This window comes from Haliotis cracherodii, unplaced genomic scaffold, assembly GCF_022045235.1.
Source record: "Haliotis cracherodii isolate W230 unplaced genomic scaffold, xgHalCrac1.p SCAF_3, whole genome shotgun sequence".
In the NCBI taxonomy this organism is placed as follows: domain Eukaryota; kingdom Metazoa; phylum Mollusca; class Gastropoda; order Lepetellida; family Haliotidae; genus Haliotis; species Haliotis cracherodii.
This window is the reverse complement of record NW_027266286.1, coordinates 12,341,072-12,485,250: the sequence shown is the minus strand read 5'-3', so window position 1 is coordinate 12,485,250 and position 144,179 is coordinate 12,341,072. Positions and strand designations below refer to the sequence as shown.

Genomic DNA, 144,179 nt, shown 5'->3' with positions numbered 1-144,179 from the left:
GTGCCGTAAAGCTCGAGAAAGCTGCTTTCTAATTGGCTGATGTCGACTTCTTGTTAGTCATTTCAGTGGTCGGTCAAAGTTCGCGAAAGGTCGCTTTGACGTGACCCGTAATGGGATGACCATGATTTTAATGATATCATGTACATTTGAATAGTCAAACCTTACCTTTACAAATGAATGTCTGAGTCATTAGTTTTAAAATATTATGTGATCGAGTGTACTTCCTAATTTGAGACAACAATCGTTTCACTCGACGCCTGAAGTTCATTTTCCATAGGAAAGATCTGGCAGTATTCAGTGGATGTAGCCCATTATGTTTCTAGGTGTGCCAGCACCGTTCCCGTACTCGTGGGTTTCACCGAAGTGGTAAACGTCTGAGACCTGCATCACTTCGGGCTTTCCTCCCACATTAAGCTGACACGCCGTGATGTAACTGGAATACTGTTAAAAGCGCCGTTAAACCCAACTCAATCACACTATTTTGTCGATTCCTATGTTCAGATCTATGGAACACATAAAAACCAATCTTAAACATGTATAGAAATATTTATTTGAAATATGTTTCACAGAGATACATAAATCCATGCAGACACAGACAGATATCAATATACATTCAACTCGAAAAACCATAATTAACACAAACCCTACTTATGCTTGGGTAAAAACAGAAAAACAAAGTAAACTCAATTATTATATACCCAAATAACCAATCAGCCTTGTATAACGGAGGAGAACACAACTGGCTATTCTATCTCAACTTGGAAAGGTTCAATTCTTGCATATGAGGCATTTAACATTTTACGTATAATTTTATATACTACAAACATTTTCAACGCCTTAGGAGTGGTGAAAAAAGAACCCGTTTTCAAATTGTCAAACTCCATTATTCAACGATATAAAAGGAAACTAAATTATCAATAGTATGAAATTGGGCATCGGTATTCCATGCACAAGTGGAGTTTAATACAAAAAAGATGTAAGATGCAACACACTAACCGTCTAATTATGACAACACTATAACTGCCTTATGATAATACGAGCTGACAAAGTCCTCGTTGTCATGGTAATAAAATAAACATACAAAAATCGAATATATAAACATCTTTCAAACAAAAATAGACACGACGTCGGAACAAACCAACTGCATTTGTAAACTATTGCCACATAAATCTACAACCGTAAACAAACAATTATAAGCCATGGGCGGATGCAGAGGCGGGGGTGCGCACGCACGCACACACACACACACTTTTTTTATTACGAAAAAAAATCTTTATTTCTGTATACATTACCACCAAAGACAATAAATAGATCTTAATTGTGCACACACACACACACACCCTCCCCCCCTTTAAAAAAAGCTGTATCCGCCCATGTAAGCGAATAAGAAATGAACAGAATTTAAGTTTGAATATAAGGCAACAAATAAATCAATAATTAATAAACACTGTGTGTTGGATGCATGCTCTTTTCTCCCAAAATAGATTTGTGTAAGTCGTGCATGTTACAATACTTGTCCAACATTTCATGTTACAACAGCACGCTCAGCCTCTGAAGACGGAGGAATTGGTTCCATCGAAGAACATTCGTTTTGAGTAGATCGTGTGGTCGCGGAGATCGGGGACGTCCTCCACATGAATGAGGTGGTGCCTGCATTTGAAGAAAGAGAATCAAATTCCAGTAACAGCAAGGGTGAATCTGCATGATTCTACTTCACTTTATTCTCCAGAGAACCACGCATGGTGGTATTAGAGTACATTTTACATGTCAATCATTATATACAAGCAGTCAAAATGACGGCGGAATAAAACAAAATTTTGTAGGTAAACAGTCACTGTGGTAGATATAATAAGCATGTCTATTATCTAAGTTTTGATATTACAGAGAAGATAACATTTATAAACTTTGCTAAGTTTCTTAAAACAGTGAAATCTGATGATGTAAACAACCGTCTAAAAGATGCCACATTTGAAAATTTTCCATTTTCATCAAAAGCAGGACAACGAAATATATAATGAAACTCTACTGCAATTATCGGAGAGTCACACAATTTACAAGTTCTAAATTCCCTTGGAGTATTATACCAACGCCCTGTCTCAATAGGTTAACAATTATTGGATGTTTTTTTTAATTTTAAATTTTAATATTGGGTAGTAAATATATTTGGGCAATAAGATAAAGGCATCAAGTGATGGTAGGGTCTTAATGTGTTTATAATATTGCATTCCTCCACACTTGGTAAAAGTGATCTTTTAGTGTAGTTTCTACTTTATTAAGCAGCCATGTTCTGTTAAAATTACCTGGGAACATATAAACATTACTTAGCCCACATGAGTTAAGGATATTTTCAACAAACTTAAGCCAAGAATAAGAATGATTATTTAACACACTATGTAAAGACATGAAATTGTACAGCACCGAGGATAACTTGAAGTGAGACAGGGGCGTGTTGAGTTTATACCAATATCTAATAATTCTTTTAGAAACATGGATGCTGATAGGAAATCTTCCAAATTCACAACATAAGAAATGGAGGCAGTTCTGGCGTGATGTGAGGTGGAATGGTGTTAACGTTGTTCCATATTATTGCACTTATTGCACGTGTTTGCGCACGTGTCTGCTTGTAATAACCCGTGCTAATAAAGTCTTGCGATGTTTGCAAAATGTGATTTTGACGCTATTGTAAGTACAATGTCCATGTTTAAACTAGGGAGCACAGGTGATACCAGTTGATCGTAGGTTCGAATCACACATTCGCCCTTATTATGTTTCTAGCTTTTTCAGCAGCTTGCCTGTCCTCGTGGGTTTCACCAAAGTGGTAAACGCCGGACACCTGCATCACTTCGGGCTTTCCTCCCACATTAAGCTGACACGCCGTGATATAACTGGAATATTGTTAAAAGTGTCGGTAAACCCCACTAGTAAAGTCGCTTTGTGGAATGTGTATGCGCGAAGTACTTTTCTCAAACACATACAATGGCATTTCTTCGTCCATTGGGGGCGGTCGGGTAGCCTAGTGGTTAAAGCGTTCGCTCGTCACGCCGAAGACCTGAGTTCGATTCCCGACATGGGTACAATGTGTGAAGCCCATTTCAGGCGTACGCCGCCGTGATTTTGCTGGAATATTGCTAAACGCGGCGTAAAACCATACTCACTCACTCTCCTTCCATTACTTCCAATACTTTGCCCGTTTGACAAAAATATCAGAACAAAACTTTCCATGTTCATGTACTAATTGTCATTAGAGAGAACTTAGTGGTTTCGGTACCGGTGAAAGCGATGCTAGTGCCAGCATCTGCACCAACACGTCGAGTTCAAAGAATAAACAAGTTTAAATTCACAACTCGACCCTACCCTCAATGATTATACAGCTTCTAACATGACACTGAAAGATATGTAGGGATTATCATACGGGTATAGTCATTCTGATTTTACGAAACGAGTGTCAGAATGCTTGTAGTTCCCGAGCGAGAATGAAGACAATACATGAATTCTGTAATTTTGTAAAATCAGTATGACATACATGCGAGTGTAATAATTTCTATATCATCCTTTATTTCTAGACCTTTATACTTTTGTGTTCCCCTTTAAAAATGCACAGATTACGACCGCAGTCTTAGAAAACCACAATTTACGAATGTCAACAATCTTCATCATTATTCTGTGATATCGATCTAGTGACGATCTTACGTCAAAATATGATTCGAATGACGTCAACAATAACGTATATGTAAACCACACACTGGTACGCGTGAAGTAATACTGTATTGAACTAGTATTTATCATCAAAAGGGGGTACGGGTGACCCAGTCGTCTGAGCCGCCGCGATTCGCTGTGCAGAGTTGCGTCCCATGGGCACGCCAGAAACCTATGATTGTGGGTTCGAATCCCGGTTCGCCCCGATTATGTTTCTAGGTTTGTCAGCACCATACCCGTGCTCGTGGGTTTCATTAAAGTGGTAAACGTCTGAGACCTGCATCACTTCAGGCTTTCCTCCCACTTTAAGCTGGCACGGCGCGATATATATATATAGAATACTAAACGAGCTCCCGTGTAATACCAATTTTATGAAACGCGTGAACAGTTGTGGTATCTGACGAGCGAAAGCAGGATCTACTCACCCGTTTAATAAACATACAGCTGTATTACAGATTGTGTAATACCAAAACGCGTGCTCGGAACACGTTTTACGAAAAATATTGAAAGCTCTCAACATCCCTTGGCTTATTCAAGGACATTGCGTGTGGAGTTGATAGATCACTGAGAGGAGCTTATGCACACTCGATGACCCCAGCAACCTTGTTGCTAGGCTGACGTCACATGGCATTGTTTCGCCGATGGATCTTGCAATAAAATTCCACAAATTACGTCATCGGATATTGTGACGTATTTGAAAACTTTGAGGTGCAAGGCCCGTTCCACAAGGCGATCGTATTGTAGCGCCACGACAGTCGTTAGTCTGTTAAAGTATGTGAGTTGCAATAGTCTTAGCCCTACGATAATTTTGTGAATTCTAAAGGTGGACCGTTGTATGGTATTAAATTCATACGTTTCAACTTTTGACGTGTTTGAAGTATTATTCTGTTAAACTGAATTGGACTATGCCGTGGATCGTGTAGGTGTCAGCCTATTCATACTCAACAGTATAATTATAAAAACGTTATAGATGGCAAGTGATAAATAAAATACTAAACTCGCTCTCGTGTTAAACCAATTTTATGAAACTCTTGAATAGTTGTGGTATCTGACTCGCTTTCACTCGTCAGATACCACAACTGTTCACTCGTTTCATAAAATTGGTATTACACGGAAGCACGTTTAGTATTCTATGTTTATGAACTAGCTTAGTATTTCTAACTCTGTAGATGTACAGAAACTTACTTTAAATGGCAGAACCTCCTGAAGTCTCGAATCTGTAGATGAGGGAGGAGAGATTTCCTCCTCCACCCGGCTTCCAGCATCTCGTCCGTCCCCCACTCAGCGGCATCCCTCTTTTCCTGGTCTTCATCCCTCTCGCCCTCTTCCTCCCCCTCCTGATCTTCCTCCCCCTCCTGCTCTTCCTCCCCCTTCTGCTCTTCCTCCCCCTCCTGCTCTTCCTCGCGACTCTGAGCCTCCCGCACCAAGACCGAGTAAGGCAGGTAATTGGAGTTTCTACCTATCTCGTATACATTCGGTGGATTCTCATCGAATCTGACTTTCCTCAAGGGGCGAGTGTAGTCAGTATGAATGCGAGTTTGAGCCACTTCCGGATCCTTGCGAAGCCCTTGTCTTGCTTTACCGGGATCAATGATCTTCGGTTGATCTGGAAACAGACTGGACGAGTCACAGCTTTTACGTTTCCTGCCTGACTTCTTTCTTCGTGGACGTTTACCCATCTCCTGTTTGGGCTGAAGGTGTTCCTGGGGACTGTGAGCGACCCGAGGCAGCTCGCTATCAGCCATGTAACTCTCAAAATCACCACCATAGGATGGACGAGTCTTGGTGTACACGTTCGGGAGGTTCCAGCCTTCTTGGCTCAGCCTTGCTCTGATGTTTATCAAAGAATCAAAGACGGGGATCCGCTGGGAAGGAGTGTCATCTTCCTGTTCTTCTTCATCATCAACGTCATCATCTCCCTCCGCTTCCTTGACACCAGGATCGTTAGCATGTGAGAACCTTCTCTGAATGTGAGGAAGGAAAACCTTTGCTTGATCGTCGACCGGACTAGTGTTGGAGTATGACTGCCTGTTCTCGTATTCCTTCATGGGTTCCCGGACTCTCGCTGGATCTGGTTTGCCTGGCTTGGTCATCTTCTCCATCCGGATCGTCCGCTTGATGTTCTGGGTGTGGTCCGGGAATGTTCTGGGGGCACGGGGACAGATGTACAGGTCCCGCGTGCACTGTGCCAAGCGTTCTCTGGTTGGTCGACTCAGGACATATGTGCCTGTCATGGTGTTAAATCAAAGAAAACATCTAAGTAGGTTGAGCAAGGACAACTGAGCCATTTTAATGTATATATTCCTTGAAACAGTAAAGTGACAAAACACTGGAGCTAAAATCCGCTGTGGAGTTGCGTCCCCTGGTCACACAAGGATCCGATTGCCGTTAGTTCAAATGTTAAATTCATCCAGATGATGTGGGTCTTTCAGCTTCATACCCTTGATTTGGGCTTCACCAAAGGGGTAAACGTTTTCGACTTACCTAACTTGTTGATCAAGCTGACACGACATGACGCAACTGAAACACTGTTTATTTAAAGCATACACCCTTCATACTTCCCCAGACAGGCTCACAAACGAAGCTACCGTGAATGGAATGCGTTTCAGCAAACCAGGATATGAGTTTAGGTCACAGTCGCGTTCAAGATTATTTCACTTATGGATAGAGACGTGTATGCATGTGTCTGGGCTGCTACTATATCGAACTTCTGCCAGTTTCTTAGTGTTAGTCCACTGAGATACCATGCCGTGGTTTAATATGGATACCGCACGCAGAAACATAATACTGACCCACGCCGGTCAGTCGTTGCATTATCCCCTCGATGCCGACGGCTAGGCAGGGTAACTAGTGACATATTAAAACGTATTTTGGTATAACGCGACCAGGTGGTCGATCCACCGATCTTCCGGGCAAACGCTTTAGCAGCTACACCACGGAGGAAACGTGTAGAAGACTGTCGGACATAGCAGTGGTGGGGGTGGAATAGGGTTAACGTCACATTCAAGATTATTGCACCTATAAAGCGACGTGCATGTGTGTGTGTGTGTGTGTGTGTGTGTGTGTGTGACTGATGCCGATTTTATAATGCCAGCCCACTGAGATACGATGTTGCAGTTTAACATGTATAACCTACTCAGACACAGTATACTGACTCCGAACAGTCCTTCTTTTAGCCCCTCAATACCGAGCGCCAGTCACGGTAACAACAAGTACCATCTTTTAACGTCTTTTGGTATGACGCGGCCAGGGGTCGAACCCGAATCTTCCGCTCTCCGGGCAGACATTCTACCACAAGACCACGGATACGGACGAAATAGCAGTGACGTGTGTATAAGATATTTATTACTCAACTGCATCTTCGATTAGCCAGGGTACTGTATATCCCCATTATATTATGAGACTCCCATAAAGCTCTAGTCTACTTGACGTGCGCGGGTGTTCCACAAAACCATCTTATTATACGTATTGTGAGTGAGTGAGTGGGTGAGTATGTTTTTTGCGCCACTTTCAGCAATATTCCAGCAATATCACGGCTGGGGACACCAGAAATTGGCTTCACACATTGTACCCACGGGAATCGAACCCGGGTCATCGGCATGAGGAGCGCACGCTTTAACCACTAGGCTACCCGACCGCCACCTTAGTAAGTACAGGACGAGCGTGTATTGTCATGTACTGTCAGTGCTGCCAGGAGACCACTTCGTAGAGAGCCGTCTACACTTTCTTCAGGGGGCGGTGGGGTAGCCCAGTGGTTAAAGTGTTCGCTTGTCACGCTGATGCCCGGGTTCGATTTTCCATGATAATCCTGGAATAATACGTTACAGACATGTAGGTGAGGAATAACCTACCGTCATTCTGCTTGCGGTCAGGGTCATTCCTTGGGAAGATGGAGCGGGTCGGTCTGTGGGGGACCCATCGGGACGTCTTGTGAGTCATGTTCATCCGACGCCTGTACAATATGTTGGTGTTAGAAAACGACAAGAATATATCGGACTTGGGTACCGAACACATGCAAAGCTGAAATGCCTGGCATGTATCCGGAGTCATTTTTGCTTGGAAAGGGTTTCAGGAAATTCTTTACTGTGGCAATGAAGTGGAAGTTTTAAATAATGATTTCGCAATGATATTAATAAGATATTAAACAATATCTGACTTAATTAGTGTAAGTAAGATTCAATAAAGAGTTTTATGTGTATCAAATGTATGAAAGAAACGGGACACTCTTACCCGACATAGCCGTGAGTGGGTTTCGGTGACCTGAAATGTATCAATGTCAGAGGGTAAAGTTCATACATCCAATTTCTTTACCTTGGCATTAAGTGAGTGAGTGAGTGAGTTGGGTTTAACGCCGCTTTTCACAATATTCCAGTTATATCGCGGCGTGTCAGCTTAATGTGGGAGGAAAGCCCGAAGTGATGCAGGTCTTAGACGTTTACCACTTCAGTGAAACCCACGAGCACGGGTATGGTGCTGACAAACCTAGAAACATAATCGGGGCGAACCGGGATTCGAACCCACACTCATAGCTTTCTGGCGTGCCCAAGGGACGCAACTCTGCACAGCGAATCGCGGCGCCTTAGACGACTGGGCACCGTGCCCCCCTTGGCATTAAGACAAAGGCGTGTTCAGTTATTGTTCACGGATTTTGAAAGAGAATGATTTGATCGGTAGGTCGCAAAAAATGCTTTGTAAGGATTCTGTAATCATCAAATATATGTGTTGGATCGGTAAGTGATATATTTTTTTAAATCTTGTCCTAGTCTGGTCCTTTTAAATATTATAAATCTTAAATCTGACATCGGCATTTCACTGTCTTTTTTTTTTAATCTTTCGATTTTTTACTGAATCATATGAAACGGTGGTCAGGCTATGTTCGGGTTGATTGTATGGAGGTATATACCCCGATTGTGTGGACCACTGGTTTTTTTCTGGTCCAGACTCGGTGGTGCACGGCGACGTGACATATATGGAATATATGCAATAATCATACTACATTCCTGATGATATTGGGTTTGATTGTTTTCTGTATGATGTGTTTGATTTAATGTGTCTCTTACAAGCAGGTTACATGTATATAACCTATCACGATCCGGGTTACAAGACCCGTGAAGATCCGGGGTAGAATAGGTCTTCAGCAACCCATGCTTGCCATAAAAGGCGACTATGCTCGTCGTAGAGGCGACTAACGGGATCGGGTGGTCAGGCTCGCTGACTTGGTTAATGCATTCATCGTATCCTAATTGCGTGGATCGATGCTCATGATGTCAATCAGTGGATTGTCTGATTCGATTATTTACAAACTGCCGTCATATAGGTGGACTATTGCTGAGTGCGGCATTAAACAACAAACAAACAAACAAACATGCTCATGGGGTGAAATAAAAGTCTCAGAAATAAACATGGATGTTGGAGCATGACTAAGTGAGATAGTTACTTGCACCTCAGGTCAATATCGACGAATTCGGCGAATATTCATTTATAAATGATTGATTTTGTGCACCGTAGACCACGTTAAGTAAGAACTGACTTCATTGAATCAATATGTTTTGTGTAGATGGAGGTATTAACGTAAGATCCACTGTACACACTGTGTAAACTAGCGTAGCGGACAGTACTTAGTCCGTTAGTGGGCGTGGCTTAAAGTTTGTCGATTTGTGTGCTCGGTTAGCCCATAAAATGCCGCAGAATCACTTGCAATAATGTTATCTATTCAAAGCAAATTATTCACAGTAAAGACTTCAGTAACTCACATGAAACTCTCCACATCACCCGTTCTCACCCCCAACGGGACCACGTGCACACTGGCGATGTTGTTCCGACTGCAACAGTAAAACAATAAAACAACTGTTTTGTATTTTCAATGCGTTTTATTCGTTTATGCGTAGAAAACAGTAATTGAAACCAGTCGCTGCGATGTTTCATCAAACTGAAAATAATTATTCAGATTTGATACTCCTGCGAAATAAGGCCCTGACCATTATCAGATTTGTCGTTTGTAGTCTTTTTAAACACGTTTTACAAATATTGTTGATTTATTGAAGATCGATTAGGGCGCTGGTAATGACTTTGTACGGCAGCTTCAGATGGCGTCATTTGGTGCAATTTATCTACTTCGATTTTAAGTGCAGAATATTTGTTTACTTTTAATGTCCGGCAACTTGCAGCAGTCGCCAGTAACTATGGGAAAGGTGTAAATCCTGCTGGGGAATTCTGAATGTAGCAGAGGTACTGCGTAAGTCCCCTTGGATCCTGGTAGGGTGACCTTGGTTTTCATGTTGAGGATCTTTTGCCCGTTTTATATTGCATGTTGTGTAATAGTAAGATATTTTAATATTCTTTAACTAGTTTTTAGTCAGTTTGTGATATAATGGTAGTTATTATACTGTTCTTCGGCGACAAGTTTTAAAATAGTAATAGTTTCCATTCTTACAGAGTAAATGTCTAGTATCTCAGGTCAAATGAATGACTGTCCTGTCATACTCACTATCTGGCCAGGGGGTCCCTTGTTTCACAGAGCGGGACGTCGTGTAGTGGGTTCTCTCCCCATCGTTGCGGCCTTTGCGAACTGGCAAATGAAACATGCTGAATAGATAAAGATATATCGGACATTCTAACAACAGCACACAATCCATTCTTTCGTTACAACAGTTCCAGGTGTATCACGGCAACTGCTGCTCAATTTTGGAGGGCTTCAGTAGTGACAGGTCTGTGCTGTTAACCATTTGTTCAGACCCACGTGCCCATGTTTGTGTCTGTAAGACCTAGGTACGTTGCCGGGGGAACTAGGACACAAACCCTCAATCAGCGGATCCTGTACATGGCGCTGTGGCTGTATCATCCGCCAGACTGGTTCCCTGAGTATTCTGCGCTGGCGCTACACTGAGCGCTAGCGCAGCATACCCAGGGAACCAGGCTGTATCATCCGTGTACTTGTTTACACGCTCTCTATTTTCTCTGGTGGTGATAAATTTGGACTGAGTGATTTATGCATTGCCAATTTGTTTAGTGTGCTTTTATCTTTTGGTTAAACGTGAAATGTTTTGTTTTGGTTTTTTTTGTATGTGGAGCCCATTTGGAACAATATCAAGAATATGTTTTATAGGCCCTTTGAATTCCATCGTTTATATACGACATTTCGCCACAATAAGAAGGTGTCATTTTTCTTACAGCGAATTCGTTCTAGATTATTATTGAGTGAGTGAGTGTGGTTTTACGCCGTTTTTAGCAATATTACAGCAATATCACGGCGCGGGATACCAGAAATGGGCTTCATCCATTGTACCCACGTCAGGAATCGAACCTGGGTCTTCGGCGTAACGAGCGAACGCTTTAACCAGAAGGCTACCCGCCCGCCCATAGTGACTACTGAAGAAATATTTTTTTGTCAACTTTCCTTAACTGTAGTACAACTGCATATACTATTATCATCCTTGATTTTAATGTTGACATTTATCGTTTTAAAGTACACTGTAGCCCTACAGGTTGGACATCACATTTAACAGTGTGAATATAAACTGACAAAAGAAAGACGCTTGAAAATTGGATTTCACCAAAAAATTACAGACGTTATAACAAATAGGATGAAAACAGTTGCCGAAACACTGCAACCTTAAGTCCCACGTGAGACACAACTGTAATATACGCATCAAATACATCACCATCGAATAACTACTTATAGCTTGTTTCAGTTTTAGCTACCATCAAACATGGTTGTATACTTTCTTTTGCCGAGCAGTGTATTATGGATTGCTGTCATTCAAATGAAGTGATGATTCTATGATAATTGTATCACTCTAACTCTAGGCTGACCTAAAGTTGTGCTCACTTTTTGCATTTGGGATTTCCTGGATGTTTATTCTGATATTTACGGTAGATTGAAAAAAAAAAGAGTTCGCCTCGTCACCACGGTTATAACGAGCTCGAAGGGACCACTAATTTTAGTTCGTAATAACCGTAGTTCGTTATAAGCATATATATAATGGTCGGGACTGAAAAATAAGTTCGTTATATCAGTCAGTTCGTTATATGCGTGTTCCTTATAACCGTAGTTTATTGTATGTACTTTTGTATGTGATCAGTTATGTGTGCAGGGGATGGAGTGATGCATTTTCAGGTCTTCGGACCGCCGCGGAGATTCTAATGTTGGAAGAGAAAGGTGAACTGTCGTGCAAAAGAAAGTATACACTGGAAAAATGTATTTCACCAAAGACTTTACAAACATGATCAAGAAGTTTATAGGATGAACACAGTCGACGAAACACTTTAAACTTAAGGACCAACTATGATACCCGTGTCAAATACATCATCATCGAATATAAACCATTTCTTGTTTGTTTCATTTTAGCCATCATTAAATGTGGGCGTAAACTTTCTTTTGTTCCCCGGCGGTTTAGTCGGCAAAATATGACCTGTTACACAGCAACCCACTGACAATACCGCGACATGGGTGCTTCGCAAGGTAACGCCACTGACCTCTGGTCACCGTGTCCCGTGTACAATGACCTTCCCAGAGACTTGCGAGCATTGGGAGGGACAAAGAGAGACGCCATCCCGACAATGTCCGCTTCACCGACAGACCGGACACGTCTGTGACGTTATACGATTGTTACGTCATCGCCTTGCTACGACTGGGTCTAAGCTGGTTCCCTGCTCCCTATGCGCGTCGTCAACTTGCGCCAAGCTAGGAGCCGGTACAGGCCAAAATTAAAAAAACACCCAGCGTGTTTATTTGACGCTTCATCCGGTGATTTTCCAGAATGGCTACGCTAATGCCAATACAGCTGTTTACAGTTGTAATTATTATGTAGATTTTACCTATCTTTTATACATTTTTTTCACATATTTAATTCCATGTTTTTTTTCTATTCTATTCCAATTTCAATGTTTTCAACAGAAGTTTCATCATTTTAACGTAATCATCCAATAAATATATTGCATCCACACACGAGTCGCACAACACATTTCTATTTTGTCAGAAGAGTCAAATCATATTTATTACGAGTTATTCTTTATTCCTTAAATGGAACACCAACCCACGTGAACATAAACATATTTGACGTCATGGAATGGAATGGCAAAGTTAGGAATATTTTCAATGCGACATTTATATTGTATGCGTGGCTCTACATGTGTCGACATATATAAACTTCCAAAATGCGTATCTCGTTCAAATACCTGAGAATGTTTTATTCGCTCAAAGTTTTCTGACAAGTGTATAATAAATATTTTTCTCGCATAGCACAATTTGGGGGTGTATTCGAAAACTAAATGTTCATGCAAAGAATTCGCTAGACAATATTCACTATTATTTCTCTTACATATTGATATCATGTACGTAAAATGCATGAAGAAAATAATTTTGGATATTTAATTTCCTACAATTAAGTACAATTTAAAGTTTGAAGGTCTTTCCTGCACCAGATGGTGGTACATCTAACAAAATGACTTAAAGTAGTTTGTGACGCTTCTCAGTGGAGGCTCTTGTAGAATGGTAGCCTTTCATCTAAAAATAGCGACCAATGAAAAATTACCTAACATAGTGTATGTCTAATAATTCGATGGCGTTCACAGCCATCGTCTCATTGGCCTGTACCGGCTCGTATAGTATGATATTAGAGACGGGGCCCAGCTTACGACTGGGTCCAGCTCAGGGCGCCTTTGCACTGTGCGTTTGTAACGTAACTACTTGTAGCATGCGATTTGTAGCAAAAACATTGTAGCAAAAACTTTGTTTTTTGTTGTATAAACATACAACTCGTTTCTCGCGAGTTTCTTACGCATTCCTCGAAAACATTGATTCATCAAGTGAAGTCGAGACGGTCCACGTTAATATCCGTGTATCCATCACAGTCACTAAAATAAATGGGGCCTTTACACGGGATGGCGACCTTTGTGCCTCCCTTGTGGGACCATAAAATTTGCCAGGTCGTCGTTGGAGGCTCAAAGGAGGCAGAATGGTTGCCTAGGTCGTTCAAATGTAGTACAAAGGAGGTTCAGGCATCGCCATGAACGCCATGGTCGCCGTCGATTTTTGAACATGTTCAAAACAGTCGCACGTACAAAGGTCGCCGAGGTGGCTGGTTGCTCAAAGATTGCTCAAAGGAGGCAGAAGGGAGGCACATGCATTGCCGCTGTTGCAGAATGAAGGCACAGTGGTCGCTCAATGGTCGCCAGGTAACAGATGCGTTCTGCTGAAATATTTTCCCGTCAATCATGGACGACGCTTCTGCCTCCCTTGTGCCTCCTTTGGGCGATCAACAGCGTGCATTGAACGATGACTTTGGCGACCGCCATGCCTCTATTCGGCGACCACGGCAACCCTTGAGACACCATGGCAATGCTTCTGCCTCTTTTCTGCCTCCTTTGAGCTACATGTAGTGCCTCCTCAGCCTGCCTATAAATAGAGGGCGTGTACCTGCAGTGTTTCATTGTGGTTGCAGGCGTTGAACAACTCGAGCAGTTACTGCTGAACAACTGCTGGAGCAGTTACATAGAAACATGATTTTCTGGGATCAGGCGACCATTGAGCGTCCTGACCAGTTTTTGATAGCTCAAAGGTGGCACTAAGGACGCAGCCTTGTTTAAAGGGGGCTTCGAGTGCTCGTAACTTGATTATCAGGCAACGTCTGGTGCGTGCAACTCGCTCCTGCGAGACCTGGAACAGGAACATCCCTAGTCACTGAAGAATTGTTATGCATATGAAGAAGACACATTTTGACATTTTAGTTGAGAAAGTTTGGCCAGTTATCGAGGAGAAATCTACACCCATGACAAATGGTATTCCCACGGGAGAGAAACTGTCACTCACCTTACGATATAGAACGTAAACTGTACAGTCAGGGCCCAATAAGTATCGTGACCGCCTTCGTGACCTAATGGTAGAGCGTCCGCCCGGAGAGCGGAAGGTCCGCGGTTCGATCTCTGGACGCGTCATACCAAAAGACGTTAAAAGATGGTACTTGTTGTTACCCGGTCTGGCGCTCGGCATTAAGGGGCCAAGACAAGGACTGGTCGGCTAGGAGTCAGTATACTGTGTCTGAGTAGGGGTATTCATGTTAAACTGCGGCATGGTATCTCAGTGAGCTAGCACTATAACTGGGCATCAGTCCGGACTAGTACTAGCAGCCACAAAAACACACACACGTACATGCACGTCGCCATGTAAGTGCAAATCTTGGACGCGACGTTAAACCCCATTTCACCTCACATCACTTAATACGTATCATTCTATAATATTATCAAACGATACGGCCACATTGAACTAAGGAAAGAGCACTTCCCATCAACGTAAGGGGGAATAATCATTGTATCTTTGTGATTGAACGAAGCATCATAAAATGAATTTCTTAACTGCACAACTGAATGTTGAGATTATATGATTACAAGATGTGCCGAAGCTATTTTAATAAAAGTAAATATGAATTAATATATGTCATAATCAAATGCTTTTTCACCAACTCTTTTTTCAGTATAAGCGATTATCACTGTGTTCATGCACATGGAAGAAATTAATATTGTGAGTGGTGTTGCTTTCTAATTTTACATTCTGACATTCTCGGGTGACAGTTTTCTGGACTGTCTCTACCGAGGTTGAGGAATTTTATATGCAACTTTGTTCCCGAGGTCAGTACATTTCAAGGTATCTTTGTACTTCAAAAAAAAGACTATGTACATGTAATATAATTTATTCATAAATAAGAAAAACATATCAACCCAAAAAGTAATTAAATACTTAAAATTTGTTGATCGATAAATTTCTTTGTCATATGTTTATAGGATAACCCACGAGGTACGAGTGAAATCATAGTTGGTTGGTTGGTTTGTTGTTTAACGCCGCACACAGCAATATTCCAGCTTTATGACGGCGGTCTGTAAATAATCGAGTCTGGACCATACAATCCTGTGATTAATATCACGAGCATCGATCCACGCAATTGGGATCGATTACATGCATCAACCAAGTCAGTGAGCCTGACCACCCGATCCCGTTAGTCGCCTCTTACGACAAGCATAGTCACCTTTTACGGCAAGCATGGGTTGCTGAAGATATCTTCTACCCCGGAATCTTCAAAGTAGACAGTTCGAATTCTGAACCTTCTGATTTGCATGCCGAAATGATAAATTTGCAAAGAATAATGTTAAGTTCCTCCTTTCCTGTGTCATTTACCCTCATTGTGTCTGCAGGCGCTCAGTGCTGTGCTGACATCGCGGTTACAAAAACGTATACATGTATAAAAAAGTAACAACGTTCTTATTTCTTCATACAACGTTACAAAATTCTACGAAATAATGGATAAAGTTGTTGCAAAATGAGTTTCTTTTTATTCTGATGCCATCATTGAAAGTGTGAGTTATTTTTCGTGTTTAGACTATTCATACAATCAGTTAGTCTCTAATGTTTCAGCTCCATTTGTGACATGTTATTTTGTGATGTTCTCTTGTGTTTTAGCTCAAGTTGAAATGCGCCACCTCCTCGTTGAATATGATGCTCTCTGATGTTACAGATTCAGTTGAGATGCGCCAAATCCTATGATTATAATTTGTTGGTCGTTTAATGTTTGAGTTCCAGTTGAGACGCGCACCTTCCTACTATAATGAGCTGTTATTTTAGTATTCATATTCAGTTTGAGACGCGCCACTTAGACGAAGCCATGCTATGCTGGACTTTCTCTGTAAAGAATGTAGTCAGTAGATATAGGGGTGTATTTTGCTGGTCAGAATGTTCCGAGTAGTGGGGAAAGTATAACCTTTCACATTCATGGTGAAGTGTAAGAATGAGTTGCGGGTGCTGTCCACACCCAATGATACCCCAGTTACCGTTGAAAGGCAGTTGTAGTGTCAGCTGAGGTCGTCTGGAAGTCTGATCCCTTTTGGAGTTATATTGAGAGCTTTTTAAACGCTCTAAGCTTCTGGTTGCGAAGCGCAACTTCTATAAGGAGTTAGTCTTTAATGATTCAGATCCCGTTGAGACACGCCACTTCTATAAGGAGTTAGTCTTTAATGATTCAGATCCCGTTGAGACACGCCACTTCTATAAGGAGTTAGTCTTTAAATGTTTCAGATCCCGTTGAGACGCATCACTTCTATAAGGAGTTAGTCTTTAATTGTTTCAGATCCCGTTGCGACGCGTCACTTATTAAGGAGTTGGTTTTAAGATATTTCAGATCCCGTTGAGACGAATGATCTATTTGGTGTACAATGTTTTAGCTCCAATTGAGTCCAGCCAACTTGCATAATGAGTTTGTCTAAGGCGCCGCGATTCACTGTGCAGAGTTGCGTCCCTTGGGCACGCCAGAAACCTATGATTGTGGATTCGAATCCCGGTTCGCCCCGATTTTGTTTCAAGGTTTGTCAGCACCATACCCGTGCTCACGGGTTTCACCGAAGTGGTAAACGTCTGAGACCTGCATCACTTCGGGCTTTCCTCCCACATTAAGCTGACACGCCGCGATATAACTGGAATACTGTTAAAAGCGGCGTTAAACCCAACTCACTCAAGTAAGGGAAGTTCTTCTAACTGCCAATGATGAAACCTTTGATCGAACAACAGACATTCAGCATTATTCAAGTCTGTTGTATACTGGATCAGTCAGACAATGCTGCCTATGTTTTTGTTCATGACCAAAGTCAATTTCCTGGCGAAAACCCCATTACACCTTGAAACACACAGGAAACAGCGCACACTTGTACTTATCGTAAATTAATTTTGTTGTGTTGTTTATGTCTCCAATGTATTTCATGAATAATCAACGGAGACAATTTTCACATCAAGCTGTTTTTGTGTACATGTAGGTTTGCCGTCATCTCGAAACCTAATTGGTCAGGTCGTGCTGAAGAAATATTGTTCTATAGGGTTACATCTGTAACCTGTTACTTTCAGCAGGAAAGGATCGCCACAGATATAAATAGCTAAAAGCAGTAGTGTACAGGGTAGGAATGGGTTATTGAGGATCGTGTAAACGGAGAATGAATGCACAGGCCCTCAAGTGTTACTCTTGTATTGCGAGTACAGTAAAGTACGGTTATAACGAACTCAAAGGGGCTACTAATTTCTAGTTCGTTATAACCGTAGTTCGTTTATACAGCATAACTACAGCAAATAGTCGGGACCCAAAAAGTAAGTTCGTTATATCCGTTAATTCGTTATAAGCGTGTTCGTTCCACGTCGGTGGACACCATTGATGGGATTCACACGTTGGACCTGCGTGGTACTTCCAGTCTGGCGTAATCAATGTGTACCAAACAATCCAGATTCATTTTTAGTATTTTTACTTTAAGGATATATACTTGCAAAAATGGGCAACGCATGTTTTAAGTTCAGAAAAATGCAATTATTACAAGCTTTTCAAGACAACAATTTCCCCAGAATACTATTTGTTTGACATCAACTTTAAAAGGTTTAGAATAAGTTAAGCACAATTTAGATGCAGCTCTCATAGACTTAGGATCGAAGTAGGCAGGCATAGAAACAGACAGAGAATTGAGAATATGTGAGCAATGTGATTTAAATATGATTGAAGATGAGTTTCATTTTCTGTTAGTTTGTCCAAACTACGACCACCTTAGAAGAAAATATATTGATCTGCCTGGTTATGTACATCCCACTATACAAAGATTTACAACGATCATGTCAACAACTGATAATGATACTCTAAAAAATCTATCAATGTTCATTTATCATGCTATGTTAATTAGAATATGACCTGTTAAACGGATCTGTAACCACTCCCGAAAACAGATTTGTACTATGGGCCTGAGGGCTTTCAGTATGGAATAAAACTTATCCTATCCTACTTCCAGTCAGCCAGGAATGATGACGTCACACTATGTATCATTATGAATCTGAATGATGTATGGTCAGCAGCTACCCAGTTTTCGTGGCGAAATGGCCAAAGGTGCCACAATTTACAACGTAAATGTCAGATCCTTTCTTTTGCTGCTGGGTTTCAGCAAAGAATTAAAACATCAGATATCTACTTCTTAAATGTACCTTTACGAACGTTTTGAACACCAAGTGTATTATATCAACTTCAAAATTATAACCAGGTTTTTTGTGTAATTAAGTAAATTACTATTTTGAATATATATATATATATATATATATGTATATATATATATATCACGGCGGAGGACACCAGAAATGGGCTTCACACACTGTACCCATGTCGGGATTCGAACCTGGGTCTTCGGCCTGACGAGCGAACGCTTCAACCACTAGGCTACCCGACCGCCCCGATATACATATATAGTTTACTCAGTGTGCCCCTTAAGGAGCAAGAAGTAGCCCCGAAACGGGGTTACTGTTTGTACTGAGCACTATTGTGTGTCATCACTGATTTTCAGTGATCCATTGTCATATTTTCATCCCTTTTATGAAAAAGGTTTATGGCAACATTGACTTCAAATAAATGTTGACGTTGTCCTTTTCTATTTAGTGTAATCTAATTCAGCATGGATACTAGGTTTTAGGCAATGGTAATATTCCAACTACATGGCGGCAGTCTGTAAATAATCGAACCAGACAATCCAGCGATTGACATCATGAGCAACGATCACCATGCAATTGGGATACGATGACATGCATCAACCAAGTCAGCGAGCCTGATCACCCGATCCCGTTAGTCGTCTCTTATGACAAGCATTATCACCTTCCGCGGCAAGCATGGGATGCTGAAGACCTATTCTACGGTCCAGACATTAGCTGGAGAGTTCATAACGATGTCTCTGAATATACCAGAGTGATACACTGTGAAATAACTGCGATAATGTTCAGATCGGCGTCAAATCCAACTCACTCACTCCAGGAATGACCAGCGTTGTCAGTTTGTTGACGGTAATCTGTACTTCTGTATCACACCATTAGACAGTCCCACGTACAGTTTTCCATCAGCATCAGTCGCTACACAACACGGGCCAACTACGCCGTCATTTGACGTCAACACCTGTCCAACAAACTGACCATCAGCCTTGACCTTGATAATGGCGTTTTGAGCGTGGTCCGCAATAAATACGTCCCCTTTGTCGGATGCGGCAACACCTCTAGGCGATTGTAATGTCCCATCCCTCAGCGGAGGAAACTGAAACACCTCACAGCCATCTTCGTCCAGACATATGACCTTGACCTTGCCTGCATCACTAACTATAACGAGGCCGTCTTTCGATTTGCACAAATATGACGGATCGTCGAAGAGTCGTTTAGTTTTATTAATCACACAGAGAGCTGTCAAATAGATAGAAGACGTGTCGTCCTCGTAAGACACATAATACAATTTGGGGCCATCTTTATCTTTAAAACACCCTACAAACAGATTGGGCTTCATGAAGCACAAGCTGTTAAAGACGGTGTTACAGTCCAGCACTCGGACTAGTTCTATCCCTGGGGTCACCTTGAAGAATAAGATTGACTTGGTATCAGGGACGCTGACGGCCACAGTCTGGTCTCCCACAGACGTTATTCCCCTTGGTGCATCCCCAATAAACTTGGCATTGGAAGACATCTTCATCCCATGTTGATAAAATGACCTTACTGTCCGATTGACGGGGTCCGTGACGACAATAATAATCTTACCGTTGTCGGTGATGAGGCACATGTCATGTATGCTTTGTTGGCCACCTTCAGCGTGTATTATTTTTTCGAGAACTACCTTATCCTTCATCTCTGGCCTTGCATCATCGGGCGGGTCAGCAGCCGGACTCTCCAGTGTACTTGTTAACGCAATGTTCATTTCAGGCAGATTTATATTCGCTCCCGATAGAGAGTTTATGTCCTCCTCCGAAGTCACTTGTATTGCCTGGGGTCTGACGTTCATGTCAGTTTCACACATTTCTATTTCAGATTTGGATTTCAACGCATTTGATATCAACAGAAGATGCTCCTTGGACTGTCGAACAAGTTCAGTGGTTGAGACAATCCTGTCTTTTAACTCTGCTTCATTACTGTGAAATTTTGACTTGATTTCAGCCATAATGGAAGCTTCTTTCTCTTTTAGAATCTTTCTCTGTCGGTCAAATTCTTCAGCAATGTAGTCCCTTCGTGAATCTACGTGCCTGTTCAAATCAATCAGTGCCTGTGACAATCTGGTTTCTTCTAACGAAACACGTTGGAGATTTTGCTCGACCGTTGCCTGTTTACGAGCAAGGTTCTCCTCGATCATCGCTTTGCCATCAGACACAGTCACAATGTTGTCACATGTCCTGTGATTGACAACCTGACACGTGTGACAGAGACTTACTTGACAGCTCATGCAATACATCTCGATGGCTCGGCCGTGTTCATTGCAAAGAAGGGTACTTCTTTTGAGGCTGTTGCTAAGGTGTTCCCGAACATCCACGACTTGGTGTTCGTCCTGCTTCTTGTGCAGATGACGACATTGGCTACAGATCGTCATGCTACATGTGTTACACCAGTGTGAGGCTCGAACCTGCTCATCAGATAAACATTCCTGGCACTCTGTAACAGAATAGATAGCCATTGGAAAACACTTTGGGTAGATATACGATAAAAATATGTCCTTAATTATGTACACGTTAAGGGTTTTTTTTTAATCCTTAAATTTGCGTCATCGCTACATTCAAGACATTCATAAGCTAATGTGTGTGACTTCTAGCTAAACATGTATGAGTGAGTGAGTGAGTGAGTTGGGTTTAACGCCGCTTTTAACAGTATTCCAGTTAAATCGCGGCGTGTCAGCTTAATGTGGGAGGAAAGCCCGAAGTGATGCAGTAAACATGTATGAGGATAAGCATTTACTGATTATCCAAATGGGAACAAACCTAGTTCGGTCACGTTTAAAATGCCATTAACGACGTAGGAAACAATCTTGTGTGTTCCTTTTCAGATAACAATTTTATAATAGCTTTCCATGAACGTTTTGAAGAGATGATGGCGCCAAGACACTTGTGTTTTAGACAATATATTTCCGAAATGTCTTTAATACCTAGCTCATTATATTTTAAGATATTTCAAATAAATATATCATAGTATCATTTCCGTAGTTTCTGAGATCATATTTAGAATTAATCACGATGTGCTATATTTCGGCAACTGAGGGCACCTGGATTACAAAGTGTTCATTTTACAAAATACTAGTAGCCAGACGCAACATTTATCATCCAAACACTGCAGGTACGCAGAACGGTATTTTGAGGGTCGGAAAAGACATATTGGGCATCCGGGCTCACAACCAAGTACACAGAGACAATATTAATTACAATGTCTCGACGTTCCAGTTACAATGGAGCATAGAACCGTTCTGAACATGCCCAGTCGTCTAAGGCGCCGCGGTTCGCTGTGCAGAGTTGCGTCCCTTGGGCACGCCAGAAACCTATGACTGTGGGTTTGAATCCTGGTTCGCCCCGCTTATGTTTCTGGGTTTGTCAGCACCATACCCGTGCTCGTGAGTTTCACCGAAGTGGTAAACGTCTGAGACCTGCATCACATCAGGCTTTCCTCCGACATTAAGCTGACATGCCTTGATATAACTAATACTGTTAAAAGCGGCGTTAAACCCAACTCACTCACTCACTCATTCACTCATATTTACGGGGAAAGATTTGGTATTTTGATACTTCAACAATCAATGCCTTATATCAATTTGTAAATTTAGCTAATTATCATAAATGATTTTAAGAATACTGACTTGAATATCCGAGAGTTGACACGAGTTTGTGGAACCAGGATTCTGTGAAGGATGCTGACGCCTTGATGGGAATCAGATGATTGAGACTAGAGGGCACTCTACACGGCTCTTTTATCAGGGGGATAATAGTAGAGCGATCAGCTCTCATAGAGTGAGCAAGTATCTGGTCCAAGTCATAGGTGTTCCACTTGCTGTCGACAAAGGACGGAGTGAGAACGACGAGGAATGCATCGGATGCGTCAAGGAAAAACTGGGTATTTTCCCACTCAGTCTTGCCTGGATGGTAGTCCCGGTAGTGGTTGACACACCTCATGTTATAGGGTGCTGCTTCCAGGTGGTCAACCAGCTGCTCAACCCACTCCCTGTCTTCGTCCGCATATGTAAGGAACGCATCATAGCGGGGAGTATCACCCTGTACCACCCCACTCGCCATTTTAGAGACGTCCGGCTGATCGGGACAAATGAAATTTTATAAGCAACTGTTACATAATTTAATCATGAAGAGATGTTCCCCCTACATCAAGTGAGTGACTGAGACTGGTGGAGGCATAGGCTATAAAGTAGAGAGCAGCTGATAGTGAAACACAACAGGAAATCTCAAGTGGAATAGGAGCGTGAGTAGGATATCTATAGTGTACGTGTGTAGTGTTAACAATTAATGAAATAAACGGCCGAGCTTTAGTAATTATTATATTACCTCGCACACTGAAATAGAAGTACGAACCACTCCCACCTCGTTAATGTCCTGAACAAGACGCGTCGTCTCCACAGTGACAGCAGTGACCCAGATCTTCTTCCGAATGACAACGAATGGCACGATACAAGTGACAAGTATGACCCGAAATGATAACACTGTACTTTCTAGACGGACACTTACGTTGTATCAAAGTTAGGATTCTTGGATTCACCATTAAAACAGAAACATACCTTTCGTATCAGTTCATGTGCTGTGGAACGCTCGCTGACATACGTGGCTGGGGCGCATGCCGTTCAGTACATTCTGCGTTTGCGAGGCCCTGACCTCAATAATGTTTTGAACTTTGAACGCCTTGGACGCGTGTAGGCTAGAACGGATTGTACCGCGTGCTTCACCTTTGTTTGTTGAACTACAGTGCGAGTCAGTTGTGTATTCGATCCACATTTATTTTTGTATTTCCTATTAGAACAAATTAAGACATTATACATTCCCGCCCGCTCAAAACGGAGCCAACTTGACCGTTGATTTAAATACGGAGTATAACCATCGTGGCGATAACGTCTTCACAGCAATGACCATACACAAGCTCCATGCATTCGGCACCTCTCGCAAGTTTCCGTAACCTACAACAGGACGAGTTGGTCGCAATCTCCTCCACAAAGCCGTACACTGACTATAACTCATGTCATTACTCAGTGACTAATATAACAAACCATTCACTCTTATCGCATGTCTATATAAAATAGCGACTGAATGAGTATATGGTTTCACGCCGCTTTAAGCAATATTCCAGCAAATTCACGGCGATAAAGCTGGTGAACCATACCAGTGGTCGAAATAAGCCCTGCCCGGTAGCCGTGGCTACTGATTTTTTTCTCCTAATGAAAATCCAATCTAGGTACCCCGACTGACTAGCCTAATTTTCTATCTTGGGAGCTATAATAGATCTACAAATATTCATCTCCCATCTCAACTAGGAAATGTTTCTCAAACACAATAATCTCTTGTTATTCAGCTGACACAACTTATAATAGTTAGTGAGGGAAACCTGTAAACAATGCCTTCTTAAAAATGAAGTTGGCGAGTAAGACGTTATTTAATGTGCAGGCTAGTGCAGACGAAACACACACTGCGGGCCATTCCATATGAATGAATTTACCATTTCTAAGGGGTGGTGGGATAGTCTAGTGGTAAAAAGCGTTCGGTTGTCAGGGCTCGACTCCCCACTAGGGTACAATGTGTGAAGCTCATTTACCCAGCCGTGATATTGCTGGAAAATTGCTACAAGCGGCGTAAAAGCACACTTACTAAATAAATTTGAGTGAGTGAGTTGGGTTTAACGCCGCTTTTAACAGTATTCCAGTCATATCGCGGCGTGTCAGCTTAATGTGGGAGGAAAGCCCGAAGTGATGCAGGTCTCAGACGTTTACACTTCGGTGAAACCCACGAGCACGGGTATGGTGCTGACAAACTTAGAAACATAATCGGGGCGAACCGGGATTCGAACCCACAATCATCGGTTTCTGGCGTGCCCAAGGGACGCAACTCTGCACAGCGAATCGCGGCGCCTTAGACGACAGGGCCACCCGTGCCCCCTTACTAAATAAATACTCATAGATCACTCACGGTAACTGTTATCGTCTTGGCAGGCACAGAACACAGTGAATAACGCTTGCTCAGACTGGCAAATTGACAAAGTCGCGCCCCCTTGACAAACGCGTGGATCTCATACTCCTTCCTCTGAATCATAAATCAAACCGGAAATGAAAGTGACAGCGGACGGATGCCTGTGTTGTGTCTCAAATTCATGGTATACATGTACAATGTATGGATGGATATGTTCGAGCTGTGAGACATGCGTTGCCAGCAGTGTGCTATGTATGGCAATGATGAGACATGCCCAGACGACGAGGTCTTACAGGTCGCCTCAGACCACAAATATTTTCCTTTTTTGCTGTCTACAGTGACATGACAGCCCACCATAATTAATGTAGGTCGTAAGCTGTCCCCGTGTTGCACCTGCCACTTAAACCGTAAAATATTGGCCTGGATCCAAAAGCTGCATTTCTCGGTAACCATTATAAATTGAACAGGACTATATATTTTCCTATATTCTTTCCGGTACATGTTAAAATTATGGTGGGGGAGGGGCGCAACTGTGGTCTGCGGCCAGCTTTCGTGACCAACTCGTGTTATTCCGGGACAAGCCGAATAGCGACTCGTGCCCCTCTCATGGCCATTTTTGCGACCGGGTTCGGTCTTAGTGCAAACGGGCATACCTGAAACAATTGGTTCACATATATTTCTCCATATATTATTTACAATTCAGATGCAAGTTAAGCACATCGGGACATACGGAATTATACAGTATGAATTATGATTGAACACATTTAACTCTGTCGTGGGTATATAAACTGACGTCAAAAAGAAACTATACCAGAGTTTGAAATCACCCTTGCTCCAAAACAACAAAACATACATGTATGAAGTAAAGTGTATTGAGAAGATCAATATATCAGCATAATCAACACTGAAAATGACAATCATACCGCGACCGAGAATGACTTCAGAGCCCCCCAAAGTTGGGTGTGGTACACAACTCACTCCTGCTTTCAGAATCATGCACAATAGGCAGAGTACATAAACAATCGCTCCCGTTCAATAACAAGTGATTAGTAGCGTGTGTGACCACCAAATGCCTCAATACACGCAAAAACTCTTCGACGCACAGAAAAAGTCAGTCGTCTGATGAGGTCACGTGACGCAATTCTTCTTGGAGGGCCAAGATCAGTTCTTGCTGGTTGGCTGGAGAGTGTGGGCGTTGTCGAACACGACGATCCATCAAGTCCCAGAGGTGTTCTATGGGGGACATGTCGGGTGAGCGTGCAGGTCACGGCAGGACGTTGACGTTGTTGGCTGCGAGGAAGTTAGTGACAATTCTGGCAGTATTGGCTCTAGCGTTGTCATGCTGATACGTGGCTGCTGGTGGGAAATGGTAGGACAACTGGACGAAGAATGTTATCCATGTAACGCTGAGCTGTCAAGTTTCCGTCAACGATGACCAGCGGTGTCCTCTCCTGCCCACAGACCCCTTCCCACACCATGACACTCCCTCCACCATATGGTACGACCTCCTGCACGCAACACGCCGCCGTCCGTTCACCCCTTCGGCGGTAAACACGTAGTCTTCCATCAGCCCTAAACTTGCAGAATCGACTTTCGTCAGTGAAGACAACCCTCTGTCAGTCACGTCGTTGCCAACGTCGTACAGTCCGGGCCCATCTCCATCGCAGACGACGATGTTGCGCTGTCAATAGTTGTCCTCTGTATGGTCTAAAAGCCCTGATTCCATGAGCCCCGAGTCTCCTGGCCACTGTCTGTTGACTAACCCTGTGACCTAAGGCATTTGTTGCCGATGACGTCACTGTCAGGAAGCGATTTCGGAGGTGCAAGGTACGCAAGTACCGGTCATCATGGGGCGTGGTCACCCTGGGTCTGCCTGTTCTTGGCCTGTCAGCGGTCCGCCCTGTCTGTCTGTAACGTTGCATCAAGTTGGTAACGGCAACACGGGAGCAACCGAAGGTTCGTGCAATATGGGCGTGGGTGGCTCCCATCTGTACCATACCCAAGTTTCTTTTATCACTGTGGATGTCTGACTTTCCGTTAAGCTGACACGCCGCGATATAACTGTAATACTGCTAAAAGCGGCGTTAAACCCAACTCACTCACTCACTCTAATGAAACAGAAAGTGTAAAACAGTAAACAACGGTTATAACGAACTCAAAGGGACTGCTAATTTTAATTCGTTATAACCGTAAATCGTTTTTACATATATACAGCATAACTACTGCAAATAGTCGGGACTAAACAGTTAGTTCGTTATACCCGTCAGTTCGTTATGAGTGTGTTCGTTATAACCGTAGTTTACTGTACATGTATTTTGAGTATGCCAAAAAGTGAGCTCCATTTGGCGAGACATTTGGATATCGCACAAAACGCAAAATCCTGTAAGATAATGTTCTTTTTTGGTTATTTATAAAAAATAACCATCTACTGAACCTTATCTTTAGTTTGTCAAACGAATCGTTTTCAACTGTAATATTAGAAATAACTTTCCACCAACATTACAAATTATGCAAAAGGAGCTTACTGAATTTTGTAAGTAAACAAAGTATACATCCGTCATTTCTTTAGATAAACTTAATAAGCTTTAGTCAAGCTATCATGCGTATTTATTTGAATATATTGTTATGCAAAACAGTGTAAATGCTCCAGTAAAATAAACAAATTATATAAAAACATGTTTTTCACATAGCAGCTACAGCATTGAAATATTTGATCCACACTTTTAAGAACATTGCCAGTGTCACTCCATTGTCTTTGTAATGAGAGTAATCATTAGTTGCCGAGATGGCAAACACAACTATATGCGCATGAAATTATACCAGGGTTTTCAATAACTTCAATGTAACACTTACTAAGACTGACGACTGAGCCACAGATATAACACACGTTAAGCTAAATGGGCCGGGCATAGCACACGTGGAGTTAACTGGGCCGGGCATAGCACACGTTAAGCTAACAAAGCCGGGCACAGCACACGTGAAGCTAACTGGGTCGGGCATAGCACACGTGAAGCTAACAAAGCCGGGCAAAGCACACGTGAAGCTAACTGAGCCGGGCATAGCACACGTGAAGCTAACTGAGCCGGGCATAGCACACGTGAAGCTAACTGGGCCGGGCATAGCACACGTGAAGTTAACTGGGCCAGACCCATCACACGTTAAGCTAACTGGGCCGGGCATAGCACACGTTAAGCTAACTGGGCCGGGCATAGCACACGTGAAGCTTACTGGGCCGGGCATAGCACACGTTAAGCTAACCGGGCCGGGCATAGCACACGTTAAGCTAACTAAGCCTGGCATAGCATAGGTGAAGCTAACTGGGCCGGACATAGCACACGTACAGTTAACTGGGGCGGGCATAGCACACGTTAAGCTAACTAAGCCTGGCATAGCATAGGTGAAGCTAACTGGGCCGGACATAGCACACGTACAGTTAACTGGGGCGGGCATAGCACACGTTAAGCTAACTGGGCCGGGCATAGCACACGTTAAGCTAACTGGTCTGGGCACAGCACACGTGAAGCTAACTGAGGCGGGCACAGCACACGTGAAGCTAACTGGGGCGGGCATAGTTAACGTCAAGCTAACTGGGCCAGGCACAGCACACGTGAAGCTAACTGGGCCGAGCATAACACACGTGAAGCTAACCGGGCTGGGCATAGCACACGTGAAGCTAACTGGGCCGGGCATAGCACACGTGAAGCTAACTGGTCCGGGCATAGCACACGTGAAGCTAACTGGGCTGGACATAGCTCACGTGAAGTTAACTGGGCCGGGCACAGCCCACGTGAAGCTAACTGGGCCGGACATAGCACACGTGAAGTTAACTGGGCCGGGTATAGCACACGTGAAGTTAACTGGGCCGGACATAGCACACGTGAGCTAACTGGGCCGGACATAGCACACGTGAAGCTAACTGGGCCGGACATAGCACACGTGAAGTTAACTGGGCCGGGCACAGCACACGTGAAGTTAACTGGGGCGGGCATAGCACACGTTAAGCTAATTGGGCCGGGCACAGCACACGTGAAGCTAACTGGGGCGGGCATAGCACACGTGAAGCTAACCGGGCCGGGCATAGTTAACGTCAAGCTATCTGGGCCGGGTAGAGCACACGTTAAGCTAACTGGGGCGGGCATAGCATACGTGAAGCTAACTGGGCCGGGCATAGCACACGCCAAGCTAATTGAGCAGGGCATAGCACACGTGAAACTAACTGGGCCGGGCATAGCACACGTTAAGCTAACTGGGACGGGCATAGCACACGTTAAGCTAACTGAGCCGGGCACAGCAGAGAAACTTAAAATATGTTGATCAATAATTATTTTGTATCATATATATGAAGTAATCTTGATGAGAATTGCGTGGATCGATGCTCATGATGTCAATCACTGAATTGTCTGGTCCGGACTCGATTGTTTGCAGACCGCCGTTATATAGCTGGAATATTGCTGAGTGTTGCGTTAAACAACAAAGAAACAAAAAAATATTTGCTCATGTCAGACACTGATGTGTCTGGTCCTGCGGCAATAAACAACTCCATACATACAAAACAAATATAACACTTACAGTAAACTACGGTTATAACGAACTCAAAGGGACCACTAATTGTAGTTCGTTATAACCGTAATTCGTTATAAGCATGTATACAGCATAACTACAGCAAATAGTCGGGATTAAAAAGTTATATCCGTCAGTTCGTTATGAGCGTGTTCGTTATAACCGTAGATTACTGTATGTCTACACTTAGTAACAATGTGTGTTTGAAAGATGAAAATAAAAGGTTGACATGCAACTACGCCATCGATGCTTATACCCATGGTGGCCATTGATACCCTTGATGGCCATTTGATATTATCAAACGATCAAACAATTCAGGATAATGAATAATTGATTATCTCTTTGATGTCGTTGGTGACCGTTCAGACCAGCTGCTACAACAACCTTTTCACGCCAGCTGAATCTTCAGTCGCTATTTCTCACAGTCACTTAAACTTACTATTAATGAACTATACTTTAATAGTCGACGTCCAGCATCCTCCGCAGTGGTCCCGAGTGAGGGTCACGTTCTGATAGCCACCGAACACTCTTTAACTTGCTTTAACCCAAACGACGCTAACATTATCATGCTGTTCATTGTATCGTGGTTTGTGCCTAAACATATGTCTAAACTGGTAGTCATGTTCAGAACGCGAATTCCATTGTGACGTACTTACGTCACGTGGTACTTCAAGTCTTCCAGCCTTTGGTTATAGTTCGATGGCTTCCTTAATCATCCATTGAATCTAATACAGTAAACTACGGTTATAACGAACTCAAAAAGACTAATAATTTTAGTTCGTTATAACCGTAATTCGTTGTAAGCATATATACAGCATAACTACAGCAAATAGTCGGGACTAAAAAGTGAGTTCGTTATAAGCGTGTTCGTTATAACCGTAGTTTACTGTATGTGAATTCTAACGCCCTCGATCAACAGGGCACCATGGCAATTGTGTTCTTGAAGGTCGATCTAGTTTCGGCTTCAATCTGGGAAGACGATGTTCAAATACATTTACAGTTCACATTAAAATGGAGAAGAATTATACAAACATGATTAAATTTATGGAAGAAATGAACACACCACGGTCATGTCATGACCCTGTGCATGTTCAGACAAAGGATCACCTTGTCTGCAACCCCGAGGTATTTTGAAAAATGGGGATCCAAACTAGTAAACATGATTGGATTTCGTTGTAAATATTTTTATCCATCTTCTTATTGAATGTCCGAAACCAAAAGGATAGTGAATACTCCTAATCAACTGTATCAAATGCCTTTTCAAAATCTACAAGTAATAATAAACCTGGTATCTGATAGGTATCGGTGTAGTCCTGTTGTTCATAGATGTGTCTTGTTAATTCACCAATGTATCTTCCAGCCATAAATCCCCTTTGATCATTGTTAATCAGGAGGTTTAATACAGATTTGCCCTTTGTGGTATTGCTTTTGTTGGATTTTGTAGAACACTGATAGAAAGCTTATTAGTCGCCAGGGGGCACGGGTGTCCCAGTCGTCTAAGGCGCCGCGATTCACTGTGCAGAGTTGCGTCCCTTGGGCACGCCAGAAACCTATGATTGTGGGTTCGAATCCCGCTTCGCCCCAATTATGTTTCTAGGTTTGTCAGCACCATACCCGTGCTCGTGGGTTTCACCGAAGTGGTAAACGACTGAGACCTGCATCACTTCGGGCTTTCCTCACACATTAAGCTGACGCGCCGTGGTATAACTGGAATACTGTTAAAAGCGGCGTTAAACCCAACTCACTCTCTCACTATTGGTCGCCAGGTTTTCAAATGTTGCTTTGGTGTATTTCCTTTTGGGATACATAATTGTTCATTTATGTAAGCGTCATTTAAGGATTTTATTCGATATTTCCCCAGGTCATTCAAGAAAAATTATATTTATCAAAATATGTTGGAAATGTTAAGCACTAAGCAGCTGAGCTTGCTATCCCTCAAGTACCTTCGTGTGGTTCATTTCGCACAGAACGTTTCAGACGCGAATAGTTACCAATAATCAATTAATTAATCATTGACAAACTCATTCATTGAGACAGAAAGGACGCGTGACAGGTGCAATGGATCCGTTTACGTGTTGTCTGATACTAATTATGTATACTTGAACATAATAGGCTTTCAAGATCATTGCACTTTGTGAATGCACGTGTGTGTGTGGCTGATTGTACTTGTCCGGACTGATGCCGATTTATAGTGATAAACCCCAAAGATACCATACCGCAGTTTGATATGAATACCACATTCAGTCACAGTATACTGACTCCGAGCTGACCAAACCTTGTTTTATGCCCTCAATGTCGAGCGACAGACAGATTACATACAACACGTACCATCCTTCGGTATGACGCGGCCGGGAATCGAACCCCGGACCTTTTGCTCTCTTGAAGATGAATATTTGTGTAGTGCAATGTAGTGATTGAGTTGGGTGTAACTCCTCATTGAACTGAATATACACCAAGGCATGAGAAAAGGGAAAGAAAGTCCCTGGAGATTATTTATGTATTTACATCTACAGCCGCCGCGCCGATGTCTTCACATCTACAGCCGCCGCGCCGATGTCTTCACACCTACAGCCGCCGCGCCGATGTCTTCACACCTAGAGCCGCCTCGTCGATGTCTTCACATCTACAGCCGCCGCGCCGATGTCTTCACATCTACAGCCGTCGCGCCGATGTCTTCACACCTAGAGCCGCCTCGTCGATGTCTTCACATCTACAGCCGCCGCGCCGATGTCTTCACACCTACAGCCGCCGCGCCGATGTCTTCACATCTACAGCCGCCGCGCCGATGTCTTCACACCTACAGCCGCCGCGCCGATGTCTTCACACCTAGAGCCGCCGCGTCGATGTCTTCACATCTACAGCCGTCACGCTTATGTCTTTATATCTAAAGACGTCCGCACCGATGACGTTTCCGTCAAACATTACTGATATCAACTAAATTTATATGATTAAATAATTCTCTGCGCATACATCTTCCCGAGGCAATGAAACTGGACTTTTACAGTCAGTTAGAGTCACTCCCTTGTCCCGGACAGAGGCTGTGCATACTGTCCTACCAATTACTGAATAAAAGGTTCAACTTATACATGGTAATTGGGTAAAATTATTTATTCAAACGTTTCTCATTAATTCGATGACATAAACGTGGTGCATGTAACTGACAAGACTGTACCAATATTCTCTATTTGTTTCACATATTTGTCTACATATTATTTATTTATTATATCATTTCCTTCATGAGACCGCCTCCGTGGTCTAGTGGTAGGGAGTCCGCCCTGAGAGCGGAAGGTCCGGGGTCCGAAGCCCGGCCGCGCTTTACCAAAAAACATTATAAGATGGCACATGTTGTTACCCTGTCTGGCGCTCGGCATTAAGGGGTTAAAGGAGGACTGGTCGGCTCGGAGTCAGTATACTGTGTCTGAGTGGGTCATTCATGTTAAACTGCAGCATGGTGTCTTAGTGGGCTAGCGCTATAAAATCGGCATTAGTCCGGCAGCCACACACACACACACACACACACGTGCATGCACGTCGCTATAAAAGTGCAATAAATTTGGACGCGACGTTAAACCCCATTCTACCTCACCTCATGATTAAAATTAAAATCACCAATAGTACATGATTACTCTTGTAATCAATAAAGCTTTCATGTATAATGAATTAAAACAATGTAAGTGCAATGATTTGGAACGCGACGTTAAACTCCATTACACCTCACCTATTTCCTTCACAAGTGTTTACTCACAATTGCTGTCTTCACGTGCATTGATCAATGTCATCGACCGTCAGGACCGTCTTGATAGTGTGGTTCACAGGTATCAAACATTCATACCAGCTGCCGTTGACAAGGGGAGACGACGAGTATCTCTCGCTTACACCCAGTGATGTCGGGATGTCGGCTGAAGCTGGTAAGTTGGGGCGATATCGTTACGTTCGCAATTGATCAAGATTTCGTATGAAGTAGCAAAGCGCAAAGGGGGATTGGGTGGTGGTGGTGGTGGTGGGTCGCGGCAGTTGCACCGACCCCGACCCCGACCCCCACCCACCCACCCCACATTTTAATCAAGTTGGGGACAAGTGATACTTGTACAAATATTTTATTAACGAACGTCCGCTCTGTGCAGAACTAGTATATGATTTTGATATTTTCCCCCGCCACGAGGTAGAAGGGGGATAAAGGAGTGGGTGTTGTCCGTCCGTCCGTCCGTCCGTCCGTCCTTCCGTCTATACCCTCCTTTCGTCTGTCAGGTTTCCGGAGCAGAACTGAAAAAAACCGAGAGACATCTTAACCAAACTTGGCACATAGCTAGGACTAGTGGTGAACTGGTGCCTTTAAGGATTTTTGAAAAAAATATTTTCCGAGTTTCTATGGCAACGAGTTTTGACTTGACAGAAAATGGCGGTAGTGCTCCTTTCCGGAGCAGATGTTGAAAACCATACAGTATTTCTCCACCAAACTTGACACATAGATAGGTATAGTGATAAACTGGTGCTTTTTGAAAGTTTGGAATTTTTAAACATAGTTCACAGGGGCTAATGCCTTGAATTAAACCGGACAACCGGACAGGTCGAATTGGTAGGGGATATGACATTCATGCTTGTTTTCTTTTAGTTAGGAAAAGTAGAATATTTGAGTGGCTTGTTGAAAATGACCACAAGCCCTTCGTTCCTTCGTTCCTGGCAGGTATCCTATTGTAGTGAGGTAATTCCTTCGGTAAACTAAATGGCGCCATGTTCGGGGATGAATGTTGTTCGACACTCAGTAAACACAATTGCAACTGCAAGGAAATATTAGCAACGTTTGTGTCACAGAGTTACCTCCTGTGACATATGAAAAAGGTACGTGTCTCTTCTTTGTTCGTTGACGTGAGCTCCATAGTGGGCTGTAATGGTTTGGTGGTAAGACTCTGTGCCTTGTCTGATAGCGTGTCCTCGAGTCCCCGGGGGTGCAGGATATTACTATCAAGTCACGGGTTTGCCTGTCTGGACTATTTACATGTTGCCGCGACATTGCGCTGTTAAACAATAAACAATCTTTCAATGACTTCTTTAACGTAAGTAAGTATTGTGAATTTAAAGAATGTAATTTGTTTTGTTTTGTAAAATGGACAGTATGTCTTCATCTTTTGACAAGCATCCTGGAGTGAGTGAGTGAGTGAGTGAATGAGCGAGTGAGTGGGGTTTAACACCGCTTTTTACAGTATTCCAGTTATATCACAGCGTGTCCGCGTAATGCCGGAGGAAGCCCGAAGCCCCACAGCATCCCGAGAGAGAGAGAGAGAGAGAGAGAGAGAGAGAGAGAGAGACAGACAGACAGACAGACAGACAGACAGAGAGACAGAGGGGGAGAGAGAGAGAGAGAGAGAGAGACACACACACACACACACACACACACACAGAGATTCCATGCACCGCATCAATTAGTATCTTAAAGTTTGTAAGGTGTTTTGGTCAAATCCAAATTTCAAGTGCATTCTTTGTTTGCCCTTCAGTTTATTTTCATGATACTGTTTACTTGAAATCGACACAGTCAGTGTAGTGTTCTATGCTCTGGGGATGCGTTTCATCAATACAATGCAAAACAAAGAATACTTGTCCGTGGGACACAGCGTGCACTACAAATGATGTGGGTACAACAACTACTCGGCATCTCCTTTCAAAGTAACGTTTGTTGATTGTACATAGCAATTAACTTACATCAGTCCGACCTGAGGAAATCGTTTCTGTTTGGAATCATTGTTCCTGAAATTGAGATCCGCTTTTACCGTCACAAACACTCAAGACCAGTCCAATTAGCTCGAGGTCACTGTCATCCCATGCCTGGGTGTACATGACAGGTTCCGGATGTGTTTTATTTGTTTGTTTGTTTGTTGTTTAACGCCGCACTCAGCAATATTCCAGCTATATGATGGCGGTCTGTAAATAATTAAATCTGGACCAGACAATCCAGTGATTGATATCACGAACATCAATCCACGCAATTGGGCGGGATGACATGCATCAACCAAGTCAGCGAGCCTGACCACCCGATCCCGCTAGTCACCTCTTACGACAAGCATAGACATCTTTTATGGCAAGCATGGACCTATTCTAACCCGGATCTTCACAGGTTTCCGGATATGTAAAAAACAATATCTTGTTACTGCACGTCAGCCGTAAACTACTTGCATGAATGTCAGTCTTTGATATTGTAATTAGGAAAACTATTATTCTTCTTTGATAGGCATTTAGAAGTTTGAGTACTAAGTAAAGATAAGAATGTATGGATGAACAACTTCTTTATTACAATTAGGAGCGACGTGACACTGCTGGAGTTGAGAAGCAAACAAACTCCAACTTGGAACGTACTAAAATATGGATGGCTTTTTTATCTTCGCGGAGTCAAATTTGGCTTATTATGGACTATAATCTCGACTGGTTTAACTTGTGTTAAGCGCTAATTGGCATCAGGTGATTACGCGGACTAATTTAAGCTGCGGCGAGACGACTGAGAGTATTTTTCCCTTTAAATCCCAGAATGCATCACGGCATACGGATGAAAGAATATGACTACATAATTGGACGATGGCAAATAGTAATTGATGCTGCGTCCTGGTGTCTTATCTATTCAGGAACCACGATCTCAAGTAATAAATACATCCAACAATGATCCTGCATTATTTAATGGCCATTTATCTTTCCTTTGATCACTTTGTAGGCACATCTTCGTACGCTGCAAAGGAAAATCGAAATATTGAACAGAAGGATTTCATTTTCTTTGAGTGCCTTTTAGCAGTCGGATATTGGTTATTTGGTATAAGTCATCATTAGTGAGATTTAATTTGATCTTTTAAAGCCGTGTTAGCTTTTCTATCATTTCATATTTCATAAAAAAGCAGCTAATCGAGATAACTTAGATGAGGCTAAGGGGCAGTCTATTTTTTGTTCGTGTTACTGAAATCTCAACCAACCCTAAATCTGTCGATCTAAATTTCTGATAAAAACTGGGCGGCAAAAGAAAGTATAGGTCGATTTCCACAGTTGCCTTCAATAGCGTGTATGGCCTCCAGCTGCCTCAATGCATGCTGTGATATGCCGCCTCATCGATGACGTCAGTCTTCTGATGACGTGGACTGGAATCCACTGCCATTGGTCTCTCAGGGTCTGCTGCAATTCTTGTCTGATGACGGGAGGCTGATGGCGTGCTCTAATCTGTCTGTCCCACAGATGCTCCCACAGATGGGATTCATATCGGGTGAGTGGTTCAGGCCAGGGCAAAACGTCAACGTTCTGCTGGCTACTGTCATTTGTGTACAACCAAACCCTCTTTCAATTTGGACCTGTGATGCCCCCATTTCGGCCACACCAATGTCTCTCTCTCTCTCTCTCTCTCTCTCTCTCTCTCTCTCTCTCTCTCTCTCTCTCTCTCTCTCTCTCTCCTCTCTCTCTCTCTCTCTCTCTCTCTCTAAGGATGCTGTGGGGCAGGGGTGGGGGTCCATGGGGCGTAAATGTCTGAGATCTGCATCCCATCGGGCTTCGGGCATTTTTTTATTACGGCACGAGCGCCGTCAATGGTGGCGCGTTTGGGTGAGGTGTTTTTTTGGTTCCTGTTCCTGGGCAGTCATATTCCCAATACCCACTTTCCACTAGTTATCGCTGTTTTTAGGAAAATTACAAATTGCCAACCTATAATTTCTTTTGCCGCTTAGTTTATGTTGGACCTCGAAATACCTGAAGATTGAGAATATGCTATCATTGTATACCTGTCCATTAAACTCATAACATCTACTAAATCTTTGGACATTTAAGCACTGTTCGATCGCAAAGGTATTTTCATTTGCCGTTCACTTAACCTGTCGATGTAGACTGATCTCGTAAACCTGGGAATATATACAGGAGCTGAAAGATCCAGACTCCCAAGTGAAATACTTTGCACATATGTCTCCGTAAAGATCCTGGTACATTTATTATGTTTGTTTGTTGTTTGACGCCGCACTCAGCAATATTCCAGCTACATCACGGTGGTCTGTAAACATTCGAGTCAGGACCAGACAATCCAGTGACTGACATCATGAGCGTCGATCCACGCAATTGGGATCGATGACATGCATCAACCAAGTCAGTGAGCCTGACCACCCGATCCCGTTAGTTACTTCTTACGACAAGCGTAGTCGCCTTTTACAGCAAGCATGGGTTGCCGAAGACCTATACTACCCAAACTGTATTTTTTTAATTATGTCTTTGATAGGCATTTAGATGGTGGACGAACATGAAAACAGGACACATTTAGGTAGATAGATGTTATCCATAAAAATTTTCATGTATTTTTTATTAATGCCGCTACGTTTGGTTTGTAGCGCTTTTGGCCCTTTTGACTTTTTGTGACCGTTTTGACAAGGGATTTGTCTCCCTTTTGACTTTTTTTTGTGACCGTTTTGACAAGGGATTTGTCTCCCTTTTGACTTATTTTGTGACCGTTTTGACAAGGGATTTGTCTCCCTTTTGACTTTTTTGTGACCGTTTTGACAAGGGATTTGTGTCCCTTTTGACTTTTTTTGTGACCGTTTTGACAAGGGATTTGTGTCCCTTTTGACTTTTTTTGTGACCGTTTTGACAAGGGATTTGTGTCCCTTTCGACTTTTTTGTGACCGTTTTGATCAATGTGTCTGTGGCCGTTTTGACTACAACCCTTGCTAGGCGACCAACGGGATCGGGCGGTCACGCTCTGACTTCATTGATGCATATCATCGTATCCCAGTGCGAAGATCAATCCTCATGACGTCAGTAACTGGATTGTCTGTACCAGACCTGATTATGTATATAAATAGCTGGAATAGTGCTGAGAGTGGCGTTATGCAATAAACAAGCAACTACAAACTACGTTGTTTTCTACTTCTACTTGTATTGCAGGCGTTGGTGGTAATGGCTGTTACGCTGAACCTACAGGCGTCAAAGGGTAAGCATTATTAATATTGTTTTCAAAGGTTGAAACAAATTTGCAACAAACCACAGCAACATTTGCACAATATCGTAATGTAGCGTAGCAAATCTGAGCAAAGTTTGGAGTAAATGTGGAAAAAAACCATGTTGAATATTAAATTTCTGTGGTTTGGAATGAAAGGTACTTTGGAATTATCTGCCCTTGGGTAGAGGTTGGTGACTTAAATATACTCAAGCTCCTTCCCAGCGCGTGACACCGTCGTTACACTCTCTGTAACATAGCTGCCGTCAGCCTGGAAGCGGCCATTACAACTTGTCTTGAGATTTCCCTCAAATCCCAAAAGTAGTCACGTTTTTATTTTTGTTTTTGTCTTTGGTAATACAATCATAGGGAATTTTGAAAAAGTTTTGACCAGATTTCCGAGATGAATTCACCTTTTTGTTGAATCAAATTGGTTCGAGATTGCAGACGAACGGGAAATCAACCAAATCTTCCCTTACCTTCTCATATAACCAATTAATGATAGTTGAAATGAAAATAGAAATTCAAATTGACAAAGAAAATAATTTAGACAGCCATCACTTGTTCGTAAACATAACGGTCAGTCGGTTGCAAGTTGCAAGTTCAACTCCGAGCATGGCTGTGGCCACCTATCACAGCATTCGTCACCACTCGCCCCTTTCCGTAACTATTCGGCTTGTCCCGGAATAACACGAGTTGGTCACGAATGTGGGGAGCTTCGGGCTATCGCTGTGGGGAGCTTGATATTACTTTGGAAGTTTCTGCTCTTAGGCGATGACGAAACAACGGCCTTGTTTGTGGTCTGTGGTTTGGGGCAGTTCGCAAGAGTATAGAAGATAGGTCACACAACGCAACAGCATCCTTCGAGGAAATATGTAATTATTACATATGTAATAACAGTTATTCCATTTTCAATTTAACATTCTAAAACTGAGAGGTCTAGCATGCATAGGTACCAGTTTCCAAATTATTAAAAGTACTGTAAGTTTTCTATTCTTATCAAAGTCAAAGCGTACGCTCGTCACGCCAAAGACCCGGGTTCGATTCCCGACAATGTGTTAAGCCCATTTCTGGTGTCCCCCGCCGTAATATTGCTGGAATATTGCTAAAAGCGGCGTAAAACCATTCTCACTTACTCTGATGTCCTCCGTCGTGATATTCCTGGAATATTGCTAAAAGCGGCATAAAATCATACTCACTCACTCATTCAAAATCAAATGAAACGGATGGCGTTGACATCAAGTGACTCAGACGTTGTTTCTACAAATATTGCTCGAGTTTATTTCAAAACCCTGGATGACCCATATGAACCCATGTTGACCAAGGTGCAATTCAACCAATGATAGCACATGTCAACTGATCTACTTTATATATTTAACAGTATTAAGATTTGGAGAATTACAAACTATGAACAAATATAGGTAGGCGGGAGGGTGTAGCTATAAACCTTAGACTGTGTCCTTTTTGTAAGAATATTATAGAAGAGGAGTTACATTTTGTGTTAGTATGTCTAACTTGTGTTATTTTAAGAAACAAATCATTTTCCCAACACTAATTTATAATTTAAATCTTCTCTTCAAACTTTACAACAAACTTTAACATTGAAACCTTTTCATTATGTGCTAAATACATCAAAGAAGCCTTATCTTTAGGCTCTTTATAATCCTAATTTAGACTAACTGCAATCTGTACCTCTTGATATTGTAGCGATTCGCTGTGCAGAGTTGCGTCCCTTGGGCACGCCAGAAACCTATGATTGTGGGTTCGAATCCTGGTTCGCCCCGATTATGTTTCTAGGTTTGTCAGCACCATACCCGTGCTCGTGGGTTTCACCGAAGTGGTAAACATCTGAGACCTGCATCACTTCGGGCTTTCCTCCGACATTAAGCTGACACGCCGTGATATAACTGGAATACTGTTAAAAGCGGCGTTAAACCCAACTCACCCACTCCTTGATATTGTACTACCACTTTGTATATAATACATGTATCTATATTGTACTTGGCCTGTGGTCCTTATACTGAAACAAAACTTAACTTGGTCATAATTCGGTTGTCCACATTTGCCCTTTTTTACTAATCCCATGGGGTGCGGTACTTCAAGAGACTAATTACTGACTAATTAGTTTCATATATTGAGTCATAAATAAAAGTCATATAAAAATTATTATCAATATAATTAACTAGGTATTGATACTATGTCTTCTTATAAACCTCAGGGAATTTAAATTATCGATTGTTTAAGTAAGACGAGTTCTATGGATGAACAACTTCTTTATTACAGTGAGTGAGTTTGGTTTAACGCCGCTTTTAACAGTATTCCAGTTATATTGCGGCGTGTCAGCTTAATGTGGAAGGAAAGCCCGAAGTGATGCAGGTCTCAGACGTTTACCACCTCGGTGAAACCCACGAGCACAGGTATGGTGCTGACAAATCTAGAAACATAATCGGGGCGAACCAGGATTCGAACCCACAATCATAGGTTTCTGGCGTGCCCAAGGGACGCAACTCTGCACAGCGAATCGCGGCGCCTTAGACGACTGGGCCACCCGTGCCCCCTCTTTATTACACTTAGTTCGACGTTTCGGTGTAGATCCTAAAACCTTTATCAAGCAAGTGATGGATAGTGCTAAACAACATAGGTATATATACACTTATTGACATTTAAGTTTATACAGTGACTAGTTGATGGACACAGAGAGGTGATTAAGATAACTGGAAGCCAGTGGATGACTAATGAACACAGAGTAAACATGCAGAGTAAACAAGCAGACTCATAGAGATGATGGAGGCCACTGGATTAATTGGATGGACAAAGGGATTTAGCAATTATGTGAATCTAAATTGCTAAATCCGCAACTCTGTTTTATGTTCGCCATTTTACTGAACTTTACCAGGCATGAAATTGTCAAGCAATACAAAACTTTTATCACTCATAGTGAAATTGTCAAGCAATACAAAACTTATTATCACTCATAGTTATTTCCTCCTCTCTTAGCAGCCATTATAAGTTATGTCTAAGGTTGCTTTTCATGTATTTTGGGGGGCACGGGTGGCCCAGTCATCTAAGGCGCCGCGATTCGCTGTGCAGAGATGCGTTCCTTGGGCGCGTCAGAAACCTCTGCTTGTGGGTTCGAATCCCTGTTTCTAGGTTTGTCAGCACCACGCCCGTGCTCGTGGGTTTCACCGAAGTGGTAAACGTCTGAGACCTGCATCACATCGGGCTTTCCTCCCACATTTAGCTCACAGTCTCGATATGACTGTAATGCTGTTCAAAGCGGCGTCAAACCCAACTCACTCACTCACCCCATGGTTTTTTTTCGGGTAAGCCCTGGTTACAACAGGCTGAATCTGGCAAGCCTTGGCTGTCAGGAATATGGTAGCCCTAGTTGACTAAGTTAAAGAAATGGTAATAATCGAAGGCACACACTCGCAATGAAAACTAAAAGATCAAGTGGAATGACATCACAGATGCATTGTGATTCTTCCCACATCAGGAGTGGTATATTACTTAATATTGACATCACTCAGTGCCTCAGTAAAGCTTTGTAATACAAGACATGGGGAGGATGTTCCAAAATGTGATGGCATCAGTGACAAAAAACGTCTCTTACAATTCCTATTTTGACTTGTACCATATGATCCCGTTTTTATTCAGGCGAACACTTGCCTTGCCTTTCCAAGTTTGTGACGGTTGCCATCGGTGAGACAGGATACGCTCACGTGATGTCGCGAACACCATGTGTCATCGCTGTCTCATGCTTATGATATAGTAGGAATCGTATTTCCTATGGAATGGGTTTTTTGGCTTTTATATAAAATAAATATTTTTCACGATATGGGCTTTTCCATCGGCCGAGAGTCTCACTGACGTTCATAAGCGCGTGAACGACACAATCTGACGTTCGAACGTTTTTCAAGAGACTGTGCTTGAAATGACATAAACTCAGACGAACTACTTCCACATTCCTGGAGAAACCCCTGAAAATTCAATAGAACGAAAACATATATCAGCCTGGTTTCTGAATAATTTAGACTCTTTAATCTTGACCTCTTCTTGAATAACCTCGCTACGACCCATCCCAGTGAATAATATGAAGAAATGCACGCCTAAACTATCGTACTATCGACTTGGTTTGTGCTTAGTCTGACAGTGACATTCTACAGCAATCTATGAATTTACCTTAGTATCTTTCTTGACACGTTTATACAATCACCTTTCAGTGATCGGCCAGTTGATCAATGATGGCACACACTTTGAATCGCCACAAGTTCATTAATAATTTAGGAAATCTCTCCCGTCCGGTTTATTGTTTTGGCTCTTTCGATGTAAATGTATTACGACGCGCTGTCAATGTGACTGACTTTACTTACGTAGTTCTTAACAGATCTTACTCCTCTAATGACGATATTATTTGAGTGAGTATGGTTTTAGGCCGCTTTTAGCAATATTCTAGCAATATCACGGCGGGGGACACCAGAAATGGGCTTCACACATTGTACCCATGTCAGGAATCGAACCCAGGTCTTCGGCGGATATTATTTGAATATATGTGTTGTAAACAAACTACTAAACATGTCTCTTTAGAGCAAAGTCACCCCTCCCTTTGAGGGGCCGCCTCTGTGGTCTAGTGGTAGAGCGTCCGCCCGGAGAGCGGAAGGTCCGTGGTTCGATCCCCGGCCGTGTCATACCAAAAGACGTTAAAAGATGGTACTTGTTGTTACCCTGTCTGGCGTTTAGCATTGAGGGGATATAACTAGAACTGGTCGGTTCGGAGTCAGTTTCCTGTGTCTGAGTTGGGTAAATCGCATCTTCCCGAGGCAAGAGAGTTAACTTACTTTAAAAGTCCAGTTTCCACCCTTGCAGAACTAGGCTGGAATTACTGGGCTCAATCAAAGCCTCACCAGTGTCTATTACCAGTTTTGTCTCTTCTAAGCCTCTCATATGGACCAATCAGATTCCACCTCTCGTATCACTTGCGTTTGCTTCACACACAATGGTGGCGCCCAGTCAGGACGATCTGATAGATAATCAAGATCTATATTGTGATAAAATGGGTCTTACATCGCGAAACGCATCAAATCACTTGAGCACTTTGATTAAAAACATGAAAAGATTGTGTCCCCCGCCGTGATATTGCTGGAATATTGCTAAAGGCGGCGTAAAACAATACTCACTCACTAAAATGGGCATTTGGTGTAAACACAAATTGTTTTTTCTCAGGCACGTCCTCACCAGCTACATGTTCCTCCTTGAACGGATTTACTGCCCTGGACACGGCGGGCTTGTGTGTGAAGCCGGTGGCAAAGAAGTCTTGGTCAGAGGCTAGCAGATACTGTCAGTCGCTTGGTGCTCGCATCGTGATTGTCGACACACAACTAAAAGCGACAGCAATGAACAGCTACATTGAAACGGAATGTGAGTATCTCTTCCTTAGACCCCAGAGAAAATATTTAATAAAACAATCTTCGCGTTCATCCTCATCCTCTTGTAGCTGTAGTGAAACGTGAAGACAATGAAGACGCTCGATGTTCCTTAATAGTCGGGGTTCCTTCAAGGAATTATGCTTTTTGACGTCATAACTTTATTTCTGGGACTATAAGGAGTGAGTGAGTGAGTATGTGTTTACGCCGCTTTTAGCAATATTCCAGCAATATCACGGCGGGGGACATCAGAAATGGGCTTCACACATTGTACCAATGTCGGGAATCGAACCTGAGTCTTCGGCGTGACGAGCGAACGCTTTAACCACTAGGCTACCCGACCGCCCCTGGGACTATAAGGAGTATTTGGCTGTGGGAAATAGCAGTCCTTAAAGTAGCAGTGGTGGTAGTAGACGCAGTAGAAGTAGTGGCAGTGCCAGTAGTAGTAGTAGTAGTAGTAGTAGTAGTAGTAGAAGTAGTAGTAGCAGTAGCAGTATGCCAGAAATATCGCGGCGGGGAACACCAGAAATGGTTTGTTTGTTTGTTTGTTTATTGTTTAACGCCGCACTCATCAATATTACAGCTATATGACGGCGGTCTGTAAATATTCGAGTCTGGACCAAACAATCCAGTGATTGACCTCATGACCATCGATCCACGCAATTGGGATACGATGACATGCATCAACCAAGTCAGCGAGCCTGACCTCCCGATCCCGTTAGTCGCCTCTTACAACAAGCATAGTCGCCTTTTACGGCAAGCATGGGTTGCTGAAGACCTATCTACCCCGGATCTTCACGGGTCCATACACAGTAGTAGTAGTAGTAGTAGTAGTAGTAGTAGTAGTAGTAGTAGTAGGCGATAACGTGTACCATATGTTGCAGTTCGCGACGCCAACTACGTGTGGATTGGGGGAGTGAGTTACTCCTCACTGTCAAGCTCTACCCACAGATTCCACGCCACGTGGGTGTGGAGCGACTGTCGCGCCATGAGTGGGACCTACAGTCGCTGGGCGCCAGGAGAGCCGTCGGGGAATGTAGACAAATGTGCAGTAATTCAGCTGAACAACTTCAAGTGGAATGACGGACCGTGCTCTTACTTACTGAATTCTGTCTGTGAAGAGATCACCTCTCGACCTTTGTATGACATCATCAGCAACACCGATGACGTTTGTCCTTCCTCAGGTACATTGTTGTTTGTTTGTTTGTTTGTTTGTTTGTTGTTTAACGCCGCACTCATCAATATTCCAGCTATACGACGGCGGTCTGCAAATAATTGAGTCTGGACCAGACAATCCAGTGATTGATATCATGAGCATCGATCCATACAATTGGGATACGATGACATGCATCAACCAAGTCAGCGAGCCAGACCACCCGATCTCGTTAATCGCCTCTTTTTAAGGCAATCATCGTTGCTGAAGACCTTTTCTACCCCGGATCTTCACGGGTTGAAATGTATGACCAATAATCTCCGATTACATGACAGTGTAGGTCCCCACTACCCTATTCACAGTGGTCGGAGGAGCCAACTAACTTAGAGTGGTTACAGTGGGAGATCTGGCTGATATTCTTCGGCGTCGTCGCTCATGCTATCAACCACTGGTTTGTCCAGACCAGACACGATTATTTACATGCCGCTGTTACATAATTAGTAGTGCTGCCTGCGGCGTAAAACATTTCTATATATTGAGTGAGTGAGTGAGTATGGTTTTACGCCACTTTTAGCAATATTCCAGCAATATCACGGCGGGGGACACCAGAAATGGGCTTCACTCATTGTACCCATGTCGGGAATCGAACCCGGGTCTTCGGCGTGACGAGCGAACGCTTTAACCACTAGGCTACCTGACCGCCCCCGATATAATGAGGAACAAAAACTCTATAACTGTATTAGACGCAGCGTTAGATTCAGTGATACGCTGATCTAAGCATGAAACCCAGCATTTTGGTTCGCCAGCATTATGATCCTTTGTCAGTGACGGGGGCGGTCGGGTAGCCTAGTGGTTAAAGCTCGTCACGCCGAAGACCCAGGTTCGATTCCCGATATGGGTACAATGTGTGAAGCCCATTTCTGGTGTCCCCCGCCGTGATATTGCTGGAATATTGCTAAAAGCGGCGTAAAACCATACTCACTTTGTCAGTCACATACACGTGTGTATTGGTTTTGACCAAGATCTGCGCCATCTCCGCTTTCTTCCGACAATTAAACTGACGCCTTGGGAAATGCTGGTGAAAGTCGGGGATGGACCCAATGTATTCACGATGCAATATGTACAAGCACAATCCAAATAGCTCTGAAGATGCTATTGTTCTCTCAGACACAACGCGATACATGTTTTTAAGTGAGCGCGCTGGCATTTAGTGATGTGACATCAAGAATGGCTCCGTGAAGGGCACCCATGGTGTCTGACCTGACAGTGTAGAATTTAACACCTGGGGTACCCTATCACTGTGTAACACCTGGGGTACCCTGTCACTGTGTAACACCTGGGGTACCCTGTCACTGTGTAACACCTGGGGTACCCTGTCACTGTGTAACGCATGGGGTACCCTGTCACTGTGTAACACCTGGGGTTCCCTGCCACTGTGTAACGCCTCGGGTTCCCTGTGACTGTGTAACACCTGGGGTTCCCTGTCACTGTGTAACACCTGGGGTACCCTGTCACTGTGTAACACCTGGGGTACCCTGTCACTGTGAAACACCTGGGGTACCCTGTCACTGTGTGACACCTCGGATACCCTATCACTGTGTAACACATGGGATACCCTGTCACTGTGTAACGCCTGGGATACCCTATCACTGTGTAACACCTGGGGTACCCTGTCACTGTGTAACACCTTGGGTAACCTGTGACTGTGTACCACCTGGTGTTCCCTGTGACTGTGTAACACCTGGGATACCCTATCACTGTGTAACGCCTGGGGTACCCTGTGACTGTGTAACACCTTGGGTTCCCCGTGACTGTGTAACGCCTGGGGTTCCCTGTCACTGTGTAACACCTGTGGTAACCTGTCACTGTGTAAAACCTGGGGTACCCTGTGACTGTGTAACACCTTGGGTAACCTGTGACTGTGTAACGCCTTGGGTTCCTTGTCACTGTGTAAACGCCTGGGGTTCCCTGTCACTGTGTAACACCTGGGGTACCCTGTCACTGTGTAACACCTGGGGTACCCTGTCACTGTGTAACACCTGGGGTACCCTGTCACTGTGTAACACCCGGTGTACCCTGTCACTGTGTAACACCTGGGATACCCTGTCACTGTGTAACACCTGGGGTACCCTGTCACTGTGTAACACCTGGGGTACCCTGTCACTGTGTAACACCTGGGGTACCCTGTCACTGTGTAACACCTGGGGTACCCTATCACTGTGTAACACCTGGGGTACCCTGTCACTGTGTAACACCTGGGGTTCCCTGTCACTGTGTAACACCTGGGGTACCCTGTCACCGTGTAACACCTGGGGTGCCCTATCACTGTGTAACACCTGGGGTTCCCTGTCACTGTGTAACACCTGGGATACCCTGTGACTGTGTAACACCTGGGGTTCCCTGTCACTGTGTAACACCTGGGGTATCCTGTCACTGTGTAACGCCTGGGGTTCCCTGCCACTGTGTAACGCCTGGGGTTCCCTGTCACTGTGTAACACCTGGGGTACCCTATCACTGTGTAACACATGGAGTACCTTATCACTGTGTAACACCTGGGGTACCCTGTCACTGTGTAACACCTCGGGTACCCTGTCACTGTGTAACACATGGAGTACCCTATCCAACCACTGTTGTCCAAGTCTTGTGAGGCACTGAATTCCCTTATTTGCACCGCTGAACTTACAGATCCAACAACGACGACTACAAGCTCAACTACAACTACGACAACAACTACACTGACTACCACTACCTCGATTTCTACAACGACCACTACTCCAATAACTACTACAATAACCACTACACCGACGACCACTACACCAACAACCACTACACGGACGACCACTACTCCAACGACTACTACATCAACGACCACTACATCAACCACAACAACAACGACCACTACACCGACCACTACTCCGACGACTATTACTTCAACGACCACTACACCAACAACCACTGCGATAAGTCTGACAATAACAGCGTCGACTACAACGACACCATCTACCACAGCTGACCAATCAGTAACCACAGTCACAACCTCTACTCCGACACAGACCTCCCTGATTCCAGGCACTTCTACCAAAACGACTCCTACAACATCCAACAGCAGAACAACATCCATTTCAACTACTTCTCCAACTGTAGCTACGACATCTGCTACGACTTCTGATCTGACCACCACGATGGCGCCTACTCCAACAACGACGCACACACCAACTACTGTCACAACCCAGGGACAAACGACGTCAGCCAAACTCAATCCCTCGCGTACCACAGAAACAGTTTGTGCATGTATCTGTAAGTCAAAAGATAGACTTGAAGTTGTAACTAAAGAAGCTGTAAACGAAAAACAAGAAAAACTAAAAAGGCATCTCCTCGTTGATAAAACAAAACTCACCCAGACCATCGCCAGATACACAAGTGCTGCAGACCACAGGCCATCTTCTTCAGGTATGGGCGTCACGTGGTTCGCCCTCATCCTGATCCCGTTCGGTCTCATGATAATCTCGGACATCTCAGCTGTGTGCCAGATACTTATCAACAAATCTCAAACAGGCTGACTGCACTGCCTGACACTGTCTTCCTTTGTAGTACAGCTCTTGTTAGCGATACTTTGGGTTGTAACGATTCATCGAAATATCGGGGCACCGTGCTGTTTCTGTCTATCATGCACGCATCATATCAATATGGTGTTTAGATACAAAATATTATGATACTGTCTGATAATTGTATCCCAGATAATTGTATACCAAAAGATGTAAAAAAGATGGTACTTTGTTACGACATAAATTGTAATAACGCGGTAAATTGTAATAAACTGCGGTAAAATGTAACAACACTGCGGTAAATTGTAATACTACGGTAAATTGTAATACATACTGCGCTAAATTGTAATAACTTCACTGCGGTAAATTGTAAAAACTTCACTGCGGTAAATTGTAATAAAAACTGGGGTAAATTGTAATAACTTCACTGCGGTACATTGTAATAAAAACTGCGGTAAATTGTAATAACTTAAACTGCAGTAAATTGTAATAAAACTGCGGCAAATTGTAATAACCACTGCGGTAAATAGTAATAAAAGATTATTGATTTGCAAATATACAAAGAAACATGCATGAAGTTTAAAATGTGCGACCAAGCTGTTTGGAAATCAAATTTCGGACTTTGAAACGACTGATTGATAAATGCTTATGTACATTTAATTCTTGATGTTTGTATTTACTCAGAACAAAATTCGAATTCCAGTGTTTGTTCGACCCAAACATTATCAATTCCAACCTCCAGCATGTTTAAGGAGGAAACAAAAAAAAGCACACACACACACACACACACACGCATGCATGTCGCTTTATAAGGGCAATAATCATGGACGCGACGTAAAACCCCATTTCATCTCACCCTATAATTGTCAGCGGCAGCAAATGACTGAGGCTCTCGTAAAATACCTAGTGACCTGCACAGGAAGTCTGCTTTAGAGTTACCTATCTTGGTTGTTGTAATCAAACTGCATGCTTGATGGATCGAGTAATTGTGTTCGTAACACTTTCTAAAAGGCTGGCTATTCCTATCTGATAGCAACAAGAGGCAATTCGAGGCCTTTTACAACGTTTAGCTACTTGCCCAGTGCGGACGGGATACCCATCAGAAAACACCAACTTCCTACCAGTTTCAAACCACTTTCATGACATTCAACAATGACAGCTTCTTGACATTCGTGTGTGCACCGACATACATTTCAGGATCTGTGACATATTTCTGCTGCCACTCATCTGAATCATTGTATTACCTTTTGTGATTGTGAACCTGAAACTGTTTATAAATAATTATTCATTATTTTTTCATTCATCCTTTGTGGTTATTTACCACTTAACAATTTATTTCTGTACGAAGCGATTTGTGGGTGAGCCTTTGCATTGCACTTTGGGAATTACTTCGAAACACGAGCGTTACATGTTTACAATGTTAGGATGTAATTTCTGGGGTATCTAAAAGTTTAAAAAAACATCTTTATGGAGTCTCTCGTTCTTCACGTTACAAGTTACAAGTTAATGTTTCAAGAAACGTTTCTCCCATCATTGCGTAAGCTACCTATCCAGATCTTATATCACGCGACAGTGCTCATCGCTGAAGCAGTAATTGTTCACGTTGCTGACCACAGTGTAAACATATACCACTCTCATGCCATGACAGATTAATTTTACCAATATGAAAGAATCGGGTGATCCTTAACTTCTTTTGAGTAGTATACTTTACAAAAGAAGCTTCTTTCTTCGCGATTTCCCAAGATTGCTGGGGAAGCTGCAGAACAGAAGAGAACTTTATTGTGTTGTCAAGCCACGAGTTCAGAACAGTTTGTTTTGAACTTTGGGCTCAATTCTTGTCACGGTTTAGAAACAATTCAACATACCCAATATCCGGCGGTAAATGCACTGAAACATTGAAAATTTAGCGGCTGCATCTATACAAATTTTGACAATTATCATTATTCCTATGAAACACAGATTGTGTGTCAACTTCAACTGTCAAAAATAAATGGTTAATATTTTGCCCGATGTATATTACTTTATGCAATGTAGGATGTAGTGTAAATATAGGATGTTTTGACCTGATCAAAGCATCTTTGAGCGAGGTTAACATGACGTGCAGGTTATCTTTGAACCACAAGGCACCGTGATGTTCTACCTCTGGGTTTTTCGCCAGACGTTTTTTTTGCACTGTCACCATCCTAATGAGATTAATTTGACAACTGATGCTCAGAGGGCCCATTTTAGGGATGTCTACATCCCCTGCACGTCAAAACCGGGTTCAAAAGTAATGTCCGACCATAATGCATTAGCAGCTGGGCACTTGACCCCGTTCGGAAACCATACCATGTGAAAGCTGCCACCATGATGCACACAGGCAAAGATGCTAAAAAAAAAAAAAAAAGTACTCACGGAAATGGAATAAAACTGTTTTTCTCAATTTAAAAATCGACACAAAGTGTTACTTCGCTGTAAATACGAAATAACAAAACAACTCGAAAAGTACTAGTCTGGATTTGCTAGTTTGATCTCAGTGAACAATACAAAATGTACTTTAGAGGAGGTAATTTGTCGTCACTTTCAACATTCAAAAATAAAACTAAGTCCAAATTGACATAGCAGAAACAGACTATAGGTATTATGCACCTGTTCTCACCTGTCGTCAAGGTGTCATAGGTCATGGACATTCACCTTGATCTACTTACACCTGGTTATGCCCTGTTTCACAATAGTCTGTTTTATTCACATTTTTACACACTTTTACTTGTAAAAAGGCATAAGAACCTTTGATTCGCTGTATTTGTGCCAAGGCCAAATTAGTACTAGTTAGTTGAGTTGTTTGAATATTTACATATTTTGTATATTAACTGCATTTATTTAAGATCTGAGGTCGAAAAAACAGTTTTTTTTCATTTCCGTGTGTACTTTTCGTTTTAGTCAGGGTGTGGCGAGGTAACTTAGCGTGTCAACTATACTGTAGTGCCGGACATCAAAGATACTCTTCCTTTTTATTCAAGCGCAACCATCACCTGAGTGTTCAACTGCTTATAAATAAATCATATGTTATATACAGCAATTTGACTTGCGAGAGGACCCGTGAAGATCTGGGATAGAATAGGTCTTCAGCAAAGTTAACCCATGCTTGTCGTAAAAGGTGACTAACGGGATCGGGCGATCAGGCTAGCTGACTTTGTTGATGCATGTCATCGTATCCCATTGTGCTGATTGATGCTCGTGATGTCAATCGCTAGATTGTCTGGTCCAAACTTGGTTATTTACAGATTGCGGTCATATAGCCTGAATATTGCTGGGTGCGGCGATACACAACAAACGGTACAAAATCATTGGGTTTATGCCATCTTAATTTATTGCTTCATTGGTGAGGTCAGGTGAATTGGGTTACAACGTCGCGTTCAAGATTATTGCATTAATATACCGACTGCATGTCTGTGTACGTCGTGTGTGTGTTCTGGGTAAAGTTCAGTTGCACAACTTTTGCCAGTGACTATATATATAACAACGCATTTGTGTGACATTGATGTTATGTAGAAAGCGCTACCATGTGCCAGGTCAGCACATACTGGTAGTGTATTTTTGTGTTTGTGCCCTGGAGCACCTGGCCTTACCCTATCTAGGCTAAGGGCAAGACCATCTTATTTTTCGTCTCTGGGCCAAGGCTTATATCCAAGGGCATTTAACAAGGATTAAGTCATAAAGATAACAGTAATAACAAGAAGTGACATATTTAAACAGCTCGTTCAGGATGGTTGGCAGTCAAATGGTGGGGGGTGGGGGGTTGGGGTAATAATTGGGATTAGCTGCTTATAAGTAATTGCAATTGAGTGATCCTGTCATGGATACACGTGAATTAGCCTTTGGAATCAAATGTTCATTCAGACAAAGGTTGTCCCAAATCGGCCGCTAGGACACATACATACATTGTTTCATCAGTATTGAGATCCGTGAAGAGAGAATAGGTCTTCAGCAACCCATGCATGTTTGCTGTAAGAGGCGACTATGCTTGTCGTAAGAGGCGACTAACGGGATCGGGTGGCCAGACTCGCTGACTTGGTTGATGCATGTCATCGTATCTCAATTGCGTGGATCGATGCTCATGATGTAAATCACTAAATTGTCTGGTCCAGACTCGAATATTTACAGACCGCCGTCATATAGCTGGAATATTGCTGAGTGCGGCGTTAAACAACAAACAATCAAACACTGTCATAAAACTAAAATGTGTAGAAAATACACATCAATAAAATTTATTAATCACCCAACCTAAAACGAACTGGTGAAATACATGAGAGATACGCGCATCGAGGGTCAGTTGTTACAGGGGTTTACTAACTCTATTCTATTCACTCCCTCCCTGTTCACGCATTCCCTATTCACTCATTCCCTATTCACTCACTCACTCCCTATTCGCTCACTCCCTATTCACTCAGTCCCTATTCACTCAGTCCCTATTCACTCACTCACTCCCTTTTGGCTCACTCCCTATTCACTCATTCCCGTCGTATAGCTTGAATATTGCTGAGTGCGACGTTAAACAACAAACAAAACAAAACAAAACAAAACAAAACCAAAGGGGTAAACCTGTGTCACTTGGGCCTTACCTCCCACATTAAGCCGCCAGGCTAACGATACTCAATTACAGTTTTACGTGAGTAAAGGAGTGAGTTTGGTTCAACACCTGCTTTGAACAATATTTTCAGTTATATGACGGCTAAACTACTAAACCAAACCCAAACAAAGAAACAATTTCTTCCTGACTATCAAAAGAAAACTAAACTGTCAAGACAGTACATGATTATTGAAATATTACTTGAAAGGGCGTGTAAATGTAAGTGCGCTTGATGCGGCTTCTGTTCCGTTTGACACTGCGCCTAAATCTTTCTCGGTGTTATCTTCACGTTGTAGCAGCGATGAGTGAGTTGAGTCCAACCGCCACCTCCAGAGCATCCACTGATAATTCAGATCCTTCTGACCTTGGCCTTTGACCTTGAAGCTTCTCTAAGAATAATACCAGATCTTGCATGAATAAACCTGAAATATGGGATTCATGTAGTGTAAAATAATAACAATGACACGTGGGAATTCAAAAACAGAATAGTACCAATTGTATCAATATTTTGATGAAAGCCGACTTCAGAGGATCGTATGTTAATGTGCCGATGCTGTCAACCCATGTCTTCACGTGAAACCCAACACAGTAACATCTTTACCTAAAACTTAATATCGATAAGAAAGTTCAACTTTATTTTTATAATGTACAAGCATCCAAATACTACAAAACCTGGAAGGGCTACTTTCTTAATATCGATTAGAATGTTCAACTTTATTTCGACACGCCTATATAATGTATAAATATCCAAATACTGCAAGACCAGGTACTGATCTTTTCTTAATATCGATCAGAATGTTCAACTTTATTTCGACACGCCTATATAACGTATTAACATCCAAATCATGCGAGACCTGGTACTTCACCTTTCTTTTTCTGATTCCCTTGCCCTGCTGCTGTCTTTGGGGTTTCGCCACGCCCTAGAGTTGACTGGGGTGGTTTGTCCCCCTCCGTATCAAACACACTGCCATCTTCAAACTCAAATCTGAGAGTTTTTACCCTTGGCACCTTTTCCTTGTATCTCTCCGACGTCAGCCGTATTACTGAGCTAGAAACAAGGAGACATGACAAGCGTGACTGTAGGAAATAGACAACACACTGACTCTATCACTCACAACGAAATAAAACATGGTAGAAATCTGTCCTCAACTGATACTGTGGTGTGAAAGACGGGGCCCAGCTTATGGTAGAAGCCCCTATTGTGATAGGACGTCAATCCTGATATGACGTCATGGCGATGTGACCTCATCAAGGACACTGCCGATTTTATTTTTGAGCTGCTTCTCTGATTTCCTTCCTCTGGCTTATCCGTGACACCGTTTACAGGGGGTTATTATATATTTAGGATCAGGGGCAGTTTCAATTTGACACAAGTTTCTAAGTACAGTAAACTACGGTTATAACGAACACGCTTATAACGAACTGACGGATATAACGAACTTACTTTTTGGTCCCGACTATTTGCTGTAGTTATGTTGTATATATGCTTATAACGAACTACGGTTATAACGAACTAAAATTAGAAGTCCCGTTGAGTTCGTTATAACCGTACTTTACTGTAAGTATTTCGGTGTAGCTATAAGCCAGGGTGCCTTTGTATAAAGCGATCTTAACGCTGAGGTGATCGTTCTATCACATACACTAACGACAGTCGTAGTGCTGAGGTTGTTTTGTATAACGACACCCATGTCGCACAAAGATAAGGCAAGCAATGCAAATACGTCCCATTATGTCGCATCTCCCGTGAGTTCTACTAATTCTAGTTCTACCTCCACGTGTTGTTTGTTTGTTTGTTGTTTAACGCCGCACTCAGAAATATTCCAGCTATATGACGGCGGTCTGTAAATAATCGAGTCTGGACCAGACAATCCAGAGATTGACATCATGAGCATCGATCCACATCATTGGTTTTCGAAGACATGCATCAACCAAGTCCACCTCCATGTAACTACGGGGGCACGGGTGACCCAGTCGTCTAAGGCGCCGCGTTTCGCTGTGCAGAGTTGCGTCCCTTGGGCACGCCAGAAACCTATGATTGTGGGTTCGAATCCCGGTTGGCCCCGATTATGTTTCTAGGTTTGTCAGCACCATACCCGTGCTCGTGGGTTTCACCGAAGTGGTAAACGTCTGAGACCTGCATCACTTCGGGCTTTCCTCCCACATTAAGCTGACACGCCGTGACATAACTGGAATAATGTTAAAAGCGGCGTTAAACCCAACTCACTCACTCACTCCATGTAACTACATACCCTGCTTCAGTCTTCACGTCTCCAGTGGCAACAAACCCCTTCTCCGTGGTCTGCATGTCGGCGTGGGTCGCTGTGACCTTCCCAAACACTGCTATAACAGTCTGTATAACGGCTACATAGGTCGTGAAAGGAAGGCCAGACTTGCTGAAGTCTTCTATCCAGCCGTTGTAGTTGCCTACGACAGATTGTAAGTAATTGAGTGAGCACTTAACGCCCCTATCACACAGTGCCGGCTTCCTGTGGTCGGAAAGCCCCTGTTGATGCAGGCGTTACATGTTTACTCTGTCGTAAAACATACAAGAATGTGCATGGTGCAGATAAACAGAAACATGATCAGGGGCGAATGGGGGATTCGAACCTACGTCCGAAAGACGCATCTCTCCACAGCGAATTGTGGCGCCCTAAAGGCTGAGTCACTCGTACCGCTTCAACAGGTCGAAGTATTTCTCCTCTGAAAGCTTGTGACAGCATCTGTGGTCTAGTGGTAGAGCGTCCGCCCGGAGAGCGGTAGGTCGTGGGCTCGATCCCCGGCCGCGTCGTACCAAAAGAGTGGAGTATACATGTTAAACTGCGGCATGGTATCTCAGTGGGCTAGCACCAAAAATCGGCATCAGTCCGGACTAGGACAAGTAGCCACACACACAAGTGCATGTCCGTCGCTATACATGCATTAGTGCAATAATCTTGGACGCAACGTTAAACATCATTTCACCTCACCTCACCTCACCTCACCTCACCTCACCTCACCTCACCTCACCTCACCTCACCTCACCTCACCTCACCTCACCTCACCTCACCTCTGTAAGCTTGTAGAGAAAGGGAACGACCATCTGATTGTCTGGGATCGTGAACAAATGTGCTGAAAAAATCTGTTGATTGTCTTGAAGGAACAGTAATCTCTAAAACACTTACCTCTCAGCATTATCTCCCCTGATTTGAGCCTCGATGTGGACGTGGCCACCTTCTCTTTCAGTCTTGAGTGGGCCTCTGTTAGAAGAGCGATGTTTTCTTCATGGAGCACCAGCCCTGCCAACATCAAAGTACAACATAGTATCGTGGTTTCCAACATGGTATTTGAGGTCAGTATTGCTGGTTGGCAACATGGTATTTGTTGTCAGTGTTGGTGGTTGGCAACATGGTATTCGTTGTCAGTATTGGTGCTTGCCAACATATTTGAAGTAAGTATTGCTGGTTGCCAACATGGTATCTGTTGTCAGTATGCGTGGTTGGCAACATGGTATATGTGGTCAGTATACGTGGTTGGCAACATGGTATCTGTTGTCAGTATACGTGGTTAGCTACATGGTGTATGTGGTCAGTATACGTGGTTGGCAACATGGTATATGTGGTCAGTATACGTGGTTGGCAACATGGTATATGTGCTCAGTATACGTGGTTAGCTACATGGTATGTGGTCAGTATACGTGGTTGGCAACATGGTATATGTGGTCAGTATACGTGCTTGGCAACATGGTATATGTGGTCAGTATACGTGGTTAGCTACATGGTATGTGGTCAGTATACGTGGTTGGCAACATGGTATATGTTGTCAGTATGCGTGGTTGGCAACATGGTATATGTTGTCAGTATACGTGCTTGGCAACATGGTATATGTTGTCAGTATACGTGCTTGGCAACATGGTATATGTGGTCAGTATACGTGGTTAGCTACATGGTATGTGGTCAGTATACGTGGTTGGCAACATGGTATATGTGGTCAGTATGCGTGGTTGGCAACATGGTATATGTGCTCAGTATACGTCGTTAGCTACATGGTATGTGGTCAGTATACGTGGTTGGCAACATGGTATATGTGGTCAGTATACGTGGTTAGCTACATGGTATGTGGTCAGTATACGTGGTTGGCAACATGGTATATGTTGTCAGTATGCGTGGTTGGCAACATGGTATATGTGGTCAGTATACGTGGTTAGCTACATGGTATATGTGCTCAGTATACGTGGTTAGCTACATGGTATGTGGTCAGTATACGTGGTTGGCAACATGGTATATGTGGTCAGTATGCGTGGTTGGCAACATGGTATATGTGGTCAGTACACGTGGTTAGCTACATGGTATGTGGTCAGTATACGTGGTTGGCAACATGGTATATGTGGTCAGTATACGTGGTTCGCAACATGGTATATGTGGTCAGTATACGTCGTTAGCTACATGGTGTATGTGGTCAGTATACGTGGTTGGCAACATGGTATATGTGGTCAGCATACGTGGTTGCCATCTATAAAATACCCACCCTTTTCTGCAGCTAGAGAATACAACTGTCTGGCCGTCTGTGGACTGGCAGCAACTGGGTATTCCACCAGCACGTGTTTATTGTGATTCAGCGCCTTTCTGCAAATCAGTATACACCATAACTATCAGCTAGTCTGTAAGGACTGAGTTTCAGTGAGAAACGGAGTAAATCCAGAAGCTTTGTGACCTTACACAACCATCTTCCCAAAGCAAGAGAGTTAACTGACTATAAAAGTCCAGTTTCCACCCTTGCCGAACTACGCTGGTATCATGGAGTTACATTTTGGCTGGACGAATGGGTATATGCATAGTCCAATCAAAATCTCGCAACGAAATCGAAATCCAGTTCAAAAACTGTCGTGCAGATTTCGGTCGATTGCAGGACTTGCAAAGCATGTGCATCGCCAACTCGTTGTCAACAGATATTTCCCCAATCTTTTCATGTTTTTAATCAAGGTGCTCACGTGATGTGATGCACTTCGCGATGAAAGACGCGTTGTATCACAATATAGATCTTGGTTATTGATCAGATCGTCTTGACTGGCGCCGTTGTTTTGTTTTAAACAAAAAGTCATACGAGAGGTGGAATCTGATTGGTCAATAGGAGAGGCTAAGAAGGGACACAACTCGTAATATCCACTGGTGGCGCTACGATCGAGCCCAGGAATACAAGCCTAGTTCGGCAAGGGTGGAAACTGGACTTTTAAAGTCATTTAACTCTCTTGCCTCGGGAAGATAGGGGAAAACCTGCCATCATGTTAAGCATGCACCACCTGGTGACCTTTCCGTTATTACAAACTGACTATTTATCGACGAGTCATGTGCTTATGTATTCAGAAGTGTAGATGGCCTGGTGATACTCTACTCTATTAGCAGCATAATACTGTAACTTATACTTGTAGTTCACCCATTTACATATAAATAACGGATTATTATGTAATGTATTACATATACACCAAAAAAATATACTCATACTTGCGGATGAAAAAGGGATGCTTTAGGGCCCCGTTGTACAAAATAACCTTAGCTCAAGGGCTGCCGTAAGTCAGTGTTATGGTATGAGAGTTACAATCACCTCAGCGCTGAGATCGCTTTGTGCTGTGGCACCCAGGTCAATGAGTAAATGTTACTGAGTAGACTGTGTGGGTATAACACAGGTGTAGTATTATCGTGGGAGTGTATAAGACATTTCATTCCAAACATAGGTTTTCCATTTTGACTCGTTCTCTGTCAATGCATTTCAGAATATATAGATGTATCTAAATGTTCAAACTGAACCACATTGAAGCATCGAACGAAGACAGCCATCTCACTGCACGGTGTCCTCGTGTGATCCGGGCTCTGTGCACACCGCCACGCCATCTACATCCGGGGACTGCAGCGCTTCGTCTAGGGTCAGTTGTCGTACACCGTCAATATCAAGAGCGCGCCTGATAATAATAATAATAATAATAATGATAATGCTTGCCCTAAAAGCCGACTATCCTTGTCGGAAAAGGCGACTAACGGGATCGGGTGGTCAGGCTCGCTGACTTGGTTGATGCATGTCATCGTATCCCAAGTGCGTGAATCGATGCTCATGATGTCAATCACTGGATTTTCTGGTCCAGACTCGATTATTTACAAACCGCCGTCATATAGCTGGAATATTGCTGAGTGCGGCGTTAAACAACAAACAAACAAACACTGTCATAAAACTAAAACTTGTAGAAAATAAACGTAAATAAAATTTATTAATCACCCAACCTAAAATGAACTGGTGAAATACATGAGAGATACGCGCATCGAGGGTCAGTTGTTACAGGGGTTTTCTAACTCTATTCTATTCACTCCCTCCCTATTCACTCATTCCCTATTCACACATTCCCTATTCACGCATTCCCTATTCGCTCACTTCCTATTCGCTAACTCCCTATTCACTCACTCCCTAGTCACTCACTCCCTATTCACTCATTCCCTATTCACTCACTCCCTAGTCACTCATTCCCTATTCTCTCACTCCCTATTCACTCATTCCCTTTTCGCTCACTCCCTGTTCGCTCACTCCCTATTCTCTCAGTCCCTATTCGCTCTCTCACACTATTCACTCACTCCCTATTCGCTCACTCCCTATTTACTCACTCCCTATACGCTCACTCACTATTCACTCAGTCCCTATTCGCTCACTCACTATTCACTCAGTCCCTATTCACCACTCCAAAGACAAATGTTCTTCCCGGAGAGACCCATATACAAGAGAGACATTCAATGTTTCCCCACATGACGGTTAATGGCTACAAATAAAGAGTTAGTCACTGCGTTCAGATTACAGCTAAATACAACAGATTAGTTCAGTTGACTTTATTAAATAGTTAATTACATACACCAGAGACATTTGCATATATACAAAGAAACTAAGCGTGGTGTGCATAAGTGAGTGAGTTGGGTTTAACGCCGCTGTTAACATTATTCCAGTTATATCACGGCGTGTCAGCTTAATGTGGGAGGAAAGCTCGAAGTGATGCAGGTCTCAGACGTTTACCACTTCCGTGAAACCCACGAGCACGGGTATGTTGCTGACAAACCTAGAAACATAATCGGGACCAACCGGGATTCGAACCAACAATCATAGGTTTCTGGCGTGCCCAAGGGACGCAACTCCGCACAGCGAATCGCAGCGCCTTAGACGACTGGGCCACCCGTGCCCACCTGGTGTGCACAAGGGACATACTGAATAGTGGTAGCTGTACCACATTAGGACAATAAGCAAAAACATGCATCACTGACACTTGATATGCAGCAGCTAGTCTCAAACAAAGCCTACATGTATGCATATTCCCACGGGGAACTACTACAGCCGCGGCGTTTAGTTATTAAACACCGATCGCCGCTGCTTATGCGGCGTTGAATACTCACCCAACTAAAACCCTACATTATTATTCTGTCAGAAGCCTATCTTCCCCAACTGCATGGATCGATGCTCATGATGTCAATCACTGGATTGTCTTTTCAGACTCGATTATTTACAGACCAACGTCATATAGCTGGAATAGTGCTGAGTGCGGCGTTAAACAACAAACAAACGAACAAACATCTGATGTAGTACATTCAAGGAAAATTTCAAGTCCTACAAATTTAATTAAAGATATTCAAAATTCACTTCTTTTTTTTCTGCAAGATCAAATTTTATTACGTACATCAATCCATCACCCTAATTACACAAAGGCAATGTGTACACAGTATGAACCGTCCGGACATTGACTTCAAAATAGCAGCAAACCATGGAACTAATCCATCTGTAAGTGTAACATTTCAAATGTAAGCAATGTATGATGTATATGTGTGACGCGTCTCACGTCCATACGCCATAAACGTTTCTTCAAATTATTCTGGGGGCACGGGTGGCCCAGTCGCCTAAGGCGCCGCGATTCGCTGTGTAGAATTGCGTCCCTTGGGCACTCCAGAAACCTATGATTGTGGGTTCGAATCCCGGTTCACCCCGATTATGTTTCTAGGTTTGTCAGCACCATACCCGTGCTCGTGGGTTTCACCGAAGTGGTAATCATCTGAGACCTGCATCACTTCGGGCTTTCCTCCCACATTAAGCTGACACGCCGTGATATAACTGGAACACTGTTAAAAGCGGCGTTAAACCCAACTCACTCACTCAATCAAACTATTTTAAACGAGTACGCCATACAGTTATATGAACATCTATTTATCATATGCTCCGCTATGCACTCCACTATGTTTCATCGTCACGATATGATAAGGTAGACACAATTTTATGGATAACAACTTCTTTAATACTGTACAAAGCGACGTTTCGGTATAGATCCTTATACCGTTGTCAAGCAAGACTGGCTAAGGGATTTTGTACAGAATATATATAGTGAGTGAGTGGGTATGGTTTTACGCCGTTTTTAGCAATATTCCAGCAATATCACGGCGGGGGTCACCAGAAATGGGCTTCACACATTGTACCCATGTCAGGAATCGAACCCGGGTCTTCGGCGTGACGAGCAAACGCTTTAACCACTAGGCTACCCGACCGCCCGAATATATATAGTAGGTGGGGGATTAACAGTAGAGGATTAACAGTAACAACAATTGCATACATGAGTGGGATAACATTGGTAAGTGTTGACAACAAAGGGATGATGCTGTCACAACACGATGGACAGAGAACACGTAGGTGATATGGCTGAAATATTGCCGATGTGACGTAAAGCATAAACACACTCACTCACATTGTTTCACATCAACCCGGTGTAGCGGACAAGATCAGACCGGGGATATGGTAGTTATTCATTGACAGAGCCGAAGACGGGGCTTACCTTGAAACAAATCCAGTAAGTGCGAGACCTTTTCCTGCAGCCTCAACCTCCTTCAGATCTCGGATTCTCACCCTCCCGGCAATCCCCACGCCGATGACCACAATATTAAACACTCTGGGCGTATTCGCCATGTTTCCGAACGCTCCGTTCCACTTGCTAAACCCCGCACACGTGTTCTTGTTTCTAGTCCCGTCACGTGACTTGTCATGGACCAGCTTGTGTAATGTGGGTCGTTGTGAAGATTTTACGTGCGCTTCATGCAACCTTGGTGCTTCGTTGGTTTTGAGCTCTTGACCTGAGTCATAAACTAAATCTATTTAATGGTCTCTGCCTGTGCATGCGTGCGTGCGTGCGTGTACTAGTTTGGACTAATGCCGATTTTACAGTGCTTGACCACTGACCAGAGTGTGCTGACTCCGAACCGACCATTTTAAGCCCTTTAATGCTGAGAGTCGGGGATCGAACCACGAACCTTCCGCTCTCCGAGCAGACGCTGTCTTGGTATAACAGACTCTTCCAATACTTTATCATTTTTACAAACAGTTGAGGTGAGGTTAAGTGTTTAAAGTCGCCATCAAGAGGTATCAGAGACGATACAGAAGACCTGTACCTGTCGGTTCACACTAGTTCAGCGTCTTGTTTAAAAGGCCCTGGTGTTTTCAGAACGAAGGACGATAGATCCAGATCGGTTTTAGTTTTTGAACTGACAAAATCTATATACCTATAAAAAATGGTGTGTCATTTTTTGGCTATCAGATAATCATTTTATTACAATAATCATGTCAGCAGTTTCAGTGTTATCCTTTTTTGTTTATTTACAAACCTTTGATTCAGTTTGTGACAAGTACCATGTTTCAGTCACACGAGATGATGTGAAATTCCACACGCTGAATAAATAATTATCAAAATGATATACTAATATCATATAATATATTTTCTCTTTCAGAACAATAAACGTGAAGATCAGGGGTAGGTTAGGTCTTCAGCAACCCATACTTGCCATAAAAGGCGACTATGCTTGTCCGTAAGAGGCGACAAACGGGATCGGGTGGTCAGGCTTGCTGACTTGGTAGATGCATGTTATCGATCCCAACTGCGTGGATCGATGCTCATGATGTCAAACACTGGATTGTCTGGTCCAGACTCGAATATTTACAGACCAGCGTCATAAAGCTAGAATATTGCTGAGTGCGGCGTTAAACAAAAAAACAAAAACAAATCAAAACAAAACAGAACAATAAACAATATATGTATTATAATCTTCAAATAATTCGATTACAGACAATATCAAAAGTATCCTTTAAATGATAAACATTTAAGCACGTATATATACATTCTTCTTCAGAATGGGAGGCACGGGTGGCCCAGTCGCCTAAGGCGCCGCGATTCGCTTGGCAGAGTTGCGTCCCTTGGACACGCCAGAAACCTATGATTGTGGGTCCGAATCCCGGTTCACGCCGATTATGTTTCTAGGTTTGTCAGCACCATACCCGTGCTCGTGGGTTTAACCGAAGTGGTAAACGTCTGAGACCTGCATCACTTCGGGCTTTCCTCCCACATTAAGCTGACACGCCGTGATGTAACTGGAACACTGTTAAAAGCGGCGTTAAACCAAACTCACGCACTCTTCTTCAGAATGGAAACTTTATTGTAAGAATAAATTATTCCTGATCATTTAGAAAGCTTGAATCTTGGCAACAGCGTTTGACAAATGCCTCAAGGCAATGATGGCAATGTGTGTTTACGTTGAAGAGAATAAAAGGAAATAAGACAGCAGATTCCACTGAAATAAATATTTGGCTGATAATGTGAATGAGTGAGTGAGTGAGTGAGTGAGTTGGGTTTCACGCCGCTTTTACCAGTATTCCAGTTATAACGTAGCTTGGGGCAATTATAATGCAACCAAACCTGTTAATTACATTTTGTTTCTTAAACATTTATAACGCTTGTCAAATACAAACCAAACCACAGCAGGCCTTTATACAATATATCTCAAACAGATATATCACAAAGATCTGCCTTCCACGCTCGGTGCATAACACACTGTAAATGTAAAACGGTTTCATCATTGTGATCAAACCCAGATATCCTCAAAACCTTCCAGCAAACACAACAATATCGAACCAACTCATCAACTATTCAAGGCAATAATCATCCGTTTAATTCATTTCTAGATTAAGTAAATAATCAACAATTTGTCCCAAAAAGAGATTGGAAACATATCTAAACTTGCCTATTAGGAGGATAGAATTACTACACATCCATGGAATTTTCTTTAAGTACAGCCTTGGAGCAAGGCTATGTCAACTTGTAAATTAGCAAAAGATAATGCAGCTTTGACAAACGGCTGAAAGACGAACACACTTCAGTTAAAAATGTTTAATTTTACTATCTTTTTTTTGTGACGATTTTAAAGTGTAAGCACTAGCTTTGTGCGTTGCGTAGTAGCTTCGCCACTGGAACTTGTTGTTACATTAGATTCAAGTTACGTCAGGTCAGCCACGCTGAGAGCGCCTTCGAGAAAGGGGGACAACTCGGGCCTGTTCATGGGGCAGTGTGTCGCTCACGTTTCACACCGCCATAGTTTTCAACCTTTAGTGATACTATTGTCAAAATGGACTTGTTGAAACAAAATACTCTCATGAAAAATGGTTTTTTTTCTCCATTTCAACAAAGTAAAGGGTTTAATTGGACCAAACTGAACATGCTGTAACCCTAAATCGGTTTAAGAAAATACATATAAATTATGTCACGTGAATGAACTGTTTATGGGTAAGACTGGGACGAAATTAAACTAAACTATCTTGTATATGATTTTTTGGGCCATATTTCAAAGGAGGTAACTAATTATCCGTGTCTTATTTCGTTATTTCGGCCTAAAAAGTCCAATCTTTGAACATGCCTGCATCTTTCTTATTGTATTTGTTCGAACAGTTTGTGTCTCAAAAACCTTTTGAGGCAGTCAATTGCTGTTCGATCGAACGGCAGGAAACGGCATATAAGACGTCCACCTTTAATACATTTTTCGTTTCAATGGATGACACAAGGCAGTATGGCAACCTTTTCACGACTACTATTTTAAAACACGTAACTGTTTAATTAAAGTACAAATGATATTTCAAAGTAAATATATATAGATAACAGTGTCAGGGAAGCAGAACACACGCAGAGCCAACTCTGACGAAAGCAGATGTACATTACTACTGCATCCAACAACGGCTTGACAAACGGCGGCACTTTGATCCACCTTTCTACTGAGTTCAAAGTTCAAGAGGTTACCCGGTACGTTGATACAGAAATCTTCCCTGGCTATACCTATGATCAGTTTGCCTCACGGGCTGGCTATACAGGTGTACGTCCATCTCTACACTCTTGTTCATTAACTGTTACTTCAATTAGTTCCTTTGTTCGGGAGACGACAAACACTTTAAGTTACAATCGTACCTATTTCTTCCTCTTCCGTGTTTGTAGAGAGAGAGGCATGTGTGAAATCAACACGCTATACACACACGCTCCCACCGCTGGAGGCTATGTAACTGGATGGCGTAAGGAGAAATGAACATGTGATTCAATACACATCTTTGGAAAAGGCAAATAATACAACACTGAGGTGTAACGGTCAACAAGTTGTTTATCGTCTAATTGATTCCAAGGGGCAGATTTCTATCCTGACGCAATTCAAGGTGTCCGCCTATTTAACAGGCTATGATTGATGGCAGGGTTTGCCCAAATGTGACATAACTTGGCCCAAAGGTAAAGCACTGAATGTGGGAACCGGTTGGTTTTATATTAATATATTGATAGGCTTAAATTTATAATTTAGTCAGGACATTTACACAGTTTAGTTTCTACAATTTACTTTTAAACTCGTTACAAGGTGCAGTGAAATGGGGTTTAACGTCGCGTTCAAGATAATTGCACTTATATGCTTCGTGCATGCATATGCGTGTGTGTGTGTGGCTGTTTGTACTAGTCCAGACTGATGCCGATTATAAATCTACCCAGCTTTCTTTCTTGTTACATGGTTGATACCATTTTACTAAATCAAGGGTACAGGGTACTTATTACAGCCATAACGAGTGTTGTTTTAACGGGTCTGCGTTTTGGCAGGTCTACGTTTTGGGAAGATACCCTTACTGAGATACCATGTCGCAGTTTAACATGAATACCCCACTCAGACACAGTATACTGAATCCGAGCCGACCAGTCCTTGTTTTAGCCCCTAAGTGCCGAGCGCCAGACAGGGTAAAACAAGAACCATCTTTTAACATAACACGGCCGGGGATCAAACCCCGGACCTTCCGCTCTCCGGGCGGACGCTCTACCACTAGACCACGGAGGCGGTCCACACACTAAAACAGAATGTATACAGTCAATGCGAAACAAAACAAGCCATCGGTTCTTGGTTGAGTTGCATAGAGTAAATTATCATTTCAACAGTTTCCCAATAACGGCTGGCTATTTAAATTTGCCAGTTTGTCAGCTCGTCAACTTTGTTTCATTTTCAAACTTTCGGGTAATAAGAGAGAGTGGTTGATTGATGAAAAGAAAAGAAACTGTGATGGTTAATATTGCGTTCAAAGGGTGTTTCAGCTTCAGAGCTCCATATGTCCCATACACGCGTCAGGGGGCACGGGTGGCCCAGTCGTCTAAGGCGCCGCGATTCGCTGTGCAGAGTTGCGTCCCTTGGGCACGCCAGAAACCTATGATTGTGGGTCCCAATCCCGGGTCACCCCGATTATGTTTCTAGGTTTGTCAGCACCATACCCGTGCTCGTGGGTTTCACCGAAGTGGTAAACGTCTGAGACCTGCATCACTTCGGGCTTTCCTCCCACATTAAGCTGACACGCCGCGAAATAACTGGAATACTGTTAAAAGCGGCGTTAAACCAACTCACTCCTTCACTCACCCATACACGCGTCAAGTGACAATCTCCGAGTCACCTGATTTACCAGATTGACAGTGTGTGAGTGAGTAAGTTGGTTTTAACGCCGGTTTAAACATTATTCCAGTTATATCACGGCATGTCAGCTTAATGTGGGAGGAAATACCGAAGTGATGCAGGGCTCATCCATCTATACAGGATGCTGTTGAGTAAAATATTTATCTTATAATATGTTATTGCGAGATGGGTGTATGCGTTCGTCATGCTCGTACATACAGCAAAACCCCGTTAATCTGAACGGCACTGTTCCCGGTCAAATAGTCCGGATAAGCAAGGTACGTATGTTAGAGACTATATATATATTTGCCGCACCGGAAATGTCAAACGGAAAGCAGAAATATTGAAAATAAAATAGATGTGTTCAAACGACAGACAACAAGTTCTTTATTACACATACAAATTGAGGTTCTCTGGCATGAAAAGGCAATAATTATCGTTAAATGAGTGAAAAGGTATTTTTTTCGACTTAAATAATAATCATAATAATCATAATCATTATTCATAGGCATGATCAATGGGCGTACCATTATTACCCCGTTCAATGGAACAGTGTGCACTCAATTTGTCATTCTCCACTCCCTAGGGAGTATACAACTTAAGCTGCCTGCGAGGCGCTAGACCGTTAACAGTCACATCACCGTCTCATCCTACAGGATACTCATACACTGCTGGGGGAACAAATATCCAAAAGTGTTTGTGGATCATGTTTTGATTTGATTTTGACCCAGTGGATGTTGAAATTATCTTGAAATAGTATTTACAAACATCTTTAATAAACACAAATATTTTCCATATATCTGTATCTCGCGACCCTCTCATCAAAATAGTTGTAGAGGTGTGAGGAATGTTTCTGCAATCAGCTTAGCCCACGCAGACCACGCCCATATGCATTTTCAGACACTCTACACTTGAAAACTGTGTCGGTCACTCTGTCGTATGCTGTCGCGAGTTTGTGATCACCTTCACTCCATTGCATGTGTATATTATAAAGATCTCCCAAACTCACAAAAAAACCAAAAAAAACCCTTGAAAACAAGCGTTGTGATCCTATATTTTTCCACACAGCTGTGACCACTTTTATACAATATTAACGAGTGTCCAACTTAATTGGGAGTTAATAATGTAATGGTTATCATTGTAAATAAAAACAACACAATGGAATGCCTTTGTTTAAAGTGAGAAATGTAATTAACGGTTCAATAAAGATAAGTCCCCCAGCAGACTAAATTGTATATCCATACAATATAAACATCGCTCTCATGTCAAGAGAACATTGTGGCGCAACGTATCGTGAATACAACAATAAGCTGGGTAATAAATATTTTCAAATGTGAAATAATAATAAGTATACTCATTTTGCATCAAACAAAACGTGGTTATGCCGGCTGATTGACTGATACTTCTGAAGATTGCCGCTTAAGATAAACTGCTAATTGCATAGGCGTGTAAAGTGGTGAGACACCGCCTGTTGTCGATTTCTGTGCAGGACCCCGCAGGTGCGTGATCCGTCAAAGTGACAGCTATTGACAAGGTAAGTGATCGCTGGTCGTATAGCCTTCCTGGTGAACATGGAAATGATGGGATGATAAAAACACTTATGTGTGGTCGATTGACTAAAAAGTAGCCGAAGTCATTTCCGCATTATTAAAAAACATACACCCTTTTCTTTAACTAAAAATATTTGAAGGGACAAAAGGTTGCCCTGAAACGTGACAAGAAACAAAAGAAAAGTTATCAATTTTAAACTTCCTTTGTTCATATTAAAAAGAAATTATATTTTTTCTTATCGTAGCATAGATATGTATTGTTAGGTCAATTTGAAGGGAAGACGTTGTATCTGGACAAGGCTGCTCGAGCGATGAAGGGGTACATGCGTCAGTTATAAGATTTAAAAAAAATCTGGAATCGACCCTGCCTCCCAGGCGAGCGAACGAACGCTTTAACCACAGGGATACCCTATATGTCTGTTGGTAGTAGGACACCGGTAAGAATATATGTAAAGATATTCGGCGACCGGGCAATTACACTATACATGTACAGACTTAAAACAGGAAGCAAGCGTTTTTGTGCAGGGTTACGTGGAGAGAATCGCACTGTCTTGACCACGAGGCTGTTTAACATGACACAAATACTTAACAGAGGAAACCGGCGTCTCGGAGCTTTGATCCCGTAAGTGATGACGTCACACACCAAGTCGTGTATATCGCACGTGGATGTTCCACGAAGGGAGCAGACATTTGAAGGTCTAGCGACTGCCTTGTAATAACTAATTTATTTGAAGTGGTGAATTACTTTCATGTTATATTTTTTAAAGATTATTTTTTTTTTAGGAATTAACTCAATGAGTTGAACTCGTTTTAGCTTCCACCAAATTCAAGTAACGATATTTAATTGATGGAATATTGGAACAGATATGTCAAAAGCATGGTACGTAACGGGACACTGTTTTGCAAGGTGGTAAAAAAAACACCCGACTTAACAACCGTCTCAGTGGTCTAGTGGATAGGAGAGCGGAAGGTCGATGGTTCGATCCCTTGTCCATGGCGTACCATGTGTGTGTGTGTGTGTGTGTGTGTGTGTATGGTTTTGTATATCCTTGAAGACAATATGCTCATGGTATCAATCCCTGGATTGCCTGGTCCAGACTCGATTATTTACAGACCGCCGTCATATAGCTGGTATTTTGCTGAGTGTGGCGTAAAACAACAAACAAACAAACAAACCTTGAAGACAAACGTAAAAGGTCGGCTCCAAATAAACACGTGTTTAATTTTATTACATGACATAAAAATACAAGAAAAAGGGGAAGGTATAACATATTCAAACAGTACAACACATGCAGTTATGATGTATGCATCAAGATTACAAGACACTTAAGAAATCTTTACGAATGAAACCTGAACTGTCATCATTAACGCACATATGCTCCGTATATATTCATATCTTATCACAAAATACATAAATCGTATGACGCACAAACAGGGAGTGGCATATCTCTGTATCACTGTAATACCACGCATCTGTAGTGAAAGCATCTGTTGTCTAATTGTATTGATATTCATCACTAAGCAAACTCGTGAAAACATCGGCAGAGTTTTCCCAATCAAAGCATGTCAATTTCAAAACTCGGCTCATGTTGGATTCTCATTAAATGCCCGTATCTCTCAGATGAGCGATCTGGTGTTTATTTCGCGTCACGTGGCTGACATAGACAAGCACCGTACAGTCGCCTCTTCGTCAACGGGCGTATAAATGTAATGTGATAGGCTATTGTACAGAGTCCACTGAGTATCATATTTCACAGGTTCGTCAATAATTGGGGTAACGCATTATTCAAATCATAACTTTCTCAGAAGAACTTCACATTTTTCCCCCAAAAATTACATTGAAGAAAATGTAAAATAACAACAATGTACATGTACAAGCACGAAGAAATATATAGATATATGGTACAAAAATATAAAGAATTGGGGTGAATTAAAATTTAACGTCGCATCGGCATTATTTCAGCCATATAGCGATAAAGATATGGTGTAAGTATGCTATTCAACGTCATCACAGTCATATTTTTTAATTTATCGGTGAAAAGATAAAAACAATATTTAACGTCTAATGCATGCCGAATGTGTCACAGTTCAAAATGATCGTCGCTACATTGTTTTTTTTATTGTCCTAGTATTACGTCAAAAGGAGATTAAACCTTGGTTTTCGGCTATTATGTGTGATAATCGTCTACACATGTTTAAGACGTACGTGCTCCCGAACATTTCCTATTGTATATCCTTGTTGCCGACTGCACTTAAACTGATTGAGGGTAGTAAAAGAAGTGACACTTTAGCCTTTTCCCATAGCGTTGCTATGTCCTCACCAGTAATCACTTTATGGTCTATAATTGGGTTTATCTGAGCGAGGCTGACACGAACATATCATTAGCTTTATGCTCATCAATTAATTAGTTGCCATATCCTATTAAGGTCACTGATACACCTTACCTCACATCGCTCACGAAATAGAATGTTAGGTCAACGGGGAAATAAATAAGTGAGTTGGGATTTAAGCCGTTTTTAGCAATAGTCCAGCAATATCACCGTGGGGAAATGGACTTCACACATTGTAATCGAACCCGGACCTTCAGCGTGACAAGCGAACGCTTTACCCACTAGCCTACTCCGTCGGCACTGGGAAATAAATAAAGCATGTCAGCTATTATTGCAATGTATTATTATTATTATTTTTTTGTAGGCTTACAATCGCGTGTTGTATTTTGTTAGTAATTCCTTGTGTAGTGTTTGTTATGCACCATGTGACACACCAATAAAATAGTTTTCTTCTTTTTGTAATCTTGAAATAGGCCCCCGTAACACCCCACACACAACCCACCACACACACACACAGATACACACACACACACTCTCTCTCTCTCTCTCTCTCTCTCTCTCTCTCTCTCCCTCCCTCTCTCTCTCTCTCTCTCTCTCTCTCTCTCTCTCTCTCTCCCACGTATATCTTGTAGTGTTTTTAACACTACACTGTGAAGTAGTAATTGTTCGTTCAATATCATAGGAAATATTTTTCAGCCATAATAATGTAAACCGTTAAGTTACGATACGTAAAAAAACATTTGTACTCGCCTAAGTCATGACTTAAAATTTAAAAATGAAATATTTTATAGTGTGTTATAAAAATATGCCTGTTGCAGCCACGCAATATTGAATATAAGTGTTACTTGGTGTTCAACGCCGCTGTGGGCATGTAAGGTGTGCGTTAAGACCATTCATACATGTTGTACATTCCTTACCTAGAACAACAGGGAAACTTATAAGCTTCCTATTCCCCCACGTGGTGCATGTACTATTACTAGAACAAAGTCAAGGAAACGAAGGAAAATACGGAAATGAGCGAGGATCCCAACGGCTTGCCTCGTGTGTTTAAAAATAAACTACGACCTACTTCTAACACCAAGTGATCTACCCACAAAACAAACACGCATTTGAATTAGAATTGAAACAGATACGTTATTTATAAATGCGTATGTTTTAGTAAAATTTCGACGTTAAATACATGTGTATTAATTGAACGGATTAAAAAATAACTAAATGTCACGCTTGAGTGAAAACTCCCGAAACGAAAACTAAGGGAATCCGCCAGAGGTGAAAACGAGGCTGTGACGTCACGATGTCGAGATGCAATGCTCGTAAGCCGAGAGGTGAACTGGGCGAGGCTTCGGGGCGAATGTCGGCATTTTCGAGTGAGTAACCCTCATTTAGGGACGGGACATTTTACAGTGTCGAAACACTCAGTACTGATCACGGGGATAAACAGGTCAGCAGCCGGCTTAAATCGTCAAATTCACTCAAAAGAGGATACAAAGCGAAGACATTTGCAAAGGCTCCCAGTGAAAGTTCGAGGCCCGTTCCAAATTCACCTGTCTGAAATTTTTCATTCAAGATCACAGACGTCCGTATCGGCCCAGTGTGTGAGAGGTGGTACGGGAAGACTATACCCACTCAAAGAGCGATGGTAAACTGCTATACTGGGAATATACAGTGACAAGACACTTGAAACACCAACCCTGATTGTGTGTCGCTTCTGACGTGAGACAACATGAAATGTTTACATCTGATATTTGTTTATATACTACTAAAGGTAAGTGTTATCGATGTGTGTGAATGTTAACATTGTCATAAAATTATTTACGTACAAATCGCTGATAAATACTCACTTAAATAGAATATGCGTGTCAACAAGGAATGATCGAGCGTTGGGTGTTTATCTTTTCAAAACTCACAGATCGTGACTGTTTGGTTGACATTCTTTATCAATAAATTTGTACGTTTTCTTATTCATAGATCGCTGTCGATTTTACTTTGATACACCCGAATAATTGTGACCAAAAAATCTAATCTGTTCAGACTTCCAAACTATCAGGAATATATTATTATTTATATCTAAAAGAATGGTCAAAACAATAATGATTTCTTCACCATTTTAGCTATTGTCGTAAGTAACGTCACTGGCACTTTACGTGCCAATCGTGCTATAGGACTTACACAGCAGTGAAAAAGGATGTTTTTTATTGATAAATACATGTGTATGTTAAGTATATGAATCGTGAGTGGTTTTGTTACGGTGACACCAAACCCTGTGTTGAGTTCGTGACTTGCATCCAACATAATACACACCCATTACCAGCGGCTACCTAATGTATATAATCCTTTCCTTGAAATACGTTCTTCTCAAAGGATGAAGAAAACTAGTCATTAGATACTTAGACTGACTATTTGTACAGCGGGAATAGGATTAACAACTTTGTATCCCTTTGTGTGTATTGCTATAGCCCTGATACACTATAGGAATACAATTATACATGTTTCAACATTTATCAACAAATGGTCACTGATGATGTTAAACAGTTTTATTCATTTTTTTTTATTACACTATACTCAATATTGTGCTATCGTGTTGATTTTATTAGCAGTATTAAGCTACATACGTATTAATGATGTTTAACAATTCATCATTTTTTTGGTCATTATCTATTGAACTCAGGAACATTATGTTTTTGTGATCAGTATTACTACTGCGTTGTCACATCTCTTAAAGCTTCTCAGTGGATATAGGACACGGGTGGCCTAGTCTTCAAAGGCGCTGCGATTCACTGTGCAGAGTTGTGTCCCTTGGCCACGTCCGGAACCTATGATTGTGGGTTCGAATGCTGGTTATTCCTGATTATGTTTCTAGGTTTGTCAGCACCATACCCATGCTTGTGTGTTTCAACGAAGTGGTAAACGTCTGAGACCTGCATCACTTCGGGCTTTCCTCCCACATTAAGCTGACATGCCGTGATATAACTGGAATACTGTTAAAACCCAAATCACTCTCTCACTCACAATGGATATATATGTCAGTCAGATCATGTATTTGCAGCTTAATAATTAAGAAGCATCTACCATCTACACCATCTTATACTGTTTTAGAATTATCAGTAGGAATAGTTCAATCGACTTTGCTTTGAGCAGAGAATTCTTATGAATATAGAAAGGGTTTTATTGCTTTTATTTGTTTTATTAACAAACACTGATCAGAATTGACAGCATCACCTTATGGAATGTTTGTGAATGTTGTCACTTTGTATCAGAGCTCCAGATAAGCTGCGTATCTGCGTGAAATACGCATCAGAAATGAAGAAAAACGCAGTAAAATAAAATCCAGGCGTATCAAATACGCAACGAACATTACAAATATGCTACAAAAAAAAGACTTGAGCGTATCATCAAAATATTGTGAAGTAACCCTGCATATTCGACTAGCAAATCAGCAACTTATTTTGAAATTATAAAAGGGCATTCCGTCAACCTTGCCAAACTCCACGATGACAGTTACATCATGATCATTTGCCATCACACTTTCTTGTGGAAGTATTGTGGTATTTTTTAGTCCTAAAAAGCTCTCGAACCCACACAAAACCAGTTTGCAGGGCCTAGATGAATAGTGTTTTTAAATGTTTAACTTAAATACCCACATGTGTAAAAACTAGTGGGTAACAGAAATTTAAATACCCAGATAGAATTACTGATACCCAATGATTTTAAAATACCCATAACACCAAAAGCTTATCTGGAGCTCTGTGTAATCACAATTTGCATATTTGAGTGATATACCCTTAGGTATCTATTATACAAGAGACCCTCGTCATGATAAACATGGAACTGGAATGAAATCTTTGGCTGCTCTTTTATAATTGTTGGCTGTAATGAAAGTGATATAATTTGAATATTTCAGCTCTTGGATCAAATTAGAATGACAACAAATAAATAAAATTAAAATATATGGAATTTATTTGATTTTGCCATTTGATTTTTTAAGGAATAGAAAAATCGAAAGGATGCAACTATTATTACATTTTACAAAAAAATCATGATGATTTTAATAAAGGAATAAAGTTTGTTCTACCCCAGTGTATCATAAGTGTTAAAAAAATATTCAGATTCACCAATAAGTTTACTTTTAACATATTGCCCTGTCCAAATATCTAAGCTGTTTTATTAGTAGAACGAGTGAGTGAGTAGGCTTTAACGCCACTTTAGCAGAATTCTAGTTCTATCATGGCGTGTTCGCTTAATGTGAGAGGAAAGTTCGAAGTGATGCAGGTTTCAGATAAAGATGTTACTTTGGTGAAACTCATGAGCATAGATTTGGTGCTGACAAACTTAAAAGCATAAATGAGACAAAAAAGGATCTTAAACCACAATCGTAGCTTTCTGGCTTGCCCAAGGGACGCAACTCAGCATAGCGAAATGGGACACTTGGGCGATGAGGCTACCTGAGCGCCGTAAGACAGAGATAAGTAAACCTTTTGTAAGAGGTATGTCCGCAACGAGAGTCAAGTGTTTATCCAAACAGTTGATCTTGGCCCTATGACACAGACACCTATAATAGCATTGCTGCCTTCTGATGTCATGGTCATACACTCTGGTGACACTACTCATCTCAGTAGCTTGATCAGAGCACAGGAGGTCAGGTTTTCTGATAAAATATTTCGGGTTTATTTTTAATAAAATCTCATCAAAGTTAGATCTTTTACTGTGTCTATGGGTGTGTCCTCAGAGACGTATTGTGACTGAGTAAAAGATCATATTTGAATGAGATTGGTTTTGAATAAGTGACGTCACATCGTCCATGATCAGATAGCGCCTCTACAATGTGTACCCAAGGAGTTTGTTGTCATGTCTGAAATTAGAACAGATCAAGTAGAGTGAATTTATGTCTCTCCCAGTAGGTTTACTGTTTACAGCTGACTGACCCAAGTGGACAGGGTTAGAGATAGGAACACTGATGCCTACGATATCATCGATACTTAGGTACCCAAGATACTTGAATTGTCAGTTTTTGAGCTCGTAATTGTGTTTCCGAAATTAGCTCCATTGTACACATGCTGAAGAAGCTTCAGTGGGTATTTATGCATGCCGTTTTTGTACATTTGCGTTTTTCATTTAAAGCATGTGTTTCTGTATGCACGTTAATTGTAAGTAGTTGGGTTTTGAATATTTTTGGGGTATATTTTACGCAAATACGCAGCTTATCTGTAGCTCTGTGAGTGGTAATAAGGGGCTTTAGGATAGTCTAGTGGTTAAAGTGCTCGCTCGTCATGCCAAGAATATGTGTTCAGTTCCAGACATGGGACTATTGTGTGTAGGCTGGTAGTTGGAATATTGCAGACATAAAACTATGTTGTCTCAGCCATTGAGATTGGGTGTTCTTCTTGTTGTTCACTAACACTAAATAACATACCAACTACAAAAGTGATGGTACAGCATGGTAGAGTGTTTCAAGAAAACAATATTATTTGCATCTGAGATTTACTTTTGTTTAAAGGTAAGATTTGGTTTGGTTGGTGTGTTGTTTTACGCCACACTCGGCAATATTCCAGCTATATGACGGCAGTCTGTAAATAATTGAGTCTTGACTAGAAAATCCAGTGATTGACATCATGAGCATCGACCCACACAATTGGGATCGATGACATTCTTCAACCAAGTCAGCGATCCGGACCACCCGTTCCCGTTACTCGCTATTACGAGAAGCATAGTCACCTTTTACGGCAAACATGGGTTTCTGAAGACCTAGGTAGGAACAAAATAAAGATGAAATGGGAACCAAAGACATTACCAAAAGTTAATTTATGTTTCACTCTCTGGTGTAGACATAATGCAGACAGTGTTTCTTCAGCTGTGTTTCTTCAGACAGTGTTCCTTCAGACACAGACTTCATAACATTCCTTGTGTTGTCAAACCGGATACCCAGCCCAAAGGTTAAAAGAGATCTGGGGGAAAAGGTCGGTGGAAAAAAAGCAAATTTTTTCTTTCGCTCTAAGAATTTGGAGCAGGGGGCTCCAGAATCCATTTGATAAAAATATGATTCTTAAAGAACATGTGAACCTATTGTACTTAGACATGGTGAAGCTGTAGCTCTGATGTAAGCTGTTCATGCTTCAGGGGAATGTCCGTAAGTAAACACGGACTAGGCACTCGTTCATTGTTTCATTTCTGTTGTAAATGAGAGGATGGAGGACAGGCTTTGTCTTCTGTTTGTAAATGTCAACAAGTTGCAAACTTCTAAGCTGATGTAAACATCTTACACAATCAAAAGGTCATACTTAAGTGGAATGATCGTCCAGGTTCTCGGTGGTGGAGGGTCAGTTACGGCCATGCCATATGGTAGCAAAATAGCAACCATGGTGTAAAACAAAGCCCATATTTATAGCTCCCACCCCGTCCCACCCGACCCCACCCCACTCCACTCCACTCCACTCCACTCCACTCCACTCTGCTCTACTCTGTTCCACTCCACTCCACTCCACTCCACTCCACTCCACTCCACCCCACCACACCACACCACACCACACCACACCACAACAACCCAACCCAACCCAACCCAACCCAACCCAACCCAACCCCACTCCACTCCGCTCCTCCACACTCCACTCCACTCCACTCCACTCCACTCCACTCCACCATTAGAATCTAGAGGTTAAGTTCAATGATAGACCTTCACTAGAAGCTACTCTGTGACTATTAAGTTTCAAATCTGGAATAACTTCTAAATTTTATAGCTCTCAATCATTGTCCAGTTATTGTGGTGGAGACAAGGGCTACCGTATATTAGGACATGTTTCTGAATTTTGTCATCTTTACTTGGACTTTTATGTATATCATTATTGAAATTGCTAAGTCAGTGTTACGATGAAAGGTGATCTGAAACCGCTTGTCTTCCAAAAAGAAACTTGATGCCTCTTAGTGTGTTCCACATTATGACTGGCATTATTGTTGGTGATGTCAAATATCTGAAAACACGATATATACTTTCTTTTATATGTACTCTGGCTTTGATTCATGATTGAGTATCAGTGCCATGATAGAAAAACATGTTAAACAAGAGTGACGGTGGTAGAACGAGCAGGTATTGTCCGATACAGTTAATACATTATCATCAGTTTTGTATCACCAGGGTAGTGTCAATGATGAACCAGTCGAGTTATTCGTGTTGTGCAAATTGACATCAGTGCAAGGATTAGGCTGAGTACATGGTGCCGATGGTTTTACATTCAATCCACAGGTTGCTATTGACGACACACCTACTAGCCAGGTAGGCATGGCGTCAATCACAACATTTGGATAAGCAGCTGTTTGCTTCATTTGGGTGTTAATTACGTCTGTGTATTGAGTACTCTGCCCGTTGCATAAATCTGCCATCTCTGTCATTGTCAGGTACACGAGCAGGTAGCCTATTCTCCAGGCCAGGCCAGGCCCTGTCATTACATCACATCAAACCCGCTCCTGTAACCTTCAACAAATCAGGCGACTATTTTAAAACTTGGTTTACAAATCCACCTACCGTATTCGACGTTATAAGCGCCCCGCTCTAATAAGCGCCCACGGCAATAATTGCTAATATATTGGCTAGTGAACAATCCCAATTAGCACCCCTTCCGATTGATCAATGAACACTTATTTATTCGTGTATAATATGCACTTGTGTGTTATATGCACCCTTAATTATGGGCAATTAAATCCTGGAAAATATATCTGTCGTGTATAATACGCACAGACTTTTCATTTGTTTCTTTTCAGGCTGTCACCATAAATCACAAAATTTACGATCTTTCAATTCTGTATTTATTTCTCACCAAAATTCTATTCAAATAAGAGCCCCCTATTTCTAATTTTGAGAGCGCCCTGGGCGCTTATTACGTTGAATACGGTACTCCCAAAGAGTGAATTCTTTTTTATGAAATTCAGTTCTTTTTATTTTGGTGCCCAGAAATAAGTAAATTGTTATAAAAAAATCATTTACTGTCGCTCTCAATGTAAAATAATTCATTTGTAATACTCTAATTAAATTCTGTTGAAAAGATATCTTAAAAAGTTAAAAACACTCCAAATTATGATAAATCACGAGAGGAAATGAAAAATATGTTTGAAATTGGAAATATCTTTTGTGTGTTTTTTGTACCTACAGACCTGAATTTTTTGGCTAAACATGCAAAATGCATTGATGTTTTATGTCATGGACTTAAACAGTGATTTATGAAGTCTTATAAGAAAATTGGTTTCAAATTGGTTATGTACACTCAACCATTCCCTTTGGTGACTGATTCATATGTGGTGAGGATAATTTAATTGTGTCAAGTTTTACCCAGGCCCGAGATGGGTTCTATGTTGGGAATACGATCCTCAATATTAACTGTTTGTCATGATAATTTAATATGTTGTGACTGTAATGAAAAATAATGGTTAATATGTCATGATTAAAGAATAGGCTTGAAGTTTACTATGTGTGTCAAAACAGTTAAAGGATGGACTATGAAATGAAGACATGTTACCATGGTAACACACATGATAAGGAAACAATAAAATAACAACTAGTATTATTATGGTATTAGCACCATTAAACCATGCTGATAAAGAAATAAATTATTTTAATAATTGATCCTAGTTCTTCAGATTTTGTTACCATGGTTACCTGGTTACAGGATGTAAAAAAATATATGCTATGTTGAGTATGCCCCGACATGATTTGTCGGGAGTTACAAATAAGGCAAATATGCCGATTAGGCGATTCCTCTTCCTGATTGCTAGTGTATGAATCATATGTGACCTGCCAACACCTGACGGCCATAGGTGTGTATGCAGTGTTAATGATGTATGCATACCTACTTCTGTCATCGCAATAGTCCACATGGACTGTTGTCATGGTTACCCGTGGGAGGACACAAAAATACAAATAGCTAATAAAACAAAATAGGTTTTAGTGTAGATGTTCTACATTGTTGTCGTAAGAGGCGACTAATGGGATTGGGTGGTCAGGCTCGCTGACTTGGTTGATGCATGTCGTTGTATCACAATTGAGTAGATCGATGCTGATGATATCAATCACTGGACTGCCTGGTCCAGACGTGATTAATTACAGACCGCCGTCGTATAGATGTATATTTCTGAATGCGGCGTTAAACAACAAACCAACCAACACAAACAACAGTCACTGCGCTCTGGACAAATATTGTAGATTTAAATGAGTATTTACTTGGAATCAAAAGAGAATCTTCTTAGGAATTCATTATTTTGGTGTCTGTAAATAATTGAAAAAGAAATGTTTTCCTTTAAGGTTTCTAGTTGTTGATTAGGGGTTGTTTATATCTCATCATGATCATCAGTTAACCTTGAATGTGACGTCCAGTTGACAGAGTTAAGTTTGATTGATGGACAACAGAATCAAAGACCAGTCACATGGTTCGTTGACTGCAGGAGTGGTCAGTCTTGACCAGTGAAGCAGTGACTAGCTAAGCAGGGATCTCCATCCTTGCAGACATCCTGGCTGCTTATATCGGGCTATATCACCTGCCAATCCTGTGCGAAATATGACCATATCGCCCACCAGTCATGTGTGAGATATACGTCCATATCACCCGCCACTCATGAGTGAAATGTACAATGTTATGTCAATATCTCCACAACACCTAGGTATAGAGGAGAGAGCTTTGATCACATTATGTCATATGGACAGAGTAATAAACACTGAGATCAATGGCCTTTGTAAGTAGCTGTGAACGTAACAGGTCAGCACTGACTGGTCAATAGGCATGAAGGACATGGTCATTCTGTAATGTCAGCTCTGGTGATGCTGGTATTGGTGACCTGGATAATGACATTCACCTCACTGGTAGTCACCACTGACCGAAATGTACATCTCATGTTAATTTCAGTGTTGACTGTCACTGAATACATTCACCTATATCCATCAAAGGCCGAAAATATCCTGATTGGATTACATGCTCAAAGTATGATTGATATAAATGATCATCGTCAGTTTCTCTCCTTCACCATGTTCACCATCACTGACATATCTTCCATATTCTAAATTCACCCACTAACATATATCCTGTCCTTGAAATACCAGGGATTCATGTAACTTCATGCCCCTTTCCTATTCCTGCATCAAGTATTTCCACAGCGAAAGTGTTTCAAGTCCGAGCCTCTCAGAATAGACATCAACATTTCCTGTGATACATTGGGAGTAAGCATGTTAAGAGTAAAACTGTCACATTTCACCATGTTTCGCTACTTGGCCGTCAGTCACAGAGTCGTCACTGTGAAAGTATTGTCAGTTGCGTGTTGAAGGTGACGGGTGTTGACAGATGTGCCTGTCTCTGTCTATTGCACCACCTTGTGGCTGTGACTGTCACAGGCTAAGCTTACTTATGCTTGTGGCCGACCCAACCCGTGGTTCTCTTCAAACAGTCTTAACTTATTAAAAATATTCAAATGTAAATATTTATTTTGGATACTTGTGTGTAGGACAATAAGTAACAGCATATCTACATTTGTTTTTGTTGAAGAAAATAGAAAGATTAAAAATGTTTTTCATTTCAACATGGAAATATCATGTTTCATACGTATTTAACCACTAAAACCTGACACTCTAGCACAGATCAGTGTAAAACCTTATTTATTTACGTCTGTCTTATCAGCAGAGTGCATATGTCAAAAGCGTTGTTTATTTTACCAAAAAGTCAAAACTGTTTGCCTTCAAGGTTTAAGGAATGTCAAGGCTATGGTATAGATTGTAGTTGTAGGGAACCAAGAGCATTGTGAAGTGACCGTCAAGTGACGTAGACATTGTCAAGATGGTCCTGTGGGGAGGGCTGGGCTGAATATGGGGCTGGCCATATACTGAATTGTTTCAGAGCTTAACAAATGACTGTCGAACATGGGAGGTCTCGTCTGAGAATTCTAACTGTTTACCCGAGCTTGTAATGTACACAATGATGGGTTACCTCCCCTTGCTAGACAGGTGGTGGGAAGATCATGTCTTCATTTTGCTTTTCCTTTTTCCTCCCTCACAAGGACAACAAACCAATTTATGTTCTTTATTCGTCTAAAATGTTTGACAGTTATTTAGTGAAACCTATGTACAGCATTGTAAGATGAAAGGTTAAGTTCAGATATAATTTTGAAAGTTTTTGTTGACTAAAATGTGTTTTTTGCTTTATTATATTTTTTTAAGTAAGTGTTTTTCGTCGGTTGTTAAAAAGGATTTTGATAAAACAGACAATAGTTAGCTAGTGAAAATGTCTAAATTATGAGGAAATATGTCAAAACTTTTGAAAGGGGTCTGAGATAGACATGTCATAATGTTATGAAAAGCCAAAGTCAACAACTAATTGAACAGAGTATTTATGTTCAATCAACTTGAAATGGAGCTCAAACTGCTTCTGTTCCGTAGCAATATCGAAAGCTATTTGTATGACAACATATCTGAGCATTAATTTTTCTTTTTCTTTGTTGTTTAAAGACCCACTCAGCAATATTCCAGCTATATGATGGCGGTCTGTAAATAATTGAGTCTTGACCAGAAAATCCAGTGATTGACATCATGAGCATCGATACATAAGTATTCAACTTCACTGTTACAGCAAACCAAAGTTACTACTTTTTTGTTTGTTTGCAGATCTGCTGTTTTTTTATTGTCTTAGAATTCTATCAAAGTATATTTTAAAATTATTTAGACATACATCTGTCAGTGAATTTTCAATGGAAGTAATATCTACATCATGTACATGGAATGTTTAATTTGGATCCCCTTCACATGTTCACAAGTTTCGTGTCAAACCGTCCTTGATACATACTCATTCTTTTAAAAACTTCCACTTGTAGCAAGACATGATAGAGAGTGAATGTAAACTCAGACTATGTACATTCAGCCATTAATAGCTTTCAATTGCATCACAGCAACCAGCACACATGTCTCAAGGTTCTTCTCTGGGATGCAACGGACATTTTGGGCATTCTTACTAGAATGTTGAATTGAGGGCTTCCTGTGATCAATGCCTTGTTGTGTCAGTGCACCGATCTGTCAACATGGTGGTGACATGCTGACCGACATGTCGCACAGTGCATCACTGTGTCCGCGACTCTGGCCATTACAAATACTGAAATACTGGCAGGATTATGCTGACGATATTCTATAATAACACATATATCTGCGATTCTGAGGAAAACTTGGCTTGTTTGTCTGTGGGATGATGTGGTGTGGTATTGGTTGGGATTATATCATTTGTGTTACGAACATGATAAGAAAAACTTGAGCCCATCAAATTGATTAAAATAACTTTTTATAATTGATTTTAAAAAGAAATCAAGACTTTTGTTATGTGCTTTGGGTGTTTTTGTTCCTGTTTCTGGAGATGGATATTGTTCCCAAGGTAGAGCTAGTGTATCTAGAGATGAATATTGTTTCCCAGGTAGAGCTAGTGTATCTAGAGATGGATATTGTTTCCCAGGTAGAGCTAGTGTATCTAGAGATGGATATTGTTTCCCAGGTAGAGCTAGTGTATCTGGAGATGGATATTGTTTCCCAGGTAGAGCTAGTGTATCTAGAGATGGATATTGTTTCCCAGGTAGAGCTAGTGTATCTGGAGATGGATATTGTTTCCCAGGTAGAGCTAGTGTATCTAGAGATGGATATTGTTTCCCAGGTAGAGCTAGTGTATCTGGAGATGGATATTGTTTCCCAGGTAGAGCTAGTGTATCTAGAGATGGATATTGTTTCCCAGGTAGAGCTAGTGTATCTGGAGATGGATATTGTTTCCCAGGTAGAGCTAGTGTATCTAGAGATGGATATTGTTTCCCAGGTAGAGCTAGTGTATCTGGAGATGGATATTGTTTCCCAGGTAGAGCTAGTGTATCTAGAGATGGATATTGTTTCCCAGGTAGAGCTAGTGTATCTAGAGATGGCTATTGTTCCCTAGGTAGAGCTAGTGTGTCTGGAGATATATATTGTTCACAAGGGTTGGCATATTGCTACATAAATCGTATTGCAATATATCACCATACGAAAAGTTGTAATGTGTATTGGGGCCCAAATTATGTATAATTGTGTACTGTTCAAATGGTACTTCTTCATTCATGAAGTCATTGGCTGAATCTCTGAGATTTGGGTTAGAATTAATCTCCGGCAGCTTGTGCTGGTCCTAAGAGGGGACCTTGGAGGATGACTGATCAGGCTGGTGATGTATGTGTCATCATACCCTGACATTAATCACTGGTTTGTCTGGTCCAAACACATGAACACACTCCTTGTTCCAGAATAAGAAGTGTTATATTTGCGTATTAAAATCAAATCAAAGAATTTTGTTGGAGCAGTTTTTCAGACCTTATTTAAGATTACTTGAGAATCAAACCTGTTATTTAAACTTAAACTTATTGCCAGCATAAAGGTGTTATCCTCATGCAGGGATTTAATTGGACCCGTTCAGAGGCCAATATTCAGCCCCATGTCTGCAATAAACGACATTAAAATTCCCAAATTGGGATTAAAAACATTCCCGATTCATTGTAATGTATATGACAAATAATAATGTTCTGGCTTTGTAAAGAAAACCTGTATTTCACTGATAACAATGCAATAAAAATGAGGAGGTTTTAATGCTTAGGTTTATGTTATTGCAAAGAATGCAATCTCAATATACAATGTTTAAACACATAAAATAACAAAAAAAAATGTAATATGCCCGCCAGGGGCACTTCAGTTTAGAATCCTGGATAAATCTCTGTCATATATGCGGACACGTTAACTGTCAATCATCACACTGCAGATGTACTTTGCGCGGTGACTAATGTTCATTGTTCAAGTGCAGATAGTTACAGGGTGTTTAAGAACTTCTTTACAATGCAAGTGTCTGTTGGGGATGGGTCAGTTTTGTGTTGCTAATTAATCCTATGACATGTAGAAAGACTTTACCATTGTGTTTACCTACTTGAAGATTAATTTGTGCCCACAAACTGTTTGTCATACTGTATGAAAAAAAGATTTTAACACTCCCTGTTTGAATATTTAGTAGATGTGGAATGTTTTGGAAGTTTTTCTGTGGTTTGGTGAGAAAATAAGTGCAAGAACACAAGAATGGAACAAATACTGATGGATAAACACTCAATCTTATTCCCTCTCAACTTCCTCTAAAGCTTGTATTTCTAACACTTTTAAAAAAAAATCAGATTGCAATTGCAGGTTGAAAAACGTGTCCAAAATAGATTTGATGCCCCCAGTTGTTGCATTACCTGGCCTGAGTTCAGTGTACACACTTGAAAAGAAAGTTTGGGAAGTAGCGAGGATGGTGGTCTTGAGGATGTATTCCGTTCATTACAAGGATGAGGAAAAAGTTGGCAGTTAATACCCAGTGAATTCGGGTAATTTAGAGTTTAATGTTGAGAATGTTCAATTAGGAGATTTGACATGTCCCCGTGTAGAGCAGTGCGTGGTCTGTGTTTGATGTCATGCTCACGTCCGATGGAGGGTATTTGTCAGCCTGCCAGATTGTGTTTGAAGAAGACTACAATTCTTAAGTGTTTTAGCGATTTAGTAAATCTGTAAATTCTTCATACTTTACCGTCTTGGGATTGTGACAATATTTCTTTTTTGGTGGATAAATTGAGTTTTGGTTTCTTAAATATTTTTTAGCTTAGCTCTTTTCAAGACTGTGGTCAATTTATTGGAGGCACTTGGTGCATCGGATATCTAAATTGTGATGGTGCACTTTGAAGTTAGATAATCCTTTTGTAATCTTGGGAGAGGACATGAGGATTAACAGGCTGACATTTTGACAATTTACTGAAAATAGTGAAAAGTAAAAGTAAATTTATTTATTGTAATACTACTCAAAAGAAGGTAAAGTACGCCAGTGATTCTTTCATATTACTATAGTTTATCTGTCATGCATGACTTCTTTTAAGTCATGGTGTGATAGATTAACTTTAGTAATTTGAAAGAATCACTGGCGTTCTTTCACTTTGTTGGAGTCATGGCATCACAGATTAACTACTGTAGTATGAGGTGAGGTGAGGAGAAATGGGGTTCAACGTCGCGTCCAAGATTATTGCACTTATATAGCGACGTGCATGTACGTGTGTGTGTGTGTGTGTGTGGCTGCTTGTACTAGTCCGAACTGATGCTGATTTATGACGCTAGCTCACTGAGATACCATGCTGCAGTTTAACATGAATACCCCACTCAGACACAGTATACTGACTCCGAGCCGACCAGTCCTTGTTTTAGCCCCTAAATGTCGAGCAAACAACAAGTACCATCTTTTAATATGACAGCCAGGAGATCGAACCCCGGACCTTCCGCTCTACTACTAGACCACAGAGGCGGTCCTGTAGTATGAAAGAATTGATTGTTATTTAACTTCTTTGCCACAATATTTAGTTTTCATGTGTCAAATGTCGGTGGATATTCACACAATTGGAATGTCACTGTTTCTTAATTTCCTAGCAATTTCTTATTTTATTAATGACAGACTTCACAGCTTGTTATTGGGGGTGGTCGGGTAGCCTAGTGGTTAAAGCGTTCGATCATTACACCGAAGACCCAGGTTCGATTCCTGATATGGGTACAATGTGTGAAGCCCATTTCTGGTGTCCCTCGCCGTGATATTGCTGGAATATTGCTAAAAGCAGCGTAAGACCACACTCGCTAACTCCAGAATGTAGTTGTTGGTGCTGCTCAGATTTCAGAGGTAGTCTGTCTCTCATAGAAGAACACTGGTTAGGAAGTTTATTTGAAAGAGATCAAAAGTCCTTCCTTAGCCTGACACAGGTCGTGTCCACACAGTCTATTTATTGATCACCTAAATCGTGACCTGAGTTGATACCTGAGAATCAGGGCTTTTATACAGTCATGTTTCCAATAATCACTCTAGCCATTCATCTCCGACTTCTGCCAGTAAATCTTTCATGTAGTGTTTGCTTTCACTGGAGGTATTTGCTGTGCATGTCCCACTGGTCCGAGTCTACAAGCTGACACTGTAATCTCATGTCAGCTGATCCGAAATCTACACATGTTCATTGCCGGAACACCCAGGAGTTACTGCATGATTGGGCATTATAAATGGGTTCTATGTGCTATCCAATTAATCAATGTTTAGGTAGGCTCTAACCCTTCTTTGTTTACTGAAAACAACATCAGAAAATGAAAGGACATTGTCATTTTCATCCATTTTTGACTTGAGTGAGAAAATTGGGTTTTATGGCCACTTTGAAAAGTATTCCAGTTATATGAATTGTTTGTTTGTTTGTTTGTTGTTAAATGTCGGACTCAGCAATATTCCAGCTATATGATGGCGGTCTGTAAATTATCGAGGCTGGACCAGACAATCCAGTGATTGACATCATGAGCGTCGATCTACGCAATTGGTATATGATGACATGCATCAACCAAGTCAGTGAACCTTACCACCCGACATGCATGGTCGCCTTTTATCGCAAGAATTATGTCGCCTTTTATGGCAAGCATGGGTTGGTAAAGACCTATTCTACCCAGATCTTCACGGATCTCCAGTTATATGATGTCATGTCAGCTTAATGTGGGAGGAAAGACTGATGTAATGCAGGTCTTAGACCTTTACCACAAGCATGGATGTGGTGCTGACATCCCTAGAAACACAATTGGGGTGCACCGGGATTCAAACCCACGATCATTATCTTGCCGGTGTGTCTAAGGGACACAACTCTGCATAGTGAATTTGGGCACCTTAGAATGACTGGGCCACCCGTTCCACCTTCATTTTGAAGTGGAAGCATAATTGCTGTGTTTACTTGGAACTGATCACAGTTTCATGTAGCAGAAGCAATTTGTATGGAAATTGGAATGGATAGGGGCGTGTGTCAGATGGTAGCCATGGTTACTGTGATGCAGTGAGAGCGATGGCTGATGCTAAACGGAATGAAGAATATTGACTGATTGTTTAGTTTTGTCCCAAAGCAATATCACAACTTGTCCTCTTATAATATGACGGAGGTGCTGAATTTGTTTGTGTTATGGCGATGCATGTCTTCTTTCGTCATTGTGAGGCCTCAAAGAATTTGGCATGTCAAGTGTGCACAAGTTTACAGTAACACTGTGTTGTGTTTGTGTGAGTTACAAGCTACTTGTTGTCCTCAGCTTGCACAACGGTATACAACAACAGTGTACCACAACAGTGTACCATGTGACAAATGTTATATTTGGGATAACCCTTTCTTAGTAACGTACAGATTTTCTTACTTTTTTTGTGTTGAGGCCCATCAGGGATTCTAACCCACACTGCCAGAGTGTGGCACCTAATCATCAGCACATTCATCTAACCCACTCAACCACTGAGGCTTCCACAATAATGAAAGGCGGACAACATAGGATAGATCACATACTTTGGGTACCCCTCTGACAAGTTATTCCAAATTTAACATTTGTTAATTTGACCACTTTTTCAATGGCACTGTGTGTTAACAGTGTACCAGGTAAGACAATGGTATGCCATCCACGAAGAATGTACACACGTGTGTTATGTCACTCACAATGTGGCTGTGACATTTACTCTGTCTGCTACATGACAAACACACAATATCTGCAACAGAACAAGGGGTCAGAGGTCACAGGTCACAGGTCACAGTGGGAGGACACAACACCAGCTTGTCTTCCAGACACGCAATCAGCTCAGGTCCCTGACACTGGTAGATGAGTGGTTAGGAGAGCGGTACATTTCCTGGTGTGGAGCAGCCATCTTGGACAGGTCTTTCAGGACCAGAAACGGCTTTAGGGGAAATGGGAAGCCTTTGTAGTTATATTGAAACCAGATTGACAAGAACAGTTCTCCTGATAAAGCCTTTGAGGATGTAGTTCTGTCATTCAGTGTACTTAAAGAGTCTGTTCGATGTGATAGTGTTTGAGATGTAGGATAAGTATTGCAATCCAGTTGCTGCTTCATGGGAGTCAGATATGCCATGGTTGCATACCGACGGGGTGAGGATGTTGTTTGGCTGGTTGGTTTGTTGTTAAACGCCGCACTTAGCAATATTCAAGCTATATGACGGTGGTCTGTAAATAATCGAGTCTGTATCAGACAGACCAGTGATTGATATCATGAGCATTGATCCATGCAATTGGGATCGATGACATGCATCAACCAAGTTTAGCAAGTCTGACCACCCGATCCCATTAGTCGCCTCTTACAACAAGCATAGTCGCCTTGTACAGGGTGAGGATGTATAAGGTGGATGTCACAGAGAACCTTGATAACTTGTTGTCAATGAAGGGAGCAGGGCTGTAACAATTAAAGGTGAACAATACACCGAGATCGCGATACTATATGTATCACCATACAAAGGTCACGATACGTATCGTGATACAAAAGTCACGATACAATACATATCGCGATATTCATGATTACGTCAAAACGCATGGAAATGTCTTGACTATAAATATTTCAGAGCAGGTTCAAAAGCTACCTGTGGACATATCTTCGGTGTGTGTACTTTTAGCAGTTAACTAAAATCAAACACATTTTGTGATTTTTGACTGACAAGACCGCAGGGGGTCATTAAATGAGCAGTGATGTATTTTAGAAGGTGGATCATCTTGTATCGATACAGAAACAAATGTACCATGAATTGCATTGGTGCATGAAGACTCACGATGCATCAATGTATTGTTTCACCTCTAATAACAATACATGTCCTGCTAGGCAATACATATCAGGATAATAAGTTAAACTTACCATATGCAATACAAAACATGAAAAAATGCACTTGACATGTCAAGTAAACATTTCCTGATCATTAAATTAAGTGAATTGTCGCCAAACGGTAACCTATACTACGCAAAAGAAGTTAAAGAACACTTAATTATGTTTAGAATTGAGTCAGTTAATAATACATTGTACATTAAAGCACAAATAGTGATTTACAGTATATGTTCAATGATTTTACATTTTACAGCTGCTGATATAATCCTTGCATCCTGCACAGCGTATCATGATGCATTGGACATTTGTTTCATCATTACTCCATGAAGAGGGAGTCAGAATCCTACATTATTGGGCTTATCTTTGAATGCAGCAAACTTTGGGGATGTCAGCTTGGGTAGTGAGTCTTGTGACACACGGTACAGGCTTGGCATTTCTTGTAGAGTTTTGCAGCAGCCATTGCGAGGCATCCACTCCAGCCGTGGAGGCATGTTTCAGGGGAGTGGCGTTTGTCACAGAGATAACCCAGGGAGCCGCCTCTCCACATGCTTAATGCAGGTTAAGGAGACACTTGGACCAGAGGCCAGGCTAAGTGATTGTGTGGAAGTCACAGATAACATGCTCTCGTTTTGCTCTGGGGTGTTTCATTGGTCCTATTGGATTACATTCTGGCTGTAGTGAGAAATTGATATGGAATCTATGACAGACAATAAATAAATAAATAGATAGATAGATAGATAGATAGATAGATAGATAGATAGATATCATTTATAATACATAAATAAATTTAAAATAAATAAATTATTAAATATCATTGAAAAATGCGTAAATAAATTTAAAATAAATGAATAGATCATTCGATAAATAAATAAATAAATAATACATAAATAAATTTTAAATAAATAAATAAATTAATAAATTAATAAATATCATTTAAAATACATGAATAAATTTAAAATAGATCAATTGATAAATAAATAAATAAATAAATATCATTTTAAATGCATAAATGAATTTAAAATAAATATATAAATTACATAAATAAATAAATAAATAAATAAATAAATAAATAAATAAATAAATAAATACAATTCACTTCTACCAGTCCTCAAGGATTTAACAGTCACATACATGCCATACTTTGGGCGTTCTTCCCACGTGAAACTGACACGTCATCATAATAACTAAAATACATGAAAAGCAGCATCAAACACCCAGTTCCACACTCACACTTTTTCTTGTTCATGCTGTTGATGTATAATGCCTGACACTGTTTGTGGGCTTGCTTAAGAAGTACTCTTTGACCGATGCAATTTCCATAAATCCCTCATTTGTTTGCATGAGTCACTTTACTAGTGTGTCATTGTTGGCAGTTTGAATCCAACTCAGTCAGCCTATGACAATGTATGAATCTGGACCACTCAATACATATAATATTCAAGTTAGGCTGAATGTATGAATATGTTGTCGGGTGCTGTTATTATCACATGAAGCTTTACAGTTACATAGGTATACATATTCAAGTAGAAAGTAACGACCTGTTTACACTTTCAAACTTGCTCTTAGTCAGAGACAGATATATATATATAAATAAATAGTCAGATATTGCTTAAGAAACTTCTAGAAACATATATTTAAAGCTAAGATCTTTTTGGAATGTTACCGATTTTTCGCCCCAAAAATGAGGTTGGTTGGTTGAAATTAATAAGACTTAAATTTGAAATATACTTTGTAATTTCCGTAGGAGTGAGTATGGGGTTTAAGCTGCTTTTAGCAATATTGCAGCAATATCATGGTGGGGGACACCAGAAATGGGCTTCACACATTGTACCCATGGCGGGAATCGAACCCGGGTCTTTGGTGTAACGAGTGAATGCTTTAACCACTAGGCTACCCGACCACCCCAATTTTTTTAGGAAGGAATGATTATTGTATCATTTCTGGTTGGTGGAATAAAAAAACCACTTCCTTTCATCATATTTTATGCTTTTCATTTTATTAAAAAATTGTAGGTTTCAGTTGAGAGTTGGGGTTAACTTTTATACATGCAGGATGTTTATCGGTGGTAGTGACACACACTGAACATATGCAAAGAGTAAACGCAGAACTCCAAGAAACTCACTTGGGGATATTTTTTCTACAAGATTACATGATTACTGAATGTGAATTGATAAATCAGAATATACACGCCTCCTTTCTTAAAGTCTGAATCTTTGCTTGAAAATGACCTCATGATGACTGTGACATCATAAAATACATACACAGGATTGTCAGTTATGCGAGGGGCGGTCGGGTGGCCTAGTACTAAAAGCGTTCGCTCATCAAGCCGAAGACCGGAATTCGATTCCCGACATGGGTACAATGTGTGAAGCCCATTTCTGGTGTCCCCCACCGTGATATTGCAGGAATATTGCTAAAAGCGGCGTAAAACAATACTCACTCACTCACTCACTCACTCACTCACTAGTTATGCTAAAATGTTTGACTGTCAGATTTCCTCCATGTTTGAGAACATGCATTTCAGTTACTGCTTTCTAAAGAATCATTTATTTTGAGGAAAGTGTTTAACTTTTTAAATACAAATACAACCTTATAAAGTGATCTGTATACGTCTGTCAATATTGTTATCCAAGACTGCCTCCGTGGTCTAGTGGTAGAGTGGCCACCCAGAGAGCAGAACGTCTAAGGTTCGATCCCCAGCCGTGTCATACCCAAAATGGTTAAAAGGTGGTACTTCTTGTTACCCTGTCTGGCGATCATCATTAAGGGTCTAAAACAAGGACTGGTAGCCTCGGAGCCAGTGTACTGTGTCTGAGTGGGGTATTCATGTTAAACTGCGGCATGGTATCTCAGTGGGTTAGCACTATAAAATCAGCATCAGTCTAGTAGCAGTACAAGCAGCCACACACACACACATGCATGTATGTCAGTGCTATAATCTTGGACGCAACGTTAAAGCCCATTTCACCTCACCAGGGTATCCCAATATGTACTAATATCACTAGTCTGTCTTACAGACCCTGATACAAATATATATCAAATACAGCCCATGCAAGTCTATAATGTTTGGCAAGTCTCAATTACTGCAGTACCTGAAATAAAGAGAGTCACTGGGCTCCCTTTTATGATATTTTTATTAAGATAACTGAACAACTTTTTCTGTACAGTATGTTCATTTCAGAGACTAGATGTTAGTCTATAATATCACTGTAACGGCTTGATGATGGATGACCATCCAGAGACCCAAATCGACAATGCCTTGTAATGTGATGCATTGTACACCAGTGGGAACATATTCCAGCTCTCTCTGTGTGTCAGTAGGTCAGTAGAAACACACACTCATCTAGACACATAGTTGACCCCTGACACAATGTCGTTGACCTCAGTGGAGTTACATATACCCATTGGCACACTCTTCTCATGCTAAGACCTGTTATCGGAGTTGCACCATGCAGCTAATGACTTGCCCCATGACTTACTGACAGAAAGCCATGGCTTTCCGACTGCTTGAAATGTATGCCAACTTCAACTGCATTGCAAGGTGGGATGCCAAGAACGTGCTTCCCCCAGCTGAGGAAAGGGCAGTCAGTACTTACCACTGGACCCTCTCCGACCACTTCAAACAGAACAATAGAACGAGCAAACACACAGGAATTACTTGTATATTGGAAGGAAGCCATGCTTGTTTATATTCCCCATGAAGTGGCTTATTATGCAATTGACTGAATTACTGTAGGAGGTCTTGAAGCACATTTAGTGAGAGACATAAGAAAATATCCATATGTACAATGATGTATGTAAGCTTGTTTTAATTTGAATATTGATATTGTGTGTTTATGTAGTTGACACAATATTTGGATTGTTTTTGTTGGCATCAGGTGAAATGTTAATTGAAGTGCGTGAAGTGCTTAACCTGAACGCGGAAAACCCGTGTCAACAGCAGAATAATGATCGTGGAGGTATTTTTACAAATGGGGTACGAAGAATTGAAAATCTTGATTGTGACGTGGGTGACAAGAGAAGCCTGCTTATGAACTGCTTGCTAGTTGAGGTGCTGCTGCAGTGTATTGGCTCCGCGTTGTCTAGGATCTGTTGTTCTGTCGCTTCAGCTATTCATAGCTGTACTTATTATGGTGATGTACGGGATGCAGGAGAAAAAGTATGTTTGCTCTTTTGATAAATCTAACATGTCTAAGGTCAGACAATTTTTTTTTCTTATTTTGACAGTGTTTATGGATTTTCGTTGCTAACCTGTTGAGAAGTAGAAAAAAAATACAAATATTGATTTGTGGTTAGAATTAAACATGTCGAAGGTAAATTCAAGGGTTTTTTTCAAACATGTTATTCTTCATATTTTTTTCTTTGGTAAAATTTAGCGTAGCCTCATGTGCAATTCTAGAATAAAACCCTGTCGGGAAACCCAGGCCATGAAGTGGGAAACCCTGTCTGGGAACCCAGGTTATGTAGTGGGAATCCCTGTCTGGGAACCCAGGTTATGTAGTGGGAATCCCAGTGTCTGGCAACTCAGGTCATGTAGTGGGAAACCCTGTCTGGAAACCCAGGTCATGTAGTGGGAAACCCTGTCTGGGAACCCAGGTCATGTAGTGGGAAACCGTGTCTGGAAAGTCAGGTCATGAAGTGGGAAACCCTTATGAACAACAAACCATTATTATTATTATTATTATGATGGTATGTTAACATGGTTAACCACGTTAACTGTACAATGGTACATCAGTTGGACTCATGGATAAAGGTTTATCATTCTGTATAGCATTTGGTCGAGGTGTCTTTCTTCTTAGTTTCTACCTTAGTGTCTACGGAGCAAATTATGATTACCGGTTATTCATGATTTATTCATGGAGAGAAATTACCTTCCCCCTGCCGCAGCGGTTCTGTGAAACAACTCCAGGAAATTAAGATTAAATCTGCAGCTGGAATTCACTGAAGCCTCAGAGTGTAATTCTGATGTTATTTTTACCAGCATGATCAGCATGATCAGAGGGTCCTCGTCACAAGCACACGCTGCATCGCATGTTGGATGTTAAATGTCTTATTCTCTAATGTGAGTTACGAGTTTGTGGGGTTCTGCTATGAATAATTTAAGAATCATGTGATGGGCTGCATTGTGATTTCATTATTTGACGTTATTCATGTTTTTTCAACCAAGCCTTACATCATATGTCACGGCTCTGTAGAGGTGACTCATGTATTTCATTGACATCCTGACACTCTTCCTTGACTATGCTTGTCGTAGGAGGCGACTAACGTGATCGGGTGGTCTGGCACTCTGACTTGGTTGATTCATGTCATCGTATCCCAATTGCGTGGATTGATGCTCATGATGTCAATCACTGGATTTGTCTTTCCAGACTTGATTATTTACAGACTTCCATCCTATAGCTAGAATATTGCTGAGTGCCATGTTAAACAACAAACAAAACAACAGACACACACTCTTCTTTGAATGTTAGAATATCTCTTAATATGAGAAAATTAAAAAAACTTTAACAGAAATCCGAATTTTTAAAACTAGGAATGTTTCCCCGTGTGCCTGCCATTGAGGGCACTTAGTTTGGAAGGCGAGACACATCCCTGTAAGCATGTTTGTTCATCTTCATTGCTTTCCTGAAAATGTGTTTCCTTACAAACTGAATGAATCAGAATTTGGTAAAAGAATTATCAGATCTATGCTGATAGAAAAACATACACAAGCATGTTGGGGACTTCACAAAATAAACATCCACCTTTTACACCCTACATGGAAAGTTAACAGGCATTGTTTGATGAAACAATATCACAGTTTTGTTAGTCCATATTTGTCATCTTTTTGAAGTGATGCAAAATATGGCAATAAGCCCGCAACTGCAATCTAGGCGTGTTAATATCTTCTGCATTGATGAGAGTATGACACATGGCCAAAGATACCTGGGCCACATTTGTTTAGCGGACAGTTCAAACAGACTCGCACCAGCCGTGACCTTGATGACGGACTCTGGTATTAAACGGCCTGTTGTTTGTAGCCTCTGAGGGGCAAATCCTCAAAGATGAGAAATTGGCTTGAAGTAACTGTTTGGTGCCATGTTTTTAGACATGTGCCAAAGTTTCATGCCAATCTCTGATAGTGAGTCACGCCTGCCAGAGTCATGCCTTGGTACTAGTGTCGTGCTAGCTGTTGGCATGCCATGATACTAGTGTCGTGCTAGCTGTTGACATGCCATAGTGCTAGTGTCGTGCTAGCTGTTGACATGTCATGGTACTAGAGTTGTGCTAGCTGTTGACATGCCATAGTGCTAGTGTCATGCTAGCTGTTGACATGCCATAGTGCTAGTGTCATGCTAGCTGTTGACATGTCATAGTGCTAGTGTCATGCTAGCTGTTGACATGTCATGTTGCTAGTGTCGTGCTAGCTGTTGACATGCCATGATACTAGTGTCGTGCTAGCTGTTGACATGCCATAGTGCTAGTGTCGTGCTAGCTGTTGACATGCCATAGTGCTAGTGTCATGCTAGCTGTTGACATGCCATAGTGCTAGTGTCATGCTAGCTGTTGACATGTCATAGTGCTAGTGTCATGCTAGCTGTTGACATGTCATGTTGCTTGTGTCGTGCTAGCTGTTGACATGCCCTAGTGCAAGTGTCATGCTAGCTGTTGACATGCCATGATACTAGTGTCGTGCTAGCGGTTGACATGCCATAGTGCTAGTGTCGTGCTAGCTGTCGACATGCCATGTTGCTAGTGTCATGCTAGCTGTTGACATGTCATGTTGCTAGTGTCATGCTAGCTGTCGACATGCCATGTTGCTAGTATCATGAAGAAGATTTATTTCACCTGGTACATTTCATCTGATGAAGGAGTGTGTTCCTCATATAAAGAAGTTGACATCCATATATTCTCTTCCTTTAGGATTTATTTACACAAAATGATCTTTAAAACATGAAATAGTAAACAATAGGTTTGGCTTACCAAAAACATATTAAGCAAATGTGATGATATACAGGCTTTAATATATAAAAATAATTCTTCCAAGCACCAGGGCTCACATGGCTGTCTTTAATGTCTGATTAATTAAATATTCAGTGGTGCTGTTGTTGAGTAGGCAAGTATGGCAAGCCTTCATTGTAACTAAGCACTGACAGTTTCAGATTATTGAAAGACAGCCAGGCCATGCTGATTGCAAGACACCATCAATTATTCATGATGAAATGTACAATTCTTTAAGATAGAACTTGTTTTCGACATGTTACAGAAAATGATGCATGTTAAACAGTATGATGGCAATACCAACTATTATTGGACATGTTGGAAGTCATGTGTTCAAGACCAGACACATTATGCTAAGACATATTGAAACATTTATGATCACCCAATGCCCCAAAATCAGATCTCCAGAAAGCTCCGTATCTGCGTAAATCAGCATCAGAAATGGTAGAATAAAATCCAACTGTATCAAATACGCAACAAACATTACAGATACGCTACAAAAATAAACCCGTGCTCGTGGTTTTCACCGAAGTGGTAAACATCTGAGACCTGTATCACTTCGGGCTTTCCTCCCACATTAAGCTGACACGCCGTGATATAACTTGAATAATGTAAAAAGGGCATTAAACCCAACACACTCACTCACCTCACTCACTGTTCTCTTGTGTGGAAGTTTTACATTATGTAATGCGCCTTATTTAAGGATTGAGTACATTTTTTATGACTGCATCAAAGCATTGGTCAGATGTAAGGTTTACATAATGCAAAATAAAGGACTTTTTCTGCACATCTCACACACAGGCTATGACCATGGTCCTGTGTATCGTGTAGTGGATGTTGATAAGCAGGTCAGTCGCTTCCAACATGTGGTATGAAAATTGCTACACATTGATTTTTTTGTTGTGAGATAAGTCTGGTTCTGTGAGGACTGTTTAATAGTCCAGATGGTTGTTTCTGAGAGACAATAGGCCAGCCCATCTGTCACTGGACGACCTCATTACTTGGCATCAGTACCTACCCGTGAAGATCCGGGGTAGAATTGGTCTTCAGCAACCCATGCTTGCCGTAAAAGGCCACTATGCTTGTCGCAAAAGGCGACTAACAGGATCGGGTGGTCAGGCTTGCTGACTTGGTTGATTCATGCCATCGATCCCTCCTATCGACAAATCAGATTCCACCTCTTTAATAGCACTTTGCTTAAAAAAAAATGGCGATGCCCAGTGTAGACGATTTGGTCGATAATCAAGATCTTTATTGTTGTAAAACAGGTCTTACTTAGCTAAGTGCATCAAATCACATGAGCACCTTGATTAAAAACATGAAAATACTTGGAAAATATCTGTTGACGCTAAGTTGTCGGTACACATGCTTTGCAAATCCTGCAATCAACTTAAATCTGCACGTCAGTTTACGAACAGGATGTCGATTTCATTACCCGATTTTGATTGGACTATGCATAGACTCGTTAGACCAGCAAATTTATCTGCATAATTCCAGTTTTGATTCACTAAGGGTGGAAACTGGACTTTTACAGTCTCTTGCCTGGCTTAGAAGTACTCACAAGCTGATACTGTTCATGTCATAATGGTTGGTTCTCAATTGTTCCCAAGGACACCTGTATATTATTGCTGATCTGTTGCAGGTGTCGAGGGCCGAGCTTCTGGCCAACTTTAATGCCACCGTTGTGTCCACCGAGTCCACTGTAACTGTGAGATGGGACATTGTGGATCCTGTCAATGACACACAGTATATGCTGAAACACCACCGGACAGGAGGCATCTTCATCACTGACCTGTACTTCCACTCCCCCTTCGACCGCTCCCACATCGAACACACAATAGTCAATCTGTACCCTGGCGTCAACTACACCATATACATCTTCCGCAACAGCAACAGCAGTGATGGCAGAATATTCATCAAGAGCGTCAACACGGGTAAGTTGTGGATAGTGGCACTAATTCTAAATCGCATTTACCTCGTCACGATATTTCTGAAATATTGCTGATGTAACGTTAATTTTTGCTCACAAACACTCAATAAGTCATATTTAATGTTAGTTTGTCAGTTTTCACAATATTTAGCATTTTCTGTGGTATTTGTTTTTCGAATCTAGATGACTTTGTATAACTTGCCAATTTAAACAAGAAAGAGGTCAGTGTGCGGTCTATTGAGCTAGGCACTCTTTTTTACTACCATTCCAAATACACACTTTACCATGGAAGCCTGTAGACAGAGAAATCACTTATCATCTTTAAATATATTACAGTTTTGCGTGAAAGTATATGTTATAGAGCATCGACCTCTAAGACCCAGGTTCGATTCCCGACATGGGTACAATGTGTGAAGCCCATTTCTGGTGTCCCCCGCCGTGATATTGCTGGAATATTGCAAAAAGCGGCGTAAAGCCATACTCACTCACTCACTCACCTCACCTCCCTTCACTTCAGTGAGTGACACTGTTACCCTCCCTGTATAGAGCACAGGCAATTTGTTTGAGTTGTTATGTCAGTTTCATTCTCTTAACACTTATAAATGTCTTTCAGGTTTGTCCCAATTTTGAAATTGATCCCAACTTTTTGTCAGCATGTTGTTTTTTCCGCCACTTAACCGAGCAGACTGAACACTGGATGATGTTGCCATCTTTTTCCATCTTCTAGTTCCTCTGCCTCCGGTGAGTGTAGCGTCGACGTCGGTCGGGACGACCTGGGTGGAACTGACATGGGACGAAGGGTACAACAGCACACAGGAATCCCACCAGATCGTGTATACTGACCAGCTGAACAGCGGGAAAAGCACCGTCCAGGGTACAGGCAGCACCACCTTCAACCTGACCGGGCTGCACCCGGGACATCGGTATGATGTCAGCATCAAGGCCGTGACGGGAGACAAGACCAGCAATGAATCGGAGTCTGTGACAATCACGACAGGTAGGTGATGCGATGAAGGGCCTGTCTGCTGTTTCTGTGTTATCCAGCAAAAGCTTGTTACCATGGGTGATACCATTCCGATTTGTACATTTTTGATTTATAAAATATTGGTTACGTTGCTGTAAATATCAGAGCTCCACATAACCTCTTGAGCAGTTGAGTTTTTACTCGAAGGTTTCCATTTTAATTTGGTTATTACATTTTTCATTGGGTGACCAATATTTTATATCACTCATCTATTCATCACTCTTTTTCCCCAAATGAGTGGACATTTTAAGATTTACAAAAAATGAAATAATATTTAAGATGTATATAACGGTTCTAAATATATAGGATTGAATTCTGTCAGTAAATATAGATATTTGATGTTTGTGTACACAAGCTGAAAAGTCTATTGTGGGTTATTACTCACAGTGTTGTTATACAGTAGGGGTTTTGAAATGTTTTGAGCATTTTTGTTCACAAGTAACTCAAAATTATTTGGGTTATGGTAATTTATTTTGCATATTTTAACACGAATATGCAGGTTATTTGGGTCTCAGCTCGATGTACGAACGACTGTTATCTAATGTATGCCTTGTCCACTACAGTGCCGTCTTCCCCGATCAACCTGGTGGTGAGAGCGGTCAACACCACCCATCTCACGGCCTCATGGGAGAATGCTCCCAACAGTTTGCAGGTAGGGAATGTTTTCTGCTGACCACTGGACTGAATCCTTCATTTTCCATCTCATGACTTCATCCCTAGTGTCTGGTCCATCATTTGATTGTCGGGTCCATCATTTTATTGTCTAGTCCATCACTTGATTGTCTGGTTCATCATTTGATTGTTTGGTCCATCACTTGATTGTCTAGTACATTATGTTATTGTCTGGTCCATCATTTGATTGTCTGGTGCATCATTTGATTGTTTAGTCTATCACTTGATTGTCTGGTCAGTCATTTGTTTATCTAGTCCATCACTTGATTGTCTGGTCAATCACTTGGTTGTCTGGTCCATCATTTGATTGTTTAGTCTATCACTTGATTGTCTGGTCAGTCATTTGTTTATCTAGTCCATCACTTGATTGTCTGGTCAATCATTTGTTTGTCTAGTCCATCACTTGATTGTCTGGTCAATCACTTGGTTGTCTGGTCCATCACTTGATTGTCTAGTCAGTCATTGTTTTGTCCGTCTCTGGAATGGTCCAACAATTGATTATTTACAGACCGTCGTCGTATGGCAGTAATACTGTTGTGTAGAACACATACTTTTTTATTCAAATTGTCTGTGGCGGGTTCTACCAGTTGAGTAGGATTTGCTTACCCTTTTTATGAAAACAAGGTGTCATCACTGACTTTCAATCCGATGGAATCTGTTTCGGCACATAAATGAGCCTGACATTGACGTTTTTATATATTTGCCCCAAATGAACTCTACTATATTATGATGTGCTGCCTGCTGAGATCCATGCTTTAAGAATGTTGATGATGCGTATAAGCAGTGATGAGCAAGGTGTTATTTTCAGGATGGTTATCGGTTATCATATATGGAGTCTGAGAAGATGGAGGAATTAAATGCAACATGTCCCGCTGCCCCACCATGTGTGTTTGCCCCTGGGTCACTTCCTGGTCATCTGTTCCGGGTGCTGGTGTTTGCCACGAGGGACAATCTGACCAGCACTGCCATCTCGGCAGAGAGGAACACAAGTGAGTTCAGACCGTGGGGGTAATATTGTCTACCATGGAAATGTTGGATATTTTTTCGAAAACAATATACAGTCAAGTCCCAGTAATCCCACTTGGTTGGTTGCATATGATTATGTCGGAGTAACGAGTGTGTTTGATAAACTATCTTCATCGAAATTCAGACAATTACATGATACATATGCATATAGTAAAATATTTAAAAAGGAAATGTTTATGTTGTTCTGTAAATGTTAGCGGAATACGAATTCAACCCAGCTCCAAAACGTAACACAGGGAATTCCAAACCACTGTTTCGCACTGTACGACTGATTCCAAATACTTTCGAAAGCATAGTCTGGGATGGAAGTCCCCAGTTTGAAACTAGTGCTGCAAAGCTCAAGAAAGCAGCTTTCTTAGTGGCTGATGTAAACTTCCTGTTAGTCATTTCATTGGTCGGTCAAAGTTCACAAAAGGTCATTCTGATGTGACCTGCAATGGGACATCTTCAGCGGTAGTGAGAACTTATATTTAATTTTAAGGAGTTTCAGGTAATCTAAATGTGATTATTCCTGTTTTTATTTTTATAAGCAAGTTTATCTCTTCATCCGTTGTAAGATGCAGCTACTAGCCAACTTGTCTAGCATCAAAACACGGGCCATGTTCTCATGGGCAGATGACCATGAAGTACGCTGATCACTTTTGGGATTATCAAGACTGATTAATTGAGTGATTTTGGTAATTTGTTGCAAATTAGGATGTTGGACACAGAGTGTGAGATCGTATCAGATCCAGCACAAGTTATCATGATACTTATCGGACTGCACAGTTGATGTATAATCCGAGCCCCACTAAATAGCACTGATTTTATTGGTTCCCATCATTAGTGTCGGATGAAGCTGATTGTCTTATGGATGTGTGTTGTATGAATGAGTTCAGATTAACGAGACTTGACTGTATGTAGGAAAAGGAAGGACATTGTGGTTTAATCAAAATGACAATGGCAACAGTTCAAGTGTATTTGTTTAACTGCCAGATAGCTATAGGAAATAATGACCTTTCTGAAAAGTAAACTTAGCTTCTGCACTTACCCTAATGATTGTTTAGTGATTTGTTTATCTTCCTTAAGAGTCATACTGTTTTCTGGTAAAAAAAGCATTTACTTCAAGAAGGAAACATCTGTGAGTTTTTATGGGGTAGGTTTGTAATGTTTCATTCCCATTCTGTTCTCAGAGCCCAACCCGGTGAGCCAGTTAGATGGCGTTGCAGGTGTCCGTCGGATCGAAGCCACATGGTCTGCTCCGTTACACTCAGAAGTGGAATATTTTGAGGTTTCTGTTGTCAACACTCAGACAACGGCTGAGCAAATATTCAACAAGACCTTGGAGTCTGGGTCGGATGGGATGTATACATTCAGCGAGGACACCTTGATGGGGGGGGTTTCTTACAACGTTCATGTCACCTCCATCACTAGGACTGAGAGGAGCGCTTCAAGGCTGAAGTTGTTCGTTACAAGTGAGTTGAAGCAAGCAAGGTTTTATGTTTTTGTTGGTGAAATTTAATTTCTCGATTTTGTAGCTGAAATCAGAATTTACAGATTGAAGTACAAAAGTCATAGCATATATATATATAAAACCAAAAAATCTCAAGCAAATTCTTTGTCCATCCAAATATCCTTGTACAGAGAGTGTACCATGTGTAAGTAGATGTAACACACCAAGATGTGGCACGTGTAACATCATAAGTGAAGGTACTACTTTCCTTTTTGCAAATGGCAAGGGTTTCAATGTGAAGGCCGACATGAACTGCCGCAGCAAAGATGTGGTGTATGTTATGAGATGTTCTGGATGCGGCTAAAACTACATCAGTGAAACCGGCATGGTATTAAAAGATAGAGTCACTGTACACAAACAGCAGATTAGAGACCCTGATGTTTGATGCTTTGGTGTCAGCAAACACATTGATGATTGCGGAAACGGGAAATTTACTATTTTTCCGTTTTATAAATTGTATACAAGTAGCAAGCAGCTGAGACTAGAAAAAGAACAAATCTTTATCCAATTGATAAAACCCAAATTGAACTCTAAAATGTATTAATAGATTTCTCATTTCAATCGTAAATGTTACACTTTACAAATACTGTATATTTTAATTCAAATGTCTCCCTACAATTGTTAAATTACTTGGTGTCGTCGCTGGAGTGTGTAAATACATCATGACGTCACAGTTGTAATTTATGACGCCATCATATATGTCATTGTCATGAGACAGCGAAAGTACTATTATGTCTGAAACTGATATAAAGAAGATGATGGACTAATGTGGACTTTATTATTTTATTATATATTACATGTACACCGAGTGAACATTTAGCTCGTGTGTGTGTGTGTGTGTGTGTGTGTGTGTGTGTGTGTGTGTGTGTGTGTGTGTGTGTGTGTGTGTGTGTGTGTGTGTGTGTGTGTATATTACTTTGTCAAAGCTCTAGATACATTTTTGAGCAATTGAGTTTTTACTCGAAGGTTTCTTATTTAATTGGGTTATTACATTTTTCTTTGGGTGACCAATATTTTTTCACTTATCTATTCATCACTTTATTGGGTTTTTCCCACAATGAGGGAACATTTTAAGATTTACAAAAAATTGAAATAATATTTAAGATGTATATAATGGTTCTAAATATATATATATATATATATAGAAATTAGCTCCTTTGTACACGTGCTGAAAAAGCTTCATTAGGTACTTACGTGTGCTGTTTTCATACATTTGAGTTTTTCATTTAATACATGTGTTTCTGTATGCAAGTTATTTGGAAGTAATTTGGTTTTGAATATTTTTGGGGGGGGTATTTAACACAAATATGCTGCTTATCTGTAACTCTGCCTCGTTTGACTTTTGCAGTTCCGGAGAGCCCGACTGCCCTGAAGGGGACTGCCGAGAACACCACGGCTCTCACCATCTCCTGGACATTGCCCCAACACTCCCACTTTGAGAACATCCTGATCACCTTGACCAAACCCACACTGGAAATGGTCACTATCACCCTCGACAAGGAGGAGACAAGGAAGACTATCGTCAATCTCCTCCCCGGGTCTGTCTATGAAGTATCTGTGCTTGTCACCACCAAGGCCGTGAGAAGCAATGCCATCACAAGGATGTTCAGGACCAGTAAGTGCATCAGCAGTTGCAGGAAATATCAGTCTCATTTATACACATCTTTCACTCTGATACGATACCGGGGGTACGGGTGGCCCAGTCGTCTAAGGCGCCGCGATTAGCTGTGCAGAGTTGCGTCCCTTGGGCATGCCAGGAACCTATGATTGTGGGCTTGAATCCCGGTTTGCCCTGATTATGTTTCTAGGTTTGTCAGCACCATACCCGTGCTCGTGGGTTTCACCGAAGTGGTAAACGTCTGAAACCTGCATCATTTCGGTCTTTCACATTAAGCTGACACGCTGCGATATAACTGGAATACTGTTAAAAGTGGCGTTAAACCCAACTCACTCACTCACTCACTGATACGATACCTCGCTGCATGGAGATCTGAAGATGCTTTCATAGGAGGGGAAATGGGGTTAACGTCGCGTTAAAGACTTGCATGCATGTGTGGCTGCTTGTACTGGTCCGGACTAATGACGATTTTATAGTGCTCGCTACCTTGCTACAGTTTAATATCAATACCCCACTCAGACACCATATACCGACTCCTAGCCAACCTGTCCTTGTTTTAGCACCTGAATGCCGAACACCAGGCAGGGTAACAACAAGAACCATCTTTTTAACATCTTTTGGTATGACGCGGCCGGGGATCAAACCCTGGCCTTCTGCTCTTCCATGTCGTGTCAGGTGATATTTCTAATCAGCCAATCAGTGTCTTGGTTCTTGATAAAAGTGAGCGAAACATTCAGACAACCATGTCTGATTTCCGTACCTCGAACAAATGTGATGGTGACATCTGACTGGATCAAGAACTGAAGCATCCTTCGTTTGGATTGGGCAGTCAAAGTTCTCCCCAGTTCACCTGCCACGACCGTCCTCACATCCTGATGCAGATGGGAAGCAGTGTAGAAGATCTGTCTTGCCACAAATGATTGTTGTGTGAAGAATCCATGTCTTTGTTTGGGGGGATGGTGTTTACTGTCAACAGTAGAACCTCATGTCTAATACTACTGATGCTAATGACACTTATGACAATATGACTAAAACTATGCTTTCATCTGCAGAACCTGACCCCCCAGCGTATGCATCTCTTGTTGTCACGGAGACAAGCGCCACCGTCACCCTGGCTAAGACTGGAGACAGCAACCCTGATTACTTCATTGTCCACGTTGTAGACATGCCTGAACAGAGGTCAGTATCTCAATGTATCTGGTTACCAAAACATGGTTATCTAGGTTCTGTATTGTTCAAATAGAAACTGTGCAGAGTTGCATCCCTTTGGCATACCAGGATACTATGAACATGGCTTTAAATTCCCCTAATTTCAATTATTAGTTTATCACCTTACCCTGCTCATAGCTCAACTGGTAAACGTAAACACTTGCACCACTTTGGGCTGTACACATAGAGCTTTCACACCAGGATATTTAGGAAATGCTGTTTAAACCGTCGGTTGATCCAACTCACTGTTCTTCCACACCTTGTGACTGCTGTCAAAAGAAATGATTAATATGGAGAAATGTTTGGTGTATTTCAGGAATATATCGGTAGAGAACCCTGTTGCTGTGCTGGAGAGTCTGTCACCAGGGGAGGAATATGTAGTTAACTCCTACGCCGTCACTGGTAATCAGGATAGCCGAACTGTGTCACGGAACTTCAATACAAGTGAGTGGTCCCGTGTGTGCTAAGTACAGTAAACTATGGTTATAACAAACTCAAAGGGATACCTTATTTTGGTTCGTTTAAAGTAGTTCATTATAAGCATATATTCAGCATATAGAAAACAAATTGCCCTGACTAAAACACAAGTTTGTTATATCGGCCAGTTCATTATAACTGTGTTCGTTATAACCGTAGTTTACTGTAATCATAAATGTAATTACTGCCAAACGAGTGTGTGAGTGAGTGAGTGAGTTTGGTTTTACACCGCTTTTAAGAATATTCCAGCAATATCATGATGGGGGGATGTCAGATATTGGCTTTTCACGTTGTAACCATGTCGGGAATCGAACCCAGATTTTCGGCGTTTTGAGCAAACGCTTTAGCCATTAGGCTATCCGACTGCCCCCACTGCCAAAAGAAACACGAATGCAAAACATGTTGGTTATTATGAAGACTTGCTCATATTCAGCATGTCTGATATTAGATTGGTTCAATGCACAAATGAACATACCGCTATGTTGTGTGAACCCATGCTTGTGAACGCATCACATGTGACGTCATAGTTCCATGACTTGAGATGCACCATTTGTCTCGTGCAGGATTAGCGTGTAAAGTTTAGAAATTACTTGCAGCATATCGTGATAAGAATGAAGACACACTGTGCTAAGACTTGACTGGTTGTCAGTTTTGTCATTAATTGGTACACATTGGAAACATCTCTTCTTAAAGTACATACTTTTCTATATGCTTCTGTGGTTCGCGTTTCTTTTGGCGGTGAGTATATCTCTCATATTTGAATACAAGTTTGGTTCCCTGTATACACTAACTACTGATAACAATCTCTGCCAGGACTCCAGAGCCCACTTGCACAAAGCGATCTTAGCGTTACGACTATTGTAAGCCTATGTTAAAATTTGGGAGTTACGATCATCTTAGCGCTAAGATCGCTTTGTGCAAGTTGCCCCAGGTTAGAAAACATCTTCAGTAGCCTATGCTGGCGAGGTTCGGTGATATGGTTGGCTGCATATCATTGTTCTCGGACTGCATAGTTCGTTCACAATATCAATCACTGGATTGTCGGGTCCTGTCTTGATTATTTAAGTCCGCCGTCATATAGCTGGAATATTGCTGAGTGTGGCATTAAACAAGAATCAAACTGATTACAAGAGAACAAATTCATTGCTCGTTGGAAAGAATGCAGCTGAGATGATACTCATGATCCCCAGAACCACGCCCCCCCACTGCGGTGAATGTGACGGCCTTCAACTCCACTGCTATCGACGTCACATGGTTGCCCCCGGATATAGGAAGACACGACAACTTCACAGTAATCCTTGTCCAGTCTGATGGCGCTAGCCAGGTGATGACCTCTCAGACCACCAACTTCTACTACGCCTTCCCCATCCTTGAGGCGGGACAGACATACAACGTAACCGTGGTGACCAACCTGGGGATGGAGCAAAGCTCACCAGTACAGCAACAAGTTACAACAAGTAAGAATAGCCTCCTGTCGTCGTCAGTAAGATGTCATGAGTGTCGTGTGAGAACCTGTGCGATGATGAATCGTTTGCTTCCTAACATTGTGTGACGCTACTAATACATTATAATTGTGCATTATTGATTCTTTGAAATATTTCAAAACATTTTAGAATATACAAAATTTGTGTAAAAAAAGACTTCAATAATATTCAGATTTTATATGATCAAATTGTTAATATATAAACTTATTTCATCACATCATTTGTTGTACTGATTTCAAAATTTGGCGAAAAACTGTCATTCATCGTCCTTCAAAAGAGTTAAGTTTAGGTGATGTGTGCTGAAATGTCTTTTGTGAGCTTTTGTTTCTATGTGAATTACTAAATGATTATTTGTGATAACTGTGTTGTCAACCCGATGACTTATTTCATTTCAGCACCCTTTCCCATAACCCACTACTGGGTGTCCTTGAGGGGCACAACAAAGGTCATAATAAACTGGGACGCTCCCACGGGGACGTCATACGATTATTTCGTGTATAATTTCCCCCTTGGTAACACTGCCATGGGAGAACTACCCAGTGATCAGTTTGACCTGATGCTAGATAACCTTGACCCAGGGAAGGATTACTCCATCACATTGTACGCAGTCAGTAGAGGAATCAAAGACAGTTTAATGAGCACTGGAGCTACAATAAACTTTTCAACCTGTAGGTTTATTTTGGTTTGAATCTGTCTAACAGAATCCTATTGGATGGTTTCTCACTTACTTTCAAATTTGGCTGGTTGGTTTTGGTCGTGGAATTTCTCTTAGATTTGAATTTGATTGGTTCCTGACAAAACTCAAATGAGTGGTTCCTTTCTGAATTTGGATTGAAATGATTGATTTGAACATGTCTCTTTTGTTCTAACTTTGGCAATTGGATGGCATTTTTTGCCTATAAACGAAATGAGGGTATTTGGGAATTCCACTGCACTATGAAATGCATCTTTTTTTCTGTAGATGCAAAATGTAGAAATAGATCTCTATCTGCCTGTGATTTGATTTGACCTTTCATCTTAGGATGTCTTCCCCACCCTTGCATGTGTTCACATCTATTCTTCTCTATATCTGTTTCACCTGACAAGGCGTGTTTCAGAATCCTTGAATGATTTATTAACAAACGTCATACATTGATAATGAATTGTTTGAATAGGCATAACTTACAAGTTGACGAATGACAAAGTAGACACAATTTATGGATAACAACTTCTTTAATACTGTAAAGACGACGTTTCGGTATAGATCCTTACACCGATGTTAAGCAAGACATTGCTTGACAACGGTATAAGGTCTACACCGAAATGTCCCCTTTACAGTATTAAAGAAGATGTTATCCATAATTTGTGTCTACTTACATTGATAATGTGTTGGAAGTGAAGACCTTCCTCTATTTCACTGTACTGTCAGTACAGTCATTATCAGATCTCAATGTCCACTATGATCTGGCCAACACATGCGAGTAATATGCGGATGTTATATACCGAAAAAACAATCATCAAGAAATTCTGAAATAAGCCTTGGTGAAATTGAATGATAATATTTTGTATGAACCCTGTTTTTTGACTATATATGACTTGTTTTGCTTCTAGATGCTGTTGGATGCTCACTTTAGCAAAATATATTACAGAATGATTATTACTTTTTTCCATCATTTAAAGAACTTCATGAAGGGATGAGAATTGCTACTGAAAATACTAGTCTAACCCGTGAAGATTCCGGGTTTGTCTTCAGCAACCCATGCTTGTCGTAAGAGGCGGGAAATGGTATTTGGTGGTCAAGCTTGCTGACTGAGTTGATAGATGTCATCGTATCCCAATTATGTAGATTGATGATGTCAATAACTGGATTGTCTGGACCAGATTATTTACAAACAGCCGTCATAACCCTGGAATATGCTGAATGCGGCTTTAAACAATAAACAAACATACTAGTCATATTTTTTCTTCAAGCTTGGTTTGCATCAAATGAACACTTTGTTTGACAAACATTGCTATGTGCTTGTTATTTAGTTAGGAACTGGAATCCACTTATTTTTGCAGACATAGAACTTATGCATGGCTTCAAATCTTATTTTGAATCCCATACTATTTTCTGATGTGTACAGAGCATCTATGTGTGACTTCCTCTTTGAACTGTAGCTCTTGTTTACAGAGTGTTTATCTATCACTATTTATGAGTGAAAAGTAATGTATAACTTGTAAAATTATTTGGTGGAAGAATATTCAAAATGGTGGCAGGGAACGAAAATATATTTATTTTCTTTTTGCACTATGTTTTATACCCTAAAGAAGCAGACATTTTTGACGAATTACATGTCAGTGTAAGATTTTTGTAAAGCAGAGAAAACAATATCTTTGATAATTTGTGAACTTGTCAGCTGAAACTAATCAATGAGACATGTCCTTTACAAGGTGTGTACATGAGACAAACCATCCTCTTCTTCATCCTCGTAGATTCAGATTAAGTCTGTATTGAAGTTGTGCCTGACCTCCGTTCCTCCGTTTGACAGACCCCACCTCCGTTGCCACGCTGCAGAAGATTGAGGCCAACACAACGGCTATCCATGTCAACTGGACGTCGCCAATGGGCCAACACTTCGATTTCTTCCATCTGGTGATAGATCCACAGGATGGTCCCATGCCCAACATCACCCGGGGGATGTAAGTCGGGGTCAACTGAGGCTGGTGGACTGGACAGGGGACAGCCAGTGTTAACTGGGAGAATGTTTCTGATTAAGGGCTGTGTTCAGCAATCCAGGCTTGCCGTAAAAAGCGACTATGCTTGCTATTCCAATCCCACAGAGATTCGGGTTAGGATAGGTCTTCAGCAAACCATGCTTGCTGTAATAGGCGGCTCTGCTTGCTATTCGTCCAATGAGGATCCGGGTTAGGATAGGTCTTCAGCAACCCATGCTTGCCGTAAAAGGCGACTATGCTTGCTATTCAAGTCCCTTGGAGATCAGGGTTAATATAGGTCTTCAGCAACACATGCTTGCCGTAAAAGGCGACTAACGGGATAGGGAGGTCAAACTCACTGACTTGGTTGATGCATCTCATCGTATCCCAATTGCATGGATCAATCCTCATGATGTCACTCAGTTGAGTGTCTAGTCCAGACTTGATTATTTATAGACCACTGTCATATTGCTGGAATATTGCTGAGTGCTGCGTTTAACAACAAAAAAACAAGCTAACTGGAAAGGCTGTGATATTTTGTCCTGTACACACACTTGGGTCCCACATTGGGCAGTGGGTTATAAATAAGGCAATGGAAGGTTGACTGATATCAAGGCAAACTCAACATCTAAGTTTGCAAAGCTTTGGACCCTGGAGGTTTCCAGAACAGAAATCTAGCTGATTGTGTGTCCCTGTACCCTGTGGACATGGATAGTAGTTGTGCAGTCATCACTGTTATCTAGGTCCAGGTTAATTTACTCGGGGATTATGGGTAAGAAAGGATCCTCAGGGACCTATGCTGGTCGCAAGAGGTGACTTGGTCAATCTCATTAAAATCAGGACTTTGGTCTCACTTCTGCAAAACAAGGATCTGAGGACATCCCATTACCATGATTACAGGTCATTTCAGAACAACTTTTCGCAAACTTTGACTGACCAATGAAATGACTAATATGAAGTCGACAAAAGCCTGCCAGAAAGCAGCCTTCTTGAGCTATATGGCTCTAATTTCAAACTGGCAACTTCTCTTCTTGATTCAAAATTTATCGAACATTCTGGAATGTCTAATAGATGGCCTAGATTGTATGGCAGCACTTCCCATGGGCAATGCAAAGCCGCTTCGTTCAAATGGATTTAGGATTGAGTTGTGAAGCCCGGAACTATCGTCCAGAATTCCCTGTGTTAATTTTCTTTAGGTTGCATGATTAATAAACACAATCCGACTGTCGCTTTCCTGATCTGGTAAGTGACTCTCTGATGGTCGGATGAAAGGTTGTTCTGACTTGACCCATAGTGGGTTGTCCTCAGAACTTTGTTTAGCGGTAACGAGAACAAAGATCAGATTTTAATGGGATTGTGACTTGGTTGATTGCTTGTCATCGTTACCCTGACTATGTTTATCATTGCTTATAATGTCAGTCATTGGATTGTCTGCTCTCTGCGTATTATTTACAGGGTGTCATATTGCTGTAATATTGCTGAGTGTGGCTTTAAACAACAAACAAACAAGACAAACAAATAAACAGATGAAAATTATCCATACATATAAAGTCAGAAGGAATGTGTGCATAGTCGGAAAGAAATATGATCATTTGTCACTTTATGTAACCATAGAGTTTTGCCATTACATAATATAATCATGTGACTAACCATGGGTCCGGGTAGTCCTGTGGGCACACAGGTCATACTCAGTACCCACCTGACTCGAGTACCCGAGTTACCCGTCCCAGCCCAGCTTCCACGTTAAAGCCAAAATATATCATCTGTATGCAGCAAATAATTTAAATGATTCACTCGAGAATCCATGGCTTTGGTCCTCACGCGGACAGATAGGGGTAGGAAAAACTATGCTTCAAGAAGTGACATCCCTTTAAATTTAAGTGTTAACCTAGCTGAAAGGTATTTCTTATTGTTCATTTGAATTACTATCGTGTGTTGTATTTGCTAGTGGAGACACAACATTCTGGTTTGTGGGTCTGAGCCCTGGACAGATGTACAACATCACCATCAACACTGTCAAACAAAGGGCAGGCAGCCACGTGTCGGGAATGGTCACATACATCTTGGCAGTCACAGGTAGGTCTTTGAAAGGCATTTAGAAGTGATACATGTAAGGAAGAGAATATAGGGATGCCAACTTCTTTATGATGAAGGCGGTTGGGTAGCCTATTGGTTAAAGCGTTCGCTCGTCACGCTGAAGACCCGGGTTCGATTCCTGACATGGGTACAATGTGTGAAGCCCATTTCTGGTGTCCCCCGCCGTGATATTGCTGGAATATTGCAAAAAGGGGCGTAAAACCATCCTAACTCACTCACTCACTCTTTATGATGAGGAACTCAACGTTTCGGCGTATATGCTTACTCCTTCATCAGGTGAGTGAAGGAGTGAGCATATACTCCGAAACGTGTTCCTCGTTAGAATGAAGTTAACATCCCTATATTCTCTTCCTTTGTCACAGGTAGGTGGTCTTCACTTACTATGTCTCTGACATTAGATGTTTGTTAAGAAATATATATAACCCCGTAAACATCCTGGTCTCTAGCAACCCATGCTTGTCATATGAGGTGACTAACGGGATCAGGCTGTCAGACTCGGTGACTTGGTTGATGCATGTCGTCATATCCAAATCGTGTAGATCGATGCTCATGATGTCAATGACTGGATTGTCTGATGCAGACTTGACTATTTACAGACCGCCGTCATATAGCTGGAATATTGCTGAGTGTGGCGTTAAACAACAAAGAGACAAACAAACAAATGGAAAGAGAAAATATCTTTACAGAAAATCTGACATCTTCAGGTCACAAGTTTTCCTTCGTAAACTCAATTATTTACAAGTCACTCTCAAATAGCTGGAATATTGTGGTTCGCGACGTAAAACAACAAACACACTAGTGATGTATATCAGCTACTAGCTGTTTTTGACTGATGACAAATATGTTGTTTTTATAATTGTCTAATTTCATCTTCTTTCAGAACCTGAACCTGTAGCCAATCTTGCTGTGACCCCTGTTGATGAAGAGTCTCTCAGTGTGAAATGGGATTTAAGTGTTCCTTCTCAACAAAATTTCTTCACCGTAAGTTTGCTTATTTGGGAATTAGTTTAAAATATATTCAGGTTTTGCAATTACATGAACTGCTATGTATGTGTAGGGGAAAATTTGTATTGCTTTTCTTTGACTTCAGAAATTTTTTTTCCGTATTTTCAACCTGTTTGTGACACATCAAATGAGTCCACAGATCAAGACAAAAAAGTTCAGAAATTTGGAATATGATTTGATTTTCCCTTCATTTTTGTCTTCATAATGTAAAGACCAAGGTTGAATAGAGGAAGGGAAGTAACTCTTTCACTTGTCATAAGAAACCCGCATTTTCTGTCATTTTACATTGTCTCAATTTTAACTGAATCACAAAACTTTTAAGATGGCATTTATTGAAACTATTGAATTTTTGTTTCAATTATCAATCCTTTGGTTATTTAAAAACGAATAAACCAAGTATGTGATAACTAATAAGGCCTGAATGATATTTATTTTGACACAACCGTCGTATGCGAAGTTCATGGGAAACGTTTGTTTCAGGTTGAATATGGCGCAGGTGACCAGACGCGGTCGGCAGAAGTTAACTACATCACTGGACAGACATCATACGAGCTCAGCCTGTCCCAGCTGTTGAGTGGGTACACCTACAATGTGACGGTGAAGGCTGTGCGGACGGTACCCCAGCTTGACGTGGCCTACAGTGCAATACGGTCACAGACGGCAACCACAGGTAGGTAAAGTGCATGTTTATCATGCGCCAAATCCACACCTGAGGCATGCTCAGAACGCTACATTATTACCCTGTGAACTAGATTTCATTCTCAGCTCCCTGGGGAGTATTCCACCTGAGCTGGTTGTTAGGTGTTAGAAGACTAGCAGTCACATTACTATTGAATTCTTGGTGCAGAGTTGATTGCAACAACAATAGCGTGTGACACCGTCTTAATTGGAAATACTTGCTAGTTTGTAGATTCATTGACAATTTGACCCATGAAGATCCGGGGTAGTATAGGTCGTCAGCAACCCATGCTTGCCTTTACAGGGGTAGAAACTAACATATTTAGTCCACAGTCCTCATAATGATAACATATAGCTAAACCCTTAAAAATGGCAAATTTCTACTCGTCCTTTGGATACCTTAACTATTGGCCAGTTTGGCAAGAACTACAGGACTAGTGCCAATTTCTAACGCTGCTTTAAAAGGTGACTATTGTTGTTGGATGAGGCGACTAACGGGATCAGGTGGTCAGGTTTGCTGACTTGTTTGATGCATGTCATCATATCCCAATTGCATGGATCGATGTTCAGAATGTCAATCGCTGGATTGTCTGGTCCAGAATTGATTATTTACAGACCGCTGTCAAATAGTTGGAAAATTGCTGAGTGCAGCCTTAAGCAACAAGACATTGACAATTTATAGATTCATGACTTGTCCATTCCTTTATTCCAGCTCCTAAACCAGTGACGTCCCTACAGGCAGTGGTAAACGGGACAACCATCACCCTACAGTGGGAAGCTCAGACTGGCAGCAAACAGGACGTGTTCCGAGTTGACTTTAGACCTGTGTTCCGCAACTCTGCCACTGCCTTCATTGAACAGAACACTACAGAACCTCGTCTGGTTCTGCCTGGACTGTTTCCGGGGGAAATGTACCAGATCCGAGTGTATGCCATCAGTGGTAATATGATCAGCGAAATGACCACTAAAACAGCTGTTATAGGTCAGTAGACTTGAGGAACATACTGATATGTCTTCTAGTAGGTGATATGGGGTTGTTATGGTAACTGGAAACAGAGCAAAAATTGTAGACTGCAGTCTGTTATGTAGACTATTATCCTTTATGTCCTTGTGATAACTGTTGCCTGCATCACACCATCAATGAGGGGCGATGGGGTAGCCTAGTGGTTGAAGCGTTCACTCGTCACGCCAAAGACCCGGGTTCGATTCCCTACATGGGTACAATGCGTGAAGCCCATTTCTGGTGTCCCCTGCTGTGATCATAATGAATGTATGTTACTATTTGTGTCTTTCTTCATGTGAGTAAATACTTTTTTGATGACAAAAAGGGAAAAAAATGCAAAAACAAGCCAAATTGAATTTCTACACAGAGGTATGGGAATTGAATTGCCACATAGGTAAGAGGCCACCCTAACTGGAGATGTTGCTGGAATATTGCAAAAAGGGCGTAAAACCATAATCACTCCCCCACTCCTATAAATAAAACATTAAAGTCGATGAAGTGGGAGTTTTGAATAATTATACAATAAGGATCTCAAAAGACAAGAAGTTTATAGAGTAAGACATAGCTGACAGTAAGAGGTGTGTTTTTGTCCACTTCAGCTCCCCTGGCCCCAACTGACCTGTCAATCATGTTGGAGCTGACCACCACCTCCAGCGTGACCCTGGGCTGGACGTACCAGCAGGAGGAGACCTTTGTCCAGACCTGGTCAGTCAGTGCCTACAACGACACCTTCTCCCTCCCGGCCGTCAATGTTACCCCTGGTGCCAACTCCCTGGTCCAGTACACGGTGGATAGTCTGAAAGCTGGCGCCAAGTACCAGTTTCATGTCATGGCCGTTGTTGAAGGGAAGGGCTCTGCCACAAAGTCTGTCAACACCACTGTCAGTAAGTAGCATGACACACTGGAGGATTGTTACTGTTCAATGCACTGGTTGATTCACACAGTCAGTTTTGTCTACAACTTGCTCCATTTAACTTGTTCCTTTCAGAGCCGAAGTCCATTTCTGATGTTCCCCGCCGTGGTATTGCTGGAATATTGCTAAAAGCGGCGTAAAACCAAACTCACTCACTCACTCCTTTCACGGGGGCACGGGTGGCCCAGTCATTTAAGGCGCCGCAATTCCCTGTGCAGAGTTGCGTCCCTTGGACACGCCAGAAACCTATGATCGTGGGTTCGAATCCTGGTTCGCCCCGATTATGTTTCTAGGTTTGTCAGCACCACACCCGTGCTCGTGGGTTTCACCGAAATGGTAAACGTCTGAGACCTGCATCACTTCAGGCTTTCCTCCCACATTAAGCTGACACGCCGCGATATAACTGGAATACTGTTAAAAGCGGTGTTAAACCCAACTCACTCACTCACTCACTCCTTTCACAGCCGACACTTAATAAAAATTTGTTTGACGTGAATCCCAGGTAATCCCGAGCATAGGTGCGGAGTAACGTAGAAATGTAGAAGCTCTCAACACCGGACATGCACTGCATGGAGTTAGCCATGTCAATAACTCTGTACATTTGGGTGTGGGATGTCAGGTCTGAATACATGCTCTACATGAACTGCCTTGTCTGCCTGCTACAGAGCCCCTGCTGAACATCGCGTGGAGTGAGTCCGCCCAGCAGACCACCAACTCCTCCGTGGTCTTTACCTACAGTCTCCCCAGCAGCGATGACATCTTCACTGGCATCCGCTTCTCCGTCAACTCCACTTTGCCTGACATCTTCCGCCCCAAGAGCAACATCAGCGTGGTCACGTTCTCCACCCTGGTGGCTGGGACACTGTACAATGTGCGGGCGGTCAGTGAAATCAGCGGGATGACCAGTGACCCAAAGTTCCTTCCCATCAGGACCAGTAAGTGACCAGCCTTGCTTGAGACACACAAATATGTTTCATGAGAAAATATTTTACTGACAGTTGAAGATAGAAATTGTTTTACCACAGCAATAAACACAGTGACAGATGCGACACTAGTTCGGAACTAGTAATCATCTAGAGGGTCTTGATTAATCGTCACAATCTACATATTTATGTGCTCCTCTAGTCTTCAGACTAGATAGACATAACCAATGGTGCCTACCCATATAAACATTTAGGACCAGGTATTTTTGGACACTGGTTCCGGACTAGTAATCATCTAGAGGGTCTTGTTTAATCATCACAATCTATGTATTTTATGTACTCCCCTAGTCTTCAGACTAGATAACGGAGCTCCAGACTAGATGGACATAACCAGTGGAGCCTACCCATATAAACGTTCAGGACCAGGTATTTTTGGCTTCCTCAAACATTAATGTGAAAAGCTCACTGGTGTTGATGCAACACTGATCACTGATAGATTCAGGATTTGTTTATTTTAGGGTACTGGATTCTTTAATTCTGTTTTAGGACCAAACCCAGTGCCTGTCACCCACTCCTCAATGTCCAATGAGATCAAGATCCAGTTCGGGGAGCTGAATGGCAACGCTGATGCGTTTGTTGTTATGTGCGATAACGGGGGAGTGACATGCTGGAACCACAACTACAGCTCCCAGGTACATGAGGTGACGGTCAGCAACCTGCAGCCCTACACCAACTACAACATCACCGTGCGCACCGTCGCTGGAGACAAGAGCGAGAGTCAGACATTGTTAATACGGACCAAAGAGGCTGGTAAGTTACTTGCTTCATCCTCCGTTTATACTGCAATAAATAAGTTGCAGATTATGTACGTTAATACCTCCATAGATGAAAAGAAATCAGATCTTCAGTTTTTAAATACCTTCACACCTTATTTTTCTTCCATGTTGATGATAAGTTCATGGAGACAATCAACGGTTTTGTCTTTGTCTTTATCTTTGTGTACAAAATATGACATTGTGATTCTCTGATTTGTAAAATGCTTAAGGTGACCTTGGTTCGTGGAAGTTTTAATCAAAATATATTTAGGTTTGAATGTTTCTATTCAGTCGTGTTGCTTCATATCGTTTGACTGGTCACATGTTTAGTATTGTGGGTGTCAAGTCTGCAATACCCTATGATTTGCGTAAGATTTATGTGGTTGGAGGATAAATGTGTGTCATCAACTACTGTTTTTTCTGAACCTGGCTTTGATTTTTTCCAGCCTGTGTTGATATACTGTAAATCTTGAAATAAATGCGAGCCTGAATTAAATGCCAAAAATGTGTGTGGTCTTTGCTCGCATTTTTAAACATCTCATTTATATCAACAATGAGACATTTTGGATAGCAAAAATACCAACTTAGACATACGCTGATGTATTCCACACCACTGTTTATTGAGCAGCCCTTGTTTAAAAAAGTATATAAACAATGTCATTCAACCACTAATTACGTCCTGTGAATTGTCACTGCTGGGGTCAAGACAAGAGTTCTAGTCACTGATCACACCTGCAAGTCCAGACAGATGCCACCCTTTGTTCTTTGCGACTGCGTCAAAGGCCGACACGAGTCAGCGTGCATGTATTGTTTTAGCGAAAATTACTCAGCGCTAATAAGCGGTGCTATTTGGTGTGTGATTGGATTAATGTAAGATTGGATTAAGGTGAGGATTCTAAACCTAACTGAGGACATCTTTAGATAGAAATCCACTGATGCTTGAGAGGAGGGGGTGTCGCATTTTGGTCTAGGGTCCAGTGGTCGCATTCTTTTGGGGACGCATTAATTTCACGATTTACAGTAGCTGGAATATAGCTGACGCCATCTATGAGCAGCACTACTCACTGACAGCTGTGTAGCAGCAATGGTATCGGTTCTGGATCCACTTGCACAAAGTGATCTTAGTGCTAAGACTATTGTAAGCCTATGTTAAAGTTTGGGAGTTACGGTCATCATAGCGCTAAGATCGCTTTGTGCAAGTGGGTGCAAGATAGATTGGAAGCTGACAGCAATCCAAAGGAACTGCAAGGAAACTTTGTACAAATGATGCTCCATAAAGGTTGATGATGTTTCATGTATTCCTCTTTTCCAGCTCCATCCAAAGTGCGTAACGTGAATGCTGTAAGGACGACGAGTCTGACGTCTGTGCTGGTCACATGGAACGAGCCTCAGTACACGAATGGGGAGGTCCAACGTTACGTCATCTCCTATTCCGGTTATGATCAATCAATCAATGGGGTGGGTACATCTCTTGTCTGCATCACTTGGGGCTTTCCTCCCACATCAAGCTGACACGCTGTGATGTAACTGGAATACTGTTCAAATCGGCCTTAAACTCAACTCAACTCACTCACTCAGTGTAGTCATGTTCAGTGATGTTTTCTTGTGAAGTGATGATGATGATCGTGTCTTTGTTGCAGCCTAAAGACAATGGAAGCACGGAAGCTGACAGAAGCAGACGGAGGCTGGAGTTGACTGGCCTCAGAGCCGGCTTCTTCTATACTGTTTCTGTGAGTTTTGCTGAAAAAAAATAAATATTCCTCGATGAATGGATCTTTTCCTCTCAGAACGCAACAAACTAATTCAAACTTGAGAGCAACCATTATGTCTTGTTTGAGACAAGGAATGATAACTGTGGACAGTTCACAGAACAACTACAAACACCACCAAGTTCTTTAACAATACCACAAATTCTTGTTTGCCATGATGAAACTTGTGGCTTACGTGGTATTTGAGAAATATATTTTTTTTAGGTAGACCAATTGCATGTTGCCTTTGAGAGGGACTTACCTTGTGTGATGGGTGTGCAGGTTATGATGAATCAGATGTTTATGTTGTGGATCAGTAACCACATGTAAATCATTATGTGTTTGTTGCTGCATTTTATTATTCATTTTTATTCAGACAAAATCAAAAGGAAGTATGCACTTCTATGATGTTCGTGGCTATGTATTTCCACAAGCTGATAAAGTCGTGTCTTATTCAGGTGCGGGCATTTACTGTGGCGCTTGGGACTCCGGGACAAGCAACAGTCCAACTGGGCACAGCAGGTAAGAGGACAACAACAACAACAACATCAACAACAACATTATTGTTCTTATTACATAATCGATCGATGTTCAATGATGTAAATCACTGGATTGTCTGGTCCAGACTCGATTATTTACAGACCGCCGTCATATAGCTGGAATATTGCTGAGTGCAGTGTAAAACAACAAACCAAACCAAAACATAAAAAAATATCCATATATATCTTAAATTGAACATATAAACTTTCGTTATGGTAGAGAAATGCCTGATACAAACGTTGTCATGCAGTGTTTAAATAGACCTGATATATGTCTTATTAATTGACATCATGCATGCCATGTATTCCAACATTTTTCACATTTAACCAAAAATTCAAGACAAACTTTGATTAAATTGACAATGCTTCTATTTCCAATTCATCCATAAGCCACTATGGACTGTTCACAAACAGAGAACAGACAGAGAATGGTGATGTGAAATAAGATGCATGTCGTCTCTCTCGATACCTATGCTCCATAATACTCCTCATGACCAGCTGGTAACCATTCTCCCCACAGCACCAGCTCTGAAGGCTGATTTCACGCAGGACACTGCTAAGCCACGACAAGCGTCCACGGAACCTGGAAATGTTGGCGAAACATTCGTGAAGGTGACCTTCCCCAACTCCTTCTCGGACGCCAACGGACGGATCATCCAATACACAGTGATCGTGTCGACCGACGTGAGCATTAACGAGCTGACGTCGCCCCAGTTGCCCAGCTGGAAGGAGGCCCAGCAGAAGGCCTCCATCAAGGCCTACCAGACCATCGGCAACTGCTCCGACTTCTTCCAGGTAGACTCCACGTGCGGTGTCCCTGGGAGGAGGAGGCGGGCTGCGGAGACGGTGACGTACAAGGTGTTCACGGTCGGCTCCCAGACCAGCTGTGGCAACACAGACTACTGTAACGGCCCTCTGAAGCCAGAGACGACCTACTACTTCAAGCTCCGGGCGTACACCATCGGTGGATACAAGGACACAGCATACTCACAGAGAATAACAACAGGTGGGTGGTATGAGGCATCCTGTGGCTTGTTGATTATTGAATTCTCATTAGTAGGGGTGGTCGGGTAGCCTAGTGGTTAAGTAGAAGCTTTCACTCGTCATGCCGAAGACCCAGGTGTGATTCCCGACATGGGAACAACATGTGAAGCCCATTTCTGGTATTCCCCGCCGTGATATTGCTGGAATATTGCTAAAGGCGGCGTAAAATCAAACTTTCTCACATTGTTGTAAGGCGACTAATGGGATCGGGTGGTCAAGCTTGGTTGAATGTCATCGTATCCCAATTACGTAGATCTATGCTTATGATGTCAATCACTGGATTGTGTGGTCCTGACTCTATTATTTGCAGACTCCCATCATATAGCTGAAGTGCATCAAACAAAAAGCCTGTTATAGCCCACTCTTATTCTTCGATGGGACTGCCATGTCAGCTTTATGTGTGAATGATTAATTGTTAATTTTATTTTCCCCCGGTTGAAAAATGGAGGGATATAGCAATCAGCATGTTTGTCCGTCCATCCGTCCATCCGTCAGTCAGCTGTCCGTTTTCCGTTTCCAGAGCAGAACTCAAAACTTTCTATATAGATCAGTCTCATGGTGAACTGGTGTCTTTGATGATTTAAGATTTTGAAGACTTCTGAACAGCATTTTTGTTTTCTTCACTGAACTGAAAGGTTTCCAATGGCAATGAACCAAAAGTGGGGTTTTAGTAGCCAAACGCCATTTCCGAATTGCACGTGACCGGGGGATATGTCATCCTCTGATGACTCTTGTTTAACCAGGGAACGTAATGATGCTAGTTATAATAGGCAGCAAGCACCCACATCATTTGGGACTAACATGCAGTCGGCATATTTGAAAGATACAGCTTCTGTCTGTCTCATTGTGGATTTTCCTCTCTGAAACTTACTCTCTCACTCTCCTAACAGCTGCCACACCCAGCAATGCCGGGGGTATTATTGGAGGTGTCATCGCAGCCATCCTCATCATCGCCATCATTGCTGCCGTACTCATCTTCCTTCGCCGACGAATTCCTAAACGGGCACATAAGTACAATGGTGACCGCATACAGTTCGAGCAGTCCAGTATGCACAAGTTTAGGTGAGTTGCCTCCCTTGTCTCCTGTCTTGCCCCAACTGAATGACCACAACTGTCGTCTTGTTTAGTTGAATATTTGATGGGGTACCATTTGTCACAGTGGTACAACCAGGCAACTGATATACTCTACCTCAGATTTGATGATGTTTAGGCATGAAAATGGCCTTATTCATCTTGACCAAGATCTGCTGCTGGGAAACAAATATACTGTATTCGACGGAATAAATGCCCAGGCCACTCTCAAAATTAGAAATAGGGGCTCTTATTAGAATATTATTTTGGCAAAAAAAACAGAGTTAAAGGATAAATGTTGTGGTTTATGTTGACAGCCTGAAATGTTTATATACGACATATATATTTTTCCAGAATTTAATTGCCCATATTTAAGGATGCATATAACACACGAGTGCCTATTATACAAGAATAAATAAGTCTTTTGAAAATTGATCAATCGGAAGGGGTGCTAATTGGGATTGTTCACTAGCCAATATCTTAGCAAATATTGCCGTGGGCGCTTATTAGAGCGGGGCGCTTATTACGTTGAATACGGTATTTTGTCAGGGTCTAATAGTGGGGAAAAGTGTAATAGTGATTCAATTTCGGGTTTGCGCAGTATTAAAAAACTAAAAAAATAACACTTTAGAAACATGATGGTATTAACATTGTAACAAGCTTGATACATGATATACCTAGATATACTTGGAACCTGATGAACAAGATTCACAGAAAGTTTGTGATGATTCTGCTTGTGTTTGTAGGGTAAGATGCAAGAAAAAACCAATCGCCTTGAAGCTTGTTTAGTCCAGCGAGACACAGAGTAATACATAGTGATTATTATATGAGCACGTGTGTCGTACTGATTTTACTAAACGAGTGTCGGAATGTATGGATTTGCCTAATGAGAGTGACGGAATTACATGAATTCTTACACGAGTTTCGTAAAATCTTTTTGACAGACATGTGAGTGTAATAATTTCTTTTGTACCCGTTATTTCGAAATCGTTTTGGGAGATACTTTAAGAAAATGCACTTGGAAAACCACAATAGTCGAATGTCATTAACATACTTCAGCTTTGACGTCGTTTCTAGTGTGACGTCATTCTGACCTTACATCATCAATGACGTCAACAATGACGTCTGGATGACATAAGCCACACACTGGTGCGTGTGAAGTGATATTTGCAGTAGTGCACAGACTGCACAATTTTATGCACTCGGTTATTTCTAACCCTGTCACTAATAAACTTTGTTATTCTCCCCCAGTCGTCCAGTGAAGTTGGCTGAGTTCAAGGACCATGTGAGGAAAATGACCGCCGACTCAGACTTCAGATATGCGGAGGAGTATGAGGTGAGGGGGACAGTATATGCCAATATTGTTGGCATTTTGAATTTGTGCTCAATATTTTTGATTTCAAATAAAACAGTTCCAATAATAGAAGAATAACAAAGGACTGAGTGGAATACCAAATCCCATTATCCCGGACTGTGTGGAATACCATATCCTGTTATCCCGGACTGAGTGGAATACCATATTCGTTATCTCGGACTGAGTGGAATACCATATCCGTTATACCGGACTAAGTGGAATACCATATCCCGTTATCCCGGACTGAGTGGAATACCATATCCCGTTATCTCGGACTGAGTAGAATACCATATCCGTTATCCCAGACTGAGTGGAATACCATATCCGTTATCCCGGACTGAGTGGAATACCATATCCGTTATACCGGACTAAGTGGAATACCATATCCCGTTATCCCGGACTGAGTGGAATACCATATCCCGTTATCTCGGACTGAGTAGAATACCATATCCGTTATCCCAGACTGAGTGGAATACCATATCCGTTATCCCTTTGTTCTAGGTTCATGAGAGTCTCCTTGACAATATTTTCCTTGACAGGGTTTTGAACTACACTATGTATTTTCTAACAAAACAGGACTTGAAAGAGGTTGGAAGGGATCAGCCGTGTATGGCAGCCGAGTTCCCAGCAAACAGACCCAAGAACCGATTCACGAACATCCTGCCGTACGACCACTCTCGGGTGAAACTCCTCCCCACGGACGATGACGAGGGCTCGGACTACATCAATGCTAATTATATGCCTGTGAGTATCTCACCTTCCGTATCATCTGCCACTGGTTCACATTAATAGGTTTTAGTATAAACGTTGTGTTAGAACTTGTATGATTTACACATTCTGCGGTATTTGAATTTTTTTTGAAAGTTTGGATTTACAAATATTCCTTGTTACTGGTAATGTCAAGGGAATTGATATTCTTTTTATCCTATGAACTGTTGTTAGAATTATTTTAGATTTGAATATTTGACTATGTTCAAAATGATTTCATTGTTTTGATGTAAAAGTGAAATCCTGAATGATGACAATTGTCATGAGAAGGATATGATGATTAATCTTCTTGTTGCCAGGGTTTCGTGTCGAAGAGAGAATACATCGCGACCCAGGGCCCTCTCCCGTCGACGCGCGATGATCTGTGGAGAATGTTATGGGAACAGAATGCCCGGAACATCGTCATGCTGACCAAGTGTATGGAGAAAGGACGGGTAAGAAACCTTCAGTTCATTGTCCCAAAGTTTATGCCTATATTTTTTTTTCTTGATTTGTTTTTCAATTCGTTGTGTTTTAACCGGAAACTAATTTTCAGTTGTTTTTCCCTATCGTCTCATTCATTTTAATCATCTCCCCTTGACTGTAACTTTAACCATTACTGGTAAACCACAAGAAAGAACCAGTGAAGCATTATGTATTTGGGCCAATATGTGAACCATTGTATGTATTTGGGCCAATATGTGAACCAATGTATGTATTTGGGCCAATATGTGAGCATTTTATGTATTTGGGCCAATATGTGAACCAATGTATGTATTTGGGCCAATATGTGAAACATTTTATGTATTTGAGCCAAGTGAAGTAGCCCTTGAGAACAAACTAAGAATAAAAGGTTTCTGTTACAGCTAATACGCAATAAGATACCTGTTCCATACTGTTGTGTTTTTTTGTAAAACATCTGAGATATACTCAAGAAGATATGGACTGTCATGTAAATTTTCAGACTTAGTGCAGGCCACTTAGATCACTTACAGTTTGGTCTATTTGTTAAGAGTGAATATAGTAGCTGGAGTATTGCTAAGATTGGCATCAGGGGCGGTCCAAGGATTTTAAAAAAGAGGGGGTTCCACTTGGCCATTTCACCATTTGTTACTTCAGTGGGGGTGAGGGATGCCACCCCAAAAACACAAACACTACATGGAAACCACAACCAAGTTTTCACAACCAATCCAACATGTTATGGAAGGAAATGCGCATACAAAATGTCATTAGATGTGAGCTGGGGGGAGCTGGGTGGGGTTTGGGGACCCCCCTCTGGAACTGGCACTGGGCGTTGAACCATACTCACTCACTCACACATGATCTTGGTGTGACTGTACTCAATCAGTACTGTAACACTTGTAACACTTGTCCTGATCCAACGTCAAGTCATACGTAAATAAGGGGCGGTCGGGTAGCCTAGTGGTTAAAGCGTTCGCTCATCACGCCGAAGACCCGGGTTCGATTCCCGACATGGGTACAATGTATGAAGCCCATTTCTGGTGTCCCCCGCCGTGATATTGCTGGAATATTGCTAAAAGCGGCGTAAAACCATACTCACTCACTCACTCATACGTAAATAATTGGGGAAGTGTATTTTGAGGAGTAGTGTATATTAGATAATCCTTGACTGTGTTTACTGTAAGGTGGTGTACCAGTGTGTTGTTTGTTTTCCCTATTTACTTGAGTTCTTGTACTTGATATGATGTCACACCCTTATTAATATTTTTAAAAACCAACCCAAGATTGCCGAGCATCATGTGTATTTAGTGTGTTGTGATAACCTGTTATGACCTGTGAATGACCTGTGAATGACCTGTGACCTATTTCAGGACTTCGCCGGTGGTTTTGTAAATGAGGAGGTACAATTACATTCACTGCAGGAAAAGTGTTCAGGATCTTTTCCTTCTAACATTTTTGATATTCTGGTGTTGGATTTTGGTTCTCTTGTCAAATATAAAGGTTCCCGAGACCTTTAGGCATGAAGTTGGAAAGCAGAAGTTCATTCTACATTAACAATACTGAAGGAGTTTTCTTTTTAAGCTTGTAGGGGCAGTTTAAGGGCAGGCTGAAATGGGTTGGAGTTTTTGGTTTCATTGTCTTATAGGAGGAGAAGGAATTCTTTTTGAAAAGATTTGAATTTACACACAAGTCATCATTATAACTGCAAACATGATACTATATTAATAAAAATAAATAAATTTGATCTTTCACTATCTTTTGACAACATTCAATTTGCCAACTTACATCATTAATATTCTCCTGAAATTTGTTGGTTTTACCAATGTTTTCAGTTCTCTAATGTGTGAGTCTAGCCCTAGACATGGTGTAAGCTTGTGTTTATTCCTTGCCTTGTTTGTTGTCCTGCAGGAGAAAAGTGACCACTACTGGCCGAATGATTCTGAGCCGAAGTTTTATGGAGACCTGCAAGTTGCAATATTGAATGAAACCCATCTTCCTGACTGGACAATATCAGAGTTTAAGATACAGTTGGTAAGACATCTTGCCTACATTAAACTGCCAATACCCTACCTCTATTACATCATTGTCAATTTTGTCTATCATCTCAACTTAAAGAATGCCTGTACATATTTCAAAACCAAGACGTCTGCCTTTGTTTTATTAACCCGAAAATTAATTGTGCACCAAAAATAATAGACTATAGTATCACTGCAATTTTTTAATTTTTGAACCCTTTTGAATTTCTTGGTCTGTCTTAGAGTTGTGCATGGAATCTTGAAAAAGGGCAAGGAAAGTAGTATGTAGGGTTTACCAGTGACAAGGGTATGTTCTGAGAGCACTCCTATTGTTTCCAGGGAGAACAAGCCCGGCAGATCCGACACTTCCATTACAAAGCCTGGCCTGATTTTGGTGTTCCCAAAGATCCCACATCTCTCCTACGATTTGTCCGCACTGTACGAGAGAAGATGTTCAGAGATGGTGGCCCCATCATTACACACTGCAGGTAGGCTGTCAACCACTGCTGACTTCATCTCAGTTCGGTAGCTTTGGGGTGTACTTACGTTTGATATTTGACTTTAGTTTTAGTGGAATTGGTTTCCACATAACTGCATATGAATAACAATAAATGGAAAAATGAATTATCTACAGTATATTTGTTTTAACACCTGGTGTCATCAGTGATTTTCACTGATACATTCATATAATTGTCACCGCTATTTTGCCTTCTGTCTTTTTATCTGTTTTGGGGGATAAGTTTGACTGATTTTTCTCTGGTGTTGTTATTTTGTATTTAAATCTGTCAGTAGCGAAGCACAACAGTGATATTAACCATGATGGTTTTACTTGTCTGGCCATGGACATGAGATGGATGGATAATTTAATGTTTGTTTGTTTGTTTGTTGTTTAACGCCACACTCAGCAATATTCCAGCTATATGACGGCGGTCTGTAAATAATCAAGTCTGGACAAGACAATCCAGTGATTGATATGTGTATCGGTCCACGCGGTTGGGATCGATGACATGCATCAACCAAGTCAGCTCGCCTGATCCCCCGATCCCGTTAGTCGCCTTTTATGACAAGCATAGTCGCTAATTTGATGAGTTGTTTCAGCCCTAGGTGTTGTAGATGGAGGAATGTCCGCGGCCAGTGCCAAGCCATGAATGTGATGTTTGAGACTGTGTTTTATTGTTGCAGTGCCGGAGTTGGTCGGTCAGGGACGTTCATCGTGCTGGACCACTGTTTACAGCACATCAAGGAGAAGGACATTGTAGATATATACCAGATTGTCTATAAGTTGAGAAAGGAGAGAGTCCTGATGGTGCAAACTGAGGTAGGTTCACGAGGATCTCGATATAACACCTTAGATGAGCAGTGCCTCACCCTCATCACGTCAATATTCATATATGAGGGGGTGGTGGGGTAGCCGAGTGGTTAAAGCAATCGTTCATCTCACTGAACGCCCAAATTCCGCAAATGTGTGAAGGCCAATTCTGGTGTCCCTTGTCATGATATTGCTGGAATATTTCTAAAACCAGCATGAAATCCAACAAACTCACTCTTTCAAATATTAGTGTTTATGTCTTATCCTCATCTTTATCGAAGAGCGGAAGGTCATGAGTTCAATCCCCAGCCGTGTCACACCAAAAGACATTAAAAGATTGTACTTGTTGTTACCCTGCCTGGAGTTCGGCATCGAGGGGATTAAGCTAAGATTGGTCGGCTCTGAATCCGTATACTAGGTCAAAGTACAGTCTGGTATGTCAGTGGGCTAGCACTGTAGAACTGGCACTAGTCTGGACTAGTACTGGCAGCCACACACTCATATGTGCAGGCATATCGTCATATAAGTGCAATAATCTTGGAAGTGACATTAATGCCTTTATCACCTCACTTTATCATTATTTCTTTCACAATTATAGATTTAGTTGAGTATGAATAATATTTTTTTTTATCTCTAATGATCTGTGTGTGTTAAGAAATGATCCCATGTATAAGGCAAGTTTTCTTTGATGTCATGACCACAATCAATGATGTCTGTTTCAGCAACAATACAAGTTTATTCATGAGTGCCTGCTGTGTGTGTTAGAAGGGCGTGAGGACGAGGCCACCTACGCCAATGTGGGTCACGTCAATGTTGCCTATGAAGGTAGGTTCACCCTGCGATGGTCTTTCATAGAACTTTTCTCAGACCAAGTAACTTGGGGATTATATCAGATTCTAACCCAACTTAGTGGGAAGAGGATATAAATCTGCTGTATTTTTTCTTTTACTAACTTTACGATATCTATTATCTGTGCTTTAACTTATGGGTCTTTGCCACTGACTACTTCATAATATCTGGTGTATTTTCAATCTCATTAAAATCAGATATATCATTCTGATACGGTACCTGTGTACGTCAGGGGCGGTCGGGTAGCCTAGTGGTTAAAGCGTTCACTCGTCACGCCGAAGACCCGGGTTCGATTCCTGACATGGGTACAATGTGTGAAGCCCATTTCTGGTGTCCCCCGCCGTGATATTGCTGGAATATTGCTAAAAGCGGCGTAAAACCATACTCACTCACTCACTCACCTGTGTACGTCAAAATCTCAAGACGCTACCATAGAAGATGAAGACGAAACTTTGACCCTCCAATGAAAATGGATGGGGTTTTGAGACAATCAGAGGTCAGCTTTCGAAATCATTTCTGCTCAGTGATATTACCGCTTTGACTCAGAATTTTCTATCTCTGCCCCAAAACCGCAAATTGAACTCAAATATACCCCCACAGTGTCCCTATTGGGTGTAGATGCCATACATTCACAAATGACAGGATGTAGATGTCCACCACTATATATATACATGGTGTTGTAATTTGCATTCCTATTTCCTTGATTAGATTTGTATTCTTAATACAGAAATCAGATAGTCTTATCTGAATGTTTCGCTCATGAGTACTGATAATTTAGACGCCTTGATGCTGATTGGCTGATTAGAAAGTTCAGCTACATGACCTCCCCTGGGGGTGACCTTAGATCTCCATGCAGAGAGGTATTATCAGGTGTCAAAGATCTGATTTTAATGAGATTGGTGTATTTTAGTCATCGGTTGTTGATGTTCCCGGGCCTTATGGGTAGTTCCAAAAGCTCTTTGTCAAACATCTCAAGCCAGTAATATTTAAGATGGTTAAACCTTGATGTCATTTATGCAGTCTATTTCGACATTTCCCACTACATACCTAGCTGAAGCTTGTATATATTAGGAAGCAAGTGTATGTTGTGAAACAGTCAAGGACATAAAGGGAGATAACCTGCCACTGCAGGATTTGAAAAAAAAGAACAAGAAAAAACGTTAACCAGGCTTAGGTTGTGGATGGTAACGTAAATCTGCAAAACACCTAAAACTAGGTTTTATAAATTTATTAAAGTTTTTTTTATAAATGTGTATGTAAGCTTGCATTTTCCTAATTCGTTGGTGAGGGGCGGTCGGGTAGCCTAGTGGTTAAAGCGTTCGCTCGTCACGCTGAAGACCTGGGTTTGATTCCCGACATGGGTACAATGTGTGAAGCCCATTTTTGGTGTCCCCCGCCGTGATAGTGCTGGAATATTGCTAAAAGCGGGCCTTACGAATGTAGATTGATAGACTACCAAATTTCTAGATCAGCTATGTGTGAAACAAGGGTCAATAGCAACACACACTTCTCGGGAACAGAAGATGGAGAAGAAGACTTCTTCTGAGTTCACTTTCTTACATTGTTCGAGGGTATCTGGTTCTCAGGGAAGGCTAAAGGTTATTTTGTTCTGTTATGTAGGTATCTGAAACTTACTCCTTTTGACAGGCTTTTCGTTTTTTTGAATGAAGCATTGTTTTCATTGGCTATTTGTAAGTGGGTGTTGAACCGTTGATTGGTTAACCTGTGGATCTACAGTGTATAGAAATGGGACATTTAGGTATCTTCGAATAGGTGTCATTTTCCATGAATCTTCATTTTTTTAAGATTAGGTCACTATGGCTTTTTTTCATCCATCTTTTAAAAAAATAATGTTCAGTTTCTAAAATGTCTGCATCTTTTACACAATTCACGCTGACAAGTTATTTAGAGTTTGTACGTGCTACACATATATCCCATCATGCCTTAGGTCACATGAGCAGAAGCAGTCTTTCAACACAGCTATCTATTGAAGGTAACAGCAAACTGCTTGGCCCGAGATTAACCTGCACATTCTCGACCAATCACAGGGAGCCCCAGAGAGATGTGTACTAACACCTGTCCTTGTGGGGGGTTGCACTGTTCTAATCTCCATCTTCATCACCACTGTTGTTTATTCAAGGGAATTAATTCACTCTCTGTCATGTTGAACTGCCTACACATGTTTACTAATGTTGGAAATACCGAAGTGCACTTTTGGTTATTAATATTCACAAGATCTAGATGTTATTTCCTGCTTGATATGGTTCCAAAACTTTCTTGTAGATTTTGTCAAGAGGGAGATAACTTGTGATAATAGTTAATTAATTCAAAGCGTATAATCCAGATATTTTGAGAGATATTTTGTTTCAGAAAGGAAAACATGAAAGTTTTGAACACTTCTATATATCTTTTGAGTTTTACAAAATGTGAATGAGTTTATTGAGAGATTATATCAAGTCGAGAAATAATGTGAGTTTGTTGAGAGACTATTCCAAGTAGAGAAATACTGTGAGATTATTGAGAGAATATTTCAAGTAGAGAAATACAGTGAATTTGTTGAGACTATATCAAGTAGAGAAACACTGAGTTTATTGAGAGGATATATCACGTAGAGAAATACTGTGAGTTTATTGAGAGACTATATCAAGTAGAGAAATACTTTGAGTTTATTGAGAGACTATATCAAGTAGAGAAATACTGTGAGTTTATTGAGAGACTATATCAAGTAGAGAAACACTGTGAGTTTATTGAGAAGCTATATCAAGTAGAGAAATACTGTGAGTTTATTGAGAGGCTATATCAAGTAGAGAAACACTGTGAGTTTATTGAGAGGCTATATCAAGTAGAGAAACACTGTGAGTTTATTGAGGGGCTATATCAAGTAGAGAAACACTGTGAGTTTATTGAGAGGCTATATCAAGTAGAGAAATACTGTGATTTTATTGAGAGGCTATATCAAGTAGAGAAACACTGTGAGTTTATTGAGGGGCTATATCAAGTAGAGAAACACTGTGAGTTTATTGAGAGGCTATATCAAGTAGAGAAATACTGTGATTTTATTGAGAGGCTATATCAAGTAGAGAAACACTGTGAGTTTATTGAGGGGCTATATCAAGCAGAGAAACACTGTGAGTTTATTGAGAGGCTATATCAAGTAGAGAAATACTGTGAGTTTATTGAGAGGCTATACCAAGTAGAGAAACACTGAGTTTATTGAGAGGCTATATCAAGTAGAGAAACACTGTGAGTTTATTGAGAGGCTATATCAAGTAGAGAAATACTGTGAGTTTATTGAGAGGCTATACCAAGTAGAGAAATACTGTGAGTTTATTGAGAGGCTATATCAAGTAGAGAAACACTGTGAGTTTATTGAGGGGCTATATCAAGTAGAGAAACACTGTGAGTTTATTGAGAGGCTATATCAAGTAGAGAAACACTGTGAGTTTATTGAGAGGCTATATCAAGTAGAGAAACACTGTGAGTTTATTGAGGGGCTATATCAAGTAGAGAAATACTGTGAGTTTATTGAGAGGCTATACCAAGTAGAGAAACACTGTGACCATAAGGTTATTCCTGCTTGGGACAGGTCTCCGGTATGTGTTGCATGAAGGTGTGTGTGGAAGCTTTGGACATTAACTGCATGATAAAAGCATGAATTGTTGGACAAAATTTGCATTTTTGCAAAAATTCACAAGTTAGAAATTTCATGTGCACTTAAGAATGTTTCATTTGAATTCTTTGGTTGCGATAAGTAATCTCCTCTTGTTTGATTTAGAAAACAATCAGTTTGATGACTTGGTGTTTGGTTCTATGTAGGGATTGTGAGTATATTGGAAATGTCTTGGAAACTAAATTTTATTATTAGTAAAATATGTCAAGATATGACCAGGTCGCCAAGCTGTTTTTTACCAGTTTCCCAGCAGTGGAAAAACCTCATTGAAATCCAGAGCAAACATCATGGCATAGAAACAGAAATATAGTACCACTTGTAAATCCTGATAATCGTGGCATTTATGGAGCAAATATTAACACTAAATGATGAGAAAAAACAATCAGGATTGATTGCCCTAAACAAATTATCACACAGCATTAATACCTGAGTTGCACAATGATGGAAAACATTTTGAAACGTTTCTTGGTCCTTCCTCAAGGAATTAGAGTCTCACTAGAAAATGATGTGGTTGGTAATTTATGTACTGACAGGAGGGTTGGAGAAAGTTTGGTATTGGAAACCCTGCAAGACATACGTTCTTTTACTACATCGGCAGTGATATTCTTAGTTTCTGCTGGGGGGCACGGGTGGCCCAGTCATCTAAGGCGCCGCAATTCGCTGTGCATAGTTGCGTCCCTTGGGCACGCCAGTAACCTGTGATTTTGGGTTCGAATCCCAGTTCGCCCCGATTATGTTTCTAGGTTTGTCAGCACCATACCCGTGCTCGTGGGTTTCACCGAAGTGGTAATCATCTGAGACCTGCATCACTTCGGGCTTTCCTCCCACATTAAGCTGACACGCCATGATATAACTGGAATACTGTTTAAAGTGGCGTTAACCCCAACTCACTCTCTAGATTCTGCTGGTTCAGGGTGTGGTTCTAAGAGACTGTTGTATCAAACCATCACCCTGTTTCTGTGGCGTCATGAGTTCAGGATAGATTTAATATGCAGTGTTTGTTTTCCGCAGTATTCAATGTTTGTGTTCATACAGGAACATATTTCTTAGTTGGTATTTGTTTAATATTCTTTATTTAAAGAGCTTTTTTTATTTCAGTTTTTTTAAAGATTCTGTTAATTGGTTGGTCAGGGAGACAAATGATTCCTTGACCCTATTATCTGAATATTTTTTCATGTTTAAAAGACTAAAGTGGGAGAAGATTTATCTTTTCAAAGGGATGTAACTCTAGATAAATCTTTTCTGAGGTGGAGAGAGTTCAAATGTGGAAGTTTTCCACAAAAATAATACTTAGATTGGCAGTGGAAATTGGGATATGTAGACCATGAATGATAAATGGTCACTTATGAGACTGATGTATGACTTTGATTTCGAGAATAATAAGTTCTAGTAGATGACCTTAAAATTGTAATGTGCACTAAATTTAACACTTCTATACTTAAGTGTTTTACACAGCATTTTGATCAGTTTGAGATGAACGTATGGTAGAAGACAGTTTCAGCCCCCGCAGTCAGATTAAGTTGAATGTTTTTTTCTAATTTTAGCATGAGTGACAATGCTAGAGCGTAGCGGTGAGTTATTGCAAGGGCAGATAACTCTTGTGGCTATGTTTCTAAATCCCTGCTTAAGTTGCTTTTGGACTTTCTAATACAGCGATTTTTGCCAGTTCTTTGTCCGATTGCTTTCTGTCTGTACTGATTTTTGTTTAAGTTAGCTTTTAGTTTTGTTAGTTCCTGCAATTTGGTAAAATGGCAATGGTTTGGATAATTGGTTGAATGAGTGAATGCATGTTCAACAGATTATTATTTGGAAATATTCCGTATTGGTTTATTAGTTGAGAAAAGTAAATAGAAGTTGTTAAACATTTAAATTTATTGAGTAAAAGTTCCTAGTTACATACCTGCAAGGTTTCCTTTAAAGTTTCAACTTTTTATGTTTTTCTGCTTCAGTAGTTTGCAATCTATAACCCTGTCTTATGTAGAGTAATTTCACTTTCTGTGCCATGTTACTAACAAAGAAAGTGTTTATGAAGTAAATATTTGATGTTTTGTACATATACTGAACAAAAAAAGGGAGAATGAATATTTTCTTAAGAAATTCTGCTCAGTCGTCACTGGAAAAAAGTATCCTAAAAAATATTCATGATCCTTAACTTCCATATATATTCATGCACATTTTTGAAGAACATTTGAAACAGTCAAACTCACTGGATAAAATATCCAACGTTAAAAATGATTTGAGTTCTTTTTAACCTCTTTATTTCACTCAAGCACCCTTGGTAAAAGTGACTTTTTCATTCATTCCTCTTATTTAGCAATCTATTGCCATTTTGCATTTTTGTTCTATGTTTTGGTTTTCTTTCAAATATTTTGGTAATAACTGATTTAAAGTTGTGATATTTCAATGTTTCTTATCACGTCCGTTTCAGATGACGAGGGCATCAATGTGGAGATTCCATGATAAAGAGGTGATGACATACTCAGAGGTCATGGTCATCATTTGTGTTGTGATACATGATTGACACCTGTCAGTCACGGACAATTGTGATATTTCATCATGGATGACGTTTTTCAACAGCATTCGGATTGGATTGTGAAATAGACCAAGATTCCTGGGAACAAGATGCAATGTTTCAACTATTTGAAACGGCGCCAACTGATATTTTGACTTGTATTTTTGTACAGTCAAGTTACTTGATCAAGACAATTTGACTTATGCAATGTTTTGTTTGTGAAGTGCAGTATGCATACATGTGTGTAGCTTGTCTTGTGAAATATCAATTTCAATGTGCCGGTGCTCAAATAGAAGTTAGGAGCATTATTACAGATATGTTAACCAAGGACTGAAGGACTTCAAATCAAGCTCAAGGGATTCAAATATACCAAACTTTCTGAATATAACTCATTTTATTTCCTATTTAGGGTTTTATACAAGTCATTGTTCGTCAGCTAAATACATGAAAATATTTTGGTGCAAAGTGTCGTCAATGTATGTGACATTTTCTTTGACGTGGATTCTGTGTTCCTTTTCCTGTGTGTGTGAACAGTTCCACAGTTTTGAGATTTGTGTCGCTAGTCATATGTTTTACATGTGCGTTCATCCTTTTATGCCTTTTTAGGATATTTTTAGACAATTCTCTAAAAGTATTTAGCTCACTGTTTTTACTATCCCAACGATCTATAGCTTATGTCTGGACAGCTGACAATTCAATCAAAATGTATGAAAGTAGAACACATTTGGTGACAAAATTAATTTTTGTAATTGTAAAACTGACTTATGAGCTTCCAAAATCAGTCCTCTTATCTAAACACAGGCGGGGCGGTCGGCAAGCCTAGTGGTTAAAGCGTTCGCTCGTCACGCTGAAGACCTGGGTTCGATTCCCGACATGGGTACAATGTGTGAAGCCCATTTCTGGTGTCCCCCGCCGTGATATTGCGGGAACATTGCTTAAAGCGGCGTAAAATCAAACTCACTCACTCTAACACACCATCTCGATATATTTACTGTTTCTTGTTTTTATTTCATTTCATCATCTCATGGCTCAGTAATTGGTATTTGTCATCTTTTAAGAAAGCGATACACGTGATAAGAAGTCGTCAAGGCAAAGGATCTAAGTTTGCATTATAGTGTAATGGTGCCAACTTTTATGTGTAAATTTTGTGTCCATCTTTCACGAATGGATATTTGTTTTTATTTCCTGTATCTTTTTCTCCACACCTATGTGATATTGTAGACCTTGCCACAGATACACAGCATTACAATACACATTGGCATACGCCCCATTCAGCCATACCAACACACCTCATGAGGCTGGATAACACTAGGGCTGCAACAAATACACTATGAGGCAAATACAATTTGTATCACGAATATAGGGTAATGAATACGAATATTAATTATTGATATTAATGAAAACTTGTCCAGGTACTTAGTCTTAGTATCTGCTCAAATGCTACAATGACCAGTGACCAAATTCCTGTCAAATTAAATATTACAAGAGTGTTGTCTTTAATGAAATCTATGTAACCATATGTTCTTATGGATGTTTTAGGTACAGGGTATGTAAATACACATGATTGCATATTTATGAATATTCGATTCTTGTGGCCCCGAACAACGAATTCAATTCATGAATGGATACGGTTCGATTCACCGAATATGCGAGTGAATCGTAACCGCCCTAGATAACACCTGTTCTGGGAATATATTGTCTGAATACTGGATCCTGGCAATATTCCTACCACCTGAGGAGTCGTCTAAGGCGCAACAATTCGCTGTGCAGAGTTATGTCCCTTAGCATGCCAGAAACCTATAATCGTGGGTTCGAATCCCAGGTTGCCTCAATAATGTTTCTAGGTTTGTCCGCACCATACCCGTTTCACCAAAGTTGTAAACGTCTGAGACCTGCATCACTTCGGGCTTTCCTCCCACAATAAGCTGACATGCCGTGATATAACTGGAATAATGTTAAAAGCGGCATTAAACCCAACTCACTCACTCCTACCAACTGAAACAAAATTATTTATTAGGAAGACACAGTTACTTGAAATAACCTCTTACTTGGCCTTGGCACAGGTGGCCCAGTCATCTAATGTGCCACTAGTCACTGTGCAGAGTTGCATGCCAGAAACCTATGATTGTTTCACTTTTTGAAATTGTCACATGACAACTTCATTGTCAGCGGCAAACTATCTCAAGTAGAATGTAGGTGGTTCTCCATGAGCTGATGCTGAAGCAGAATACATTGATATTTGTTGTAACTGCCTTTTTGTGCCGACAGGACAAAATTCGTGACCTCTACTCCTCACTAGTCACACCAGTCTATTATTTATCCCACAGTCTATTGCCAAAAGGTGAACACATATATACATAGCAAGTTTGCCACCAGCAATAGCATGTTTTTCACAAAACATATTGTGTATGTATTTTCAATGATATTGACATATATTCCCGAGAATGTGTTTATGTTGAGATATTTAAATCTAAGGTTGTAAAAAATAACATCATATTGAAGCCATTTGTATGATATATTTCATCCTCAGTGATATCCCACATTTCATTCTTAAATTTTAAATTGTTTGTGCTCATTCATTGACATGGAAATACTACAAAATACCTTAATCTGTACAATAGTAGATGATAAACGTTAGAAAATTGGGTATCCCTCGACTTCAAATAATGTCTTTCTTTTACATAAATGTCACATTGATAAACGAATATGCATGCAGTGGAACCGTAGGACGAGAGTTTGATGTTATGGTGTGACTTGTAGCTCTCGGTACCAGGGCTGGGATGACGTACTTTGGTCGGTAGGGTACTGAGTAGGACCCGGCTACCCACAGGACTACCCAGACCCACGGTTACTTACACGATATAGAGTTTATTGACAAAAATGATCTATAACTCCATGGTTACACTACAAGTCACTAATGTCCGTATTTCTCTCTGACTCTGGATGTATTCCTTCTCTTATATGTTTGCATAAAGATACGTTTCAGTCAACTTTGGTATATGCATGACAAGATCGTTCTATACACGTGTCTAAATACTTTTTGCCAGGGCTCTGGTCAAACAATTCCCAATTGGACATTTTCTACCCAACTCTTGCACCCACCTAGGGTACCTGGGTAGATCTGGTAATAGGGGGTAATTGTCTGGTAATAGGGGGTAATTGTCTGGTAATTGGGTACCAGGGTAGTAAATTTGGACTCATCCCAGCCCTAATCGGTACTGTATATAGTTTAGATATGAAAATATTGTTTCAGTGGTCAACCGAATGTAGAGTTCTATAAAACTGGGGACAACTGATAATAAAATGTGCTGATATACAATATTAATGAAGTAAGTATTTCAAATCATGTAGGTATCCTATATGTGTAATAAGTATTCAATTTTATACTCTAAATATTAGATCTGTTATAATGCAAATGAATTAAGAGACAAAAAAGTATTAATAGTCTGTATATGCTTATATTGTTTCATTATTTTAACTTTTTTTTTAATCAAAATATTTCAGCATAGCTTGGTGACACTGATGCAATACTAACTAAAATCAACTTTTTTATGTGAGATAAAGTTAAGCTTGGATTAGAAATTCACTTGTCATGTGTCATGATGGTCACAATTCTACAAAGGCAAAGCTCAGGTGATGTATGACTTCCTTATGGAACATTCCATTTTTTAAGCTCATTAACAAATTGAAGAACATAGGAAAGTGAATATACATATATATGCTGTCCAGATCGTTGGTATACAATTTCCACTATTTCAACCTGAATTACAAATACCCATTGTTTTGTCATCAGTGTTGTAAAGTGGTGATACTGTAGTTGTTTGAAGGACTGATATTAAAAGTTTGAGTTTTTATGTATGTGTGAAAGCTCAGTAACTCTGCGTTTTATAACATTGGTCATTTATTTGGAATGTTGGACCTTTTACCAGTATGAATGATTTTTTGTTATTGCCGTAAGCTGTGAGTTAGGCATCTTCCATGCAGCAACAGCTACGACAAGCAATGCTAAGAGTATACAGTGATAGATATACACATTCCTTAATGAACATCTCAACAAAGAGAATAATTAATTTGTAATTGATATATTTTTGTCTGTGTGATGGTAAAATCAAGAAAAGTGAGGGTTTTTTACCCTGACTTTCAATAATTTCTTTAACAAGTTCATAATATGCCTTAGGATTAATTGAATTAATTAGGTTGTTACTTTATTGATTGTAAAATAACAAGTATGCCTCAGGCTGTGAATACTTCTCGAGTTGGAGTTGAAAGAATTATCCTAAATCGTTCATCTAACTAAATTTCTTTCAGCTTCGTAGAGACTTTAAGATGAAGTTCATCTTTGATACTTTTCCTTTTGTTTTGTATTTTCTTTTATTGATTCCTTAACTTTGTAATGTCATTGCCTACACAAGCCTTTCCATAGCTTCCAGTTTGTATACTATGGAGCAATTTTCCTTGAACTTTGTATTTTGTACTTAAATCTTAATTTTGACTTGAAATGTTGTAAATGTACATTGTGATATAACCAAGTGTTCATAAAACAGTCATATCATGGTAGTTTTACTCAACTGGCTATGTATATAATTCTTATGCAAGGGTGTTTTATATATAATGGTATATATATTTTTGTATAAATTGGAAGTTTTGTACAGTTGCAGTGTAAAAGTTAGTCAAAATTGTAAAAATTATTGTAGCAATATGACATTAAATATTTTCTCAATAAATCAAAATATGCAGTCATACCTGTGAGTTTCTCTCTTCTTTTGTCTCCGTGGGGACACAAGTTGTGGTAGGCCTAGTTGTCTCCCCTAGCTGCTGTCAGGATCTGGTTCTTTCCCAGATCCGCCTTCACCCTGGTATGCTTTCAATCCTGCCTGGGTTTCATAAAACGGGAGAGGTCAGTTTTATGGCATTGTCCATGACCCTTGCTGGTATGGTTTGGGATTTTCAGTTACCAAAAATTGGGATTTAGATTCTGCAGATTGTTTAAGAACTTGTACATGTATGCATGGATGGCAGCTTGACAACAGCGACAAATATGATATACACAGTGTTGCCTGTGATTTTCTAATATACAGTGTTTTGCTGTAACTTTGATGTTGCAATAGAGACTGTTCTGCAAGATGACAACAGTTCTGCAAGATGACAACTGTTGTCTGTGCCTCAGATGATGTCAGGGGCAACCTGAGGAAGTCGGAGATCATGGCGTTAGAAATTTGTGTGACCCTGGTCTTCCTGGTACATAACCAGGCCCTTGGATTTAACAACAATCAGTACCAGCTTGGGAATTGGAACAGTGTATACAATTATTTGGCTTTTAAAGCCAATGAAAAGGTGAAAAAACGCCAGGTTATCCTTGTCAAAGTAGTGTGTTGTCGCACAAGACACGTCCAAGTTCCTCAGCTTCCAATATCTGCCTCGCTTCAAGCATGACAGTGGAGATGTCAAAATGCTTGAAGGTATTATTTCTTCAATTTTTGAGATAACAATCGCAAAACCCACCTTGGGAATCCAAACACCGGAAGGAATTAATGCAGCCTTTTATTAGCAGACGTCATGTGTGCAGACTCATTCAGTAATGTTTCCTCGACTGTATTTCATTAGTTGTAATTCGCTGTGCAGAGTTGCGTCCCTTGGGCACGCCAAGAAACCCGGGGTCATTGGTTCGAATCCTGGTTCGCCCCGGTTATGTTTTTGGCTTGTCCCACGCCCCATACCAACGGTCGTGGGTTTCACGAAAGTAGTAATCGTCTAAGACCTGCATTACTTCCGTCTTTCCTCCCGACATCTATCTGACACTCTGACTGACTCTCTCATTCCCTTATTTCATCTGTTAATCTTGGAGTTGACAATCAGTTTGGGTATGACGGTTGGACAAGCTATCAACCGATTTTTCATGTTCTATTTGTTTCACCATCAATAGTGAAAAAAGGATGGAAATATTTTGTTTACTCAAAGTGCCGTAATCCGCTCCCGTTCCACGAATTTAGATGCTGTTATTTCTAGGTTTGGTTCGAGAATTTGTTTAAGGGGTCACGTGACTAAATGAGACGGCGAGATATCGTGCACGCACGTGCACATAGAAACTTGGCAGACGACCAAATGAATAGACGACGGACGGCATCACACACTCAAGATGCACACGATCCTTGTTTATAAGAAAGGTAAGAAGTGGTGTATAATTCTGCTTTACTTCCATGCATGGAGGGGTCATAGTATATGATGTAAATTCACCAAACTGTTTTCCCCGCCATTACAGCTGTGTAGCGTGGCCGACGCCAACTAGATGCGCACGTAAAAGAACTGTCTTCTCCTTGATCCAACGTGTTTTAGATTGTCAGTTTACTCGGTCGAGTGAGACTGACATTCGAATGTAAAAACAAAGCACTTTAATACGTCCCTCGGTGAAGTCGAAAGATGGAATATTTTGTGATCCTAAATTTAAACATAGGTACAATGTGTGAAGCCCATTTCTGCTGTTCCCCGCCGTGATATTGCTGGAATATTGCTTAAAAACGGCGTAAAACCACACTCACTAAATTTGAAACTATAGCAAAGGCAAGATGTGTTGGGAAACATGGCAGTTTTAGAGTGTTTGGCGTTGAAGTATTTCAAACGTCTCTTTGGTTGTTTACATATTCTTATGTTATTGTGTTTATCAATCGAACAGTTAATATATCATTTTAGATATGTATAGATTGGTGATGTCATACCATAGAGCACCGAAACGAACGTGTTTGGGCCAAGAATAAGAATGAGAATGACTTCCCTCTTTGTACAGATAGGAGTATGATGCCTTTATCGTATTACGAAATTCAGTTCATTCATTATATTGTATATATGAAAAAGTTGACAAAAGTTTAAGTGACAACAATTTCATCATTGTACTGTAATAGCGACGTTTCCGTATAGATTCTTTTACCGTTGTCAAGCTGAGGTATAGCGGTAACAATATACACGTAGTAAGGAAGTTATTATTCATAATCTCTTGCCAACTTTGTCATGCGTCAACGTCTGCCAACTAAACCATTCATTGTACATGTGCATTCAGAAAATCCCCGAGGTTGTATTTCGATAAAAGGTTTTATTTATCCAATCCGGTTGATCGTTTATGCCTTTGATTTCATCCCCCGCTGAATGGGAACCATTCTCTTTGGTCTACATTTAACGACTCTGTGTATCGTTTTGTACTTCTCATACTATTTCAACAATAGAGAAGTTCGAGTATTTATCAAACTGTAGTATGTCAAGGTGGGGACAACCCCAAGTAAACGTACAATACGTCGATTGAAGTATACGCATGTACGTCGCTCGGCTTTTAATGTAGAAACGTAATGATAATATTTCGAGTCCGGTTTTTTGTTAGCATCTTACGGAACGCCAACCCACCTTTTTCATATAATGCTGAACTGATATGTCTCAAACACTAGCTAACCAATGTACCTTCCAAATTACCCGTGAGGATCCGGGTCATATAGCTGGAATATTGCTGAGTGCGGCGTAAAACAACGAACCAAACCAAACCAAACCAAACCAAACCAAAATGCTTCCAAACTAAAGGAATTACAGCAACACATACGTTTGATGCAGCAAGGTGATATGGGCGCAATTCACTGAGCCTAACTTGGGTCCGTTACGCGTGCCAGAAACCATGGGTTCGAATCCCGGATTCTCCATGATTGTTTCTAGTTTTGCGAGCATCATACACGTGCTCGTGTCTTTTACGTGATAAACGTTTAAGAGCAGGGTCAGTTCTAATCTCCCACATTAAACCCTCACCTGGTGTTGAAACTACACTGTAATACTGTTCAAAGTGTCCACCAAACTCACTCAAATGAACAAACCTTAGATAGTAGTGCATTTATAAAAACATTAATTATGGTTCCGACTATTTCATCAAATGGAAACGACACTGAGTATGAAATCTAAAAGCGAATCGTAGCTCGATCGAACATCGCAGCCAATCAGTGTAGGGTACAGACGCCTAGGTTCACCAATAATACACTCACGGGAAAGCCTATGTAATGTCGCTAGTGTACCATCAGATCCATGTGAAATACAGGAACTTAGTGAATTATGTATGTGAAAAGTTCGCTGTGCAGATTAGCGTCCCTTGGGCACGCCAGGAACCTATGATCGTGTGTTCGAATCCCGGTTAGCCCGATTATGTTACTAGGTTTGTCAGCACCATGCTCGTGGTCGTGGGTTTTACCGAAGTGGTGAACATCTGAGACCTGCATCACTTTGGACTTTCCTCTCTCATTAAGCTGACACGCCGTGGTATAACTGGAATACTGTATAAAGCGATGTTAAACGCAACTCACTCACTCACTCACTCACTCCAGGATGTTCTCCTTCCTCTTACGTTTTTCAGGCAGTTATTTCTTGATTCATTCAACTGCGTGAATCCCAAGTCTTGTTTCCTCCGCCCTCATGTAGCCAGAATATTGCTAAAGGCGGCGTATTATAATACTCACTCACTGGGTACAATGTGTGAAACCCATTTCTGGTGTCCCACGCCGTGATATTGCTGGAATATTGCTAGAAACCATAGTCACTCACTCATACCGTATTCATTAACCTATTTTTTACTACAAGTGGTCCCCAGTATAAATTGGCGGGGCTTAACAATTATAGTCAAACACGAATGTTATTGCCTCTCACCTTATTTTTGTATGCTGGAGTTATAAAGATTACATTACCAAGCGACAAGAACCGGTACAATGACCAATCGATAAGTACAAGTTTGTGTTGTTGTTGTTGCGAAAACTGGTCAACAAAACAAACCGCAAACAGTTACTAAATGTTCTGTGAAAATATTGTGTTGTGTTGGTAAGCTATGTCGTATATATTCGGCCTCGGATCCGGCATTCCATCTGCCTCCTGAAGCGGAACATTCTACACTCAGACAACGAGGGCCCGTATCACAATGTTACGCCCACTGTTGAAGACTCTCATGTACTCGTCCTTTTAACAATACAGCACTGAGACAGGTCGTGCTGGATTGTTGTGCAAAATAAATGCCCGTGAGAGATACTTGGAACCTAACTAAAAATGTTATTGTGGTTATATTGTATTGACAAAGGAAAAATGAGTAATATTATGAACTGTATGGCTGTACATATTGATCATTCTTCTAACTGTTTATGCACCTAACCATTATACAAGGTGACCCGTTAAGATCCGGGGTAGAATAGGTCTTCAGCATGCTTGCTGTAAAAGGCGACTGTGCTTGTCGTAAAAGGCGACTAACGGGATCGGGTGGTCAGGCTCGCTGACTTGGGTGATGCAAGACATCGATCCCAATCGCGGATCGATGTTCATGATGTCAATCACTAGATTGTCTGGTCCAGACTCGATTATTTAAAGACCGCCGTCATATAGCTGTAATTTTGCCGAGTGCGGCTTTAAACAACAAACAAACAAACAAAACAATTATTCAAGGTGATTCCGATGTTTCGCGTATTTAAAAATGTGAACGTCAAATTTATCTTCCTTTTTTTATCTGCTGTATATTTTGAATGTCGAATAAAAAATAATAATTCAAGTTGAAGAAATTGCAAGGCAGGGTTTTATTTATAAAATATAGTCTCAAATAAACCATTAAAAATATAGAGCCAGACTGGCCCC

At 41.2% G+C, this 144,179-nt stretch overlaps 4 protein-coding genes across 8 annotated transcripts; 1 reads left to right on the top strand and 3 right to left on the bottom strand.

Moving 5' to 3' along the window:
- Positions 1 to 1,544: 1,544 nt before the first annotated feature.
- On the bottom strand, positions 1,545 to 12,248 carry LOC139474249 (uncharacterized). Its single transcript, XM_071257177.1, has 7 exons — positions 12,172 to 12,248; positions 10,184 to 10,264; positions 9,450 to 9,518; positions 7,927 to 7,956; positions 7,548 to 7,648; positions 4,882 to 5,923; positions 1,545 to 1,650 (listed from the first exon to the last, which is right to left on the bottom strand). Exons 1-7 carry the CDS (start codon positions 12,246 to 12,248, stop codon positions 1,545 to 1,547), a joined length of 1,506 nt encoding a protein of 501 aa, XP_071113278.1.
- Positions 12,249 to 18,943: 6,695 nt separating this feature from the next.
- On the bottom strand, positions 18,944 to 23,353 carry LOC139474372 (tripartite motif-containing protein 2-like). The gene is made up of 3 exons (XM_071257358.1): positions 23,265 to 23,353; positions 22,338 to 22,785; positions 18,944 to 21,148 (listed from the first exon to the last, which is right to left on the bottom strand). The coding sequence occupies exons 2-3, from the start codon at positions 22,768 to 22,770 to the stop codon at positions 19,518 to 19,520; spliced, it is 2,064 nt and encodes a 687-aa protein (XP_071113459.1). The 5' UTR covers positions 22,771 to 22,785; positions 23,265 to 23,353; the 3' UTR covers positions 18,944 to 19,517.
- Positions 23,354 to 52,750: 29,397 nt separating this feature from the next.
- LOC139474362 (biliverdin reductase A-like) lies at positions 52,751 to 61,882 on the bottom strand. 2 transcript variants are annotated; one of them, XM_071257348.1, is made up of 7 exons: positions 61,710 to 61,882; positions 58,707 to 58,823; positions 57,395 to 57,492; positions 56,053 to 56,166; positions 55,141 to 55,315; positions 53,758 to 53,939; positions 52,751 to 53,313 (listed from the first exon to the last, which is right to left on the bottom strand). In XM_071257348.1, the coding sequence occupies exons 1-7, from the start codon at positions 61,838 to 61,840 to the stop codon at positions 53,177 to 53,179; spliced, it is 954 nt and encodes a 317-aa protein (XP_071113449.1). In that variant the 5' UTR covers positions 61,841 to 61,882; the 3' UTR covers positions 52,751 to 53,176. The 2 variants fall into 2 exon arrangements, with proteins under 2 accessions (XP_071113449.1, XP_071113450.1); XM_071257349.1 differs by lacking the exon at positions 58,707 to 58,823.
- Positions 61,883 to 71,827: 9,945 nt separating this feature from the next.
- On the top strand, positions 71,828 to 137,903 carry LOC139475958 (tyrosine-protein phosphatase 10D-like). 4 transcript variants are annotated; one of them, XM_071259176.1, is made up of 33 exons: positions 71,828 to 72,297; positions 97,830 to 98,121; positions 98,845 to 99,114; positions 99,705 to 99,793; positions 100,622 to 100,802; positions 102,012 to 102,293; positions 103,680 to 103,946; positions 105,002 to 105,128; positions 105,475 to 105,602; positions 106,826 to 107,092; positions 107,515 to 107,787; positions 109,630 to 109,780; positions 111,744 to 111,871; positions 112,773 to 112,873; positions 113,378 to 113,567; positions 114,288 to 114,557; positions 115,178 to 115,462; positions 116,157 to 116,426; positions 116,961 to 117,224; positions 118,542 to 118,687; positions 118,870 to 118,959; positions 119,436 to 119,499; positions 120,037 to 120,522; positions 121,451 to 121,622; positions 122,883 to 122,967; positions 123,562 to 123,729; positions 124,053 to 124,187; positions 126,103 to 126,225; positions 126,549 to 126,697; positions 127,392 to 127,527; positions 128,241 to 128,343; positions 133,582 to 133,608; positions 134,466 to 137,903. In XM_071259176.1, exons 1-32 carry the CDS (start codon positions 72,256 to 72,258, stop codon positions 133,584 to 133,586), a joined length of 5,739 nt encoding a protein of 1,912 aa, XP_071115277.1. In that variant the 5' UTR covers positions 71,828 to 72,255; the 3' UTR covers positions 133,587 to 133,608; positions 134,466 to 137,903. The 4 variants fall into 4 exon arrangements, with proteins under 4 accessions (XP_071115277.1, XP_071115275.1, XP_071115278.1 ...); XM_071259174.1 differs by lacking the exon at positions 133,582 to 133,608 and adding an exon at positions 130,316 to 130,360; XM_071259177.1 differs by lacking the exons at positions 107,515 to 107,787; positions 133,582 to 133,608 and adding an exon at positions 130,316 to 130,360.
- The last annotated feature ends 6,276 nt before the right edge of the window (positions 137,904 to 144,179 follow it).

Coding starts and splice junctions, on each gene's coding strand:
- LOC139475958 (XM_071259174.1), top strand. CDS start 72,256: ATGAAATGTTTACATCTGATATTTGTTTATATACTACTAAAG. Junction 105,129..105,474: donor GTAGACATGCCTGAACAGAG/GTCAGTATCTCA, acceptor GGTGTATTTCAG/GAATATATCGGTAGAGAACC. Junction 127,528..128,240: donor TCCTGATGGTGCAAACTGAG/GTAGGTTCACGA, acceptor TGTCTGTTTCAG/CAACAATACAAGTTTATTCA.
- LOC139474372 (XM_071257358.1), bottom strand. CDS start 22,770: ATGGCGAGTGGGGTGGTACAGGGTGATACTCCCCGCTATGATGCGTTC. Junction 21,149..22,337: donor GTCAACTCTCGGATATTCAA/GTCAGTATTCTT, acceptor ATTCTGTTACAG/AGTGCCAGGAATGTTTATCT.
- LOC139474362 (XM_071257348.1), bottom strand. CDS start 61,840: ATGGCGAATACGCCCAGAGTGTTTAATATTGTGGTCATCGGCGTGGGG. Junction 57,493..58,706: donor TCACACGAGGACACCGTGCA/GTGAGATGGCTG, acceptor ACTGATTTGCAG/AAAGGCGCTGAATCACAATA. Junction 53,940..55,140: donor GACGTGAAGACTGAAGCAGG/GTATGTAGTTAC, acceptor CCTTGTTTCTAG/CTCAGTAATACGGCTGACGT.
- LOC139474249 (XM_071257177.1), bottom strand. CDS start 12,248: ATGGCGTCTCTCTTTGTCCCTCCCAATGCTCGCAAGTCTCTGGGAAGG. Junction 5,924..7,547: donor TGACCGCAAGCAGAATGACG/GTAGGTTATTCC, acceptor ACACCATGACAG/GCACATATGTCCTGAGTCGA. Junction 1,651..4,881: donor AGGAGGTTCTGCCATTTAAA/GTAAGTTTCTGT, acceptor CTTCAAATGCAG/GCACCACCTCATTCATGTGG.